At 40.8% G+C, this 144,179-nt stretch overlaps 6 protein-coding genes across 10 annotated transcripts; 3 read left to right on the top strand and 3 right to left on the bottom strand.

Annotated features, from left to right (window-relative positions):
* Window positions 1-65,692: 65,692 nt before the first annotated feature.
* hmx2 (H6 family homeobox 2) lies at window positions 65,693-67,518 on the bottom strand. The gene is made up of 2 exons (XM_041050162.1): window positions 67,069-67,518; window positions 65,693-66,346 (listed from the first exon to the last, which is right to left on the bottom strand). Exons 1-2 carry the CDS (start codon window positions 67,346-67,348, stop codon window positions 65,799-65,801), a joined length of 828 nt encoding a protein of 275 aa, XP_040906096.1. The 5' UTR covers window positions 67,349-67,518; the 3' UTR covers window positions 65,693-65,798.
* A 5,742-nt stretch (window positions 67,519-73,260) lies between these two features.
* hmx3a (H6 family homeobox 3a) lies at window positions 73,261-76,357 on the bottom strand. Its single transcript, XM_041049989.1, has 2 exons — window positions 75,709-76,357; window positions 73,261-74,791 (listed from the first exon to the last, which is right to left on the bottom strand). Exons 1-2 carry the CDS (start codon window positions 75,995-75,997, stop codon window positions 74,169-74,171), a joined length of 912 nt encoding a protein of 303 aa, XP_040905923.1. The 5' UTR covers window positions 75,998-76,357; the 3' UTR covers window positions 73,261-74,168.
* An 18,107-nt stretch (window positions 76,358-94,464) lies between these two features.
* ikzf5 (IKAROS family zinc finger 5) lies at window positions 94,465-98,580 on the top strand. 2 transcript variants are annotated; one of them, XM_041050603.1, is made up of 4 exons: window positions 94,465-94,893; window positions 95,077-95,237; window positions 95,479-95,652; window positions 95,744-98,580. In XM_041050603.1, exons 2-4 carry the CDS (start codon window positions 95,105-95,107, stop codon window positions 96,706-96,708), a joined length of 1,272 nt encoding a protein of 423 aa, XP_040906537.1. In that variant the 5' UTR covers window positions 94,465-94,893; window positions 95,077-95,104; the 3' UTR covers window positions 96,709-98,580. The 2 variants fall into 2 exon arrangements, with proteins under 2 accessions (XP_040906537.1, XP_040906536.1); XM_041050602.1 differs by having other exon boundaries at window positions 95,476-95,652.
* Window positions 98,581-109,283: 10,703 nt separating this feature from the next.
* On the top strand, window positions 109,284-113,505 carry agt (angiotensinogen). 2 transcript variants are annotated; one of them, XM_041050275.1, is made up of 7 exons: window positions 109,284-109,454; window positions 110,769-111,206; window positions 111,386-111,755; window positions 111,905-112,029; window positions 112,116-112,264; window positions 112,555-112,711; window positions 112,801-113,505. In XM_041050275.1, exons 2-7 carry the CDS (start codon window positions 110,796-110,798, stop codon window positions 112,975-112,977), a joined length of 1,389 nt encoding a protein of 462 aa, XP_040906209.1. In that variant the 5' UTR covers window positions 109,284-109,454; window positions 110,769-110,795; the 3' UTR covers window positions 112,978-113,505. The 2 variants fall into 2 exon arrangements, with proteins under 2 accessions (XP_040906209.1, XP_040906211.1); XM_041050277.1 differs by lacking the exon at window positions 109,284-109,454 and adding an exon at window positions 109,890-110,034.
* A 708-nt stretch (window positions 113,506-114,213) lies between these two features.
* On the bottom strand, window positions 114,214-122,291 carry cog2 (component of oligomeric golgi complex 2). Its single transcript, XM_041050274.1, has 18 exons — window positions 122,146-122,291; window positions 121,614-121,775; window positions 121,381-121,446; window positions 121,211-121,291; window positions 120,923-121,026; window positions 120,650-120,758; window positions 120,152-120,331; window positions 119,759-119,883; window positions 119,292-119,418; window positions 119,032-119,171; window positions 117,803-117,864; window positions 117,564-117,715; window positions 117,252-117,437; window positions 117,037-117,109; window positions 116,661-116,803; window positions 115,749-115,888; window positions 115,405-115,588; window positions 114,214-114,776 (listed from the first exon to the last, which is right to left on the bottom strand). The coding sequence occupies exons 1-18, from the start codon at window positions 122,200-122,202 to the stop codon at window positions 114,678-114,680; spliced, it is 2,190 nt and encodes a 729-aa protein (XP_040906208.1). The 5' UTR covers window positions 122,203-122,291; the 3' UTR covers window positions 114,214-114,677.
* Window positions 122,292-123,927: 1,636 nt separating this feature from the next.
* Window positions 123,928-143,332, top strand: pgbd5 (piggyBac transposable element derived 5). Of its 3 annotated transcripts, none has more exons than XM_041050106.1 (8): window positions 123,928-124,313; window positions 124,392-124,519; window positions 128,855-129,285; window positions 133,591-133,725; window positions 136,608-136,788; window positions 138,661-138,858; window positions 140,133-140,238; window positions 140,372-143,332. In XM_041050106.1, exons 1-8 carry the CDS (start codon window positions 124,129-124,131, stop codon window positions 140,565-140,567), a joined length of 1,560 nt encoding a protein of 519 aa, XP_040906040.1. In that variant the 5' UTR covers window positions 123,928-124,128; the 3' UTR covers window positions 140,568-143,332. The 3 variants fall into 3 exon arrangements, with proteins under 3 accessions (XP_040906040.1, XP_040906039.1, XP_040906038.1); XM_041050105.1 differs by having other exon boundaries at window positions 123,928-124,334; window positions 124,413-124,519; XM_041050104.1 differs by having other exon boundaries at window positions 123,928-124,519.
* The last annotated feature ends 847 nt before the right edge of the window (window positions 143,333-144,179 follow it).

Below are 144,179 nucleotides of genomic sequence, written 5' to 3'. Positions count from 1 at the left end.
GAAGTACGCTCTTATCTAAATGCATAGAGTGAAATACGGAGTCATGTTTGTGAACAACAAGGGGAATTTGCCTGAGATTTGCCTAGCTGGCTCTAAACAACGGTCGACTCTTAGGGAATATTTTATATATTAGCCAGGCAAGGCCACAAGGTTGTTGGCTGTTAAGCAAATTTTATGTATACTGTTTTACACCTAGTCAAAATATTAACAGAAATTGTTTTAGATTTCAGCATACTTACTGTTTATTTTTTGTTCCTGTTAATTCATGAACGCGATACAAGCAATTTACTGGTAGAAGGGTATGAGGTGGTGCCATGGAAAGCCCAATTTACCTGTTTACCTCAGGTGACAGTTGAAATGGGAAAAAGGCTGTATACTGTATTTTAATAAGACAAAGGCAGTTTGAGTTTAAAACAACTGCTATCGGGGCTTATCGCTATCAACAGACGCCCAGAGTTTGCTATGATGCCATAGACTTTATCAACAGAGATTCTGACAATACTTCATTTTACCTCCAGATGGCAACAGTTTTCCTTTTCTCTGTTTTTGAGAGGAGAAAAGGATTTCAGGAACCAAAACAAATAAGAAACAACACAGTTTTATTTTATTATTTTTTTATGTTTTATCTATCCTGCAAGGAGCTCGGTTTTCTCAAATCTTTTAATAATTATTCTGTCACTGGTCGACTCTATCATCTTAAGGTTATTGCCCACTATTGCCAGGCCAAGACCACACACACAAAGAAGAACTGCAAATGCAACATCTCTGTCTCAACATAAAACCAAAAGGAGACATTGAATGAAAAGCAGTGCAATCTCAAACAGAGTCTGACAATAACAGACATATCAACTATCCCCTAATTGATACAGCTAGGCAGTCAGTCAGTCACTTAATGAATTGCTAATAGCCCTCAGCAATGCTATGAGTGACAGGGGCCAAGCATTCCACCTGGTGGAGGCTGCCTGGGGACTGCAGTGGATGGGGATGCTTCTCATTAATGGAGGCGGTATGCCTGGTGATTGTTCAGTCTTGTGTGGAGAGGCCTCTTCCACACGGAGGCCACGCTTCTGCCTCAGCTAGCCCCCTTAGCGTCAGACAGCCAAGCGTCACAGAGTCACTGATAATGAAGACTTGATCAAAGAGATGTAGCATTCCACTAGGCCTGGCTGAGCAACCGAACAGGGAGAGGGTGAAAGAAAGACGAAGAGAGAAGGAAATAGAAAGGGAGAGGGTATGATGAGGAGAAAGGGGTTATACCCCACTGTGCATAGTAATGCTGCAATTAAAGAGTTTGCAAAGTGTACTTCTAATGGCGAAAGAATATGCATTTACCTGAAAGTCTGGCCATCAAGATTTTATTAGTGCCCTAAAAATGGGTTTGTGTGCGATGGTCAGCAAATTGGTTTTAATAGTTGAAAACTGAGCAAGGATGAATACAGAATGCAGGTTGATCACTTTTCTAATATGTACATACATACATGAAATATGCTATACGTGTTATATAGATCTGTGTTTTCTGTTAAAATGCGGTATGTCTAGTTTTTTTCACCTAAACGTGAAATGCATGGTTTTCATATGTCATAGCTTTAAAAAGTTAAATAATTGAAAAGTGACCTTATTTTAAAACCCAAGAATAAAAATAATGGCACGCGTTATGGGTAGAATCAGAGATACATATGCTACTCATTCATTTTCTGTGCTTGCCACAAGCTGCAGTGTTATTTATCTTAATGCATATAGCTGCTAGCCCTTCCACTGACCCATAATTTGCTACTAATAACTGCTGTGGGTGGAGTGATTATAGCTTTTCATTAGTGCCGGCAGCTTTTACTAGTGCTATCCCAGCTAAAGGGCCCTTGCTGTAATTGTTAGCCATTATAAATATAGTACGTTGAAAGTATAGGGGGGCACTGATGCCTCTTTGTTAACTGCTGATGATTGAGCAATTAAACTTTGGCAACTTAATTACCTCTCCACAACAACATGGCTATGAGGCATTAAGACTGGCATTATGGTAAACATTGTTGTCAGAGAGCGACGGCCTTGAACTGGATGATGTATGAGTCTGTGTTTATCGCCAGCTGCTAGCAGTGGTAAACAAAGCATAAAATGTCAGGTGAAAACTAACAAGGTAATGTTATTTAAAAGTATTTTATTAGTTATCTTTTAATTAGGTTAAGAAATCCTTCTGACATTGTGCTTATTATTAGTTATTACATTTATAATAGTAATTAGATGTTACAGTAGAGGTAAAGCGAGACTAGTGGTATTTTTAATGTGTATTACCACTGTTACTACAATATTTATTCCTACCCGACCACCAGCCTATTAATTAACTGCCTACTTAATGTGACTTATTGTAGAATACACAGAGAGAAAAATCAGGCCCCACAACCACTGCCTCAGCTAGTTGTCAGCATAGAAAGGCTAACAGATGTTGTATGGAGCAAAACAAAAAACACCAGAATAAAAACCAGCATCCATTCGTCAGCCCAAGTAGGAATCACACTATGCAAGCTCCTCATTAAGTGGCATTAAAACTGTGAAGGTCTATAATTATCGAATAAATCCTTTCCCACATGAATGAATTCATCTGCGTGCCATAATTCTTCCCCACACAGAGCAGCTCTGGCAGTGAATGAGTCTTTTGTGCACCACTGTGGGAAGGCTTTTGTGAAATTACACTACTGCATAATGATGCTAATCATAAATTAGCATTTCAAGATGGAGCAGCATGTTTGTGTGTGTGTGCTTATGAGTGTGTGTGTATGTGTGCATGTATATAAATTTGACAAAGAAAATTTAAGCAGTGTAATTTTAATTTTCATCACGAGTTCACTCAGTTTCAGAGTATTTTTCTGATTGGGCCACGTTCTCGCAGTTACATACTGCAATCAATCCAGTTTCCTTTTTTTTGAGCAAATAAGTGCTAAGACTGGAGTCTTTAGATCATAAAATGTAAGAATGTCTAGGTAGTTATAAAAAGTTAATTTAAACTCAGATGTCATATGTTATCTTCCCTTCAGGCTGTCACAGGCCAGAGACGATGCACTGCAGACTGTGAGAGAAGTTGAACTCAGGACTGACCTCTCTGCTTGAATGTAAGTTTGCTCCCTTCATCTCTCTCCTTTTCTTTTGCTCTTTTATTCCTCTCGCTCACCATGTTTCTCTCTTGTCTCTCGCTGTCTTCTCTCTTAAAACTGCGGCACAAATAGAGACACAAGCATACACACTGCAACGCAGACAAATGCAAAATCAACACAAAACACAGGCATTGTAAACCCTAATAGAAGCCACATGACGGTGATATTAGATTCAAGTTTCTATTCATTGCCTGAGAGAAGCAGGTGTGTGTTTCATTACCCACCAAAGAAAACACGACTCCAGTGTAGGCTTCTTAATGTAGGGGCTTGACCCACTAATGAAAGCAGACAAAGAGACTGATCTGGAGGCAGCGCCCACTCTGTGTCCACTTAGCACCAAGCTGGAACCTTTGCCAATTAGGACCTGTTTGTTTGATGTGACAATTAACAAGGAGGTGCTTAGTCATTAATCCCAATATGGTTTCACTCTGCTCACTATTAAGATGTCCATCTTTGTTACAAACATCCAGGGTGGAGTATGTTTAAGGGAAGGGACAAACGAACAGACATAATTTCCCATTAGTTTTCCTTCTGGTAGATTTAGTGATTATGAATATTTAGATCATTTATTTTGAATTTTTTCACTGCCTCAAAATTAGCAAATAAGTGTTTTTTTTTTTTAAATAAATGGCCCCTCATAAATACATGAACAGACCTGCTGGCTTAGTTTAGATGACATTTGTCAGTAACAAATGATGATTCAAACTCAAGGTTGGCATAAGTTTTTGATATTTGCTCACAGATTCATAAACATTGTTTTCAATTACTCGAACAATGACCGTAGATATGTGTCAGGGTTATACAGAGCTCATTTGCATGAAAAAGATATTTGTGATCTCAGAATGAGGTGCACATGTAAATGATAACTGTTGCAGTGTGTGACACAACAAAAGGATACTCATACGACATACAGTATTCACATTTAAATTTCAATGCCATTTACCTAACCACAGCTTTTCTCAGGAACAGGATCATTTCAAAACACATTGTTGTACATTTACAGCAAGTCACTGGTTGGCCTTTGTTGTTTTCCAGTGCCCTTATTCCAGATCAGTGTGGCCTCTGTGTTTTGCATCTTTCTTAGCTCTGCCAAACAAATGGAGTTTGTATATGCAAAGCATATGGCTTTACAAAGATAGAGCTTCATACAAACAAAGGCATCAGTCATTTTCCTCAACAACACTACTGCTCCTGCAATGTTTTCTAATCTGATTCTTAAACAGAGTTTGTCAAATAGCTGAAAGCCCTGCCATGTGCATGTGTAGGAACGTGGTGATAATTTAATTATTTTCACCACTTTTGAATGTGAGGGGGAGATGGGGAAGTAGCTCAGTTTGTAGGGTCTCCTGCTTAATGCAGATGTTTAACACCCACTTTGTGATCTATAGTTACAGCAGACCTGAGCATGTTACAGCTTTCATCAACAGAGGCAAAGGCTCACAAAAAATGTAAGGGGTTTCAAAAAGTAAGATTTATTGCCGATGTAAAGTGTTACAGCCAAAATCATTGCAAGTATCTCTGTACAGTATGTTGAATGTGTTGTGTGTAAAATTTAATCATCAACAAAGGTTTCAGATGAAGGAAAGATGGCCAGAAGCTGTAGCAGTGACTGTGCACTAGGTGGTGCCCCATCTCTTCACCAAGACAAAACCGTGTTCTAGTATTCCTCTTCTATACCCTAATACTAAACCTGTAATGAAGGTTATGTGCAGGTGAGCAGAGTGGTGAAGCTTTACTCATGAGTGAAATAATAACAAGTTACCAAACACTGATAGATGACGTTTCTCATTCTATGTTTTTATATTTTCAAAGTAAAGATGTACAATGGGATACTTAAGTTATAGTATAAGACACAAATATTTTGCCAGTGCATGAGCACTCGTGTACAGATTTTCACACATAAACACATTTGCAGATGAACTAACACATTATGCCTTTTTTCTACACACACACACACACATTCACATACACTCATGTATAAGCACATACAGTTCTGAACACCCCCCCCCCCCCCCCCCCCCCCCCCTCTTTCCCTCTCAGTAACTCATAATAATGTGATCTGAGGAGAGAAAACTGGTGGTGGTTGATTAAAAGGGATTCAGGTGATGAAGGCTCCAGTCTTGGTGCTGAGGGCCTATAGTTTCAGCTCAGCCCAAGGCAGCAGCTGGAAGCGTAATTACATGGACTGATTTATACATCATTAGGGCCTCCATATAAGTCACCCCTTTTGAAAAGAGCAGTTAAGCTACTTATACTTTTCACAAAACAGCAGCAATTCTGTATAAAATGAATGTATGCCGTTCCTCTGAAAGCATATGGTATATTTCTCACCTATTAATAATTCAAGTTGAATGAGCAAAAATTAGTTGGCTCGGTTACCGCCGCGTTTGTCCCACATTAATTTCACCGACATTTTGTAAATGGGGCTATTACGCTAAAAACAAAGCAGAGTGAATGACCACGGTTTGCCGTACTTAGGAAAAGAGAGGGCCTCATTCGTACACCTGTCATTTTCAAACAAGGCACCATTATGGTTTGCAGAGAGGGGATATCACACCTTTCATTGTAGCTGTGTCCCTTCTGTGGAAAAAGCAGTAGCTTGAAATTGTTACCTGCGAGAGAAAGCCATTTGTAATCTGAAAATCCAGACATTTGCTTTTCACTCCAGAGTCTATCAAATGGCTGCATTTCAGTCAGCATTTCAAAATGAAAGAAGCAAATAATTAGCATTTCTACTGAGGCAATTACGAAGCCTGTGTGTGCTTTACTCTTCACGCTCTTTCATTTTACACAATGCACGCACTGAGTTTCTTCTAAACTCTTAAACTCATAACTAAGGTTTGATTGAAATCTAATGAGGCCCTCATTATTTGGCTAGCTGTAGAATACACAAGTGAACAGGTGTTCTTTTAAATATATCAGAGCATATACATTTTAACAACCCTTGACACCTTATATACACACTGATTTTAAGATACGCTCATACACACACACACTTATACACATTCACCATCAGCACAGAAGGAGCAGCTCAATGGGGCTGAGCACATTGTTGCTTTAACCTTCTGCGCCAGTTATCCCTCTCAGAGCTCCAAGCCTTGGCAGCTAACTCTATTGGCTTTTTGTCATGGAGCCTTGGCTTGTACAGTGGCTGGGGGTGGATAGCGGGGGTGGGGGTGGTGGTTGGGCGAGAACAAAACAGCAAGAAAAAAATCTTTCCTTTCACATTATTTCTGAAGTGAAGTGAGTGTGAGCAGGGGCTAGAGGAGGCCTAGTCAAGGCTTGTGGAGGCCCTGTCTTCTTGGGGTCATTATGCTCGGCAGATCATTAGGCTCTGAAGAGGAGGCACACGACACTGCACCCACAGCCTCTCAGCTGTGTCGCCACCCCCCCCCCTACCACCACCACCTGACCCCTTAACTGAACGGTGAGTAAATGACCTGACCTCTGCCAGCCCCTCCGCTAAATACTTGTATCCCGGCATCTGTAAAGCTGCTTGAGATAGATGAAGGGATGCAGCAGACTTCCTTTCTAATCCCCAGCATAGCGTAGGGTGCAAAATGGGTGAAGAAGTGGGTGCACACATTTTTTTTTTTTTTTTTTTTTTTTTTAAATCCCCTCTTGTCTCCACTTGGTGACCTCCCGCACCTTGTGGTTGGAGAGAGTTTTGTGTTGAGAGTGAATGCTCCACAGCCAGGTCAAGTGAGCTAACATGGAAATAGCTAAATCAGGAATCTGTAATTCAACTCTCACATGTGCAGACTGAACGTGTTTGTGTCATTATGATATTTTACATGATGAATTCTGTTCTTAATGGACCCATTAGCGTGCAGGAAGAAACCAGTCATAGAGAGGTCATATCTCAAATGGTTTGCAGTCATAAATAAAAGGCCAGTGACAAGTGAGGAACTGTTAGATTCGTATTGGCTGATACATTTACAAACTCGGCCCTCTCTCTGTCACTCGCCTCCTTCCTCCCTTGCTATCTCTTCCTTCTTCGCTTGAATGTCACCACTCTGTGGGAGGATTTAACGTTGCTTTTAACCCTCACCGCCACATAATTACCTTGACATTTACCCTGCATTCAATCAAGTTTTTAACAGCAGATTTATTGCAGTGACTTTTTTGTATTGCAGAAGGCAGCAGTAATTATGCAGCTTATTAAGAGTCTTCGTGTTAATGCAGTTTTACGTTGATAATATTCTGCATAGTCTGTTTTCCTGTATGGAAGAGCACAGTGTCAGCTGACTCAAGACAGAGTGACACAGGAAAGGACAGAAATACTATTAGATGAAGTATCAGATGACTTGGGGTATGAGGAGTGGAACAGGGTAGCACTGCCTCTCCCTCCTTTATTGCTCAGGTTATTATCACAACTGCTGGGGAATTGTCGAGACGGGGAGATAGGAGTGGCAACGATCCATCCGGGACTCGTTCATCACCATGCGCCGCAGCCCCCCGAATAGAAATTACATCTGCATCTGAATTAGTAACATTATTCGCCAATTTGGCTCAGAGTGAACATTGTTCCATTGAAGGTGGAATTAAATTAGAAAATGAGTGAGTCTTTAATTTTCAGATTATAAATCAGGGAATATAATTCACCTCCTTGTACCTTAAGGGCAATCACATTATCCTAAGCGACATTTTATCCTCAGCCCCGCCAAGTGATCTCGTCATGACACGCAGGCATACACCAATCACGCTTCCTGGGGAGGCAGGAAATGCATCTACTCCTCCAGAATTAGACATAAAATATGAGTGTCTTCTCCTGCTTGAGAGCTTATTTTACATGAAATTTGATGGTCCTTCTGAACTCATAAACACTGTAGAGAATTACTCGGTTCAAGTGATATAGCTTCCCTTTTCAGCTCTGTAAGTGCATAATTTTGTTGGTTGAAAATCCGGTCAACATACAGAATATCTAAATCCTACAAGCATGGATCATATGAAAGTTGGAGAGTTTTAGAAATAGAAAACACAGCAACCACTGAGATTATTCAAAGGTGTTAACCTCAATATTATGGATTTGAAACCACTCAAAAACACCACTGTCCTTTTAACATGGTGCAACCCTTTTGAAGTTCCTACTACGAGAAAAAATTCTTCTGCGATGGCAACTGAGCTTAACCCATTTTTTAAACAATTCTGTAACATCTGAGTGAAAATGCTCCTTGGATGTAATAAACAACTTAGCAACTTATAGTCACACACAACCTGGTCAAATTAGAAAGAACGGATCGACCTTTTACTGCCAGCCGTTGCTATACTGTGGCCCAAAACTCTCTGCCTGTTCATTTCATTCTGGCCAATGCCCAGACCTCATTAAAAATGAATGCACTCCTTAAACCCCAACACTAGGCCTTTTCCATTAGGGAGAGAGATATGAGGGTGATAAACATTATTTGTGATCGGATATGAATCGTGCGAGGATTGGCTGCAATATTGGAAGCCACATTGAAAAGTGATTGTGCTTGAATTCCCCCATGCAGTTTCATGCCATATCACAGCTCTTGTAATTTGATTCCTATTCATTTTGGCCATTGTTGTGTATTATATTGAAAGGCCTATCAAGCTGATCTAGACCAACCAATTTGGATTTTTGTTATTCTGTCGCACTTGGTTGATTTTAAGCTGATCAGGATATTTGCCTGGCACAGTCTTGGACATTCTGAATGGCCTTATCTTACATTTAATTACCATACTGCCTTTGTTGAAGCAAAATTCATCTATTTTGGTGTGTAGTGGTGGGGTGTGTCTCTGTCTCTGTGCATAAAAGAGATGGGAAAAGAGAAAGAGATGGAGAATGTTTGGTTGTCTTCACTTTCTGTCTGTGGCTCTGATGTCACAACCTCTTTGATATACTGTACAGGTGTATTTTCATGGAAACAGTGCGTTGGAGGATCCCCCATAAAAGGCAATAAACCTTGACAGGCTATTGGAGATTCACCCCTGAGCGCTCCACTGACAACCTCCCAGACATATACATTTAATATTCCATTGATTGATTGATTTTATGGGACATGGTTAACATTATCATCAATACTGCCCTCGGGACCAAGACACCAGCTTAGTTGGAAAAGAATAGTACTTGTCATAGATTATACATGATAAGATGCCTGATAAACATCAGTATGGAGCTATTGTCTTTCATTACAGTACACATTTGGTATACCTTTAACATTAGTGTGTGTAAATGAGGGCAAGTGTGCATGTTTTTGAGCCTGACTGTGTATGTATATGTTAGACTGCATTTATGCCTTAAGCACATATCCATAAGGGGATGCATTTCATATGGAATTGCAGTACAAATAGATGCATGTCACCCTAGCACATTTTACAGTATCCTCCACACTACTGGTGGTTTGAGCTGTATTAGCCTGACTGTTTGACCCCAGCACGGTAGTCATCGTGCCTGTCTTACTTTCCTCCAGGTTCACTGACAGTCAGAACAGGATGATAATGGCCGCCCTTGGACACTCTGCACCACGGGGCAGGGATGTGATGGGCTGCAGCTCAGGCACATATTAATATTAATACGTATAAAAGCCGTCCGGCTGGCACAGAGTCATCAGCTGTAGACACACACAGACGCACACAGGAATGCATAAGTGTGCACATGAAGATACGCACACTCTCTCAAACACACACGTATACACAAAAACAAGTAAAAGGCCCATTATGGATGTAACGGCATAGCGTTAGCGGATGGACCGTTTCCCAAGGTCAGTTTGAAACATTTGCCAGCAGGAAACCTACACAGAGTGCCGGTTGTTCACACCGTTTGGGGAAAACACACATTATGTAAATGATTTTTCTTTTGGAATGGAACGCACACAACTAGAAACGGTGTGCTAATGGCTATCGTGTCAGCCAAAGCTAATGGTTGTTGTGTGTGTTTGCTTAAGTGTGCACTGTATTGCGCGTGTATGTATTTTGTAATGCACTGTACGTGTCTGTATGTGAAAATTTACCTAGCGAGAACCTTATCCATGAATGCATGGAGGAATTAACATGCAGAATGCAGGAGTGAAAACCAGGCGACAAGGAAAAAGTTTGTCTTGCTTTACATATTTCGGTTAATTCACAAAAGCGGTTTGTTAAATGTTCAATAATGTAGACGAAACATGCAGAAAGAGCGGGCCCGCCTTCAGAGGCAATAACACAGCTTTATTCAGGGACTAGGACGGGGGATGAAGGTACACAATGTCACCCCTGTCTCTCAACCAACAGAAGGCGGTGTTAGTAATCAAATTTTATTTGCATATTTTTATATTGGCTGATAGATTGGTATCAACAGCATCTACAAACAGTCTAAAGTAATGGTGCATACAGGCTGTTCATTTGGCATAAATTTAAGGAAATGTCTGATTTTAAGGAGTGGGGATTATACCTTTTCTATGTTTCGGTAGAGGCCATAATGTTCCAAGACAAGGGCGACAAGGAAATAAAACTGATATGATTTGGAAATTAAGCCACTGAGGGGTGTCTGAGTCTCTGATATGTACAGTGAACTGAAAAGCAGATTTCAATGTCAGTAAGCAAATTGAGGAGCCTGGTTCTTGTTTTCCTCTATGTTTCAGACATAGTAGATGTAACCGCTGAAAAGGAAAATTGAATATCAAATTATATAGTATCTACAAGGCATTTGTCAGGAGTAAGTGTGCAGGAACATAATGTTCCTTCACTTTGTAAAATCACCTGATAATCACAAATCACGTTTTAATCCGTACTCAAACCAAAAGAATGTTTCCCCCAAAATATTTAGCAAGGTATTGTTAAAAGAGATTAGCAAAAAATTGGATGCTGTCAAGACTAGGCATTGAAAAAGAGGTAAATCTTCAAGAGCAGAGGGGCTTTTGAGTTCTTATGTCCAACTGGTCATTTGTATGTTCTTATGAACAACATGGGGTGTTAAGAAAGGATGAACACTATTATTATCTTAATACCTTGCCTATAAGGAAGCACAATAAGTCATATGCGAGTAAGGCCCACCTAAGAGCACTTTTTATTGGAGGAAATTAAACCATGGCTCCCTGGGGCTTCCTCTATGAAGATACTTGACACTGCAGCTCTTGCTAAACAAAGGTCCACTGAGACCTGTGATTATTCTAGAAAATGACTCCCCATGACAGTAAAACTGAATTGGAAATAACAGAAGAAAAAGAAGAGAGAAGAAAAAAAGATTTTTAAAAATCCGCTTGGCAAATTAAATAAATTAAACTGCATTTTAATGGCATTTTTGTTTCTGTATTGATATAATGAGACAAAAAAAGTGGAACAGCAGATCTATATTGTTGTTTTTAGTTTTACCTTAAGACTAAAGAAAACTCTGGTCTTCTCCAGAGCGGGGGGGTTGGGCTGGGACGGGTCATATTTCACCGTCAGCCTGACTTGCCCCAACAATGTGACAGCAGGTAACAAATAACCTGGCTCATGATTGAAATCTGACAAAATAACACTGTGTTTTATAATAGCGTCCCCAAGCAGAAATATGGCAGCCGCAAACTAAACAGTGCTTCATCACCTCCATGCCAGTCCCAGCGGTTCTCCATTAAGGGCCAGATCATTGTGTTTTGCCTTCCCCCATCCCAGCTGACCGCCGAAGTGACAGCCCCGGCTTGCTGCCATGACATTGAAAAATATTTGTACTGACAAGGCCACAAATCACATGCCGACAAGTTTTAAAACTCAATATTCACTCAATGTGCATCTGCTATATTCTCGTTAAAAGTGTAATATGGTAGTCTCTCCCCTACACGTTCTTTTATTATTATGGTATTGACAGCGACTATAATAAAGTTGTGCTGTTTTGATGCCAGGGAGGGAAGCGCGGGAGATGGAGAGATTGAAGGAAAGGATGTATGGGGGTGAGAGACGAAGAGAATAGCTGGGATGGTTGAACGCTCGCACAGTGCTGTAACAAAAGTGCTCCATTTTCATGACAGAACTTCATCTGACATGTTTAGTTTGATGGTCTACCTGTGGGTTTCTCAGTAAGTCTGAAGCCTACATTACACTGCATGAACAAACGTAACTTTTGAAACATCAAATGTAATATCTTGCCTAATATTCACATCCAAATCACTATTTAACCCTGTGTTCAACGCAGCTGTTTTTCATTTTTTGTAATACAGCTCTTCGGAGTATGAGCAGATACCCTTAGCCTGCTCTAGACCTCTATGCTCTACTATACTAGGCTATCAAGCCAATGGTTACTCTAATATCCCCTTAGTTTGAAGCCTTGTCGACCATGTAGGCCCTAATGTGTGCCCAGCGCGCACGAGTAAGTGTGCTTTAGGCTCATTGTTAACATAAGGCCAAATCTGTAATATAGCACGGACAATTAAGTGCACAATTTTTGTATAAATGCAAAATCCCTCACTGTGAATTATTTAATTCCCTCTCTACAGTTCATTTAATAGAGCCCTTTTGGCGGGTGGTTTGAGTCACAGAAAACTAATTTGATTCTGCTCCTTGATTTAATTAGATTTTATGATGTATGGTATTGCTAATTCGGTGGCTCACCATGCATTGTCGGCGCCTGTCCCTTGTACTGGCGGTGAGCTGTCAGAGCCCCATTTTTAACAGTATTGAAAAATTCAAGCTTTATTATTGCCCCCTCACTCATTTTCTCCCATCAGGGGGAAAGTAATGAGCTTTTAGTCTCCTCTTTTACTTGTCCCCCTCTCCTCTCTCGTATACTCTCTCCTTTTTCCTTTCCTCTACCTTCATCTCTCTGTAGCGCTTTTTTTTCTGTCCACTTTTTTGTTCTTTTCTTTCTTTTCTATTCTTTCCCTTTTTTCTCCTTTAAAAAAGAGTTAGGGAGAACACAAGGAAAGAACTGTAAGACCAGGGAGGCAGAAAGTAGAAATGATGGCACCAACGAGTGCAATACAACAAGGGGACACAGAATGAAATGAACAGAGAATGAAATGAACAAATAAGATAGCAGGACAAGAGAAGGATGATTGAGTAAAAGAGTGAGAGAAAAGAATAAATGTGTCAGAGAGAAGTGGAATGTGAACGTGGCAGTGATAGTGAATATGAGAGATAAGTAGCAGTTAGAGAGGAAAAAGGAGAGAATGAGAGAAAAAAGGGAGTGACTGAGGAAAATGAAGGAGATCAAGGAAGCAAGAGTGGAGGGGGAGCAGTGGAGATTGTGCCATACGCTTACAGCGCTCCAGGCTTGCTGCTCCAGCATTAGCGCACTGATTCATGAGTTAAGTTTCCCCAACTGCCCACGGCTATTAGCTTTCAGTTCCTTCGGCTGTCATTTAGACTCCAAAGAGTCTTTTGGTTAATGCACTGTTTTAATGAGAGTGCACCACTCGCTAATATATTTGACTGTATGAAAGGTCACAACAGGAAGCTAAACAGATTGAGAGAGTGGGAGCACAATAGCATCAGCGCTGTCAAGATGCAAGACAGGTTTTCGAGCAAATGGATTGGAGATGGGGGGGGGGGGGGGGGGGGCGTCAAGGGTGGGCAGCGGGGTTAGCGCTAACCTGTGAGGTAGCCCACTACGGTGTCAGTGTTCCACGCCTCATACCCCCTTTACCCAGCATCCAACTGTGCATAATAGACCTTGGAACTGATGGGTTACTGCTCCCTCAAATAGTTACACCACATCCATCACCAGCTTTAACCAGAGAGAGAAAGAAAAGTTAGAGAAAGAGATGGAAAGAGACAGGCAATGGAAGGGGCAGACACCGGGAGGAGGCACATGTTTCATTACCCATATAATCACCAGTCTGATTGCCACACAAGCAATATAAGAGCGTCTTACAGCAGCCCCAGGAAATTTATAGCTGTCTGACTATGAGATTCCCACCAAACCATTAAATATCACTGGGATGCTTAGCTGATATGGGAGAAATGGCACAAGCATGGTTCCAGAAATATGGAATAAGACTCAATAAAAGTTTGCAAATTGAAAAATTTAGAGCATTTCTGTATGTAAATTTTCATTTGTCATCTTTACTGTATCAACTCTAATGTGATACCTCTAACCTCAAGATGCTTTATTTTCCAAATCCAAGGTATTTTTGAAATTTATCAATTCATCAAACATTTTGACAACTCTGCATAAACAAACATGGCCTCTGCCCTCCTCCCTTCTCACTCTTTGTCAATGCACAGCCACCGTTCTGTCACGGGACACCCGTAAGGGACTGTCTCCGAATAGCAGAGCCGTGTCTAGGTTTGGGCCCCAAACCCGATAATCTAACAGTAATCCATTCAAAACTAATCAAACATTTACAAAGGTGCCATGATGGGGAGAGAGCTCTATTCATCAGTGTCCTCCATCACTAACACGCAGGCCGACCTCGTTACGCTCGCGGCGTCTCAATCTACCTATGCAAATGAGACAGGAGCACGCGGGGTGAGCAGGGGGACTGACATACAGACTTGTGTACAGAAATTCTAAACAAATATTCATCCATTATGGCTGGAGTCACATGCGTTGGGAAGTGCCTGGCAGTGAGACTGCATACAAACTCTTCTTCTGTTGGACAATTATTCACAGAGCAGGAAGTGACAGTGTTGTCAAGGTGAATTAGCAGCATATGTCAAGCTTTTGTTATAAATCCTGGCCTACTGGAACCCTTATTTCCCCCCTCTACGGTGTATGTACACATTTGATGATATATCAACACCGCTCAGCGATTAATAATTCACCAAGGGTGATTCCACAGGGGGAGTTGTGGTGAGATGTGGGACAGGCCTTGTACTGAGGGTTGAGGGGTTTTTGGGGGTGAAAAGTGGGCTCCTTTCCCCCGTAATCCTCTCCCAGTGCCTGTAGGCCCCAGACCTTTTTCTCCCATTACCCAAACCATTTGTTTATTGTGCAGTAATTACAAACCTTCAACCCTAAAGGCAAACAGGCGGAGAGGCACTGTAATGATGGAGACATTTATAACAATATATCATAACAGCAATGGAATCAGACAATGAATTTATGTCACAGGATATCAATATCAACGAGCAGCAAAACAACCAGGTGGTTATTACTTCACAGTGAGTCAGGGCTTGTTAGAAATGGGAATATGCACTTGTTAAGGTAGACTATTATTGATTTGTAATGAACTGCATTCCCCTTAAAAGCCAGGGTGTTAGCAGGGTAATATGTTGCATTTTATTTAGCAGTTTCATGCATGTTTGCTTCACAAGGTTAAAAACCACAATCTGTTCCGAGACAAAAAAAAGAAAATTTTCTCATTTTCAGCACTCCAGAAGCCATTTAATGCTCCCTGTGTAAGAGTGGCAATCCCTATTACCGCTGGATAAAGTGTACCCTTTTTTATTTGAAATGAAAATGTCAGTAATTTCTTTTGAGATTGATGACTCCTTACACGCGGGCCCAATAAATGAAAAATTGATGAGGCTCAGTTCTCTCTTTTAATATTTAAGGCAATATTAAAGTCTCTCTTACATCTCATGGAAATAGTTTTATTTAAAAGGAATAAGACCATTGGGCATTGTTTACTGAACACCTCATGCATGTTTTATAAACCCGGTGGCTCTTGGAGGAATTCAAAGGCCCTTGAAATCGTTACTGTTTTGCAGTAAGTATAAAACAACTTAAGAGGAAGTCGAATGGCATCGGCATTGTTGTGTAGCTGCTCCCTTGTTGTTGGATGTGGGCTGCTTTGATGAGGGTGCCAGTGGTGGATAGCGGTGCCAGAAAAGGGAGGAGGGAGTTGCACAATAAATGGCTGAGATTTTATTTCTTCTATTGGGTCGTAATGTGTGCTCGGTGAGGAAATTGATGTTTAACGTGGCTGAGCGGACGAACGGGATGAATTGCCATTTAATACAAAGACCCATGGGTTGAAAGCAAGGGAAGGAAAAGACTGGAAGTTAGAAGTAGGACAAGGAGAGGAAGCTACTTCAATTGTTCAGGTAGTTTAAAACAAGCCAGAGGCAAGGAGAGTCCCATGCAGAGGCAGAAAATGATACCCAGGTATTACCTGCTAAATTGTCTTGGTTCAAATAGTTCTTCAAATGGGCTGAAACAGGGAGCTCATACGTATGAAAATACACAATGGACCAAATCGGGAAAAGGAGTTCATACCTCAGAACAAAGCCTGACCTGTGATGACTTTCATGGCTTTCATATACATAGGAAGCTTAATAATGCTGAATAAAGCTTTGGCCTCCAGTTAAATTACTGACCTCAAAATATTTTAAAGGCAGGTGGTGGGAACTTCAAGGAAACAAAGCCCTGCCAGGATCGTTTATAGCACATTTATGAAGCCACTGTATTCTTAAGGATGCATATTTGTTGCCCAGCGAAACATTTGAGCGAGATTTAAGTTAACTAATTTGCTGAAGTATCAACTTTTTATCACCAAATTGTCTGCACTCACACAGACACAAACACGCAGCATGCTTGCACATGTATATACACACACACAGTCAGAAAACAGCATATAGTGGAAAACCTCCTATACCAGCAGGACACAATCAGCAGCTCCAAGTTGAGGAGCCCATTACATTGTAGTGGTGGTTAACAGGGACATTCGAACTGAGAACCAAGATACTCCAGCTCCCATTTAGACAAATTAAATCAAGTCCCATAATGCTTTATGTATCTGTTGCCTGGGTTACACATCCTAGCACACCAGGCCCCTTGATGGAGGGCGGAATGAAGCCTTTTATATCAGATGCTTCGACAACAGGGGGTGACTACTACCTGCCAACTATTATCAAAGGCACTGGTTTCATAGCCCTGCCATATTTTTTGATTGATCTAAATTACACGTCAGTGAGTGCTGCAGTAACATGATCTATAAAGAGATAGCGACTACTTGTACATTATTAAACTCCCCGAGCGGCTGCTCTGCTTTTGGATTGCTGTAATTATCCGTGCTGGAGGCACAACAAGTGGCCCAAACACAGCTGTTAGCCTGCCTGCGCACCCGAACACTGGTTGGAATTAATTGTTTCTGAACAGAGCTACATTTGGCAGAGGTTAACGTTAAGAGGAGGCGCAGAAACATGCCTTTATGTCTGTATCTATTAAGTGAAGCAGTTTTCCAGTTTTTTTTTCGGCTCTTATTTAAATATTAGAAAAATGCCGGATATTATCAGAGTGCATCAAAAAATCTTGTAGTTTTGGAAAATGGATTGGTTGCAGCACTGTGGTCCCAAGGTGAAATCCAAAACACAATTTGCTAGAGGAAGCACAGGATGTGCCGCTCAACTGATATTCCTCTTTACATCTTCTCTCCAATATCTCATGAACAGAGATTAATCAGCCACTGGTGCTTTATATCTTTTAAAAGCAGAAATTCCAGTAAATCCTCCTGCCTTTAACAGTAACTGCCTGTGGCCTTCTGACATCCCATATATCCCATCCTGTAAGAGAGAGAGAGAGAGAGAGAGAGAGAGAGAGAGAGGAAGAGAGAGAGGAGGGCATTCTGGAAAACCTGAGGGATCTCTGTGGGACTCTGGTGTGGGTCATGTGACCCATGGTGTCCGACACTGTGGCACCAGCCAGGTTTTGTGGCCAAGTGCTGGTGTTGTGGTGACAGAGACGGTAAACAGGACGTATCGGTTTTACCGCAGCGCCTTTCTTTACCTCAGAACAGCTCTTACTCTCTGCATCGTGAGCGCATGCTTATTGGTAGACCTCCAGGTAATAATAGTTCTATTAAGGATCATGGAAATAACAATCACCTTGCTGTAAGGTTGTTCTGTTGCAGTTTTATGTAAAAGCAGAACATGCATGTAAACAGAATTTTTATTAAAGGTAATCCATATACAAGCCCCAGTAATGTGTTTGTCTTGGTTTACATCATCACACACTATCAATGTCTTTTGCTTGCAAGCCTTATTTCATATGTTTCACCTTTTACGAGGACTGCTTGGTAGTGGAACGGCAGATGCAGACATTGAATTCGAATTCATACAAGGCAGACATAATATCAGGCAATATAGAGGCAGACAGAGAGGCTATTGAAATGCAAATAGACTGCTGGGGCCGCAGCAGCAGGGAAAAGAAATTGGGCAGGATGACAATGCAAGTAAACCACTCCAGTTTGTCAAGAAGGCCACACTTTGTCACAAAACTGGGAATGGATTTCAGTACAAGTGCTGCTACAGCACTAAAAAGAATAATATTCAAAAATAGGAGGAAAGGAGAAATAAAATAGTTGCCCACCGCAACTCTCACGTTAAGATTGAGAAATGCCTGTGAAGTTAGCGTTTTTCAGTTTATTGCTGTGTGTTTTTTCCAAGGGACCCTCTTATGTGTGCTAGTTGATGGTGGACCATGAATGTGAGGGATGTTGAGAGTGACAGGGATACAGCGTGCATGCATCTGTGTGGTGCTAGTGTGCATGCATGCTTTCTTCATGCTTCATTCTCCTCATGAGTGGCCTTTCAGTGCATGGTGTGTTTTGTTAGTCAGGTTGGCATGCTCCATCAGGAGGAGGGACACAGAACTGGGAGGCCTCACCGGACCCTCAGCCATAATAAATTACCTACAAGTGCTGCAGAACAATAACACAAAAAAGTGCGAGCCATCCATTTCGCCACCATTTACAAGAAATCAATATCAATACTTAATGCAATGCGGATGAAAAATGAGCAGAGATACAGGGGCATAATACAAGCTCAAATGAAAGACCTTGGAGTGCTGCTTCCCAAGGGTTTGGGAGGGAGGCAAGATGAAAAAAAAAAAAACTGAACTATAAGAAAGATCGCATTATGCCTTTTGTTTTTGTCCCTCATCTATTTTTGTAGTACAAGTCTCATAATAATCTCTTTTCTCAGCTTGGTTGCTTAATTGTTAATCAATGTGCAATTTTGGCTCGCCAACAACCCAAGACAGAACATGCACAAACATCTATTTAAAATATTCCATCTTTAGAAAAGAATAAGTGGCATTCAATGCTGAATGTTGTACTTTTTTTTTTTTTAAACTTACTGTAGCAGCGACGTAGGTGACCATCCAACAGCTGTCGATTAAGTAGATTTGTTGAATGCATGGACATTTCCTTAGCAGTCAGTGGAGATCTCTTTACCAGATCACAAATGAATCATCTGTTAAAGATAAACATGATCTATATTTGTCCTCGAGGCTTTTTCTGCATGATGTCATCTCAGCCTTAACGTCCCATTTCATTGTCAAGGTCGGTGATGTATTGCAGATCCTTTGCACGCTGTGTAGAAAACTCTTGAGCCTTTTTGACTGAAGGATGATGAAGATACAGAAGTAAAACAGAGGTGGTAAAAAAAATGAAAGAAAAATTGCACATAAAACGATCAAACACAGAGTCATTTAGATGAAGATTTCAATTTGTTTACCACAAGGAATATATCATCAGTCTCTCTCTGAAGCCAAATGTTTTTTCCCCTCACATTCATCAGATATTGAATGAATGATGCATGTTGTATTATGCATGCACAGAGCATGAATTGTGTCTGTGTCACATCACTGAAGGGCTACTTTTTACTGCCAGGTGCATCACTGGCCTCAATTAGACTTGTCATCTGCTGTGAAAGGCCTTTTTAAATGGTGCTTTTGTGTTGAAGTTCCCCGTGTCTTGTGGTCTGGTGACGTTTAAACTTCTCTGGTTCCCTGGAGGGCTAGCTAGCAGTTAAGTCAAAGTTTATATCCTTTTGTCATTCTCCTGTCTTCCCCCGCATTGCCTGCCCCCTTTTAGTTCCTGATGGCATATGCACTATTCAGCATATGAACCATAGTTGTGTGGGTGAGATATGGTCTTACCCACACAATTCTAAAATTACCTATTTGCTTTTTGCTTTTGAATGAGTGGCACCTTTCGTGTAGGTTGACCGTGAGAGAAAAAAAGACAGATATGACATTGTAAAATCTGAAACCTGTGCTGTTTAAGTCCTTTTGCTGTTTCCATGGTTGTTTCAGGTTGTCTCAGCCCTAGTCTCTGTCACCAGTAGATGGCACTGCAGCCAAGTTGTCAGGCTGTACAACCACCAATTTCAGCTGCCAGCTCTGGCTGCCAAAGAAAAAAGTGTAAATGTATTTGTTTCACCCTGCCTTTGAGGGCTTTTTCAGCTGTTGTATTCAGAGGCCAGATGCAGTGTGTGTGTGACACAGAGAGAGAATATCAATAACCAATATGCTCACAGGCCAGTGGCCGATGTTTCCAAGTCCTCTAAGCACACAGCGGCAGTTCGCCTTTTAAAGTCTGTCCCTATTCAAATTACACTCTTGTTGCCCTGAAAACACAAATGATCATGGCTTTGGTGATAAGCAACCAAAAACTGAGCATTTTTGTTGTCTCTATCTCTTTGTACTTCAGTTACTCAGGTTACGGGCTATCAAAAGCAGTGCGTATATTCTTTACTATTACGTCTGCCTCCCTCTGACTTATCAAAAGGCGAGTAACATCAATTAGTCTTTGGAGGATACAGTATTTTTGTATTGTTAAAGGTCTGGTGTCGAGTTCTGAGGGGAGCCATTGTCCCTTCTTGAGCTTGAGTCCTTTAGAGTGCATAAGTGTTTATTGAACTCAATAGAAAGCACCGGGACAAAGGGACCTGATATTCCTTACTCACTTGCTGCATAGTTTGTATCATAATTTCACTATAAGCTGTTGCAATCGGCACTGTGTGAGGAATTTTGGCAGCCATTCAGTGTGGCTCTTTGAACCATAGCTGGCCCGGTTGTATTGAGGGTTCCACCTGGGTACTCGTAAAGACCAATATTAAATGAACAATGGTGTTGACTTTGAGGGTATTTTAGATTTTATGTGTGGAATTAGGAGGTTATGTGTTGGGGTTGTGATGAGGTTGACAGAGTGGGGTGGGCAGTGAAAGGATTGTGGTTTGACATGACATGAAGGCTGTTATCCATTGTAGTGCTGTGGAGCTGCAGGGTAAGAACTGGAGAGACAGTGCTTGGATTTCTTAAGATTTTGGGGAGCTAAATATGTTATTTAGTATATAGATTTTATAAATATTGATAACATTCATGCTTTTCTTCTGTTGGAGCAATGTAATGCAACTTAAGAACCCAAAATGGCAATTTAAAACTAGACTAGAGCAAAATAGAGCTGTGTCAGGCATCCCCATCCCAAAAATCATCTCCTTTTGTATTCAACTACAAATCCTCAACTCTGTATGTAACTGCATCATTAGGTTCTTGATTAGAAATACACCTGGAAGCAAACATGCCTATGCATTATACTTCCAGACATATAAGTAAGTGATATTGCAGGGTAGAGTGTGACAAAGTTCACTCTCTTGTCCCCCCATGGCCTCAGGCTGGATGAGCTCATGGCTGTGCTGTATGGAATCAAAGAACAGTGTTTGGTTGAACTGAGGGCGGACCTCGGTGTCACGGTGTCAGCGCTAACATCAGTAAAACACACACACTTGTCACTCTGAATGGGTTTGAATGGCTGGTCATGTAAAATGTTCCTTTCTGCACACAGTTAACACCATTAACACTGTAGTAACTGGTATGTTGTTTTTTTGTTTGTTTGTTTTTTAGATACAAATATCTTTCATTCACATAAATTCTTAAGGAATAGTTCAACATTTTTGCGTTTTCTTGCTGGAAACAGCAGCTTGTTGGAAACAGCAAGCTTCTCTCTGTCCAAATGAAATAAAATACACCCACTGTACCAGTTCTCTAATTAACACTTTATATAATGTTTCCTCTAATCCGTTCAGAAGAAAAAGCATAAAATGGCAAGTTGCGATTCTCTGCACAACTCTCTTGTAGACATTACATTTATATACAACTAATGTGCAACAGAAAATATGTTTTGAGGGAAGAGTAATGTTATATGTAATATTATGTTCTCTATCATCATAATGAGGAAATGTCAATTAACTTAACTGGCAAGTCGCAAAAATGTTGATCCTAACATGTCACTTAGTTAAAGTTAGGGCAAGAGTAAGGTCTGGTTTAATATAGAAAAAGCAGACTTTTTCTAACCTTAACCAAAGAGCTTTTATTGCTTAAGTTGTTTTAAATGGAAATTTCTAGGAGACTAGGTTATTGAGAAAGAAAGCAAATAAGGGTTTTCCCCAAAATGTTGAACTGTTCCTTTAATGAGCAGACTGAGGTGAGTAATCTAATGATGTCCTCTTAAATCATATCAACGTCTTCATTTTAGGTCATTATTTTATTACATTTATGTGCAGCACTTTGAAAGTGATTGTAAGGAAAGACATCTTTACTCAAAGTCTGTTTGTGTTGCAATTTGAGATGTTAAGTGTTAAGGTTCAGCATGTTTGCTGAGCTACCACACGTTGGTGCAACGTATAATAACTTAATTGCAAAAATGTAGCTTCATGTTGAGTGATATTAATTTCACTGGTGCTGAAATTTGGGGTCATCAAACCAGAAATTCAATAACTACACCCACTCAGATATTACATACTGCCCCATGCCCTCAGTATCATAAATTCTGAAGTTTCCTTTTAGTCTCACCTTTTCCTGATTTGTTCTCCTTTCCTTCTCTGTCTCCTTCACTCCCTCCCTCTTTCCCTCCCTCTCTCTCTGGCAATGATTTTTTAGATCACTTCCATTAACACTGGCATGCTGAGCTCTAATTACTCACTCACTCAGTGTTCTGGGCTGCCCGGCGCTCGTTTGGGTAAGCAGTGTGGCCCGTTAGCAAGATGCTTGTTAAATGAATGCACTTAATTATATAAGAAGATAATTACATGTAAATGTTGCATCTAAAAGCAGCCATCCAGCCCCGCTTGCTGATTTAATAGGTGCATGTTTAGGATCCTTGTTTTGTTTATTTTAGAGTGAGGTGAGTAATTGCCTGCTCTGATGAATCTGCCGGATATTGTCTCCATGGTGGCATAGGACCAGTCGCACAAGGTTTATGAATACATGTTTATTTGCCTTTGTGGACTTTTAAACCTTCTGATGTGGGATCGTGCATGAAAATGTCACTTTCACAACATGAAACGTACTGAGCTTAACCCACAATTTTTAACTGATATTCAAGTCTTTTAGCCTGAGCTGGTGATGATTAATGTGCATTTTAAAGCACAGCCTGTGATGAAAAAACTTGTTTGTCAGTGGACAGCAGCAACATGATCATGTAACAAAATGGAATAAATACTGTTAAAATAATCACATGATCTTCCCAGAACAACCTGCATTTCCTTCCTTCTAATCGTAAAAAAGGAAAAAAAAAATCTTGCACGACAATGATTCATTTATCAATATTCTATTGTCCAGGGCAAATGGTGCGGCTCTAAGCTGAATTTCATTCAAGTCCCTGTCAAATGAAAGATTATTTAGTGTGTTTTAAGAAGGTGGAGTGCAGGGTGGAGATAGGGGTCAGAGTTGGAGGGCTCCCTAGGGAGGTCCTGAGGGTCTCGGGGACATCAGTCGTCCATTATGAGCTAATCAGGAGGGGGGATTGTACGGCTGTGTGTGTGTCGGTGTGTGTGAGACCATGTGTGTCCATGTATGTCCTGAGAGGGGGGAGGAAAGTATGGAGAGAAAGAGAACCGCCACGTGTTGTGTGTATGATGTGTGTGCATATGCTTGTGCCCATGTGGTTGTGGGTGTGTGTGTTGTGGGGAGAAGAGACCTTGCCTGTGTCTCTTAATCTCTTGAAGCAGCAGAAGGCAGGATCCCTTAGGACATTATCCATGGAGGCTCTCTCCCTCATGGACATGGGACAGACACCTCCAGCCTCCAGATGCTTGCAGTTCGATACAGGCCTGAAGACTGTCATCCACCCATACTCTCACTGGGCTCTTTTCACAGCCCAGGGGACCTGCTGTGTTAAGAACATGATATAGTATTTACAAAAAAATATTTGTAAATGGAGGCCGTTTGGCTGTTCGTAATGGGCCTGTCCATGCTGCTGTTTCCCACCCTGCCATCTTTGGAAGGGGGGCTGGAAATGCAAACCAGGGGGGATAAATGTCAGGAGATGTATGCCCCAGACACCTGGCCCGGACTGCTTCTGTCTCATCCAGTCAGCCAACACGTCCGCTCCGCGACTTTAAATCACTCAGCTAGAGACAAGCTAACAGCTCCTTCACTTACCGCCACAGAAATGAAATCCCCGAGATCTTTGATGACTGAAAGTGCATCGAAAACATTAAGTCATATTTCATTTCACGCTGCTTGTTGGAGTAATGCCACAGCGGATGTGAGGCTGTGAAATTTCCAGTAAAAAATGTAGCACTTTTTTTTTTTTTCCTTTTTTGAACAAGCACTTTCAGATAATAAATTGATGTTTCGATTAGATGGGCTTTACTCGTGACCACTCAGGAAACAAATACGCCACAAGAAACAAAATATTGCAAGGGAAAACTCAACACAAAACCTCAATTGATTTTCTTTTTTTTCCATAGGATGAGGGGGAAAAGCCCATAGCTATGATGCATTAAAAGCACTTATAGAGATGCATTTAATAAACTGATATGCCCTGTTTGTGTTACTGTTGCAGTGAAAAGTTTAAAATGTCATAGCTGGTAAACCCACAAATCGTCCATATTCAGTTGGTTTATTATTTTGCGATATTCGGTGTTGTTAGTTGAGGAATCGCAATCGACAAAATTTTAATAAGATGGGAAAGCAACCGTATTCCAAGAAGTACCAGCAAACTATCCAGTGGTGATGACCAGGAAAGATATTTTCAAGATTACTTGGCCAGATAACACTCTTTATTCCTGAGAACACTTAATTATACTGCTTGTTTGCAGTGTTCATTTGGAGGATACATGGATTAGTAGCCTGTAAGTAGAAGCTGCTCAGGGAGGATTGGGTGTATCAGAGACACCTGATCCATCCCCAGGCGCACTTTTACAGCCTCTGAAATGAGACGCATCTTTGATTTGCTTGCCCTGTAAACAGACAGAGACATGAAGGAGCTCTGGTCTCAGCCTCGCTCCGAGCTGCCAAGGATTCACTGGCTGAAAAATGGATACAGTCACGCTCCTGACTCTGACGCAGTTTTTGTTTTTACACTACACTGCCTTATTAGATGGCTAATGAAACGGTGGCTTTTCCAGTGTTGCTGTAATTGGAAACTTTGTTAACACAGTCATTATTATGGTGGGAATATATTCATAACCGACAGCTGGAATCCTTATTAACAACGTTCAGATGTCCTTCACTAGTTTCTCTGTCATCGTGACAGTCCTGTTTTTACTCGTAGGTTTAAAAAAACACACACACTCATACACACGCAGACACGGAGATACCATAGATACTTGCTGTTTGGGTTCCCACATCCCCTGGGGCCTTGTCTTGGCCTGTCAACATGAAGGCCATGACAGGCCCGTGAACCGGCTCATAGTCTATTGCTGGGGGCTGCCGGGTCACCAAGTGTAAGTCTGATTAGACTGTACAACATATTCAGAGGAAAGATAAAACCATTATGGGAAAGTAGTTAGCTTTAGATGAGGCGATAGGGAAGTGTCATGGGTATGTTGTAATAAAGGAAGGTTAAAGATTTGTTGTCTGAGTGCAGGATCTAATAACTTCAGTTACAGCTGGATCCTTGAGCAGACCAAACAGGTTTTGCAGTGTGAGTGAGATGTTATATACAGCACAGCTTTGTATTGAGTACTTAGCACTTTCATGGTGTGTTAACAACTTCATAAAAATGTAAGGACATGCATGACAGATTAATTATCCTGTGTTTTTATATTCTTGTTTTGGTAGTCTTAGTGTAAGAGGCCGATGTTATCTTATTACTGACCACTAACAACACAGAAATGTAACGTAACCAATAATAACTAGGAATGTATAAGAAAGGTTTAAAGAGATTAATATTGCAGTTAATTAATAACAAAGAAGTAGGCTAACTGCTGTTAATTAATATTAATTAGCACAATTAATATTAATTAGTGAATTAACTATATTTAAGGATACCTCTTTAGTAAAATATAGCAGCTACACTTACCACAAGTATGGTTCAAAACTGTATTGTAATCTTTGAATATTAATTTTCAGCAGTTGCAGGCAAAAGATGTAACTTTACCGTGTTTATTATTTGATTTCAAAGACATTTGGCCTGTACATTTTAATTCATGCAAAATTGTGTTTGGAACGAAACATCATATATGAATTGTTAAAGCAAGCTGTAAAATATATCAGCCTATGCATCAGACTATTTTAACACAAGTTATAACGTATGATCAACTTTCAGCTTGAAACAAGGTTTTATTTGCAGTTGTCTAAATTATGATGCATATAAACGAAGCAGTTAGTTGCTTTGACTATTTAATGAAAAGTGCCACCTTACACTGTTCATAGCTAGACAATATATTGTTAGAAGTATCTGTGTGTGTGTGTGTGTGTTAATGTGTGTGCATGTTGCAGTCTAAACAGTCTGCTTATCACATTAATGCCATGCCACTGCTTGTTTATCTAGACTGATGAATCATAACTTAATTGGCTATAATGAGCTGCGTTGTTTTTAATAAACTATTCCTGGCAAAGTGAACAAGTGGAGTGGTGGGAGGTACAGGCCGGATTAGAAAAATTCAGTTACGGTTTTAATTTAAGAGCTGCATGATTTTTCATTATGTAGAGGAGTAGCTATGCGCTTCTCTCTTTTAATTTTTTACAATACGATTTTACATCTTTATATATGGATTTGACAATCTGCCATATAAACCAGGACAGAAATGTCAGTTCTGCCCCATGATTTTGGTCTGCAGTGACCTTTTCTGTTGTCCCTGCTGCTGTGGGCTGAGAGTCAGAGGAGCAGTGATGAGTCAGGAAGGAGGATGGAGGGATGGTGAGTGTTGCTCCTCCTCCAGACAGTCTGCCTCCACTCTGTGAACATGAAGCGGTGCGGTCGGCTAATGTGGCCGGGGAGAGAGCAGCGGAGCTAAGATGTCATGTCTGTCTGTTGGCTAACAATTAAATGTGGCACCTCAAGCAGATCAATTTGACTTTGAGGCTTCAGGTTTAACTCCTCACTCATCTCTCCCTTTTTTTCTCTCCTGCTTTCTGGCTCTTCTCCTACAGTTTTTTTTTTCCCTTTCGGCACATTAACACCTCTAATTTCCTTAAATCCCCCACACGCTTAACCATCTTTTCCACTTAGGTTTTCCCTACCTTCTCCCTCTATTAGACATATTATATCTCTGCTTTTTAAAGATGACGCTCAGTGGAGAAGTCAAAACTTAACAGTATATAGCAGATTCAGAATAGAAACAGCACTAAAAAAGGAGAAAATGGTACACGCGCCAGACAGACTCCTACTGCAGGACGGAGACGAGCGACGCTGCGGAGAAACACAACACCAGCACAAACCAGCACTTGAAATATCAACGCTGCAGCCTTCTAATTAAAGCCAAGACTAATGGGCCCTAATTGCATCGCTAAAATCTACCAGTTCTCTTCTCTCTAGTGTAACTTGACTACACTTCTCCCCATATGGATTAATGGGGACCGGAGCTGCAAACTAAAAAGCAGTTAATTTATCGGAAGATCTGTTGGGGAGGATGAAAAGAGGGGGAGGAAGAAAAAAACAGCAGAGGAGGTGGGGGGTTTGACAGAGAAAGAGAAATACATTATTGGCCTCTTGTTATTGAAGATGCGTTTCATATCTGTCTCCAGAGGTTTGCATCTGGATTAAGCTTGTTAATTTTACTTACCAGTGACATCAAACCAGTTTACACTGGTGTAAAGAAACACAGGTTTGCAGGACGTTTACATAAACTACTTGTGCTTTTAATTATATGACAAAATTGGTTACTTAGTAGAGAAAAAGGGGAGACAAGGGGACAAGGGACTGAGTAAATGTGTGAAAAAGAATGAGGCGAGAAGAGGGGGCATCACTTTGAGCTTGCTGATGGCGTCCTCTGTAGATGTGATGCCAAGCTTTAAATTTTTTCTGTTCCTTTGTGCAGCTTTTGTTTTATCCAGGTTAAAAAAAAAAAAGAAAGAAAGAAAGAACCATTTTCTGGTGTGAGCGAGACAAAATGTACTCAATAAGAGTACAATATATGTGTTTAAATTACTCTTTCTCCAAGGTGGAAGACCATTAAGCTAGGTGCACCAATCTGTTTTTCCCTCTCTTTCCCTGCACCATCCCGATCTTTCTTTGTTGTTGGTTTACTCTTCATAATAGCTTTTTATCAAATCTTCCTATTAATCCATTAGAGGGTGATATTCGTTTGGGGGTAATTTCAGTGCACATTTCAGGCATAGGAGGCACGAGCAAGAAGCTTCTGCACTGCATTTAAACTAATGTGCCTTCAATTCTGATGTGATACCCATTACAATGCTATACACAGGCTGGTGTATTGAGAAATGTGTTTTTAATATCGGACTCGTTAACATGCCAGTTGACTGAATATTTAAAAAAAAAAAAAAAAGGATGGTGAAAGCACTCTCTGCATGTATCTTCCACATTCACACTTCATTACTTTTGTCCAAGCAGAGAAAAATACATAGAAATTGAGAGAGGTCTTTGGATTTGAAAAGTAATTTGCTTGCAACTGTACTTTTGAGGGCTTCAGTGGGTCTTTCTGCAGCACTGACTTGTGCAGTGAATAATCTGGTCACTTATTTTGGATCACACATTTTTATGCCTCCATTACGTCGTCCAAATTAAACTACACAATACGCGGTTTGTAACTACCCTGCAGAACAACACATAAAAGCTTTTCCTGATCCTTTTGGTAGGACAGCATCATTTGTCAGAGCCCTCCTTTTTGGTTGGTTAGGTGTAGGCACAAGAATGACTTGGTTAGTTTTAGGAAAATATTGTGGTTTGGTTATTAAAAAATACTACTTTGTTAAGGTTAAGGGAACTGTTAAAATAATATCTTCGTGGTAAAGGTTGAGGAACAATAGCGCTCGTGGTTAAGAAAAATAATGTAAACTGTCAGTAGGAAATTGAAAATGAAGAGTGGTGTCGTGGGTTTTTTCTTAGGAGGACTGTTTCCTTTACACTGTAGGTACAACATGTTCCCCTATCCAGTAGATAGAGACATGCATTGTGTCTATGGCAGAAACCTGCCAATCAAACAGAAACAGAAAATGTGCTTAATTTGCATATATGTAAGAGTGATTTGCATATCCAAATTTGTCAGGTGAGGAGGTGTCAGTGGAAGTAGTACTAGCTATATATACTGCCAAACCATTTACACATTTACAACACCAATATGATTTTACATATTAGCTGCTCTCTACTGTAACAGTCACTACAAGTGTATGTTTATTTTGGCTGTTATCAAAACCAGGTGGTGTACTGGTTGAAAGTCATGTAAATAAAGCACTTTAATTACATGTTCACAATTGGGTCATGCATTAAAAAAAAAAAAACAACCAACTTTAACTCCATAACTAATTTTTATTGATTCTATCGATCTAAATCTACTGGCAGTTTGCTGTTGTTTAAGCTACAGAAAGCAGTGTTGGCTATGGAGGAGGAGTCAGAAAACATAAAAGACCAACTGACAGTCATTTTAGTTAAATTATTATGAAGTTAAATGGTTTTAAGTTAAATAAAGTTGCGTAGAGTATAACAAAATCAAAGAAGCTGATTGGCAGTGAGGAATGCTGGCTTTCACATGTTCAGTTCATTCATGTTTTACTCTGGCTGCTGTTCACTGCTGCCACAGCAAACAGGAAGAACTGCAGATTCATAGATTGAGGGACTGTGTTCTTGGGAAAGCAGTTAATAGTTGTAATGTCTGTGAATTTGGAGTCAGTAAATGGGTCTTAAAAATCCCCAGATCGAGTAACAGAGTTGATAGCCCACAGAATGTAAACTTTTAAGCTGCAGTGCTGCAGTGCTCCATGCAAATGAAAATACTGTTAACAACTGGTTTAATGCTTTGTATAGTAATTGTTTTTAGGCTTTTTAATGCACTTGCATTTGCATTTTGTAAAAATGGAATGAAATGATAGCTAAAGATGCACCTAATAATGTGTATTTAAATTATTACAAGGAAAATATGATTCCAGGTTTTGGAAATTAGGATTCGTTATAATTAGTTTTAGTTTTAGGAATAAAGTTTTGCTGCTTGAACTGTACTATATCACCAGCACTTCAATCAGTAGGAGCTAAACATTTATTTCTCAATATGTTGTCTGTGCTGTAATGTTCTATTCTTAACTCAGATTGTAATTCTTTTTAATTTATGAGTAGTTTAGCTCTACAATGGTTACAAAGTGTCTCCAGCTGTGATTCCGGTCAATTGACAGTTTGACTCTACCCTTCTGCCTGACCAAACCTTTTATCTTTAATTGTGCTCATATTGGACTTCCAATCAGACCAATTTTGCCTTCAGCAATAGCTCAATCTGGCTAATTGGTTTCAGCATCTTTTTAAATTGTAAGGTATTGATTACACGAGGTCATCTCTGTTACACAAATAAGAGAGTCTGCTTTGCTTTTGTTTGGAAACTTGTATAGCTCTTACCCATTCAGACTTGAGAGAGGGAAACAGTAGTTCTACTCATTAGCCCACAGACCAGCTGGATCTTGATGTACAGCCACAAGCATACACTCAGCAACATATGCACACATACAAGACTGTGAGTGATGCAAACTTAGACACACACAAGACTATCCCCAATGTTGTATGTGCTTAGAGCAATCGTCTCTTGGTTTTTTAATTAAACAGTCCAATACAATGTACATCCTGGATGGTAAGAGCTGCACTTTTAACTTCCATTTATTTCAGGTCTGTGGATGTTATAGGGAGACCAATAGCAAATAAAGGGAGAATCAATGGGGCTTCATTAAAAGCAGCAGGCAGTCTTTTGCCTGGACACAGCTTAATTACAGTTTCACTGGCGTTTGCTTTAATTGGGGGAAATAAAGGGAGTGAAGTGGAGTGAATAGAGGGTATTAGCATATCTATCACTGGGAGAGGCCACAAGGTCCTGTCCAACTTGCGGCTGTGCATCTCACCCCCTAACCCTTCAGATCCACACACACAGAACCTCACAATATTTTGTCAGTTTGTGTCTTTTTTTGTCTCTTTATCTGATATATCTTACAGTAAATACACTCTGATGCACATACACATTTACTTTTTACTGGTGTCTGGTGCACAAACTTATTGGAATGAGGTAGCGTTTCAGGAAACAGAGACAGAAACACTGCATTTAAAAGGTATTTACAGTCAACCAGTACTGTATATCATGAAGATAGAAGTACTTTTTATCATTTTTTATGCGGCCTTGATCTGCACAGGGGTATATTTAGCTTGACAAATGGCATAGAGATGGCAAGGAGACATTATGAATGGTAGCATAGGACATTTTTTTTGACAAGGTGCTGAATATCAACAAAACTGATATCTTGTTCAATATTTTGAAGAACTGGTTGGTTTTGATCAATTGTTTTACAGGAAAAAACTCCTTATCTCCAGTTGTCAAGACCTTCAAACTATATTGATGCATGTTGTGTCTAGCATTGGAAAAATTCTCGTATTGCTAGATATCTGTCTGAGAGTTATTTAATGTTATGTTTAAAGTAAAAGTTCATATTATTAGATCATATGACAGAGATGACGGGAAATAAGGGGAAAGAGATGGAAAATAACACGCTGTTTGGGCAACTAGCAGGGACTCTGAGAGACTGAGAAGTTATTGCTCCTGGCCAAGAAACAGTCCGACTTGCAGTTCAAATAAACAAAATGTAAAGAAAAGAAAACAAGGTAATGGGACACACCGTTAAATTATTTTCCTTTTCTATTTCTGGTGAACCAGACTGGCAAGCAAGGATCCATGTTCCTTTTGTATAGATTTGGTTCACCTATACTTTCGTAAAATGCCAAGCATCCGTTTTTGTTGTCTAGTTGTACACAAAGTGGAGAATGATGGATGCCTATTATGCTGCATTATACCATACTTAAAAGTACTGTTGAGGAAAAGTAAAAATGTCTTATCCACTGAAGAAAAAGTCAAAGCAGAAAGTCTTGATGGGAATCCAGGAACATGTGTATTATTTGTTGATGTGAGAAAAAACTGTGTGAGACCCTGAGAATATTATTTCACCAAAATGTTCAGTAAAAAGAATTCATCAGGATTTCATCTGTGTGTGGATGTGAACCCTCTTCATCCTAGCTCTGTCTATGACAATGACTGATAGCAAACCGGGATCAAACCATCCTCAGCGGTGCTTTGGTGACAGGTGAGCGGAGACAGTTTGAGTCCCATTCTCTCCCTCAGCAGTTAATAACAATTTGAAAAAGGGTTCAGGGTTAATAACACAATCATTACCTGGATGAGGCTGGGAGACAGCTGTAAGCATGTATGCAGATGGACGGCCGTCATTAGTCCTTGTCAAACAAGCTGAATAGGCGTGATCTAAGAGAGCACTTCAGGTTTTAGTCATGAATAAATAACAGCTGAGAAAGGTCCAGCATTTAGCTTGTTTTGAGATCAGCTTGATCACACAATAGAGGGTGTTATTTTTTGTTCTAATCTGCACAAAGTCAAACCGGGATATGTTTTTATGACGTATTTCATACATGATTAAAAATTCAGGTAATAATGGTTTAGTGCAAACTGTATATGTTGTGCTGCTTCATGTAACAATAGATGTGACTGAGTGAGCACACTGTGAGGTCCTTCATTATTGAAAAGATTGATTTGTAATTTGTAATGTTCCCATCTGTCCTAGTTACACAGAATTATGGCTAAACCAGTTAGTAAACACTTTGCCCCATTGTCTGTTGTTTTGATAATCACCCATAATAGCATCCAGCATCAGTATGGTCTTTAAACCTGATTTAGGAGTTAATGGAATAAGAGGGAGAGGCAGTCAGTATATGCACTGGGCCTAATGTCATTAGAAATGTTTGCGGAGGCTAAATTAAATCAGTCGTAAATTGTGCTCTCAAGTAAGCCAGAAAAACCCTGCCTCGTCGAGGAGAGGAGGGGGCGGCGGGGATTCATATTTTAACCTTGCGTAGAAAATGCACTTAAACAGATTAAAATAAAATAGGGACTGTGTGGATGGATGGGAATGGTAATTGCTGGTGCTTTAATGGTTTCCTGTTAGCCAAGTCGGGCTGAAGGCAGTGCTATTTTAAAGTTGGAGATGGTGATTGAGGTCATAACTTTGCAAATCTGGTGATTAAGCCAAAGGGTGTGTGTCACCAAACAGCACGTTACACATCTAATAGGACTTTTGCTGAAAACAGATGTTTGTTGAGGGGTTTTCAGTGCTCTACATGTTAAGTCCTGTTCCAAAGCAGGTGTGGGTGGGAATGGATGGCTTCTGACCAAACAGTGCAGTAGAATGTGGACTGTGAGTGATATAGACTGCCAAAATGTAGAAGTGTGTGTGTGCGTGTGTGTGTGCACTTGTGTGCGAGTCCATGTAAAGCCCACCCGTGTGTGTCTCATTCAGTTTCCTTAATGCTGTCAGTGCAGGCATACTGTTTGTCTGGTTGCATCAGGTAGCTCATCACACAACGCAGCCCAGACAGTAATGATAGCCGTAAATACTCTGGGAATTCCCAAACCAGGATTAAATTAAGACGGTGTCTTTCCCAAAATCTGACAAAAGGCTGGAAAGGAACTCAGTGTCCATATCATGCAGTATAATGTGGTTACATATCATACATGATGACATTATAATGATACAGTGCTGTAGATAAATGATGCACATTTCTGGTCACTGCTGTGTGACGTATCTCCCTTTTCTGTAACGTTACCTGAATCATTTCTGTTCTAATGCACTGATTTTGCACTTTAACGTTGCACTACATTACTTAGAAATTAGAATACCCGTAGTTCACACACACATGCACACATATATTTCCTTCCTTGAATATCTTACTGGAGTGGCTTTACCTTTCTATCCTGGGTTCACTTGTAACTGAGCACTGTTGGCTCGAGGTAAAACTGCGGCCCCATGCATGCTCATGTTCGGCTATTGTGTAAATTAACAAGGAAAAGGCTGTGCGGATTGAATGGCAAACATGCAGGTGATGACACATCCCTGCACACACAAAGTATGTGTCATTACTCAATGCCAGTTAAGTTGTCAGTCTAACAACTGTCTGTGATATTGCTCTCGAATCTGTGCATTTCTTTTTCTTTCTTTCTTGCTCTTTCTTTCTTCTCTTTTTTCTTTCTTTCTTTCTTTCTTTCTTTCTTTCACTTGTTCACTCAGTCGCTCACTCAGTCATACTTTGACTGCGGCACTGTCATTACATACATAGGAAAAGAGCTGTTAAGAGGCATTTAATACATTAAGTTAGCAATGTAAAGATGAATTTGTTTGGGTGTGGAGGATGAAAAAATGTGAAAGATTACTACACTTGAAACTCTATGCACATGGGTTCAGTTTCAGGTCCTGACCTCTTATCACCATATCTCCAGAGACCATTGTTTTGTCCATTGGTACAATTGAAACTAAATTCAGAGGAGAAGAAAGTGACACCACTGTCCGAAATCCCCTTGAACTGTGAAACATCTTTTTGTCAACTAAAGGCCTTCACTGATTGCAACATAGCGCTTTGTGGCACTTTGTACAGTAAATAACATGATGCATTTTACTAAAGCCCAAAGCCTGGGGAAAAATGACTCTTCATAGAAAGTTAAAAAGACCTCTTGGATGGTCACTGTCGCTGTGTAAACTGACACCCGGAGTAGGCTGTCAGTGTGCCAAAGGTTGATGTCACTAAGTAGCACGGGGTGACAGAAACAGAGAGTACAAGTGTTGAAAAGCAGGACGGGAGCATGTGTAGAATCACCTGTGTTGTTCCCTTTGTGTTTCACGCTGTAAGGCACATAGCTCAGTGGGTCACAAGTGTGTCCAATGTCTGTGCCCCGAGGGTCCCGATCTCCTGGCAGGGAAAGATATCCAAACGTACCCTTTTTTAACGCTTTACGCTTTACTTCCATACACTGGAGTGATCTGGTGGTGATATTGTATGTTTTTCTTATTATCAACAAATCCCATTAAAAGAGCAGAACCAACAATGAATTGATCCTACCAACAAATATTATTTAGCCAAAGCCCGGTAAAGCATATTCCTCTGTGCCAAACACTTAACTTGCTTCCAAAAACTATTAAAATGCATCAGTGGACCACATCGTCACTGAGTGACATGTGGCATGTTCCTTTGTTACCATGAACACTAGCACTGTAGTTTATTTTGAGTTGACGCTTTATACACCATCCTACAGGTGCACATACTCCACTAGTGGACCAAATCTGCAGCCTGAAATAGCCACTAACAAACACACTCTTTACACATATTTGAGTAATATTTGCTAAAAACGATAGTGCCCAGCTGTTTGTGGAAATTATTTTGCAAAAACACTGAAGGACATATTTCTGACCCATTTTTGAAGATTTCTTCAGTAGGAACAAATGCCTTTAGGCTTTGGTGCCATATACAGGATAGCAATTTAAGAAAGTATAAAGAGACTACTAACAAACTACAGAAAAAATGCTGAATATTGCATTCTTATCTTTTATGTAGTAGTTTAACACGGCAGCAAATCTCATTATTTAGCATCTGTAGTGAGAATCACAAGCTGAACAAAGAAAACAAGAAACTCAAACTGCATCATCAGAAAAATCCAATATAAACACATCACTGTACCAGACACATTTGTAAACTGATATGTAGAAAATACTGTACATTACAAAAAGAACAATGAGTGTTTATTCCTCAAAACTATGCCAACAAAATTGTAGAACAGAAAAAGTCATGTCTTGGAGCAAACTCTTTTAACAGACCAGAACAAAAGAAATTTGACTCCATAGTCTGCATCTAGACTCGTGCTTGGTGATGAAGAAGCAGATGTTACTTTCTGAGGAACGCCTGTGCCATTAGTTGACCATTGCTGCTGAAAGGTGTTTTGCTTTCACCTTTTACACATTGTTACACATGGTGTTTATGAGTCAGAATAAAACTCTCTCAGGTGACTCACGCTTCACAGACACCTTATTCAGTAACAACAGCCCTAGCTGTGATTGAAGACATGGGGAAATCCACATGTAAGAGTAGTCAGTTATCTAGTTCATGTCCCTTGGAACCAACCCAGACAATGTTTAGGCACACAGTCAACAACTCCTGTCCATGCTTATCTTAAGAACGTAAACCTCTATAGCAAGCGCTTCATCTGTAATTCTATTGTGAGTTGGCCGGTTGTCTCAAAGTGTCTGAATAATCTAATGTAATGCAAAACCAGCTTTGTCTGCGACACTGAATACTTGTGTTAGCGCAGGCGTCTCGACTGTTGGCCTGCACTGCATGGAATCTGCTGGCAGACAGGATGGCTAGACCACACCAGAACCTGCCAGTTACATTCTTTGCGTGATTCAGGCGTATCTCTTTCCTCTATTGGGACTGACTTGAGAGGTCTGATCAAAAGACCCGTCATCTTGTGGAGCTGAGATTTGGATTTGAGGTTGGAGAAAGGAGGGACAGCGAACTGTTGGTTGTTGTGTTGTTGTGTTATTATTTCCATTTGTTGGGGAAAAGAGAGATGAATGGAGGGATAAATGGATGATGGGTGGGTGGTGGTGAGGAGGAAATTCCCTCGTCTGGATGGAATTGGATGGCGAGCTTGGGGATGGATGGAGGGAGGGATGGGGGGCACCTGATGTAGAGGGTGCTGTCAGGCCCAAGACAGCGGGGCCTTTGTCTTCTCAATAATCACTTGCTGTACCTCTTCTTTCCATTCCTTCTCTCCTCAGTGCCATTCTACCTTTACTTTTCCAATTCTCACTGCAACTTTGGCTCATTGGTCAATTGTCTTCTGTCCACAAAGACAAAAAAATAGAAGTAAACCTAAAAAGTCATCTTAACTTTATAATCTGTTTTATCATACAAGCAATATGACCTTGTCTGTGACATTGTTGTTGTGTATGTTATGAAGTTGTAGTTCTACTGATTGTAACAAAATACATTTTTACATTTTCAAATTAGACTAAAACCACACAAGTATGGTAGTTCCACCCAGCTCTAATTCTCCATGATAATGTTCTAGTTTTTTTCTTTTCTTTTTTCTTTTCTTCTTTTTTTTTCAAACAATTTGTGAGATACTATAGATACAAAAGTAATAAGACTGAGGGCCAAATGTACTAAGAAAGTGCTGTTTTCACTCAGTTTGCGACCCCCGTCTGTGTGTATTCATCATCTGAATTACTAACACAGCAGCTCATTATGCAACCAGCTTCTGAACTGCACCTGGTACAGAGCCTCAGCAGTACACAGAATACACTCTCTGTAAGTGAAGGAGTGCACATAGGCACACATCATAATAAAGTGATCTTGATTACAAAACATTTGTATCAGCCTCCTGCAAACACACTACAAATCTAGCCTGCTGCGATTGCTACATACATACACGTTTGGTACAGAATGTGTCACATCTAAGCCTGAAAAATCGGCGCAAAACCCTTAATACATCTCGTCATAAGAGTCTACAACCATTTTAGAAGCACTGTGAGGCAGTGCGTTGAGCTAAATCATAATGTGACCATGCTAAAATGCTAATGCTTAGCCGGTATAAAATGTACCACGTCCATGTTTAGCATGTTACATCCTGCATCAGGTCACTTTATCCAGGTGAGCTCATAGCTGGAAGATTTTAGGTTTAGGTTACCTTATACTGTGCTTTCCATCCCAGACACACTCTCAAATCTGTTCATCATCACTTGCCACAGACAAAAGATCAGTCTTTTGATTAAATATGATTAAAAAAACTGCTGTAGTTAAATCTTACTTCTCCTTTATGAATGTGTGTGTGTGTGTGTGTGTGTAGCTTCTTCTAGTCATTCTCACCAAGGAATAAATGAACCAGTGAATATTCTATGTCATGTAATATCACAGTGGTTTTCAAGCTATCCAGAGAAGCTGTGGCACATCTACAGACATTTCTGGAATGTGAGTTTATCCGTCCATAGTTAAAATAATCAGACTCCCATTATCGTACAACCCACAGGAGCCGAGACATAATTCATAACCCACAAGAGCCAGGGAGATGACAGGTGCTTCTTCCTCATGAATGGGAAGACTTGTTTTTGATTGAGGAATTCTTTGGGTTTTGGTTTGCCAAATAACAAGAAGTTTATTCCCTTTTCCTCTCTGTAATGATAGTTGTGGTTAGATGTCTTTGTAAAAGCATTCATATTGATGTTAAGTAGGTGTTTTTGATGCAGTCTTTTCTATCTAGGGAATACTCAATTTTCTTTTGTTCATTGTATCCTCGTACTGCAAACTTTTGACAAAGTGGCGTTTCACACATTGTCATGTAACATGGTCAAAGTTTAATCTCTTATGCCTTTGTATATTCCAGTTCTTTCTAAAAGTAATCTCTGAGCTGCTGCCATACCACTACCAATGCCTCTTTCTTAAATTCACCTGACCCAATCAATTCACCTCAAGCTTTTCTGAGCCAATCGTAAATCATGAAAAAAATGACTGAAAAAGTGACAACAGCGACAGTAAATAAATGTTTGTTGTTTCTTTCCCTTCCTTGTTTCCCACCCTCTTTCTTTCTCTACTCTTGGTAATGGATGGGTTATTGTTGGTGCTGCCCTCTGGGCAGGGAGAGTTGTTTACTTGGGTGTGAAGTCCCCCATCCACCAAGGGTCTCTGTAGGGGATGTTCCTGTAGCAGTCTCACTCCTAACCTCCCTATAGCTCCAAAAGTTAATAGCATGGAGGAGACGTGATTTATATCAGCTTTGACACCACCACCAACAGACTGACTTCTTTGTGCTTGTGGCCTGCTCAGCCAGCCCCATTCATCGATAAAGATCACATTTAGAATTCACTCCAAACTCAGTAGATGGTGATTTAATTTCTGGAGAGTTTTTCTAAATAAAAAGTCACCCACATTTCAGGAGTCACTTCAGGCAATGTGACTGAATTTTCACTGTTCACGGTGTAAAACTTTTGCAAGAGAAGATACAACATGATGGTGTATATTAGAATCAAGACAAAACTTATTTCTTTCTTTGCATTTTGGACATTTATACATAACAGACTTTGAGAGGAAGTTGATGCTAGTTTTAAACCCTGTGACCAACAACACAGTAAAGCATTTCAACTGCCCATTCACAAAGAACTTCAGTTGTGGACTCCCCTATTGCATTATTCCTTTATTTTATCCAGACTATGAACACAAATGACATTCTCTGAAAGAAGCTGCCCTTTAATTCAAAAAAGCATAAGATCTGTAAAAATCAACATACAACTATACTCACAACAATCTTAAAGTACTTGTTATTAATTTGATCCACATCACTATTCTTTCAGTATATTCTGTAGTAACATTTTTGCCATGCTCCTAAAGTGTGTAATATTGAGGACACGTATGAACAATGACACGTTTTTCACTGTGCATTCTGTCACGTCCACGTTACCTGAATAAGATAAACAAATTTGCACATCATAAGCAGCTCACATTAAGGTGTTATTTGGTTATCTATTATGACTGTATTGCACTTGTACCAACAGGCCTTTTAACTAGATATCTCGAGTTGAGATTACAAGGTGTCTTGTTCAGGAATGAAAAATGAGGAGTTCATGCTTCTTGGCAGTAATAGTTTTGATATTAGATTTTTAGAAAGAAAGATCTCAGTTCTGACACTAATCCCTGTTGTGTCAGCCTGTGGTTGCCAAATGATAGTATATCATCTCTCTGTACTGTTTGTGTGTGTGTGTGTGTGCATTCTTTTCATTTTGGAGCACATTTTGTCACTGTAACATAAGCTTTACTATAGAGACCCATGGCAGGGCTGCAAGATTCAATTTAACCACAACTGTTTACAGCTGTCAATATAGGGACCAACACCACAATAAATGCATTAAATTGCATCTGGCCTCATGTCACGGAAAATAAGGTGAGTGGACGGGCTGTGTAGGTGATGCTGGCTCTCACTATTATTACATGGCTGTGTCTTAAGGGTTGTCTGGGCTGCTGTCCATTGGATTTAATCAGCCTCTATTACCTGCTACCCTTTTCACAGTTAAAATAATCACCCACAATTACTGACATAAAGGGGAGAGCTGACATGAGAGTCAGAGGCAGAGAAATCACACACAAAGTAATTTCTCTCCACCTTGGTTGCTTACGTGGCTTTTGATGTTTTGGGGTGTGTAATAAAAGGATTGAGGGGTGTCTGAAATGCTGCCCCCCCCCCCGCTGCAGTGTGAACAGTAGATATGGAAATGCCCTTTAAAACTCACACTCAGAGAAGAAAATGTACAAGATACAGCAAGAAAGTGGATGGTGCCACAAAAACATGTAGTACACACATGCATAAGAAAACAGCACATATTTACAGTATATACAGTACATGAAGACACACTAAATTACATGCACAAATGCAGACACGAGTATGCATGCTCACACACATGCATTCAGTGCACATGGGTGTGCGAGCACACACACACACACGGACACCCACTGCCACCGCCACCGCCACCATTAACTAAAGAGGTCCGTACAATTTATTGTATGTTGCAGATGAAAGAAAAAGTGAAAATAATTTAATAATTGACCACCTCTAAAATGAAGAAAATAGAACCATGAGAAAAGGGGCATTGTGATCTACTTTAATCCTCAGCACGCTGCTGAAAAATAAGAGACACCATTAAATGTACCTTTGAAATAAATGGGCCCAATTACCGAGATGGCTGGGACTCTCTAATGAAGCTTTTGTCAAGGCAGACAAACATGGTGGAGGGACACTCAAAAGGGGGTGAGGAGCAGGAGGTAGATACGGGCGGAATCATTCAGAATGATCTTTTACTTGAACTTAAATTCACGTAAATGTTAGTGGTAGCAGTAGTTGTGATGCAGAGTCCAGAGAAAACACAGAAACTGAAATTTGCCTGAAATTTGGAAACATAAAGAGTGAATGATAGCAGTCATAGCCACATAAGAGCAGTGAGCAAAAAAAATGACCCACACAATTAAAAAAAAAAAAAAACATGGTAAATGTAGACAATATGAACATTAGTAGCAATCATTACCAAGAGGGTTGCTCAGTTACATTAGCTGTTATGTGTTCGGGAAATAAGTCATGTTAAATGGGTTTAGGAGAGTTGTTTTGATAATGGCGTTTTGTCGAATCTCTCCTTTTTAATTATCGGGTCAGAGGGTAGCAGCTCAAACTCCCTCTCTTTCATCCCTCTTCACAACAGTGAGTGCTGCCGACCCTTCTCACAGCAATACAGAATGCTCTGTACCTCCGGTGTAAAACATAGCCTCAATTACTTTTGTTGAAGCTCTTTTCTGAGAGTGATTTGAACAAAGAAATACAGTGATAGCATGAAAAGCAGATAAATCAGGTGTTACTAGTGGTGATTGTTTGTTTCTCAGCCGACAACAGGCCTTTCTGGGGATTTTATAAACAAATGTTTTTTTGAAGAGTGATAAAATCTCCAAATAAGAAAATGAAAACCACAATGCAAGGTTTCGTCTGATGACCCCTATATGCCTATGACCTTGTTCTTTCCTAGCAAAAGTTCACTCCTTGTGTTTGATCGATCACGGAAAGGAGCAGACCTTACACAAGGAGCTTGTAGATGGTTTTGGACACAACAGCTTGTCAAAGGGTAAAGGTTAAGGCCACGAGTGTCTGTCGAGGCCCAGACAGAGGTCAGAAGGTCTCAGTCAGGGTCAGGACCCCAGGTGACCCCAAGTCTGCGCTCACAGTTGCGCATTGCATTCATGTTTCTGTGGACTATGCAACACTGTCACTGCTGCTTCCCTACTTTGTTGCAGGGGAAGTACAAAGTGAATGAGAAAGACAGCTTTTAAGGACATTAGTGTTCTGTTTGGGGTCCTGGAGACCTGGAGATCTTTAACAGTTGTAATAACATACTTAACACTGTTTTAGCATCTTGATGACACTGTTAATTTTATGAGTATGGCTTATAAGCATGATTTTGAAGTGATGATTGATGCTGACAGTTTTACACAGCTGTTTTCTGTTATTGAACTTTTACAATAGTTTGGTCATTAAGACTTCTGGCTGGGAGTTCGACCTCTCTGGGTTCTTGCTGACTTAAAACATAAGTAATGTCACTATGTAGGACATACTGCACATTTCTGCGAATTGCTTTGTGGCAAACAAAAACAATATTTCATCACACATAGCCCATGTAGCTTAAAAAAATGCAGTATTTCCTAATTTGATCACCCTCATCAAAAGTGTAAAGAGAATAAAGGTGAATATTATTGAAAGCATATATTTACAATGAGGATGGAAAACCAATATGAAGAAAGTGTACAGATTAAGATAATTTCATGAAGTCACTACATTACTTGAGAAATCACTTCACAGGTTAGCAAGTGAAATGTAAGCTGAACTCATCATCTCCAAAGCAGCCATTTCATTCTCAGCTGGTGCGTTAAACATAACAGAGTATAATGTGTACTGCCACCCTACTGTACTATTCATTCCTTCATTACTATTTTATATATGCGTGTGATTAACACTCATTGCGTGGCTCAGCTCCCAATCTCACTGTCGGAGGCCTCCACTAAAGACAGCTCAAGCTTGAGAGAATTTTTTTTTCAGTCATTTAAATTTTTACACTTCCATTTACCCGCCTTTTAATTTAGCGTATAATGATGCCATTAGAACAAAATCCATCTGGAAGTTCTGTTGGGAGCAGTTAATGTTCCATGGCTTTTTGCTGCTAATGCCATTGCGCCTGCATTGGCAACAGATGCTCTGAAAGCAACAGATACATTCTCACCCAGCATCATTACAATCATGCCCATGTCCAGGATAAATGTTGCTGCTTGTTCAGGACTATCATACCTGCAATGGGACTGTAAAACACAAAAGATATACAGCAGACTGTATCGCTGCCAATGAATCCCAATTTTTCAAACCATTTATTCACAAGCTCAGGGTGTAAAAATGTGTCTCTTGTCCCATACAAAGGTGAAAGACAGTAATATTTTAAGAAGTGAAGCTGAAGGAATGAGAACAGTTTGAGCTTAAACAGTGTACAGTGTTTTGTCACTACAAAATCTGAACTCGGATCCTCTTGTTCCCATTGCAGCTATTTCAGTAACTTCTCCCACCTACCAATAAACAACCTTGGACAGTTCATCTTCTGTGATATGAAAACTGAAGAAAAATGGAAAAAAAAATTGTTTTCAGTTGCAATTTAGGTGATTAAGTACAGTGGATAATTAATGTGGAATAACAAACAATTTCCTCTGTGGAGGATTACTGATTAGCCGCGCTCCCCAACGCTGCCATGGCCTTTTTATCCTCTCTGCTTCAATTATGTTAATGCTAACTTTCTCTCCCAGAAATTATTGTGATTAATTTTCTCTTGTTTTGAATTACAATTGCACTGGCTGCTAGCACTTTAAAGCATTCATTAATTCCCAATTAGATTGGTGGGCTCATTTGCTCCAGTGCTGCTCGGTTCTGTAGCACTTTGTGTTTAATGTGCTAATTGGGCGAGATTAAAAACAACTAACCTCTTATGAGAGGAGAAAAGTTGTTCAATGGTTACATTAACATAATTTATCCCAGGATGCTTAATTAGACATTGCCACAATAATCATGGCAACTGACTAACAACTGTTATCAACAGTTGGATACTAAAACTGAAGTAAGTTCAGGGTTCAGTCATAATGGATGCAACGCATGTTGGCTTTCTTCAGTTCAGAGCATCTTGCTAATGTGTTGTCTATGCTTATCTCCAATCATCCAACATGTCTAAGACAGTATGGTGTTTTTTCGATTTCTGTATTTTATGTCTCTCTTGTGCTTTGTTACAACCACTCGAGCAGCATTAACAGCTCACTACTCCATTTACCCAAGACTTGGATTGTCTCTAACTCATTTACCACCATCAGAGGATCGACGCTTCAGGCAAACATGAGTGGGGTTGGATGTAAGGAAAAAAGAATGCTTTCATGTCCCGATGTGATCTCTTCAAATGGGACCTGGAACCTGGGAGTGAAATATTGTTTAGCTGAGTGTATCGCACCAGCTTTTTCATCATAAGATGAGAGATGCTGGTGTGTGTAAGCCCAAGAACTGGTCTTGAGAGGTTTGGTAAAGAACTGGGGTTGTCCAGATGAAAGAAATATAAACCTTGATCATTGCATCTATCAGAGCTCCGTATGGGGTTCTGTAGTCTGAACTTTCCTCAGATTAAAGAGGCCTTTCATCGATAATTTAGTCTGTAGTTTCCTAAGGACTGAAAAATATCATCATCAAAATTTACACCAAGATTTTTAGTTAAGTGCTTATTTGATTACAGTGCTTGCCTCTTTGCATATTTCCAGCCTTATCCCTTCACTCAGGCTTCACGTCACTGTTTATAATTTGTAGATTTCAGGAGATATGTCTCAGCCCTCAAGTCCTCAAAATTCAGTTCCAAAATAAATTTTGCCGTTGCCCTTTAGAACAACACATACAAGTGCTTACTGATCTGGTGCCACAGGATAACATTGTTTGCCAGTGCCTCCCATAACCATTAAAATGGACCTTCATGTTTACGTTCAAGTGACAAAACCCTCAAGCAGCCTTGGTAAAGTCCTTATAGGAAGGAGGTTGGGGTGGATGTATGGGTCAACCACAATCATTCATTGACTTTAGCTACGTGTTTACTATTACTATAACCATAATGACAAACGTCTTCTAACCTTAATAAAATACTTCTTTTTTTAATCCACACCGTGATCTTCCCCTAAACGTAACCTAATTTCACTTAAACTTAAGTTTACAGGTGCTGCATATGTGTCATGTAAGGTGAAAAATGCGAATTATTAGTTGTTTTTTAAGTTTCCACTGCTATGAAAGGCTACCTTCGGCTGCACAGATCTTTTGAATGCTCAATGGGTATAGAACGTCTTTGCAGTTTTATACTGTACTCCATACAGCAACATTACAAGACCTGAAAGGAACTAGACATGGTCACTAGTGTGGATAAGTATAATGACATCTGGTGTGAATAAGACTATCATCTCAGTTCTCGTGTTGCTTTAACCTCTTTCATGTCTCAAGTGCTCGGACACTGGCAAAATCTATTAGTACCCTCTCAGAATTACAATGCAATGAATATCATCCTATCTAGTGTTTTGTTCAGGTAATTCGTAGAGCACTTCGAACAGTACTGAAGCATCAAGATGAAAACCATTGTGTCTTGTGTACAAATGGACACTTACTTATTTCATTGCACACTTTTCATCTATATGGAAATGAAATGATGCGCTCTCAAGCCTTGTTTGCTTGTTTGTGTTGTCCAGCAGGGACAATGAAAGGAAAATAAGAATTGCCTGTGTGCTGGGAACTTTTGTAGAGGCAGCTCTCGTGACATTATTTCAGGGCAAAAGGATAGGAGGGCTGGATAAAAGAGATGTCCAGTGTCACAGGCAGTCTAAATTCTCATTTTGGTGAATAGTACACAGTTTTTCTGAGAGTATGATTGCAGTGTTTGTGCTCATATGTACATGCTGCTGCAAAGATAAAATAATTTGGCTGTATAACCCCCCTCAGTTGTTAAAATATTGATTTTGCTTGTGTAAATTCTCTTCATGGTTTTAGCACAGTTCAAGGGAGGGGGAAAATTAACTTAGCAAATCATGTACTTCTACAAAGTAACTGAACCTTTTAAAATTCGATTTGTTTTAATTTTGATATGTCTCAACATGCATCAGAGAAAATCCTACCTGTGCAAACCAGTTATTTTAGAAACTGACATGCACTTGTGTGAATGGGATGAGGTGGGGCATTGCCCACTGACAACAAATAATAACTTGTAAAGCCAGCAAATACAGAGGGGAGCAAGAGGGGACTATTTTTTGAAGTCAGGAGTTAAGACAAATAGTATGGATGGACATACCAGGACATAATCATAATCAGGATGTTATTGCCTTCACTGAACATTCAGTGAAGGCAACAATAACAAGGGAACATCAGAATTACAACTTAATTAAGAAAACAAAGAATATAGACAGATAGTTTGCGTTTAATATCTGTCTTGTCTTTGCAACAAGAGTTGCACTGTGGATCAGCAGCTTCCCATGGGCACAGTGTATGTTGTTAATGGAGGTCTGTCGCATTTTAATCAAACAGATGAGTCACATTAGTGAGACTTAGGAACATTGAAAGATCACATTCAAGATGAACATATACAATGGCATGCTTTTATACACAACGTACTACATGTGTTATTTTTAATTCTACAGGTGCATGTTGTGGAGGAAGAGAAGCGTCTTCAGACCTTTCAGCTACATCTCTTCCACTCTCACCTCCATCTCCTCCATTTCCTGCCTCGAACAGGGGACAAAAGGGCCCTTGTCTGCCGGTCATGCCCAGTGCCATTGGGAAGTTAAGGCGGGGAGAATTAGGAAGGGGCAGGAACAAGGCTCCCAACTACAAGGTAACAAGGGAAAACCAATCCCTCCTGGAATTATCCTGATACTAGAGACATAGGGCTCACCAGACAGCGGATCAATGGGTCTCTCCGGGGAGGAGAAGGAAGGAGGAGGGGAACAGAGCAGGATATTGCACCAAAGTAAGTGTGCCACGCTGTGTCCAAATTACCCCCAAAGTTGTGGGGATCCTGTTACCTGTTCAGATGTTTGAGTTTGAATGTTCACTTACCAGTTTTGGCTGTGAGCCCATGCCACACCTACCAAGGAACTAAACTTTGGAACTACTATTACAGATTAGAATGACACGGAATTATCTAACAAACCTTGTTCTGTTGAGGTCTACCACACAACCTGAAGCGCAAGCAAATTTGGAATTAGGTACATTGTGAAAGGTACACAAGTACACTGTTATACACTGTGATTCCACATGAATGTAAAAGGAACCAAACTGTTAGTGTTCATCAACAGAAACACAAAAACTGCCCCTTTGCTTGTGTTGAGGACTCCATTATGGCTGGTGACATTTCAAAAAAGGGCTTGAAAAATAGGAAGCTAAGTGATGCCTCATTCAGTGACATCACAGAATAGTCAGTAACATTTTCAACAGTTTAAGCGTTGATGGAGAAAAAACTAAGGCCATGCCCAGGCCGTCATTAGTATCTGCATGAAACATTGTCACCCTCTCAGTAATTTCAATGATTTCATGCAAAAAAAAAAGTGCATGGTTGTCCATCAGAACGGTTTAACCTTGATCAATTTTTGCCACAACAAAATGCAGTGTCATCTGGCAACATACTGCGTTGCCCAATCAGTTTTTCAAGCACACATTGCTGGTAGGTTACTTTGTAATTTGAACACAGCAGCCCTGCTGTTTACTTCGCAATTGTTGAGATAAACGATAAAATGATGATCTCCCTTTGATCATTTTCATAGTTTATCGTTAACCACTGTGTGTTTTAGTTTTCATGGATCTACAACTCAACCAGGCTTCCTTTCTGTATTTTATCATCTCACTGATACATGGTGTTTTCAATGTGAAGCCCAGGAAAGAGGCATCTTCTGTGGTCACCACTGATCACTTTTAATGAGTTATAGTTTCATAAACAATAAGGAGTACACTGTAGCCTTTGAAAAAAAGTTTTCTTCAACAGTTTCTCCTCCGCTTTCCTGTCCAGAAACTACCTGTTAACCTTACAGTACAACTAGATTCAATAAGACCGAGGCTCTCTTGTTTTCCTTCATCCACCAGCACACATTGCTCTTCCCCTCGCTTGTTTTCTGCCTTTATGAAAGCATTAGGTATCCTCTTTGAGCCAACGTGCATTGGAAATGTAAGAGCAAAACACTCTTGGTCCTCGCCCTCCCAGCCCCCCGCCACACAACCATCGCACCCCTACAATGCACTCTTGTCTAGTGCCATGTTTCGAGCGAATGTCATCATCCAGCATCTATGAATGAGTGGAGCACGCCGCATCACATATTGATCCACTCCCTTTGTGAGGCCTTCCAAGCTTGTGATAATTAGCATCGTCCATTAGAGACTTTTCTGAGCTAACATGCCCATTAAGAGTCAAAGCTTCTGTTCTTTTCTGTGAACATTCATTTGGCCTGGATTTTCTTCTTTAAAGAGCATAATAAGGGAATGGTAAAAATATGCTGTGGACAGATGAAAAGTGGAAAATATAAAGTGGGTGTTTAAATGCATTAAAAGGCATCTAGATTTAATTAACACCCTAGATAGCTGGCAGCTTTGTTCATGTGCTGTAAATGATCATCTTAGCAAAGAACAGAGCTATAATTTTGAGTATGTTTTTAAAAGGTGCTTTACAGAGACAGTGCAGAGGCCCTTTTCTTCTCACAGCCCAAATGCATAACTTCTCTTTGGCCACATTGATGCCAAAAGTAACCTATTACAGTCCAAAGCAATACAGCACATCTTTACTCATCCTCATCTTATTTGTAATTTGCCTTCATTAAGTCAAGAATATGTGTGGGCCTGAGGGATTTTTTAGCAACGATCTCACAACTCCCCGACTCAAGTTTAAGATATTAATTTCATGAAAGTGCACAGCAACTAATAAAACAGGAGAAAGGAAAGTTTTCTGATGACAGTGTAATACTTTGGCAAGAATAAGGCGCTTGGAGATCCAGCTATGTAGAACATGGAAAAGTCGCTTCTAACAGAATACGTTGACACTTCATGGAATTGTTCCTTTGGTGGACCAGACCTGAGTATTGATTGCAACACAAGAGGTTCACATCTACCTGTTTACTTTCTCTGTTTACTGTTTGCATTCCTCTGGCAGGCAAAGATATTATTTCTCTTTTGAGGACCCTAGAAAAGCAGCCACCCTGCGCTCAGTGTTCGACCCCAGTACCCGCTGTAGCGCTACTGATATAATGAGAGACTGTGGAGAGAATCTACCGCTGCCAGTAGAGGCTCTTGGTGAGACATCCAAACAGCGGCTTCCACTCTCGCCCCTGCGGATGGCATTCAGGGATGCATACGTGTCATGTTGACCTTACTGACCATCGACGGGCTAAGAGGGGAAATGAGCGCAGGGTATGAGAAGGAGGGAGCACCAAAGTAAAGTGCTCACCCTGAGCCATTATGATTAACCATCAGCAGTTTTTGTGTAATCATCGGCAATGTGCACACAACAGAATCCCGTATGGAAAGAGCTGCAGAGAAAAATCAATCACATTATATTACTGTAGACATGCTTTATTGACCTCTGTTGGTGTTCACACATTTCATACTTGATTTGTATCTACTGGCGGGCGTTTAGAACAATGTGGGCAATTTGGGCAATGAGGAAAAACAGGGCAGCATTTTCAAGCCTGAAGCCCATGCTTATGGATTGAGTGCTACTTTGTGAAAAAGAGCAACCTATTTAGATGCACTTTCTGCATACATTTTATGAAATATCCAGAAGCACTGGATGGAGCTGTACCCTCATTAAGGTCCATCAGTGAATATTTGTAGTTTGGACTAACTATCTATCTATCTATCTATCTATCTATCTATCTGTCTATCTATCTATCTATCTATCTATATAGTGCATAGATAGATAGATATATAGATAGATATAGATTATACACATACATAGAAGCCAGACTCTCAGTACAGTGTGTAAAATCTCCTGTAGCTCAGGCAGACAACAGTAAATAAGAGTTGGATGTCTCATTATCCGAACACCAAGCCGTGACAGCTGCATTCATCCAAAATGCATTGTATTTAAAGGTTAAGAGTAGTTATGAGAAAAGTAATGTATTATTAAAATACCTTTCGGAGTGAAGTACCTTCTGATATATTTTCCTTGGTAATGAAAGCAGGATTCGGTGGAAATGTAATAATTTGGAGGCCCATTTCTTCAAGCCTTTATTCCCCCTCTCCCTCCTCAACAATTTATCTGGGGAGAGTGAAGAGCTCACAACTAGCGAACAGACAGTAAACATTTTGTTATAGTCAGAACCATCTCTTATTACTGGTTTTTCATTAAAAAAGAAAGCCTTTCGAAGCATTCAAAGCATTTTGGCGGATGAAGATGCTTCACAATTTTCTCTCTCTCACCCTCTTTCTCTCCTCACTATACCTGAATCCTTTCTCTTTTTGATGCTGTTAAGGGAGTAATTGAGTGCAGAAAATGGCTTGGCTTATTTGGACTGAGTCTGATCCAGAAATGATTAAAGCTAAAGGGGTTTGAGGTATTCAAAGAGAGAGAATGACAGAAAGAATATGGTTAATGCTTTTTTCTTTTTCCATTTTGTGAGGAGAGAAGGCGGCGGGAGGGGTGGTCAGGCTGAGCATTGAGCAGCCAGACAGGTTGGTGTTCGAGGGGACTCGGGGGGTAGGGGGGTGTAGGCGCACAGAATAGCCCCTACTCATACCCCTATTAAAAGCATCAGGATTGTCAGAGATGGTAAAAAGACAGGAAATCACTGTAAGAAATGAAGCTTCTTTTACCAATTACTGAATACCGAGTGCACACCTTGGAGCTCTTTGTCCTCTGTAGCACCAGCTCCCTGTCTCTCTACCCCTTTCTCTCTCTTTTTCTTTCTTTTTTTTTCTTTCTTCCCGCCTCGCTCTCTCTCTCTCACTGGCTTACGGCTTTTGAGTCAGATGCATTAGCACCAAGGCCCGGAGAAGAGGCAGCGTTTTCAAAGCCCGGTTGGACTCACTTCTAGCCTGTCGTTGTGGCTCCTTTTCAGGCTTTTATTCGCAGACAGTAGGGGCAGGTCTGAAAGAGACGCCCTCAACCTCTCCACTCAAACATTTATCTCTCCCTTTTTCCCTTGCTACAGCAGAGATGATTAGCGAAGGGAGCCATTTACTGATCTGCAGCGCCTTTTCGTACAGCGTGTTAAAAAATAAAAAGGGAGCACATTCAGCTTGTCAGATTAACACACACCTACACACTCAAACACGAACTCTCAAACAAACGTAGCATACATGGGCACAGTCTATTACACAAATCTGTCTTTTTCAAATCGTGTAGCAGCTCTCTCTGTAGTTATGGGTGACAGCAGAATTTTTTAATAAAGTCTCTTTTATCTTATCAATAATTGATATGAGTGTGAGCCTTTAGTGCAGAATCAGTCAGGTCATTGAGTTTGGATAAATGTGCGCTGTCGTGCCCTCTCACCTTAGCCGTGACTCTTGGGACCTATAAGCACCTCGAAGACTGGCTCTCCATCCCACCTATTGACCAAGTCAGTTAATTACTTCCCAGTTAAAACAATACCAGATAGCTAATGCAGTCAGTAGAGACCATTTAATGCCTGTGGTTGTGTGGGTTTGTAGCTTGTTCGTGTGTAACAGCACAGCTGCACTCCAATATGAGTCCACGGGAGCCACCTTAACGTGCTTTCACATTATGGGTTTTGTGAGGATTGTTGCTGTGGATGCGGTTATGATGATAGCCACTGGTAATGGTGTCGTTAAAGAAGATATAGCTGCCAAATTAGAGGTTCACAGAGCATATTTGCCAGGGCTATAGCTGCCTTCAGGATCCATAACGTTGTTAGTGAGTTTTCATAGACCATGCTGACGGATGCTGTCGGCTTGTTCGGGGTTTGCTCTTATCAAGACACATGAGGATATTATTATGTAAGATTACTCATTTTGGAGGGATTTAACTCGGGGTCTGTTCCGTGGTAGCCGTTCCCGACACCCCAACCCCGCCCCTGCTCCACACCAATCCCTTTACATCGTCCTCACCTCATCTGTCATCCCCACAAGCAGACAGGAGGGGACACTTTTCAAATCACCCAGTGTTTTTTGCCACAAGCGCAGTTGTGATGCTAATAAGATTTTCATTTATTTGGAAATATATTACTTCATTTTAGCTCCCTGCATGAGTACAGGTATTTTTAATGGTTTGATATTTATAGCTTGGTGTTAATGTCAACCATCAGGAAGTTGCCAGAGTTGACAGCGAGCGTGTGTGTGTGTGTGTGTGTGTGTGTGTATGTGTGTGTGTGTGTGTGTGTGTGGCGTGAGGCATCGCTGCTCTCTGGCAGCCATTTGCAAGGTTAATGTTGTAGAAAACAGTATCCATCTCTCTGCTCACCCCCTCTCAAAACAGTTTCATTAGTCCTAGCGCTCTGACCCCTCTTCTTATAGTGTTGTCAAATGTGACGTGCATCATATTATTGGCGAGTGATGCAATCAATAAAATTTCAAAGTCTGTGCTTCTGCCAAGCTGCCCGGCCTGGTGTTCACAGCGTGCATATTTTAAAACACAGGGTCAAATTGGCACCGTATAAGCCGTCTGGCCGTCACCCATTCATCCCCAGTTGGATAATAAATAAGACAGGCTGAAGGCACTGACTATCAATAATAATAACAGAGTGAGTTTAGTTTGGGACCCTGTGATGGACGACGCCTGTGTGTGCTTTTGTACAGCTTTGTTTCGTGCTGACACATTGGTGTTTGGAGCGAGTGAGTCTCAGACAAATACTGTGATTCAGGGGATTACATTAGTTAAACAAATATCCAGCTGAATCAAGGCCATGGCGCTCACACTCAGTCTATCTGTACTGTTCAATATGCTCCTCATATTTAAATCTTGCTGAACTGAAATAATGTACAGCCACATGTAATCATATTCACCCACCCTTTGTAAAACGTTCATCCGAAAATGTGCTAAAAATGAGATAATAACCATATTTAGTTTATTTTGTTAAGAAAGTTTTCACATAATAACAAGATAATAAGATCAGGCAATGTGGGACAAGCTTTATATTGTTATAGTCCAAAAAAGACTGGCAGTAGTTGGTGTAGCCTTGTGTATATTTACACTGAGATGAATTTTGAAATGTATGGGGCTGCAGCAAAGAAAGAAGCTGTCTGTCCTTTTATAGTTAACCATGTGTTGCTTATCAGCTAGAAAGAAACAAAAGAAGACATGGATACTAGTTCTGGTTCTGGATCAAAGTCAGCGGCTTTTCTTCCTTAAGGATTGTTTAAGATCCAAAATAGACTGATCTGTGATACGGTGAACTGCTGGGCACAAAATAACTACTTACTGTACAACAAACCATGACATCTTGCATAAATTCACAGCTATATCATCACTAAAACAACTGAATACTTATCCTATCATGCATTATAATTTGCCTACCACCAAGGAACTATAATGTAAAACTGCTCAGTTAATTTCATTAGCAAATTAAAAAAGCACAAAAAAATCAGCAGTAGAACAAAGTCAGTTTATGAGCACCTCCCAATCACAAATATACAATTTCTGCAATGTCCATGAGACCACTATGCTTTTCTTTTGCCTGTGACAGGCTGTTAAAAGTAGCATAAAGTATATCATTTTCAAAAGTTCTTGTTATAGTGATTAACGCTATTGTGGTGTTAGGTTTTTCTTTCCATTAGATTAGAAAGGGTTCTTGCTAAAAAAAAAAAAAAATTACATCCCTATAGCATAGAATATCTTGTTATAGAAAGAAACAGAGGCAATTAAAGATGTAGCCAAATTGCCAAACATTATTAGAGGTTTTGATAAATAAAACGACTGAGAAGGTTGAAAAATTAGATATGAGCAGAGTGTGCATAGACATACTGTAATGGGGGCCCTCGTTATAACATCCATCTCTTAAAATATCTGACTGTAGGCTTCAGTATACTGTCAGCTGATCATTGTTATTTCCAGCTTGGACACTGTCAAAATATTGCTGCGGCTGTTTTCTGCATGTGTGTCAAATGTATTTTTAAAATGGACAAAACAATGGAGTGAAGGTCTGATGTTCAAACAAAGTTAGAGTTTGGCACATTTATAAAATGACCCGTGGGTAATCAGTAAGTAAAATAAGCTTAAGCCTGAGCCAACAGAAATGGACAAAAAAGCACTGATAAATTGCTGTGCTCATTGTGAATTCCATACTCAATTGTGGCATTTTCCAGGGTAAATTGAATTGTACATTAAAGTCTGAATATGCCTGACTTTGGGGGAGTGATACATTTTATTTTCCCTCTTTTTCCCACAGATGTGGCCTGTGAAAGCCACAGTATTGCGGTGCTTTCAGTGAAAAGGCCATCTTTAGGACCTCTTGATCAATCTGTGACCTTTAAGTACATAGCCATCTCGTAAATAGGAGGGTGCGCTTACAGAGACTTCAAAAGCAAGGGGACCCGATAATTTCAAAATGGAGCGGTGTGGAGTGGCGCTGGTGGGGAGTCCATAAAAGCCTGCCTTGTTCTCCACACACCTCCTCTTTGCTCCACAACAGCCAGTTAGGGTAATAGCTCAAGGGAGAAAGGGGAAGAGAGAGAGGAGGAGGAGGAGGAGGGATGGATGGATGGAGGGAGAGAAAAACAGGTAATTACTGGTAATCATTGGTCGAGGAAGAGCTGATGATCACTACAGTATAACAGATTGTACTGTTCCCTGTTGAAAAACACTGAGGAGACCGGATGTGGTGCTGTCGGCAGGTAACGACTAAGAAATTAGTTGGTAACCTTAAACCCCCCTCGCAATCATAGAGAAAGTCTCTTTTCCTCTTCCTCTCCTTTTCTCTCTGTCTCTCTCATTGAGAGGAGTTATATAAATCTCAATGTTCCCCTCAATAAGTACTGTATAAGTAGGGACTTTGGGTCCTTTATTATATTACAATCTTTTTTATTTAGATTGGACATCAAGTAGAGGCAAGTAGCTGTGGTTCAACAAGGAGACAGGGTGATACAAACAGAAATATTAGAGTGAGAGGCAGAAGCACTTGGAGTTTGTACCTCAGTCTTGATTTAAGCTGAAATATATTCATGAAATACTTCTGTCTAATACCTGTTAGAGATGTGTGTTTAGTTAAGATAATTCAGTTTGGCTTTGATTTAAACTGAAGCACCGAGTTAAATTCAGACTGAACCCACTAGGCAATAAAAGCCCTGCAGTGAAATGTTTTTTTTTAATCCATACCCTACAACGAGATTCCCCTGTAATTCCCCTGCAAATAGCTTTGCAGTTTTCTAAGCCTAGCTGTCCAGCAACATTATCAATTTTCTGCTAAAACCATGTACGTTAAACACAGACATACAACATTAATTAAATGAAAGTGCCTGTAACCATTTGGTAGAATGTGCCTCAACCTTTTCCAGAAATTACTGTTCATTGATTGCAACCACTATTACTTTTTTCTTTTTTTTTTTACCCAAACAGCAAATTTTAGTCCCTTACAGCAATAGATGAGAGAATTGCAATGCAGTGGAGAGAAGCCAAGCAGCAGACATATTTGTGAAAAGTGTGACCTTTTTTTAGTCTCACAAAAACAAATATCATGCAAAGGAGTGAAAAATCAAATATGTATCCTGATCATTTTCACCAGGCCAGAACAAAGACCATTTTTCAAAGTGTACTCAAGTTATATTTGCTGTAGTTAGGTTTCAGAACTTGTGCAATTAAAATCATCAATGCGGCTGTTTTGTGGCACAGAGTATCGCTTCTCCTTCAATGATTTCTTACACTGCCTCTCACATTCACAGAGGTGAGCTTCTAGGAGTGTAGACTTTAGCAGAACCAGTGTCACAGGAAGACTTATTGATTTTGAGCACTGTCTTCCTTGGGCTCTGTGTGACTAGACAGTGGCCTCATCACAGTGGGAGTCTTTAGTGGATCAATTGGGAGCACTTGCACCACTTGTACCTGTTTGTAACCGATAAGACAACACATCAGAGAACTGATAATGATTAGCTGAGGATAAACACAGTAAATCAAAATACTGCGGAGGAGAAAAGGAAGAAGGATATGGATTATCCATTGTTTTTACAACACAAAATAAAGCTGCTGTACCTAAATCCTGCACCTCATAATTTCATTGAGATGTGTTCCTGGATCTGCGTCTACTAAGTGGCCATGTTGTTGTGTCACTTAAGACTCATGAGATCACCGCGGTTTCCTCCACGTCCCATAATGGTGACATGGTGAGCCCATATCCTGATCCTGCCCCAGTTGAAAAGGGAGTCATGAGATCATTCAGTCTTGACCTAGATGCTAAAGAACCTGCCGGAGATGACCCTGCCAGACACAAAAGTTATATTTAAAATGGAGGCACAGATCATTTGAATAAAGATGTTTGTGAAAGAAAGGGCCATAAAATATGAATGAAGTCAATAAGGGAGTGGCATTTGAGGGAAGATGCCTCTTGTGTTCACATGTGACAGCGCTAACTGTTGTCATGGGAAGCCCGTCACTTAAACAGGTCAGATCAAAATGTGCCGCTGGGAGTTGTGCCTTCCGTCAGTGCTGCCAAACAATGCCACACCAGTGCAGGCATAATTCTCACTCCCAGTTTGTTTTCAAAATTAAAGTATCACTAGCACATTATCCACACCCATGCGGTATCCTTGTTTCTTTTTTTTGTGTTTTTGAAGTCTGCCTTAGCCAATGCATAGTTTTTGTCAGGGCCATTCAAAAGGAATTACCAATAACACAGCTAATAATAAAAGGCTTGTAATGGATACATAGGGGGTTTGTCATCTCGCTACAGTTTAATCTGGCCTGCAGGTACTCCGGCAGTGGACAGGTAATGTGAGACTCAAAGATTCGCTGCATTAGTTCTGCTTAGCTAACCGTGAATGCTAATTGCAGGAAGAACAAACTGCTCCTCTCCCCTCCTTTTCCTCTCTCCTCCCCCTTTGGCCAACGGTAGGGCCCACTGAGAAGCACAGAGAGTGTCATACAGCTTTGCTTGAAGCAGGAACAAAGAAGGCTGTTCTGCAAGCGAGATTCAATATGTAGAGGGGAAAACACATTTGAACATACAGCCGTTGATTTCCTCATAGCCATGATGTGGCCCTCTCATGGGCACTACAAAAGTGTGCCGGGTGAGGGTTCACTTAACAGCCTAACTGTCTATCTTTTTTTAAGCTAAGGAGTTGATTTTAACTTTACCATGTCATGCGAAATACTGTATGTTTATTAGCCACCTTTTAAGCTTTAGCCTTTGAAAGCCATATTCCGGATGACGCAGTTATGTCAAACAGACCAAATATCTGCTCAGCATTTTATTCTCTGTAGTTATTATTGTGCAGATGACATTGTCAAGGAACACAGATTTTAAAGTTCTGTTAGCTGAAATGTCAAAACCATTAGCTAAGGCTAGTTCTGTGTGACCAAGCAGCCTCTAATGAAAACATCTCTTTTACAATATAACAAAGAGATCAGAATACAAAATCACACCAGTCTGAAAAGTTCATAGTAGAGGGCTAAAATCCTGATTATAAGAGTGTGTTCCATTCAGGGGAACCCAGCCATGACACACCTTTGTGAGAAAACAAGACAATAAAAGAAAGAGGGCTAAGAATGGGAGAAGTAAATCCAGTACTAATACTGATACTGATACTAATCTGTGGGCAAGGTCAAAGACCCAGTTACACACCAGAGGCTATAAAGGCTCATAGGTGCTGGTCAGCCTGAGCTGCCAAAGCTGTGATCACTCTCTGAGGTTCTGACCTGGGCAAATGAGAGGCCACTACCCTAGTGGCAATCACTATCTCCCATCACTCTTCCATGCAGACATCTATAGGCTACCTGCAGGCCCTTGGGCAAGAGCTATCATATAGCCACTGTACCAAGCACTCCTGTCTTTACCTTCCAGTGGAGATTTATTGTAATTAGAAGATTCCTTTACAAAAGCTTGGGATCAGCGTTTCTTCAAGGATCCCTGTGCGGTCCCATGGGGGACACCCTTTGATCCCGACCTTCGAACCCTAAGGGTTAAGCCTTCCCTTTGCAAATGAGTTTGACATGATGGACCACTTCCTAATTGGCCAATTGCTTCGTGCCGTTTCTGAGCCCTGCTGGTTTAACAAGTGTATGTTTTGCTTCTCACTCTCTCATGTCTTACCACATCAACACCGTTGGCTTTAAAGTGAGTCTTTTTCCTCAGCATATGCATTCGTACACATTGCTAAAGGAGCACTTTTAAGTAATTTAAGATACAAATGCTTTGGGGCTTCTTTGTAATCTTATATGAAAACAGAAAAAGACATGAAATGTGTAGGGTCTCAATTAGTAGTTTAAAATTAGTGTTGTTTGTGTAAGGCATTTGGAGTCCCATATGTTTTCTTTTTTCTCTTTTGTCTCTTTCACTCTACCTCCTACTGTGTGCTAGTCTGATAATGCTGAAGGCTATAGTAGCTCTTAAACCATCAGAGACATTGGAAGAGAGGACTAGTGGTGTCGGGTCCCACCCTGCAGCATGCAAGTTTCTGCTCTTCCCCACCTCTATCTTTTTTGCAATCAGATTAGTTTGTCTAATAGTGAGAGGAAAGGTTGTTGCCAGTGGGTCCTCAGGCTTGGAAGAACAGGTGGCCAAGTGCTGAAATGGTCTCTCTGCATTGATCTGCAAAAACGATGTGGTGGTCTGCATCCGTGTCAGATCACAAACATCTGAAAGTTAGTGTGGCTATGCAAGATCAGAGTATCCACAATGTTGGAGCTGATCTTTTTTTTTCTTTCAACAATAAATAAAATTCTTACTCAAATCAGTCATCATGAATTAATTGCAGTAGTGTAATGTATTTGGTAATTGATGAATTATTCATCCTGTTCCCTTATATCTAAACTACAGTTTGGATCAATAATTAATGTACCTGTATTTTTTTAATTTTTAATTTTAAGTAATTTATATATCTTTCAAATCTACCTGCAGACCGTTACTCAGATGGATTACCCGGTAACCTTTCCCGATGACCTCTGTAGGGTTTGTTCACCTGCAGGACCATGGGAATCTCCCCTGCCAAAATACCTCCTTCCCACAACACCGAGAACGTGTCTCACCAGCCGCCTAGCACCGAGACGGATTGTTTAGGGGTGCAGAATTAGTCAGGTCAGGGAATCCTCGGCCTCAGGCCTGGCTAATTACTTTCTAATGTGACGACGATTCTTTTGAAGAGCTGTTTTCTCGCTGACCAAATCTCTTTAAAAGGATCTTGGGGGTGCAAAGGGTGCCGAGAGGGAGTGCGCTGTGGCAGGCCACACCAGGGCCAGAGGGGGGGCTCGGGTTACACACTGCCTGCCGTGATGCATTGTTGGTGGGACGCCTCGGCTCCAGTGCTCCCCCTCCCCCTCCTCAGCTACCACCACCACCACCTCCATCCTCCTCCTCCTCTCAGCACTGTCCCTCCAAGAGAGGCTGCTGCAGAGCCTCGCAGAAACTCTGACACCAGTCCAGAGGATGTACTCTGCACATGAAACCTTACACTCAACTAATGGTTACAAATGTGTTTTCAAAGAAATCCCAGGTCTCCTGTATAAACCATAGACTCATACTGTTGGGTGTGCATGCACACACACACACACTGTGCACAAATTGGGTGCATTGGCAGACAAAATTGGGGACAGTTGCTGTGGCTGAACTGTAAGATTTTAAACAGACTGCAGGAGTATTGAGGTATGAGTTTGTTATTTATATTTGTTTTTGTTTTATATTGAATTCTCTAGTGCCATTTGGCTTGATTTTACCAGCAGAATGGTAGAACATTAACATTGTACTAATGGCAACCAAAAATATCACTCTTCAAGAAACGGCCTTTAGAAATTGCAGGTGGCTTGTGGCTTTGACTGACACTTCACACGGATTTCAGCAACCTCTTGCTTTCTTTCTCTCATTCCCTCAAAGACAATGTATTCCCTTCCAGGGGAGTGATCCCTAATTAGCTGTCAGGTGATAGTGTGCTGCTTTCATTGTACTCCCTGCTGCTGCGCTGCAGGCTATGTGGTCAGCAGTCAGTCTCAGACTGAAGTGACAGATCATCTCTCTGTACACCAGACCCCTGCAGCTGAAAGAGACCACTTGGTCCTTACAAAGAGATCCCAACTCACCGTATAAAAAAGAGCTCAATATCAAATCTCATAACAAACAAATCACTGACCCATCAAAGACAAGAGGATCACTGGAGAACCTGTCTGTGCTCTCACAAATAAAAACAAAAGGCAACATTATGTTTGTCTTCTGCCAATAGACGACTGATGACAGGATTTGGATCTGAATTATTTAGTGGCCCTTAGTGTTTGTCAGTTTGTTCAATGTAGGCAATTTTAATGGCAAAAAGATATTTCTTGTATCATGTTCCAACATTCACTGAAACTGAAAAAAAGCTTTTGGAAAATCACAATCGTATTTTGCCCTATACGTGAGAAAAATAACTATCATTTCCTGTATTTCCCAATAAAAGCCATATCTTCTAACTTCACAGGACATGGCAGACAGGTCATTCCTGATATAAAAGATATGATTTCTTCCTGTCTGTCTGTTAGTTTCACTGCAGGTCTCCTCCAGACAGTTCCAGTATCCACCCAGGCAGCAGAGGGACCTTGTTTGAAGGTCATGTCAGCACCGGGGCGTAAACGTTAGACCTTTTTGTGGTCAGGGTAAATGTACAAGGCCGCCCTGCGGGAGCACTCCTTCCCTCTCTTTAATCGGCGTATAACAGGCCCTTGTAGAGCCAAACTGTCTGCCACACATCAGCACTTAGAAATAAAAACCCCTCAGCCAAACCTGCGACGGCTGCGGTTGGAGTACGGCAGCTGGATCATTTCAGAGGGACAACACACACAGGTCTGCTAACTGAAGACAAACAGGAAAGGGGAACTTCACTTTAAGACTGAGATTATACAGGTTAATGGTTTTTTTTTTAATCTTCCGATTCAAACTTTTAAATATACAATAATTATTTTTTATTGTCCCTGAGATTAAAAAAGGCTTGCAAGTCTCCCTTGATGATATTGTTAATATGAAAATTATGGAACTGCTCCACTGACTTTGTTGACACAGACGCAGTGCAGCTGTATTTTATGGCACCATTGTTATCTGGCAGCATTACGATAAATGCACCTAAACTGTACTGTTTGTTTCAAGTGTTCAGTTCTTTGCAAATTTTGAGCACTGTCCCTAAATGACATTAGATTACATTTTTAACTTACTGGTATTAAGCCTTTATCTTTAAACATAAAATGAGTAAGATCATAAGAATATGTAATTTAAGATTGAGTTCTTTTATGAATCTTCATGTTTTTGTTGTTGAGTGACCTAGAATACATATCTGAATCATTTCAAAACTGCTCCTTTACCAAATTTTTCTTAATGGTTCAACATTCATTCTCTGTATAATCTGTAAATAGACAGTCTACAAAGCTAATGAGACAAAACACAGAATATACAGCCAACTCCCTGTCAGTGAGGACAATCATTTGAAGGAGCCAAGAAAGCAAACTTAACAGTTCTGATGCTCCAGCCGAGAAACTTAATTTACTAATTTGCAGGAAGACAAGATGGCAGGAAACAAGCCAATTTGCCACGTGTGCAGCGCACAACAAACCCCAGCCTTGCTCCCCGGCCTCATGAGAGGTAATTATCCCTAAAAAAGAATGCCATGCTGTATTAAGATGTAGCCGCATCAAAACGAGGGAGACAGCCTCATTACAAGTAATTATGAGGGAATTAGAAACATCATTTAACTAAACGAGCAAATAATGTCCAGGATATTGAAGAAGCTGCCTGCACTTCTGCCGACCGCTGCAAGTCCCATTACAAAAATTGTAGGTCTTTAATAGAATAATGACATGCTTTATCTTCCCTGCCTCTTGCTGAGAGGATCTCGGAGCAGAGGGAAGGGCTGAGGGAGAGAGGGGAGGATGTGAAAACAACTGTTGCAGAGCTCTCTGTCCTCCATGTGGTCTCACTCTTGAGTGTGTAGCATAAGGCCTTCAAGATAATCCCCCTATTATCCTTACAAATACAAAATGGAGAGCAGAAAATTGTATCTCACATCCATTATGGTGTCAAAGGTAATGCTAATGGACTTATCTCTAGAGTAATAGCTGAGTTCTCCACATGTACTGTAGCCTATAATAGTTTGATGCATATTGGACAGCGAATGGGGCTTCAAAACAGGCAGTTCAAGAAATGGTTGGTAATTTAACAATGAAGCATAATGCATTTTACCATTAAAGCCCTAATTCAGATTTTTGGTTAAATATTGTTCTTGGGCAGTTTAACTTGGAAATGCATAGGCTTTCATTGTGGTTCAAATAACAGAGGTTGCTTGTATTTGACCTTGAGTTACAAACATCTCAAATAGTGTTGATACTGTCAGTCACAGTGTCATGAATTTAAGCAAACTGATTTTATGTCATTCTTTGGTTTGACTTTAACCAAATGACAAAATTAAAACCTATTTTTATTCAAAGCTTATTAAATATATTTGTATTTTTATTCCTGTTTCCTTAACCATATGCATTGGGATTTTGGGAGCATCTTTTAAATACCGCAAATCATTTCCGTATTTTACTTAATAGCCTTTATCCAAATGCTGCATTTGCCATCTCCCTTTGCCTTGTACAGTAGCATATTCCTCGCCTGTTAAGGAGAAGGGGTAGGGGCTGGGGAGGGGGGAGGGACAAACACAATTTCCCTTCAGCTCCTTCATTTCCAGTTGATATAAAACAGAATCATGAAAAATCACTTCTGGTCCAAGCTCTCCTTTTTAACCATTAATCCATAAATACAGAAGCTGGTTAAAGCCAGCGGATGACAGGGCCTGCCTCAAAAACCTTGTTACGCTCCCCTCAAATTCATTTAGGGAGCAAACAGGTCTTGAGAGTTGTCTGGCTTAATGCATTGCGATCGCTTTTAAAACTCTTGTCTCGAGGCAGATCCGAGGCTGTGCATCTGCTCGTGGTGTTAAACTTCATAACCTTCCACTCTAATATGAAGCCCATATACCCTCTTTAAATCAAATGGCTGTAAATATGTTGGGAGGTAGTTGAAAAGCCCTCGTCCAAATAACTGATGAAGCGAAGGAAAATGTAAAAAAATGAGATCTTCATATATTAGAAGAGAACATTGTAAATAAAAAAAAAATTAAAGTGATAGATAATGTTGTTGCAGCCTGTTTAAATTTAATGGGGCCTCTATTAACTTAGTTTTGATCTCCATCATTTTATCTGAAGATGTAAAAAGGGTTATATCCGGAGGTTTTAGTATAATTCATTATGATCCTGTAAATATGCTCTAAAAACCATCCTGAGAATCAATTTGCCCAGTGCTCTCTGTCTTTGCCTCTTCCTCTCCACACTGTGTGTAGCCCACAGTTTCCATTACTCCCATCATAAATTATACCACAGAGTGAATTACACTTGCTTTTCACCTTACCAGGCAGGTTTGATGAATCCTAAGGCACAACACATCATCTCAACAAATCTTCATCACCATGCCAGTCGCTGTCTCTTTGCAGTTTAAACCACTTCAAATCATTTTCATTGCCTCGCTATTAAAATTTGTAATTCACACCTGCCATTGCAGTGATACATAGTTACATCGAAACCCCCCCTACTGCCCACCTATTCCTCTCTTACACTTTCTCTCTCTGCCTCTTATTCTCTTCCTTGCTCGTCAGTGCATCTCCACACATCTGTCTCTCTCTCTCTCTCTCTCTCTCTCCCTGTCTTGTAAATCAAACAACCTCAGGTGACAGGTCATGCAGATTTCCCACAAGTCAGCGGGGTGCAAACATCCATCCAAAAGAGCGGCGCATTGCCGTCACACCTGATGACATAATGACCACTTGGAAACTAATAAACAGCTTCATTCAACCAAAGCTATTGCTCCTTTTCATAAGCGTTACGGTCCCCAATCCCTCTCTCTATCTCTCTTTCTCTCTTTTCTCTCCCTCTCCTATCTGTCACAAATTCATCCTCCTGCACCTCACCTCTTCGCTGGTGCTGGAGTTACCCATAAATCACTGCTGTTGTCTAACGCTATCCATTTTCCCAGAAACACAGGGCGGCTGTTGCAGAAATTGGGTCAGGCATAATCTGCAGGGCAGCAGAGCCTGGCTAGTCATGATTCTGCTAGGTAATGTAGCCATTAGCACACAGTGAGAGATTGGTAGGATGGGTTGAAGGGGTTGGGTAGGTGGTGGTGCAGGTGGTGGGTGTAGGGTGGGGGGCGGGGGGTTCCTTGTAGATGATGTGACATCCAAGAAAAGCTGCCAAATAACACGGTTTTATCGCTCCCCATCAACCACAGGACATTTGTATGTGTGTGTTTGTGTGTGCGCTTGGGAGTGAGTGCATGTGTCTATTATCTGTGTGGTTCTGTTCAGGCTTGTGTTTTGTATTTGTATTTGTGTGGATTGAATTCTTATGAACTTTGGCAACGTGAATTGATTTAGTGCACCGGACCTCTTGGAAATCTAAAACTAGCTTCTGAATTAACAGGACATACTGTATATGGTGTCCAGAATTCAAAGTGTAACTGATACAGTAATTCATTACGCAGACGGAGAAAAGAGAACAGCTTCGATTAATGACAGCAAGAGTCTTGAACTTTGACAATATGCCTCTTTATTAGGTTTCCTCTTACAAGGCCTGATGCTAGAGAGCCGAAGGAGGCAGACTTCAAATGAGAGAAGATCCCGCCCAAAGGCACGATTGGCTTGTGATAGTGTGCCTCACTTTTCCACCCTTTATCTATTTCTTAGTTACCTCTGTGTGTGTTATATGTATATGTGTTGCAAGGCAGCTTGCTGAGGTCATACACCTCTTGATTTACAGCAGAGTGCTGTGGTTGGTTGCAGTGATTTTAAATTCAAGATTAATCTGAAAGCATGACTTAAAAAGTCTTTGCGTAATAAAAACTTCTGCAGTTTGTAGACCCAGCTTGATATTTTATTCTGCCTGTAGACTCATTTGCTTCATCAAAGAGATACTAAAGCTACAGTATGAGCCTTGCAGAGGGAAAACTGTATTACATTTCACACGGCAACTCTAGGAAAATTCTTTTTTTACTTCCACAAATACAAACTGCAATTAAAATGCACCCGTCAAGAACTTCTCAACCTAATATTTTAGTTAATAATAAGAGGTATATGGTAAGATGCATAAGCCAACAGCAATGTACTGTAACTACTGTATAAACATAATATAAAAGTAATGTCATATGTTAATTCACACCAGGTTTTTTCCTCGCTTTAGCCATGATGAAAGTCCAGTTGTTCCTAGTTTAAAGCAGTCCTAATAAAACCTTGCAGATGAGCACTGCTGCACCTCTAAAACAAAGGTTCACCATTCTTCTCTGACTATCATGAGCCTTTAACATAGGGAGATTATTATGATAGAATACCCTGTAGTAAAATTTGTTTGTGTACTGTTTATATGCTCTTTAGGGAACAAGACGTGTCAACACAACTGGGTAAAATTTAACGTTAGCTTTGTTTAGCCTCTGTGTTAAAAATTCTAGTGTGTTAGTATTTCAGTTTGCAGATGTAAATACATAAAATAAAACCAAGCAAGTCCAATTTTCACTGAAATAGAAAATTTATTGAATGAGAAGGTTATTATTGAAGGTCTAAATTACAATAGAAACAATGATGTTTTTCCTTAAATGGAATAATTATGGGGTTTTTTTTTTCCTGAAAGCATTAGGTTCCTGCCAGGAGAAATAAAATGGCTGATGCTTTGCAAAAATGTTTGACAAACCAATTATGAAAGAAAACGGTTTAAAAACATATCTTGCGGAATCCACATTTCTTGTATGTGATATGAAGGCTAATCTCCAATGTTTCATCGGTTAAAGGAGCAAAAATAAAAATAAAATAAAAGTACAAAATTATTATAATTAATTATACACATGGTGTATTTTATACATAGAGGGAAGCTTGATTGCTTTCTTGTGAGACGCACAGTTGCTGCATAATAAGAATTTCCTCAACATAAAGTGATACAGTTAATATACAGGGGTTATGTGGAGACACTTATAAGAATGTTGTATTGTTTTGTAATGCGTTTTTTTTTTTCTTTTTTTTTTTACGTGGACTGCAGTGGTGAACATACAGTAGAGTCAGTCAGTACTCAATCTTGTTATACAGGTTGTATAAAGGTAACGCTGGCAGGTTGCTCCCCGGGTAATACAGGGGCGTCGGAAAGGCGATAGACCGCGGGACTGGAACGCGCAGTAAGGAGTTATCTCTGAAAACCAGCGGCATCCCCACTAGTGTCTGTGCGGAGGCGTGGGCCATGTTGGCTGCCTCCAGTTCAGCTGAGAGCTGCCGTTTCCATTTGTTCCTCCTGTTCTGAAACCACGTCTTGACCTGAGTCTCCGTCAGCTGCAGGCTGGAGGCTAAGCAGGCCCGCTCCGAGCTGCTCAGGTACCGCTTCATGTCGAAGGTCGACTCCAGCTGGTACACCTGACTCCGGGAGAAAACCGTGCGCGTCTTCTTCTTGGCCGAGTTGCTCTGCTTGTCCGCACCGTCTGTCTGTCTCTCCTCCGACAGAGGTGACATTTGATGGCACGGTCTCTCCTGCTCCTCCTTATAATCCTGCAGCAGGGGCTGCGGCAGGTGCGGCCGCCGTGCCAGCCCGTCATTTCCAGACATTAGTCCTTTAGCGGGACCTAAACGCAGCAGGAGAAGAGGGGGAGATGATCAGAATCATAAGCGATAAATACATCTATGTTTTAATCATGCTTTTTAAACCGGTGCCTGGAAAAAAAAATAATTTTACATTGTTTCAGCATGCTCAGTTTGAGAGTTCGTCAAGTGTGATCTCTGACTTACTAAATCGACAGCTGAAAGCCGGTGACTTTTTAAATAAACAATTCAGCATGAGTATTCTCGGTGTACAGTAAGCCATTAATTGAATCCCGCTCTATTTAACGCTCAATTGACGACGTGTAGTGCAGCCATTTTGGAAACGCGTCTCATCAATTAGCAGGTTCAATTAAATTTGAAATGAGAGGAAAGACAGAGGGCTAATTATTCGACCTTCCACTCTTCCGCTGCTGCCGCCGCGATGATAGTCTGCACATAACAAACAAGTGGAGGTGGATGAGCTGCATGTGAGTGTCACAGTCACAAACACAGACTAATGAAATGTGAGCTGAAGTGCAAACAAAAACATTAAACAAACATCCTGTTTTGTTTTTTTTAAAGCTACCAACTGGGCCTACTTTGCCATTTATATTGTACATAAATAATATAAAAGTATCAACAAATGTGTTAGTGTGAAAGTACTATTTTATTTTATTTTATGTATCACTTTTACAATCAGTCTCGTTTCCTTTCCTGTAGCTAATATAAAAATAATAATAATAATAAAAATAGTAATAATCCTCACCTAAACATGAGAAGTTGTGCGGTTGGTGCTGGGTGCATGGCTCGCTGTGACCCGTGTCGGAGCAAAAGCAGTCTGCTGAGTCCTCCCCGCCGCTGCAATCCTCCTCGGAGGACACCGACAGCGAGCGCCTTCGCGGCGGCGGCGGTGGCGGTGGCCCCTTGGAGAGCTCCTTGGTCCCGGAGCGCGGCGCATCGGACGGCGTGCCTAAAATAGACTGGATGGTAAAGCTGGAAATCGGGCCCGACGAGCACTTGCTCCCGCTGTCTTCTGCGTTACTCATTCTCGCTTCATAACAGTATTGAAGTATTGACTGAATCTGTGTGCCCCCTTGTATTCCGTTATTGCTTTCTACACGATTGGTGCGTAAAAATTACGGAAGCGCCTTTTGTCCTCCGTGTTTTTTTTCTAGCCTGTTTAATTGTGGAGTTTTAACATTGAGGTGTTTTTTCTAGAGCTCGGGGAACATGAGTGTATTCCTGGTCCTCCTCCTCACGCTCTGGATCAGAGGCAACAAGGTTGCGTTGCTTCATTTGCATGTAGGTAAGCTCCTCCTGGGCCAATCGCTGCCTTCAGCATAAGCCCGGAAATTTCAAACTCCTGTCAAGGTTTTGAGATGGAATGAGAGGAGAGCGAGGGAGCCGGACAAGACCAACAGTGCTCATTCCTGCATTCAGTTGCAGCAGTTACAGTAATATTTATAGCCTGTGTGACTCTGAAAACGGTCAACTGCAACCTTTATTTATTTTTTAAGTTTTTTTTTTCCTGCGCGGAATCCTTAGAACAGATAGACCACGGTATGGGTTGTCTAAAGTATTTCAAATCAAGAAGCTGTGTACATTATTCAACTCCGTCAGCGGCAAATATGGTTTTGGTTAAATTAAAATGATATTTTGAATTTTAAATTACCATGTATTCGAGGGAAATATCTTTAGATTTATGAGATTTATTAGTTTTAAAAATCAATTCCTTTTTTTTTTTTTTTGCTTTATCTGCATTTAAAGTTTAAATGCTTTAAATATGCCACGGATTTATACTGATTATTTAATCGTATGTGGTTTATGAAAATATAGGCAATATGTTTATAATCCATCCAACCTGTACAACCGGAAAAGGGCTCAGTCAGCTGAGTATGGCCTCCTGCAAGAACCGTCATGTCGGATTTATTCTATTACCCTACCTTTGCTAAATTGGCAGGGGTGACGGAAACACGCGTACAGCCTTGGAACTAACACAGAGGCCTAACTCATTTTTCCTGAAAATAATAAACTCATTCCGCGTCCATTATCTGCGATTAAGAATTAATTTGATCATTACTGAGCTAATCTGCCTCGTGATGACCGCGCGTGGAGTGGAGGCCGGCTAATTGATTGACTAATTGATTGGAGGTGGTGGGGGCTGAGTGCGCGCAGGCGTGTGTTTGTGTACGTGTATGTGTGTGTGTGGTGTGAGAGGAGGGGGCGCGCTTCCCACCACCGCCCTCCTCCCACCTTCACCACCCATGCTGTGCGTGTGTGTGTGTGTGTGTCTCTCTCTCTCTCTCTGGTTGTGTCTGGCTGCGGGACAGCTGCGGGGCTTGAGCTGGCGGTTCGGGCACATTATCCCTCTTTTACTGCTTTGTAAGGGAGCCCCAGACACATTACAAATGGTCAGCTTTAATCATCATGTCAGTGCGGTTCCCGGTAGCCACACAACCGGCATTCGGTGGCTGGAGGAGGGAGAAGACGACGATGATGATGGTGGTGGTGATGATGCTGACAGCAGATACTGTCGTCATCATCGTCTTCCTCCTCCTCATCATCATCTTCTTCTTAATAGCAGCCAGACAGAAGCATCTGGATCCGCGCGTAAATATCGTCAACTGGCAGCGGGGCCAGCAGCTGCTAAACGATCTTAACAAAACGCTTAGGCTGGGGAGGCCTTGCGGAAGGGGGGCAAATATATGAGGGCAGTCGGGGGCGGATGCTGGATTTATGGTGGTTACACATAAGGCGTGAAATCTGCAATGACAGTTAAATGGGTTTATTTTATATGCCGCTCTTTTCAAACAAAGACCTTTGCCGGTGCAGCCGCCTTCATCACTTTCAGACGACTTTTGCAAAGTGCGATTAGTTCATCATAGAGATAGTGGACATAACGGGCTGCTGTTGTGCTGCAGGGAATGATTTACACGCGTTGTTTTTATGTCAGACTTTCAGAGTTGGCGTTTATAGGCCAGGCCGAGCAGTGTAGCTCTTCCTATATGGAAATGTTCGTCCCTGCGTTTCGCCGAGACTTGGCGAGGCCCAAAACAGCAAGGAGCGGGCCCTAAGTTCGTGCTCTATCACAATGATAGGTGGCGTATGGCCGCCCTACCGCAATAACAGAACAAGATCTTTAGCAGGAGAGAAAGGTCTGAGAAAGACAGATGAAGTTATGAGGCGCTTTGATCTGGGAATCAAGCTTCGATAAATATTAAACAAAGACCCTTTACACGTGTGTATTATGATATATGGCGTGTCCAAGTCTAAAATAAGGAAATTACCAGAGAAAATGATATCAATAAATTTTCTAAGTATAAACGTTGATTATGTTTCGATTTTCATTCAAGAAAGCGGGGCCTGCTCTTTTTTCACGGGGCGTTTGTGTGCGCGCACATTTGTGTGTGTGTGTGTGTGTGTGAGGGAGCGAGAGAGAGAAAGAGAGGGGGTGAGGAGGGGGAGAGAGAGAGTTGTAAACGCAAGCAGAGCGCCCAAGCCCTGGAGGTGTACAATTTATGTAATCTGAGTGTGGAAATGAACTGGGTAATTTATTGGAAAACACAAAGTCAGGAAGATTGGATCAGTACAGCCTATCCAAGGGCTCCTATCCATCAAGTTCCAATTAACAACCTAACCATTGAGTTTTAATGGCTTTCCAATCTACTGCCCTGATAGACTCATCAATTCCTCGGGGAGAAATTAAGAAAATCGACCGCCCCTCGGCGTTTCGGTGTCATTCTTCACAGCAACTATATGTCAAATTAAAAACACAATTAAAATTTAAACTGTTCCAATCAGACGGTGCCCCGCAACCTATGTTTCACTTAATAGAACTTTGATGAAAATCTGATGCTCGCATTCAATCAGGAAAGCAAATGGGATGAGTTTAAAACAAGATTTCCTCTTCAAGAAAGTGTCAAAAAAAAGAGTTGTTCAAACACACGAGCATTTGACGCGTCGCACCGCGGACGTGAGGTGCCCGGGTCACTTCTGTTTTGACCTCTGACGATCAGGATTCACCAGCAGATATCATCTATAATCAGATGCATTAGTTGAGGCGCGGGGCCAACGTGAAAGGAGCTTTTGAGTGCACTTACATGAACTTTTCTATACACAACAATTTTCCCCGAGGTAATCATCAAAGATGGCGTTTGTTGTTTGGTTATACCAGAAACTGAAAAGGTGAACATATAAAATACCGTTTAACTGTGTATATTCTATATCATTCTCCTAATGCTTCAACTGAAATATCAGTGGATTCACGTGATTTCTGTCTTGGTTGGGGACCTTCTGCCAACCCCTCCAGAGACCTCAGAGAACCTCATTTTATGAAGCAAAGCCAGAAATGGTTCTTAAGGCTTCTGCCATAACAAGACCTGTAACATAAATCCTTTTCATCTCTCAAGTCCCGCTATAACAAACTTTAACAGTCCAGCACACATGTGAGCGGATGCCAGGCGCTGCAGAGAAGAGGCTAGCGTTGCGCAAGGTGGTAGGGCCACTTGTGTGTTTCCAAACTGGCACTAAAACCATGATAGGGGGCTTGAAATCACCCATTCAGCTCTCCATTTTAATGTAATACACTGAGCTCAGTCCCCGGTCACGTCCGTTTGCCCCCGTCCCTGCAAATGTACTTTATCTGATTTTGGCCCCGCTCCCTTTTCTCCTTTACATAAAGATGTCGCACAAATGGAAATTATCGAGTGGTAATTTTTTCAATTTATGCGCGCAAATCAAGGTCATAAGCTGAGCCGAAGCGGCGTGTGAACGTTGCTCTTACTTGACGCAGTATGCTGCAGACGTTTGCAGATCGATATGTGCCAGAGGAATAATGCCATACTAATCTATTAATTTGCAGTAATGGGCCAGTGGTGTGTGTGCATGGTAGGTACACGTCAATACTTGGGTGATCTGACGATATTTGAATGAACCCTTTGTCTCTTGATGAGGTCATCATACAGACTTTAGAGCTGACTGATTCATTTCCAATAACTTTATCAGCCCACAGATGAAAACAGAAAATGGCCTTTCAGGAGAAGGTTGTTCTGACTGAGAAATACACGTGACTTGTGGTTGATTTTTTTAATTTATTTTCGTCTCAAAATCTGCATTGTTAAATTTAAAATTTAATATTCATGTGTGTTTATTGTTATTAGATATTTGTTTTTTTTTGTAGGCAGATTGAACCCTCACATACTACTGAACCAAAAGTTAATCTGCATCCGTGTAAAACACAGTATGAGTAAACTACAAGCAGTGAATCAGGCTTTGTTGAGCGCTGCAGTTTTATTTAAAGGGACCGTGCAGACGCAGGTTGTAGTTTCTGTGCAGATCCTGGTCCCTGTCACCTGATGACGGTCTGAAGGTGGCTTTTACTCAGGTTCAAAATCTTTAATAGGAACGTTAAAAACTTTTGTTGAAATAAAACATCGCACCCAAATCATTATTTATTAGTTGCATGAAAACATGTATTACATAATTTTGTAATAAATTATTACTAATTACTGATCAGTGCTGTTTAATGTGCATGCGCCCAACTCAACAGAGGCTGAGTGTAGTGTTCCCTCCCCTCCTATAGCCTCCTCCCCTTGGATCTGCATTACTCCCTTTTAACTTTAGCACAACACAGTTTTGTGTAACTAAAATAAAAATAGTATGTTTGTGTTTATTAATTTCCATTGATTCTCTGAAATTATGCGATGTCTTGAATCAAGGAAGCCAGTTCAAATCCCTCCACATTTGCTCAGCATTTGTGTTTCCTTATTCAACAGAAATATTTAAGCAGGTTAATTTGCATGAAAACATGAAGCGTTATTTCATGCTATTTTTTAAAAACTATTTTTTTCCTTTTAAATTTATTGGTTAATCAAATTACATACAAATGAGTGCAAGTCTTCGCTGAGATAGTGGCATCAAGTGTCTTGTGACACCTGTAGGATCGTATGTGTTACAAAGTACCGGTTCAATAATTTATTTCTCATTTGAAATTTTACACTTTTTTTCCAAACTTTTTTTTTTTATCCATTTATCTAATCCACCACAGAACAATATAGGCTTTACCTGTGCAGACACTGTGAGATGTTGTTGATGTTATTTACAGATAGAGTAAAGGCATGATTTTCATACGTGATATTTTATATATATATGTATAAAACTTAAACTAATTTGTGCACCTTATCACTCAAATGTCAGTGGCATCGCGGGAGTTCCTTGTAAAGAGACGAGTTTCTTAAAAAAAAAAAGTAGCCAAAAAATAAAATAAAGCTCAGACATATTTCGAAATGTGCTTAAATTAAAAGAAAATAAGTATAAAATAATAATTAACATTAACATTCACGGCTTGTTGCAACGCCAGAATAGTGAGGCGGTGATATTTGCCTTAGATCACCTCACACTGAACATGGACTTCAACACACACACACTTACACACACAAACCGTGTGTGTGTGAGAACGAGAAAAACACGTTAAAAGACAGCGGCTCATACTCAGGGAGTAATGTCCTCTTCTGAATACATTACCCATAATTTTGGCAAGATGGTGGCAATTACGCATCTAATTGACCGAGCCACTTTTTATGTAAAATAACGTTTTTAAAGTGCATAACACTAAGATGATTACAGAAACCCACCTGCCCGAGCCCCAAGTGTGTGTGTGCGTGTGTGTGTGTGCGTGTGTTTGTGGCGTGTATCTGTTATCAGGTTAAGCATTAACCTGCCCTATCACCATCTGTTTTTAATCATGTGTATTTTTCTTGGTGCGTAAAATGTTGGTGAAATTTTCCGAATGTCGTGTGAACACAAAATTTCAGAGAAATGTTCTGTAGAAAAATGGCTCCATTTAACCTCCTCAGATTATTTTCTAATCCACCCCAGGATGCTGAAAGGAAGTCATACAAAAGAAAAATGTCCTAAAATGTAAGGAATATTCTCCATTTATTTCACAACATGGTTCAGCAATACAATATCAAAACGTTGTTTTTACTGTACAAAGGAGAAGCCGCAAGTGGCAGCTCCTCTCCCCGCGCCTCATTAAATATATACATTTACATATTTTGTACACCAGTGTAGTCGACATTTTTTGCGCCCCTGCTCAAAAACACAAAGTAGATCAAGAGACATCGGAGTTCACACTTGTGCTTGAAGGACGTGTCCGTGTGGAGGGAACACGATTGAGAATCACTAAAACTAAACATGTAGCTACAGGAGTATTTTTACAGTTGCCAGTGTCTTGATTGTCCCCGGTCAAACGCTTCAAACAGCGAGAAAAAAAAAAGGGAAATATCACAACAAAGCCCAGTCAGTGTTCCACCGTGAACACATGACACACCAAAACATTTCTCCCGTTCAGTGGATTCATTCATTCACAGCACACCGTCAATGTATTGCACATCATTCGTGTTATCAGGGTATGGAAATGTGAACTAAAGCAAATAAGTGTGTGAGCTGATAAGCAGGCCCGCGCCTTTAGGCCGCCAACTTCTGTAAACAAAGTATGTTTTTTTTTTCTTAGTATATCACACAGAGGTGGCCTGTCCAGTAACAGTCAGGATGTAAAAACTAGGAAAAAAAGAAGGACACTCATCAGGCAGTGTGAGCAGGTGAACTCCAGGGTGATCATTTTATATAATAATAATAATAATAATAATAACACGGGATTCGAATTTTTGGATCACGTGTAAACGGCACCCTTATGGAAAATGACATAAAGTCCACGTAGACTGTGTGTGCGTGTGTGTGTGTGCGTGTGTGTGCGTGTGCGTGTATCTTTTTTTTCATTCTGTCACTTGTACAAAAATATTTAGTCTTTTTATTGTTATTCTTGTTATTTTGATTTTGAACTTGTTCCGCAAAACTCAGCTATTTTCAAACCGGTCTGAGCAGCGGCACTGATGTGACGATGGGGTGAGAGTAGTAGACGCCAGGGTGCGGGAAGGTGAGCAGCGGTTGGCTCACGGGCACGTTGGCAGCGGCGCCTCCGCTCTCCGAGGCCGAGTTCTCGTGGTAGAGGATGGGCACTCGGACTATCCTCTGCGCCGCGGCGTGGCTCAGGTTGGCGGCTTCCAGCTCCGCGGCCAGCTGCCTTTTCCACTTGTTCCTCCTGTTCTGGAACCAGATCTTCACCTGAGTCTCCGTCAGGTGCAGGGACGCGGCCAGCCCGGCCCGCTCCGAGCTGCTCAGGTACCGCTTCATGTCGAAGGTGGACTCCAGCTGGAACACCTGGCTCCGGGAGAAAACCGTGCGCGTCTTCTTCTTGCGGCACGGCTTCTTGTCATCTTCTCTCTTCTTCCACTCCTCCAGCTCGTCTTTTTTGGCTTCTTCCGTGTCGCTCTCCTCCAGGATTATCTCGTCACCGCTTTTGTTGTTGTTGTGCTCGTCGTCCTCATCGTCGTCTTTGGCGTCTGGCTCGGATTTGAGCACCAGGTCCGGAGAGTCTCTGTCCGTGCCCGAGGTTGGAGAGGAGTCTCTGGCTCCTGGTTTCTCGGTGGCTGAAATGTGGAACACGGGGAGATGTGGTCATTAACACTGTATTTGGACTTTTATTACACCCTGTTGATACTGCACAGCCTGTGTGCTTTGGGGGAGAAAATGGTAGAAATGGATTCAAATGTGACTCACAACATAAAGCATTTTAGAGCTAAACATTACTGACACATTAGGCTACTATTTTTACCCTCATAAAAAGGACATTTTTCATAGACTAAAGAAGTAAAATATTCATAATCTACAGGCCTGCTTTACTTCTTAATCTTATTTGAACAAATCAGGGTTTTACAGTCCTTCTCCTAACGATAAAATTTTAAAGAAATCCAATTTTTTATCCCTACATGATAGTGCCATTCACATCTGCGTGTTTTAAATTCCACATGAATAAATCACAGAAACAGGCTGTCAGTGACCAAGCCTCAGGGGTAAGATGTTCATAGTGAGCGCCAATAGACAAATCAAAAGCGCGCTGCGCATCGTCACCCTCATCCGATGATTTCATGATGTCTACTTCATTTTATGCACAGTGTGTCACTTTATTGATCTATTATCCCACGTCGGGGCATAACAAAATAGGCCTCCACAGAGGACGAGGCGTCATACTCTCTGTGGAGTGGTAAAGACAGTTCGTCTAATATTATTGCTCCAAAAACGCACAAAATCCACTTTTGTTTAGTCACTTTATGAGGAGGAAGTGCAGCGACTGGTCGCCAGTAAGACATTATTATAAGTTACAAAACGCGGACAACAGAGGACATGGTCCTGAGAGATCATAGAAATTTATAAAGTTTCCCTTCTCTCGTTTAATGATCAAGAGGAAAAACTCAAAACATTAAAACGGGATTCAGAGGCTGAAAGTGATACTCCGTGTGTGCCCATCATGTACAATAAATATTGTTGTTTTCTGTCTCAGCCTTACCTTCACTTCTATGTAGGTGGGCGGATGAGGTGAGGGTGTAGGGGTACCACCACGCCGAGGTGCGCTCCAAGTAGTGAGCCGGTAGACTGAATCTCTGTGCGGGCAGGTCAAAGCGTGGAAAGTGCAAGTCCCCGACTTGGGAAAGGGAAAATCCTCCCTCCAAGGCCGCCTTGGTGGCAGCGAGTACGGGCTTGGGTTTGGACGGTTTGCTATCACAGTTCAGCAGGTTCTTAATGAAGAAAGGAGAGTCCTTGGCCGAAGCGCACGTCTCTTGCGTTGTCTCTGGCATCGCTGTGGTTGTGGTCTGAACGCAGGTGACCACGGAAGCAGGAATTAAAAAAAAAAAAAAAGAAAGAAAGAGGGAAAAAAAAACAAGGCTGACTTACAGACTGTCGATATCCGGACTGCGAGGAGTCCCTGTTTTATTCTTCTCAATGATTTAACGCGGAGACTCGATTCACACTCGGAGAGCGCGTCAAAACACGCGTCCTTCTAGGCTAGAAAAATAATAAAACAAAATGTTTGAAGAAAAAAAAAGCGTGTGAACATGGAGATGTCTCATTCCGGGTTGTTTCGTCAAAACGCAAACTGTGTCCACCGTGTCAGTCAGTCTGGCGTCTGATGCTAATGATGAAATAAAAATGTCATCCAAGTTAAATGCGGAAAGTATAGGCGATTGGGCATGTACAATGGCAAATGGGATTAAGGGAGAGACGGTGAGGAGAGAGAGGGAGAGAGAGAGAGACCATCCTCCTCCTCCTGTGTGCGCTCTGGCTGCAGGCGGTGTGCGCTCGCCTGTTATTGGTCTCATACAGTCCAATTAGGCAGCAAATGAACACAGTGGCTGTTAGCGCCAAAAAGGAAGGTTTGGGATAAGCGCCATCGCAGGAAGCACCTCAAACACGCAAGTAACATTACAGTGAGACACAGATGGACTGCACTAAGCTGCTCGTAATCCAGAGTTTTTTTAATATTTAGTGATGCACTTTTGAACCACTTTTCACTCTTTCGCTGCAGGTGTGTGGTGGGTTTTTAATATTAATTAGGGCATTTATGAATAGATTTTAGGAGAAGTTAGACTTTATCCATCCTGTAGAATTATCACCAAAATATATGTATTTTAAAGAAAAAAAAAATAGCCTATATACTCTGTGGGCCTATAGTAAAGGCCTAACTGTGATGCTTTTATATAGTGAGTCTGTTTAAACGGAGCAGAGCAAATTGCCTAAAAACAAATGTTTGGGATATGAACAAGTCTGTAAAAGCTGTTCAACAACACATCCTACTCCCACTGTTACCCAATTATACCAACCTAAATATTATTTATTTATGCTATTTTTCATCCACACTTATCAAAACAAAATTAAATAGATGCCTAACTAAGGGGGTCTCCATGCCTAAAGTCCAATCAAACAGTCCCCAGATTTTCTCTTCCCAAAAACAATATGAAAAAGGCCTGAGATCAGGCTGCAGCTACTCGACGTGTCACCAATGTGCGATTAGATTCATATTTCTAATTCATTGATTTTCAGCGAGGGCCACTTCCACAATGTCTGCGGGTCGCACAGTCGTTTATTCCTCCCTAATCGATTTGGTTAATTCATCCCTCAGATTGCACTCTTTGTAAATGTGCTATGTATATTCACTCATTGATATTAATTGACTTGTTAACCAAAAAAAAAAAAAAAGAAAGAAAGCAGCCCCTTGGTTGGGAGCCGGTGCAGAGAAAGAACGGGGAGACAGCGTCCTCTGTGGGCCATGTGGGTGAAATGCAAGTGCGCGGACCATGTGTGGAAAGTGTGTGCGCTGGTGCTTGTATCAGTCACGTTGTGGGCACAAAAATAGTATTACACTGTCAGATTAAAGGGAGGTTAAGGTTGGGGCATGCAGTGGTTATAGTTAAGATTAGGGAATTAATGCAAGTCGATGCACTGTCCTCCCAAGAGACAGAAAACAAATTTGTGTGAGACCAAGATAGACATTGACAAGACTCTTGTCTTCAAAAATACAACACATCTGTCCTATTTGATCTCATGTGTGACCTAATTGAGACGTACTCATGTCACTTTTGAATCATCATCATCTGTTCCCCTGAAGACATTCATTAGCCATGTCATATGCGGCCATAATGATGGGTGTCAGTGAGGAGGTAAAGGTTGTACTTTTTTCTTCTCCCCCATCATCTGTAGAGTTCAAACATGCACCGGCCTGTCTGTGTAATTAATGTGTTATTCATTTAGTGAGCTACTCAAGAGGTACCCTGTTACCCTGTTATCAGTGCCGAGCTTCTATTAGTACAAAATGTTTAAAAATCCAATTATTCCAATATTTGTGAATATTGGAATAATGGGAATATGGCCAGCTCTTTAGAAGCTGGATAACAAAGTCTGAATCTTTGATTTCTGGAGGTGTAAGGGAGACAGACTATAAATTCTTATACTACTTGTTTGAAACATAACATCCAGAGGTAGTCATTTTATTTTCTATTATTTTATTTGCAGAGAACTACTGAATCATATCCACCAGAGCTCTATGAAGGAACAGACCTACTTATAGCTAAAACACACTTACACCTCTGAAGTTTCAGTCGTGTTTTTGCAGTATTTATGTTATTTGCATGTTCCACAACACTACTGAGCACAAACAATCAACTGCAACTAATCATTCTAGTCGTTTGGCACTGGATCAAAGATCTTTAAAAGTGTTACTTTATGAGCTTGACTTCCTGAACTAATCTTCTGAAAGTCAAGATTAGTCTGCACATGATTCTTATATATCTGGTACTTTTTCACAAGTGGCCTCTAAGACTAAGCATGCCTATCCCTGATTTGACCAGAATTATTAACAGTTGCAACAGAATGGGTCGTATTGTTTTCATCTTGTGAGTCTGTGTGTGTGTGTACTTCTATGGCTAAACATTGTGAGGACAAGCATGTTTTTGATTTTGAGTACTTTGGCCAGTGTTTCTATGTCTGTTTGTTTGTCTGTGGACAGTCCTTAAGAAAAAATGTTTTTCTTTAAGTCAAAAATCAATATAGTGAATAGTCATAAATATTTAAGTCACAATATGTCAAAAGGAAAGAAGGTGGGCTCAGGTGGAGGATGTAGGAAATTAAACACACAGAGAAGCTGATGCCTGATGAACATGTATGTGACAAAATGGTATGTGAAATATGAATATGTTATTTGGAAGCTGTCCAGTGTGCAGATATCATTACTCTCTCAATTATTTTAACCCTTGGATCAAAGCAACTCTTGTAGATATTTATCATATTGGCTTGACTTTGCTTAAGTGAGTGTATAAAGAACACAACAGATGCTAACCCTGAGAACAGTAGAAAGTAAGATCCTGTAGTCTGCACTTAAAAAAAAAAAAACACAGTTCACATTATGCATTGATTAGAAACATGCAGTAGGCATTGCCCAGAGGCTACACAGCCCTTCTGAATGCTCCATAAGTCTATTTTTGTTGCTCCTCGGGTAGGTTACTATGACTTTTATATTATTTATTTCAAAGCGCCCAGATATTGATTATTTCACAAGGAAAAATGACAAATGGCAGGAGGGAATGACACGGTCAGCAGGTTCTATTAGAGAAATGATAGTGTTGCTCGTGGTTTGTTAAAAGGTCCAGTTTAGATACTTTATAGGTTTACATCCATCATCGTCTAATGACCTATTTGATGAAAAACACGCGCTCTGGTGACAACGGCCCTGTGCAGCCAACTTCACTTTGTAATTGCTCCCATATTAAATATAGATTTTTGTTTTGATATCTTGTGAGAATTCCTTTCTGTGGGTCAAAATTGTGATAAAAGACATGGACGCAATGGCAAAAGCTCAGAGGGCGAAAACTGGAAGGAGAATGGGAGAAATAGGCGGGTAAGAGATGCCGATGGTGGAACTGTGAGTTTGTTATTTTGAGTTCTGGGCAGTGGTGGAAGAAATATTCAGATACTTAAGTAAAAGTAGCAATACTGCAATGTAAATATAATCCATAGAATGCAAAGAATCAAAAGTGAAATGGTCCCTGTCAGTGTTGTACCGTTATATTATTCTTGCTGATGCATTAATGAGTTAGCAGCAATTTACTGTTGTTATTAGTCAAGATGGAGCTAATTTTAACTATTTTCTTTATTATTAGTAGTAATTTCATCGGTGACAGTGCATCATGATACAAAAAAAACGCAGACATTTAGTATTTAAAATGTTTAAAATGTTAATTGTTCATAACTCTTACACTCTTAAAACATGACAGGAGGCACCATGCATTGTAAAGTTTCTTTTAAGATTATCATGTTTATGTAGAAATCCAGATGTGAAATGTAAATAGTAAAGTTGTGAGATACATGTAGTGGACTAAAAAGTACAATATTTGCCTGTGAAGTGTAGTGTAGTGGAGTAGAAGGATAAAGCGGCATGAAATGAAAATATTCAAGTACCTCAAAACTGTACTCAAGTGCAGTACATGAGTAAATGCACCAAGTTACTTTCCATCACTGGTTCTTAGGCTGAGTCTTTGTACTCATTAATGAAATGAAAGAAAAAACACTGAAAGAAAAAGAGAGAAAAAAAAAGACATTTTAATGTGAATCACATTCTCCTGTCTTACTGTACTTCATTATATCAGACTCAACACAATCTAGTCATCTAAAATGATTCTGGCTTATAAGCAAAGAAGGATGTCATCTGATAAAACATTGTCCGTGCATGTCACCTTTCTGAACATATTGTTTCCAGTTGGAATTGAATGAGAAATTGAAGCAGGGAGTTTGCACAGAATCCAGTTGGACAACGAGATCTTGGTGTCAAACTGCTTTCACACTGACAGCAGCATTTATCACCAAAGCCTGTCCACCCTGTGTCCTTCCTGCACTTTAAACTGGACGCTCCTGTTTGGGACGAACCATTAAACCAACGAAGGCCACACTGAGATTGCTCAGATTTAAGTATTGCATTTAACTTGTAAAGGAATTGGTGGCCCTCCACTGACCCAGCAAGCTTTAATTGGGATTGTGCAGGTATCGATCGTAAGTGGCCAGGCGAATCTTGAATTACAGCCTGATTAGCTTTTACTCGGCCCCTTGCATCAGCCAGTCGAAGGAGCTCAATGTCATTCGGGTTGGAACACTTCAGCAGCCACTTGACTGGAGGGAATCTTGTTACTTTCTGTGTAAACAGGAAACAACATGTATTTAAGATGAGGATGACGGCTCTCCTGGCAAATGTACTTCAGTCACATGAGGCTGTAATATTCCCTTAGTGTATGATCAATCACTTTTAGAAATAATTTGAGAACATGCCACTTAGCATGTACCTTATGAGTAGATATGGGCACAGAGAAGATGTATCCTCTTTTTTTATCTCCCCTGCTCTCATTTTATCTACATTTTATCACACGCTCTCTTCCTTTATTGTTTCTCAGCAGAGATGACGACCTCTGTAAGCTTTCGGACGGAAACAGTCATAGGAGCGATGTAGCCCTTTTTCTCTATTATGAGCAGCTTCATCCGAGCCCTCCAGGCACCCAGCCTCAATATCCACCCTCTGTACCTCTAAAAACTCTGCCTTGGATCGTCAGCTTTTACCCAGCCTGCCTGGATGTGTCATTACAACTCAGTAATCTGGAGAGGGCAACAGAAAAGTTCTCATCAGTGTCAGCCTGAGATATAGACATGGGCCGGGTAACAAATGGCCAAATGCACAGGCAGCAGAGCAGACCATCAATAAAGCAATTTCTTGTGTCATAACAGCCGCGTTTTTCCTAAAGCCAGCCTTTCAAAACTTTTCCCTCTGCAAATCGCTGCAGCCCAACCATTAGAGTCCTGCCTTGTGAATTTAATGGATTCCGTACAAATAATATTCCACCATAATGGAAAAGGTTGAAGTCACTGAAGACAGATGAAGTCATAAACACGTATAATTGAGAATCAAAGACCGATAAATTTTAAACTGCTATCCATTCTCTCTTTTTAGATGATGATCTATGTCAGAGCGGCTGCAGGAAAATGGAAGAGATTATGGGGGAAAATTATAACAATAAATTTTCTAAACATACACCTTGATTATGCTTCGATTTTTTGGAGGGGTAGAGGGCGAGGGAGGGGGTTAGAAAGAAGGCTGGGATTGCTGAAAGCTTGCTGGCTAAATGGCACCATAAAATAGGTTCCCTGCTCTTTTGCCTGCAGAGCGTAGGCATGCCTGGAGGTGTGATTTTCCCCCCTCTCTAAATGGGGGAAATGAATTGTGTAATTTATTGCAAACGTGCACACAGTGAGATTAGATCAGCATATCCCATCAAAGGAACAACAATCAATCAGCCTCTAGTTAACAGCTTGAAACACATAAACCAGGGCACCTAATGGCTTTCCAATTTAACAGATTGATAGACTTATCCGGTCCTAAGGGATGAATTAAGAAAACCGGGTACTTTCACACAGGCACTGGCACTTTTGACAGGACCTTTTCCCCCCTCTAGCTTACTCACTATCTATACTCCTGAATATAGTGATAAGGTTAACCTGAAAATAAAGAGAAAGTCGGTTTTCCCTCTTTTCTTTTTTTTCCGCCTTTCTGTTTGAGAAAGCACTCCAGAGCTGATTTGTTATTCAGATGAGGCGGGAGTGGAAGTGTGTCAGATGTGGAGAATGGGCTCATTTTAATGACCTGATTATCGCGGGTCATTTGGAACTGTGAAATCAAGGGAGCTATTCAAAGCCACTTAACAATATCTAAATGTGACCCGGGCGACCCATTCAGCCAAGAATGTAGTTTTTAAAAAAAAGAGGCTTGTTTGTTTCATATCTTATTAATCACACCATTGATTCACGTAAACCCATCAGCAAAAAAATAAGGATTAGTTTGACATTTTGGGAAATATGCTCATTTGCTCATTCTTGCAGAGTTAGATGAAAAGATTTGTACCACTCTCATGTCTGTATATTAAATATGTAGCTGGAGCATGGCTTCGGTTAGCTTAGCTTAGCATAAAGACTGGAAACAGGGTAATAACTAGCCTGGTTTTTAACCTTTGGTTCTGTTAAAAGTTAACAGGTTAGAGGTTCCGCAAAAAATAGTCCCAAATAGTATAAATAGTATATTATCATAAATAGTATAGTATACATAGAGTATAGTAGACATAGTTTAATGTACATCAAGTTTGCCATATAATTGTACGTTCAGCATGTTCCTAATATTAGTGTACTTGCATGTACAAATGAATCTTTAATATCAAATTTTCAAACTAAACACATTCAAATAAGGTTGCCTGTTCTGTTCTCTAAAGAGCTTGGCAACAAACCCAGAGAACTGGTGTAATACACACTCAGTGTCACTATATTATCTTGTCCACATCCAAGGAGACAGCTGATCTCTGTGTCACTGCATAATTGAGGAGTCGCTGGTATCGAGGATGTGATCCTGAGAGGGATGAGAAAGTGTTATCCTAGACCCCTGTGAGCAGACCAGAGGAACCGACTCAAGTGAGATCCGAACCAGCAGACAGGGTGCATCACCCACAGGCCAGAGACAGCCTGCAGTCTCCCCACAGCTTGAGTCTCTCAGAGCCTCAGAAGCCAGTGGGTTGTAACCTATACAGGTGATTGATGTGTACTCTCCACTGTATTGTGACAGAACTCCACATTAAAGAGGAACCAGATCTTCTTGTCAGGATTAAGTATGTGAAAGGGGCCAATTTCATCTTGACTCGGACACTTCATGAAATGGATTGAGATTCAGTTCATGGGTTTGGAATGAGCAAGAATTGATTACTGATGGATCAATAAATTGGCTAATGAATAAGAGCCCATTACTAACCAATCAAAACTAACAGCACCTTAACTGCTTCTTTGTTTCTGCTTTTCCATCAGCTTAGCTGCAGTTATCTAACATATAGGGGGGATGAATGTTCCAAAATCAAAGAGGATAACAGAGGAAATACCCAGACACAAAACAGGAACAAGACTATTAAACTCAACAAGCTTCTCACTCTCCAGGTCAGAGAAGAAAAATTGTGTTTTCCTACTTGACACTAATATTCATCTTCTCCCAGTGGACACAACTCCGCTGACCCTTTTGTTTGGTCTGTGAGTATAGCAAGGAGCACATGATTACAAAGAGCGCCCAAACATGACTGCCCCCTTGCCTGGTGACGGACAGTAATTGGTGTTTGTTTTCTCTCTTTTCTCCCTCTCTTGTGTCGTGGGGTGGTAAAGAGTGCTATTACTGTCAGCTGATTAGTATGGCTCCTCTGCCTCTTCCAGCAGCTGTCAGGACTGCCTAATGAGAGGAAACTTGAGCAGAGGCAAGACAGGCCTTCACACACATAGACACATGAATTTAAACACAGAGCAAGTGTGAGACAGAGAGGTATTTATTTGACATGCCTAAATTTAACATAGTGTATTTTTTTTCCAACATTATATATTTAGTCAAATAACTAAAGACAGGGATAAAAGTGTGTGGACACATGTCTTTTTTGCACCAAACCAGCTTTGTTTGGGGAAAACCCTTTCCTGTTTCCTGGAATGGTTTTTGAAGTTTGCTGTGGGAGAACTTGACTGGACTGCAAAGACCACAACCTCAACCCCACTGTTTTGGGATGAACTGGATGACCACCTCATGCCGCATTCAGGTCATATAGTTTAAACCTTAAATACAAGCACCCGAGTAGGAAAAAACGTTCACATCAGCCTTATAATTCCAAGTCTGAGATAACAGGAATCACACCAACTGACACCAATGATATCTTCCATTTGGAGAAAAGAACTGCAGACTTGTCAACAAACTTTTGGCAGAATAGCCAAACAGCCAATCAAATACAAAAATTTAGCCTACATCTGTCCTATTCTCCAGTTTTGAAAAGGATTGTTCCATTTTACTCTGACAACAATTATGTAAATTTAATTGTTTTAAAGGTTCATTTTATTTGTGTGAAATCTTTGATATTTTCAGCCACATGAAAGTTTAATTGCCTCCATTAGTAAATAGGAATAAAATAATAGAAAATCAGCTGAAATTGAAACAAAAAGACAGAATTAAGCTCAAGCAGGAAATAAATTCCGTTGCTGGTGAGGAAATAGAATAAAAACAAATGAGTGAAAACTAGATTACTCATCATAAACAATAATGTGTTCACTCAGTCCAGAACTTGCCTCGCCTCTGTTTTTGTGCTGCAGCCAGTAGGAACAAACTTATGAGACCTCTGGAGAGTATTCACTAAATTTAAGAGTTTTGATTAAAAAAAACCTTAAATTTCTTAAGCTTGCAAGTAAGAATAAAAATAAAGGATTGTAAAGCAGCCGTTTCTGTTATTTAGCCCACCGTCATTGACTTGTTTGATGTGGTCAAAATAATGGAAACACCTGTCTGTAAAATGCAATACAATTCAACAGCACCACAAATTGCAGCCTTCAAAATGACCATAAAGTTGAATCAACACCTCTGTAAAACAGTTTCAGCAAAAACTGAGCACAGTGACCATCATGAAGGGACGATTTACTGCAGGACTGTGGTTAGGCTGCGTTAGTTTTAGAAAGGTGTACCTAATAAACTGACAATTGAGAGTAGATCGATATAGAGATATATATAGATAGAGAAAAATGTGATTGTTCAAATGCACATCAATTCTTAATGTGGAAACTAGAAGTTATATCAAATACTCCCTAAACATAAAATTAAATAAAAATCACATGAGTCATATCATCATTTTCCTTCTGTTTAAATAAAAATGGGATACATACGAAGGACCGGCACAATCCCTAATGGATCCCCTCAAAATTGCTCTCTTAATACATCAAGCATTCACACCAGCCCTTGACAACTCTATCTTCCTTACATTTTAACGCTCCCCAAAGTCCTCAGGGCACCCAGGAAAATTAACCATTTAATAGCAATAAATAACTGAGTCTGACTGAAGGGGGGGGCTTGAAATCAGCCCCTCTCTCTCTCTCTCTCTCTCTCTCTCTCTCTCTCTCTCTCTCTCTCTCTCTCAATTCAGGTCAGTTCAATATGCTTTATTGGCATGAGTGTCAGGTGAACTATGTTGCCAAAACACAATAATGAGATGAGAACAAAAAAACACAATTCAACAAGTAAAATAAATAGATAATTTTTTAAAAAGTAAACACGCAAGCACACACACAGAACACAACTATGTGGCCTCACATAGCTGGATTAAAACCAAACAAACCTTCTGTGGTGGAATGTAACAAGTACATTTTTTCAAGTACTAATCTGTGGTATCTGTTTCATTTTATGCTACTTTATACTTAGCTTTAGCTACTAGTTACTTTATAGATTGACATTTTACATACATAAAATGCTGTTTATTTTAAGCGCTACATTGGCGCATCAGTAATAATAATCAGATGATATGATATCTACTGCTATAACACTCACAGAGACCATTTGCTTTACAGGGAATACTTTTACTTTATGTACTTTAAGCACACTTTTCTTAAGTTACATATTATATTCAGTTTTATTTGTAATGGGGTATTTTTTTATATTCCACATTCACTGCTACTTTTACTTAAGTGAAGGATCTGAGTAGTTTCTTTACCACTGTTAATCCTGAAGGACTTGGAGCTCTACTAAGATAATTCTGTGCTCTTTTAGACTGTTAAACCCATACAGCATTGTTCCCTTGCTGACAACGTATACTGTTACAGGCCATTGTATTAGTCAAAATGGAGCATTGATTATTTGTAAAAACATAAGTGCAAATCAAATCAACATTGTGCCGGGACAGATGAGAGCTGCCTACCTGTGCACACGCAGGAAAAGGGGGCAGTTATTGACCAATTGATTTGATGTGAAGGAGGGGCATTCTTCTTCCCGCAGTGAAAAGACCTTGACTGTAAGGCTAGCAATCACTCCACCACCTTTCCTCCAACTACAACTACCTCTAACACCCAACTGTGTCCTCAATCTCCACTCCAACGGGCCCAGGTATGCAACTTTTCCGTCAACACCGTTATGTATTTGGCTTTCTATTTCACTTTAATAGGGGAGAAATTGGCAACATATTCTTTTACAGCCCCCTGGCACCATTAGAAAGCCTGCTGTCATTTGGATTATTTATGAAAAAACTATTTCATGCTTACTTACATTTGCCGCTTATTTTCCCCCAGTGTGACCTGCAGCAGATTTAGTTCCATTTCGAAAGCCTTAAAGCCAATTCTTTATGTCTGCAGGTCAGCCTTCTCGATTGAGTCGAGATTGAAATACCAGTGTGTAGTGGGAAAGGTATGGCAAGAGGAAACCAATAGTCTTTTATTGTGTAGAGGGCTATAGTGGGGGAGAAAAGGAAGGTGAATGCTGAAAAAGGAGAAACGATAGAGGGGTGAAGGCGGGGGGAGCGGGGCTGATTTTTAGGTGGATGCAGAATTGGGGACACCTGCAGAAATAAGAGGCAATGCAAAGGCAGCAACAAAAGTTGAGAAATGAATGGGCCAAAAACATCCAGCTGCTCGTGAGCAGCAAAGACAACAAAGACGGGCCAAGAACTGAGTCAGCAAATCGGCATAGAAAGTAAAAACACAAAAGACATAAAAAGAAAGTGGCCTTAAATCCGCAAGATTTTATATTTCATCCAAAAACATGTCAAATGCCTTTGCTTTTGCGGTGTTTTACAAGGACTACAATGATAAACTTTTTCTTTTCCCTTGTGTTTCTAGAATCTATACTCATCCTCTTGTCTGTACAAGGAAATTGGCAATCTTTGTCTTTCAACATATCAGATAAATCAAAATAAATTTCCCCACTAAGGAGCCCGACAGGCCAGGACAGAACAGTCACACTCCCCTCTGGAGCATGCATCTATACTCATAATCCCACACTGTATGAGATGTATGGGGTCTTTCACTCTCCATTGCACATACACGCATACACACAAACACACAGACATACACACACACTTTTGATCTGGGTTTGGCCTGGGCTTTATACAGTGACCCTAATAAACTGCGGCGTGGCCGGGCAGGTTTGTCACTGTCACAGGTAAATGATGTAATTAATGAGTGTGTAACAGAGTGGATGGGAGCCGGGGTGTTAGCTTTTAAACACCTCTCCAGCTGACTGGGTTTGGGGAGGCCCAGCTGGACACAGCCAGCGGATCGATACGGGGTCAGGGGTCAGTCAACCCTCCCATTATGTCCGTGGTGGCTCCCATCATCGTCTGGCTAACGATGCCTGCAGGAGGGCCAGAGATGGGGCCACTGCAGTGAGAGGAAGCAGCCTCTGGAGCTTATGATTTCTGGGGTTGAAGCCAAAAGCTTGTTAATACGGCACATAGTGACAGATTTCATGAGAAGTCTCATGAAAAAGGATGTTTGATTTGATCTGGACTGGAAATAGTCTCACCCAATATATTAATCCTCTATTTAAAAAAAATAATCTCAGAACCAAAAAAATGTTAAAATAAAGATTTTTTGTTTGGTTGTCCAAATCTAGAGCTAAATGTCAACTGTCAAAGCAACAATGCAGGGCTGCACACTACTGCCCAACATGGCAGCTTGTTTTTCTTATTGCAGTCTGTTATCTTCTATAAACAGCATCTTCTCATAAAAATTCCATTATCAAACTAAAACCAAACACAACAACCCAACGGTGTCTGCAGTGATGGCCTCTGGCTAGTGCCAGTACTGTCACTGAGTAGAAAAAAAAAAGCAGGGGAGCATGGGAAATTGTTCCTGCTCAGACTGGTTTAATCAGTAATTGTGTCTATTGAGTGTTTTTTGTTTGGAAAAACAAAACTCAAAATTTTGATTTTACTCCCCTGAATTACACCTTTAAAATAAGGGCTCTTAAGCATTTGTTGATGTCCAACTACAGTTTGCCAAAATTACTTTAAATTGACCATCACAGATATATGCCATTGTGGTTAATTAAGGGCATCACCTTTTTCTGAGGTTTGAATGCTGTTGCGATTGGAATTTTTAAAATTCTTTATAGTGCAGTCCTGTAATAAAATTCAGATTCAGATTTATTTATTGTAAAATTAGATGTTTACTTTTTACTACGGCTCAGAGATGTGTTGTTGTATTTTTCTGGTATCTGGCCAGTCAGTAACTTTCAAAATTGCATAAGCTATGATTTTTTTCTCCTTTATGAAGCCCAGCCATTGTTATTTTTTTCATTCCTCTGTATTGAAAGTCTAACTATATAATTCATTGTTTGCTCTGAAATGAAATTTTAAAGCATTTTAGGAGTCTGCCCTCAATAGAGCAAAGTCCTCATTAATCTAAAACTTCCCTCACATTAGCAGGACAGTCCATTTCAGACAACTCTTTGCTCAGACTCAACAGCCACTCCAGTAGATCCACACAGAGATCAAAACTCAACCGCTAATTTAAAGTGTGTATCGCACTTCTAGGCGGTTTGAGTTTTTTTTTGTTTTGTGTTTTTTTATCCCGTAGGTGCTTCAAGGAACACTGAGACCAGTTTTGCTCATGATGTTGATACATTATTAATATTACAGCAGGGGAGCATGGGAAATCGTTCCTGGCCAGATTGGGTTTGATCAATATCCTGAAAGGGCAGAAGCCTCATTAATCTAAAACTTCCCTCACATTAGCAGGACTGTCCATTTCAGACCACTCTTTACGCAGACTCAATAGCCACTCCAGCAGATCCATACAGAGATCAGAACTCAACAGCTAATTTAGAGTGCACTGGAGGTTTTAATGCTGTGAGCTCCCCAATGAATACCGGGACTAGTTTTGTTAATGATACTGATGTTGATGCATTATGATTATTACAGGGACCTCAATGTGTAAAGACATAAATGGATGTTTAATAAAACATCCCTATGAACATGTTTTACTGCTGTCAGGTAAAAATGTTGTTGCGTTTATTCAGCACTTCTTGAAAAACGTTCATGGGGAGGAGAGGGGAATGTTTTATTACCTTTCCAGGTCTGCTCTTGTATAATTCAAAATCATCAAAGACTCTTTTTCTTTCACAAAATCTTTGTGTCCTAATTAAAGTAAGATTTATTTGTATACTGTAGCACCTTTCAACAACAAGGTAATTCAAACTGGAATTTATTTTACATTGGTATTCATAATATAGATACTACCAGCAAAATTAAATGAAATGATAATTTCATCATTAACTATTCTGATAAGTGATTAATGCAGAATGCAGGATTTGCTACATGTCTTTAAGTTTTGGATGTTTAGTTGGACAAAACAAGCAATTTGAAAACTTTGCCACTAGACCAAATGATTAATTGATTAATCAATTAATTGCAACAAATAATCTATGAATATAATTGTTAGGTGCGGACCTGAAAAAAGAGATCTTTGTTTAGTTTCAGTCAGCTAAGATCAAACTAAATGTGAGCAGTGTGGCAGAGAGTTGATACTCTCTGTGTGACCCGTTGGTGTTTAAGGATTTAAGGATGTGCCAGTGGACACACTATATTATCTTCCTATGGACAGGCTAATCCATTACCAGCCTTCTTGCAGTGTGAGTAAAATGCTCGTATTAGGGCAACTGTGCGTTCAGAGGCATCATTCAGGACAATGAGCTATAGCCAGAGAGTGACAAGCTAGAAAAATGTCCCCACTTTTCAGGCTGTACAAATGACGTTTGGCCACGATAACTCACAACTGGACACTTCATTTCAAGTCGAGAGCTAGCTGGCCAGTCAAAAGCTATTATACCATCTTCTTTATTTGTGACCCATGGTTTTGGTAGTAGGACCATCAAATAAATACTGCTAAAATGCCACTTCAGTCAAAAATATTGGCCAATTCTTTCTCTGTCGTGACTGGGTCCGGATGGCAACCTGCTTCTGATGGTATAAACCTTTAAGAGTCAGGTGGTCAGGCAGCTGGCATCTATCAGGCCCAACAGCATCGTGACTTAGTGCTGGATATATATGCAAGTGAATAAGAGTGACCAACGCTGCTGATCCCTCGCAGCCATTCTCAAAGCATAACAGTCAAATGAATTGATTACCAATTTATCACTGGGGAATTGCTTGCTTAGAGGAATAATCACTCACCGATAAAGAAGAAATGGCTATGAATACATTTCAAGGATGACAATCTTTGAGGAGTAATAGTATAATTTGTCACTTGTGACAGTCTATTTGATTGTTCTCGATATTTCAGCCTGGTGGAATATTGGACAGAATCACGCCGGGTTGTCAGAGCCAGGCCGCGGTGTGTGTGAATTCGTAGAGACGTGCTTTAATACGGTAATAAGGTAGTCAGAAGAACACTTCCTAAGGTGACAGCAGCTTTATCGCGCGTCGCCTCATAAACTCCCATCATATCTGTTCGCCACTATTATCAAATGGGTGTTTAGCGTGCTTCGGTGTGTCTGTGTGTGGGTGTGTGAAAGAGACAGAGAATGAGTGAACAACCTGTGTGTGTGTGCAGAGGGTGATGACATGAGAGCACAAACAGATCAGCATGAAAAGTGAGTTGAGCCTGGCTGAGGGCAGAAATACTGTAGGACCACAAAGATTTTGAGCTTTTTATAAGAAAAATAAGCCCATCCTGCTATGTTGAAGTGACACACTTCTCTTTTTGCTCTTAGTCCAGGCAGCTGTGGTTAAACTTAGGTCAATAAAATGTCTGTCTGTCCATTGAGCTGCCACACCTATCAAAAGATGAAAGTTTGCCTTTAAAGGAAAGATAGAATTCAGCGGGGAGAGAGTGGGCCCTTTCTGTGAGGCATGCAGGAAATTAATCAAGGAAATGGGGTTTTTGGTGTGCCTATATCACATCTAATCTATCCTTTGTCCACATGTAGCCGGCTCCAAGCCTCACCAATCAAGAGCGACACACTGGCTTTATGAAAAGCCACTTGTTCCCTGCATAATTGGGGGGTCTCATTGCTGAGTTAAATGGGAGGTGGAGGTGGAGGGAGGGGCAGTCTTGTTTGCCCATGTAAAGTGTGATCCAGATAATAGCATTCTCATCAAAGGCGGCAATTACATTCATTACAACAGCGCAAGGCGCGCCTGCAAGGAAATTAAGTGGTGAGAGGAAAGAAAAGCTTAATATATACCTCCTTTTTCCTATTCCCCCCACCCTCTCAGTTCTTTTTCAAATGCTCCACGTGGAGCGGGAGACCTCAAGAAAGAAACAGTCTCAGTAGAAAAAGAATAAATCTCGTCAAAGTCCCCCTTCACCTTTCTGCCTCCAAGAGGCTCCCGCCTACCGTTACTATGGCTGCACTTGTCTAGGATTAAAAAGCTTTTCCAGGAGGGTAATCTCTAATGCGGCTCTTACACAAGCCCAACAAATGACACCAAGTCTTAAAAAACTGCTTAAGACCTTCTCTAAATTAAATTCCAATTTCTTTCAGGAAAGGAGGAGCAAATTAATTGTCTTGTGTGGCGTTAAACCACAAACAGCCTGTAAATCAAGCAGTTAAGAGGAGAAGGGAACCTTTTCATTCAGGCCTTTTAAATGTGAATCAGAACAAGTGGATAACACTGCAACCTTCTCAAAGACAGGTGTTGTCCCAGAGCCCATTCTACGTGTGGCAGTGTGTATATTCAAACTCGCTCATATGATTTAGATTAGTCTTGTAAAGGTTTTGAGTTCAAATCAGATCTTTACAAAATGTTAAGTATATGAGTCATTGTATCAAAATAAACAGAGATTTTGTATCAGCATGTTTGATTTATATTACATTAGATATGTGATATATGTCACTGTATCCATGGGTAAAAGTTTCCCATCCAACAGTATGAATTACGTAGGAAATCATTTCATTCATTTATAAGTTTCCACTAGTGTGACCATAGCATTATTGGGTGTAAATGCCAGCCCCACTAAGCCCTGTTTGAGTATTACCTGCTCTCAGTCTCATTAATACATGCTCACTGCCCTTTAACAGAACAGCTTAATATATTGTGCAGTGGACATATCATTAATGCAAAATTAAGTATGATCAGTTATTCCCTTTAAGTATTTTTAGGCTTAATAAATCTGTCCTTCAAACCAAAGATTGCATTGGTTCTAACTGCAGGAAATTCTTAGTAGGAAATACAACATCAGATTATTGTTTCAATGATTTATATGATAGGAATTAAAAACAAAACTACTGAAACAAATGAGAGCACAGAGAAGTGTGCACTTTGTCTTTTCGTGTCTACAAATCATTGTGGCTGTGTGTAAATTATTCAGCAGGATCTGGCCCCAGTGGAAACCTGAGCATAATTAAATTGCAATAAAATAACATTAGTGTGGACAGGCTGTTAGGAGGTGATGTAATTGGCTGCTCCGGCGGTCATGGTTCAACTGATGAGGTCGACTGTCACGTCTTGCATGGGTCTTATACATGCTTTCCCCTGGGACTGGCAGCTGACACAGACAGGACTCACTAGCTGACAGTACACTGAGCTTTCCATGTCTGCACAGTGATAGCTATGACCTGTGATGAGTCAGACCTTTACTGCAAGGTTAGGACTTATGAGCAACACTCGCCTACATGTCTCAGCTTTTGAAAATTGTGTCGTGGAGTGCTTGTGTCTGAAAGCAGTGTGTGGTAGAATAGGAAGAACCTGTGTTATCACTGAGACGTGTCCGCCATCTAGTGTCTGGATGTTGAACTGTGCTCAAATGTGGACACGCAATAGCAGGTGTACATGCAGGACAAAATGGACCTGTGAAAAAAATGTTAAAATAGTATTAAAGTTAAAATTGTGTAGTTAAAATACTCTGTTGAAAGACATCACACACAAAGTATAGTTACTATACAGAATATAGTATAAATAGGTAAATTGTCAACACCAATTGAGTCACTCATGTTACAAAGTAAAGAGTTCCCTGGCAGCAGGTTTACATTACTCCTGTAATGCTATTGCTCTGACAGTAGCAGTTGTAATACGGTAAAAGGATACAGCAGCCTCACTCAAGTTGGTCATTTATCATCTTCTCCTCAGTGGTTTTCCTACAACTTTGACACAAATGGAGCAATGCGATCTTCGCCAAGCTCTTACTGGTAAATTATTGATTGTGATAAAACATGAATGAGTCAATAGCTTTTGAAAGTAATGCAGTTGTTGTGCCTCATTTGCCACTTGCACATAATTGCGAGCTGTACATCTGAAAGTGTGTCATGTCAGGGACATGAATGGACACGTATATCAGTTAACTTCATTAGGTAGTGGCAAGAGATGGGTGTCTCAAATCCATATAGCTGTTTAAAAAAAAAAGTTATTGTCTTGGATGGAAAAATACATTGTGTTAATATTAATGCTGAAACGCAGCAGAAAAAAACCTGTTGCATGTTGTATCAGAAAGCCTTTAACACTGTTAAAATCCTTTTATGGCTTATTAATCATCTGTCTGTCCTCCTCTGTCAAAGGTCATTTTTAGCTTGTTGGATAAAGTCTGGTAGCAGATGTTTTCTTCACACATTTATTTTGAAAACATGTAATGAAAACATGTAAGCTTCATTTTATGATTAGTAAATAATACATTATTTATGTTAAAAGGTATCTTACCCAGTCCTCTGTAGCTTGTTTACAGGCCTGGGCATTTATAGAAAATTGATATCTTTGGGTTTCAGGCACAGAAAAATAAGTAGCCTTGTCGATTCACACTGTCCTCTACAGATGTTGAATAACATTTTTTTAGTGATTTCTCACAATGTGGACAACTGCATCAATTTGTATTTCAAGCAAAGTTACATCTTTAATAGTGGGAACCTTCCTTCGCGGGTACATAGAACTGGTGGCGGGACGGGTTTCACCGGTGCACACACAGTGAACTTTGACCCCTCAAACAGTTTTATTGTTTTGATTTCACAGGCTCTTTTTGTGTGACTCGTAGCTCGCGTGTCGACGGAACGGATATTTTGAAATTAGCAGTTTTCTTGAGTGTTTACTCACAAGCGTACGGACGATGTAAATAAATGACCGTGTCGATCTGATACCGGCGTTGCTGTTGACAAAGATGCTTTCTCCGAGATAAGCTAACGTTAGCTGTACGGCTAACGCAACGTACGTAGCTTTGGTAACAACATGACGGTGATGAGGAGCGGTGTGTAGGAGCGACCGAGCTCACATCGGATCGCGCCGATTTCCTGCTTGTGAGTGACTGATTTCCAGGATTATCCCGTCTTTGTGTCTGGATAGCTAAAAAAAAACACCCGGCTTTTCCAAGCAAGCAAACAGAACTGTTTACATTTAACCGACGAGTTATCTTCAAAGAGGTAGGTGTGCAGCTTTCGACATCAGCTAGCTACGTTAACGACACTGCTACTTTGACTCTTTCAGATGTGGTTGGTTGCATGTGTGTTTTTGTGGTATTTTAATTTCCCGACCCCGTGTCGTTTCATCGTTGCTGTCCGGGAATTTTACCCCGCCGCTGTAAAACATGTAACACTTCTTTTTAGTGTTGGACATTTGCGCCACTTTCTTTCAATGGGTGAGGAAAAGCCGGACACGCTGGACTTTGTGAAGGATTTCCAGGAGTATCTGAGCCAGCAGACTCAACATGTCAACATGATATCAGGCTCTGTCAGCGGCGTCAAGGAGGCGGACGAGCTGCCGGCAGGTAAACCAGCTACATGTCATCTAATCTCTCTTTATAGTCTTTATTTGTACATTCGACAATTTTTAGGCGTCCGGGTTTGGTGCTGATTCATACAGTTTATTTTTAGGCAACCAGGTCACAGGTGCACATACGGACATACTGAACTTGTTTTACACTTCCTTTATATATATATATATAAGTATAATCAGAGTTTTTAGAATATGTCATTAAATTTTTTTCTTGCTAATGTTTCTCTAAGCAGACTGCAGTCAGAATGGACTGGATCACCCCTCCGTAGACATGTCACTGGAGGACAGCTCAGGGATCCTTGTGGATGGTTTTGAGAGAACCTATGATGGCAAGCTGAAGTGCCGCTACTGCAACTATGCCACCAGAGGCACAGCACGACTAATTGAGCACATCCGAATTCACACAGGTAAGTATTAACAGTTAATTTTCAGGGGGTAACACTGATAAAGTTTCGGTATTTAGCCTGTGTTTTTTTTTTTTTTTCTCCAATTAAATAGGAGAGAAGCCGCACCGCTGCCACCTCTGCCCATTTGCTTCGGCCTACGAACGCCACCTGGAGGCCCACATGCGATCACACACAGGCGAGAAGCCTTACAAGTGTGAGCTGTGCTCCTTCCGCTGCAGCGACCGTAGCAACTTGTCGCACCATCGCCGCAGGCGCCACAAACTCCTCCCAATGAAAGGTGCACGCTCACTTTCCCACAAGAAGATGCTGAGTGTTTTACAGAAGAAGGCCAGCTCACTGGGCTATGGCCGTCGGCTCCTCATCAACTTCAGCCCCCCTTCTATGGTGGTTCACAAGGCTGACAACGTGAATGACTTCTCCCATGAGCTGCCCCACTTACGTCAGGAGACCTATGAAAATCAGAATCGGGCAGTCGAGGATGGGCTCTCCACAAATCAAAATCACCATCATCACGATATGGTCATGGATAACCCCCTGAACCAGCTGTCCACCCTGGCAGGCCAGTTGGCCAGCCTCCCTTCAGAGTCGCAGGCCCAGACTCAACCTCCCATGTCTCCTGGAGCAGAATCTATCGTTGATGAGAAGCCCTTCCTCATCCAGCAGCCTCACCCTGCCACAGCTCCTGTGGCTGTTACAGCCAGCATGGCCCATGCCTCCTCTTCTTCCCCGATCACCCCAGAGCCCCGGGCTCCTCCCCACAGCAATTGCAGCCCTGGAGGGGGACCCAGCAGCGACCACAGTGGGCGCACCAGTACCCCTAGTATCTCCAACAGCCAACCCAGTACGCCAGCTCCAGGCCTGTCCGCCCCACTCCAAGACCCCCACATGCTGCATCACTGCCAGCACTGTGACATCTACTTCCCTGACAACATCCTCTACACCATCCACATGGGCTGCCACGGCTACGAGAACCCATTCCAGTGCAACATCTGCGGCTACAAGTGCAAGAGCAAGTACGACTTTGCGTGCCACTTTGCCCGCGGGCAGCACAAGTAATGGATGAATGCGGAAAACTTTGAATGAACTTTTAATGGACAGCTTTGTTTTTATTAATTCCATAGCAATTTTTATTTATTGGTCTTTTACTTGGCCTTGATGTAGCGTAGCCTTTGAAAGTTGTATACATTTTGTATAATTCAAGGTGCCCATTCAAGTGTATTATAAAGGGATGATCAGTGTTTTCGACAGGTTGAGAATTTATTTGTGGTGGTGGAGGGAGTCACATTCATGTGATGTTAACAATCAGAGAAACAACTTCCCCACTCGACCAAACTAATTCAACTTAGTGAAATAAGTTAACAAATTCACAGCATTCCTTGAAGTTTATGCATCATATGAGACTGAGGTAAATGAAAACCAACTCTAATGTTGCATATACTTGATTTGAAAAATAGGATGGTCAAACACGGTGCTGATCCTTTCCAATCCCTTTCGTGTGATACCAATAATGCTAAGGGCAGACTCCATCTTTTGAGGGACCCATATACATATGCAGTTGCTAGATGTGCATGTTTTTGTTGACTCTGAACACCCCTCTGAAAATAACATCATCTGACTGTAGCTCACCCGTGCCTGTCAAGAGGCCAAAGGGGGGAGGGTCTACTCACACAACAAATTTGCTCTCGCTCTCAGCAAAATGTTCTTTTAGAAAAATATAAACTGCAAAGAAGAAACAAAAGTTTTTTGTTTTTGTTTTTTTTTGCAGGGCACATCTGACTGAGCCGCCCAAATAAATTCTCAACACTCCAGGAGCTATAAAGATTTCTCTAATGATACTCACATGAGTCAAACTGTTGGCCTTGAGTGATCTTACTTAAGCCTTGTTGAAATTATTTCAGTGCTTGGTGCATTACTACTATTTCTTTGCAGTGCCTGACATAGTCACTTTCTTGTGTGTCCAAGATAAAGAGGACTGTTACTTTGAAGATTAATATTATCACAATTATTCTCTTATTACTGTAATGGATCGGCCCAGAACCTTAGAAACATTTTTTGGCCATTGGAGATTTCTATGGTAGCCATGTTTTTGTTTTGTTTTGTTTTTGCCAAAATTCTTCTTCATGAATGCTGCTAAGAAACTTTGAAATCAATGCCTATGTACTAAATAGATGGCATTCACAATACATCCTGGCCAAACATTGCGTCAGTGGTTTTGGTCAGCCAGGTAAGTTGTTCAGATTTTGTTGAAGTTGTGTTGTTTTGAGGTTCCTCCACACAGTGCCCTTCTTTAACCAGCATCATGGTAACTTCTCTCACTTTCTGAAAAGGGTTTTTCCACATCCTTTCAGTTACATCATGTCACATTCTGATCTTTTGATATTGTACAAAGTCACTTTGATATTCAGTATCTCCGTGTTTAGGACAGAATCACCAAGTCTTGTGTCTCATGTGAACACTTTTTCAGGATTGCCACGTAGCACTGGGGATGCCACGTTTTAGCCTTTGTGATAACACACTGAGATTCCCCATTTACCACATGGATCCCAGTGCTTTTCTGAATATTTACTGAGTATTGTATTCTGAGTGGTTGGATAGATGTTCAGTGTCAAAAAAGCAAAATCATGTTGCACTAAGGCCACAACTTTAGCGGGATTGTTCTTTGTCTTGGGTACTGTTGTCTGTTGCTTAGCAACATGTGTGGAGAACATAGTTACTGTTTTTAGGACCACCTCTTTGTCACCATGCTCACCAGTAATAGGGGCATCCAGTAATGACTGCCTTATGTTCTCTCAGTGTGTCGTAAGTTCATAGGTAATGGTGAATGTTGAAGCCCTTTGGCGATCACTCTCTCCCTCTGGGATGGCAAATCATTTTATTGTGAGATGGATTAATCTAACTAATTTATAAGTAAAGTGTTTTCTAACTGCACTTTGTCTTTTGTTTTCCTTCTGTTTCTTTGGATTCAACGACAGAAATCAACAAAAGTGATACTGTTGTTATTATGAGTTAATATTTTATGTTCATGACATGAAGAAATACACAAACACATTGTCTTTTGATGATGCTTTTAATCAGGTTGTGTGATAAAGAGAAAAATGGTGAGTATAATTCAGCAGCTCACTGCAATATCAAGTCAAGCCTTGTCCTGCTTATGAATCTCCTTTTTTTTCAGGCTCTGGCAAAGAGAAATAGTGAAATGTCTTTTACTGTCATGTTTTGCTGAGATCATGAGACAGTGACTTTTCATCCTGCAAACCTAATGTAATTCTTCAGTTGATCCAGGTACATACAGCTACATACCTTTGAGTTGGATGGGACCCAGGACCAGAGTTTGGCTATCATGTTCTGACCCCAGGTCTCTGGTCCTACGTCTGTTGCAGGTTCGGCGGCAGCGAGAATTGTAGTCAGAGGCCGGACATATCAGGACTTTGCACTGGATGTACACCCACTCTGTGGCTCGCAGGAACTGGAAGGCCTTAAATGAGAAACGGGCATAGGGACGGGTGCCGGTGACGTAGGCGTGGTAGGTAGAGTCCACAGGACATCTGAAGATGAAAGAGAGACTGCTTTAACTGACTTGTCTGATTGTCCGTTAATATTGATGATGGTTAGAAATACCTTTTTTTAAGAAGTCACAAGCCAAATAGTTAAAGTATAAACTATGAGAACATGGAAATACACAAGTACAAGTACCTTAAAATCCTACTGAAGTAGAGTACATTAGAAAATGTGCTTAGTTACTTTGCACCAATGTTTGTAATGTTTAGTGACACTGGAAGTTTCAGCTCTGATGATACTAATCCACCTGCTCTTATTTTGAAAACAGGCACAGGAAACCAGAGCAAGTTAGTCGCTTAATCTGTACTGCTTGTAGGGAGCAGTGAAGCAAGGCGCCACTCGTCTTACCCGTTACGGACCAGGTAGTAAGGTCTGGACTGGAAATCATGGGGCGATGGTGAGGCCACACAGGTGTCAAGATAGAGGACCAGGGTGTCGTCACCCCTTCTCAGGTCCACTTGGACATACATGTTCTGGTTGAGAGTCACCTTATAGGGAACGTCAGTCACCTGAGAGTGTAAAAGCAAAATATCAGCATAATGTGTATGTGTTTGCAACAGGAATAATCAGCACAAACTGTCACCCCTTTACTGCTCAAACACACCCGGTAGTAGAAGCTGCTGGATGTGTAGAAAGCCATGCTGGTGTTGAATCTGCCTGTGCCTGTAATGCTGCTGTTGCCACCATGTTCCACAAGGTATGCGATCTGGGACACTGAGTCCTGCTCCATTCGGCAACCCACATTCAGCTTCAGGTGGGTCTGCCGTATAATGTCTCCTGTGCTGGAGGGGTAGGCACGGATGGTGTTGGTGTACACAACTCGGCCATTTTCAAACTGTGGTAGGAGACATTGGAAAATAGTCACGCTCAATAGTCCTGATACACTGACATCTGCATTTCCTGTATGTCCTTACCACAGTAGTTTATAAGAGAATTATTACAGAGTACTGCATATTGTTAATGTTTTCCAGATGTTGATGAGTTGTCTACCTTTCGAACTGTGCCACAAGTGTTGATGGGGAAAGTGAAGACCACCTGGTATCTGGAAACCTGGGGTCGACAGTATGGGTCATCCAGGTACAGACTGTGGCCGTCATAACCGAGAGAGCTCAGGTAAGTCCTCTCAATCACAATGTTCATGTTGTCTGAGGAACAGTCCACTCGACCTGGCAAAGGACCGTGTTTACAAGATATTTACAACAGCCTGAATTACATTTAGGATGAAGGTGTAAAATTACACAATGTTTACATTTTTTGCCCTGTCAACAACCACTGGAAGGACTGCCACGAAATTTTGGAGAGACTTTTGCTGTCCCCCAGAGAGTGAAGCCTACTGACTTCAGTGATCCCTTGACTTTTGCACTTGCACCACCTTGAGGTTGACATCTATGGCTTTGAGTAAATTGCCTTGACAACTATCAGATGGATTATCAGATCATTCAGCACCATAATCAGGTCAAAATTTTTAATCCCCAGTAGAAGAAAGGGATGCCAATTTACAGTATTTTGGCTGATTTAAGGATGTCCTATACCACTGGTTTTAAAAGGGGTACTACAGTAACTGTTTTGCACCTTCATAAAATTGTTGGTAGTTTGTAATGCTTTGTAACGCAGGCTTTCTTTGATAAATCTGTTGTCTTTAGCCCAAATTGAGACATCCCTTGTGGCAGTTTTTACAAGCAGACACAGCAGGCATTATAGATCGTTTCACAGGAGGTATGTCAATCTACAAGAGCCATTTAACACACGTAAAATAAAATCAAAACTAGACATCTTATGATCACTATCAAATGTACCATAATTGTACCTGAGCTTGGTGGCAGAGAGCTCACAAACTCGGCATTGAACCCTCGGCCGACCACAGAACCATCACTTCGGAAGAGCACTGTCATGTAGTTGGAGGTGGAGTAGAAAGAACTCAGACTGTCGTTGCACACATGCCCCAGAAATCGTGAACTAACAGACGGCCCATCGTAGACTTTGATGTAGTCACAGTTGCAGCAGTTCTCCAGTCTGTTTTTAAAAATTTGATAAAAGCCAAAAATTATTCCACAAGTTGATAATATTGTTGAGATCTGTATGTAATTTATGCCACCACATATATACTCCACATGTAATTGACATATTAAGGCAGGTCATTTATATTACTGATCTCTAAAATCTGTCATATCTTCACTCACTGCAGGTATGTGAACATCAGGAAGATTCTTTGGTCAGACGAAGCTCTGAGCTGCCAGACACAGTAGGCGTTGTCGTGGTAGTAGCTGGGATGGTTCGGGCTGGAGAAGTTGCCCGAGCCAAAAAGAGAGCCTCCGCAGGGCGCCGCTAAAGGTGGATAAGGTGGCATAAGTGTAATTGAAATGAACTATATCTGAATCAGGCTAATTTTGCACACTGAGGATTCTACCTGTGGTTGGCCTGGTGGTTGTGGCTGTGCAGTAGGCTGTTTGAAAAACAATAAAAAAAAAAAAACAAGGGTTTCAGTTCTAATTTTAGGTGAAAAGTGTGATCAAAGTGTGCTGAGCTTTGAATGACATGATACTTACAGTAGTAGTCGTGACAACAGGTGCCATAGTATTGACAAGAGCTGGAGCAGGAGCAGCTTCCCAGGTAACTGCCGCAGTTGTAACGACATGAGGGCCGAGCTGAGAGACACAGAAGAGTAGTAAGATGTTTTCCTGCCAGCAGAATAAATGATAGACTGGTTTACTCACATGTACTCTAGGTTTTTGAGAGGTTTTCATACCTGTGGTGGGTCTGACAGTGGACGCCTGGCAGTAAGCTACATGACAAAGAGAGGAGAATGAAACAATCACTGTCTTTTCTTGTGAATGTGTGCACATTGTCATTGAATTTCAGGAAGCTTTTGGACATTTTAGGGTGATTTTTAGTCAATGTTGTATTAGCAGGGATTTAAAGATGCCAATATAGTGAGTCCAGTTACATAAAGGACTTCCAGCAATGTACTCAAAGCACTGGCATTATAATCTGTAAAGAAGTCTTATCTTGTATACAGTCAATTTTTTGATCACAGTGTGCTGCAGCTTCTCTGCTGAGCTTTGAATGACATACTTACAGTAGTAGTCGTGACAACAGGTGCCATAGTATTGACAAGAGCTGGAGCAGGAGCAGCTTCCCAGGTAACTGCCGCAGTTGTAACGACATGAGGGCTGAGCTGAGGGACACAGAAGAGTAGTGAGATGTTTTCCTGCCAGCAGAATAAATGATAGGCTGGTTTACTTTTAGCTTGTGAGAGGTTTTCATACCTGTGGTGGGTCTGACAGTGGACGCCTGGCAGTAAGCTAGATGACAAAGGAGAATGAAACAATCACTGTCTTTTCTTGTGAATATGTGCATGTTGTCATTGAATTTCAAGAAGCTTTTGGACATTTTAGCGTGATTTTTAATCAATGCTGTATTAGCAGGGACGTAAAGATGCCAATATACTCCCTCAAGACTAATACTCCCTCAGAACTAATCATCAGATCCAGCATATGACCCTCTTTATGAGTGAGTCCAGTTACATAAAGGACTTCCAGCAATGTCCTCAATTCACTGGCATTATAATCTGTAAAGAAGTCTTGTATACAGTCAATTTTTTGACCACAGTGTGCAGCGGCGCCTCTGCTGAGCTTTGAATGACATGATACTTACAGTAGTAGTCATGACAACAGGTGCCATAGTATTGACAAGAGCTGGAGCAGGAGCAGCTTCCCAGGTTCCAGCCACAGTTGTAACGACATGAGGGCTGAGCTGAGGGACACAGAAGAGTAGTGAGACGTTTTCCTGCCAGCAGAATAAATGATAGACTGGTTTATTCATGTGTACTTTAGGTTTTTGAGAGGTTTTCATACCTGTGGTGGGTCTGACAGTGGACGCCTGGCAGTAAGCTACATGACAGAATGAAAGGATTAGAGTCTTGTGAATATGTGCATATTGTCATTGAGTTTCAGGAAATTGTTGGAAATTTTAGGGTGATTTTTAGTTAATGCTGTGTTAGCAGGGACGTAAAGATGCCAATATGCTCCATCAGAACTGCTGACTCTGTGAATTTGTCATTCACGCCCACTTTACACAATAGGTCACACAAACTAGTTTTTTTCTAGCATAACCCAGCCCTAACACTTCTGGACAGTGGTAACAGAACTGGCTGTGTTTTGGCGAAGTTTGCCATCAAAGGCTACACAGATGTAACATGCCAAAACGGAATGAATCACAGAAGCTGATGTGACATTGAATACTCCATGAAATTGACACTTCAAATTTGTGGAAAACTGTGAATCATGCCCAAACATCACATTAAAGAACTAAAGATGGCATTTTGTGTGGGTTTTACATCCTCTGCTAATCATCAGATCCAGCATATGACCCTCTTTATGAGTGGATCCAGTTACACACAAGACCTCCAGCAATGTCCTCAATTCACTGGCATTATAATCTGTAAAGAAGTCTTATATACAGTCAATTTTTTGGTTGCAGTGTGCAGCGGCTTCTCTGCTGAGCTTTGAATGACATGATACTTACAATAGTAGTCACGACAACAGGTGCCATAGTATTGACAAGAGCTGGAGCAGGAGCAGCTTCCCAGGTAACTGCCACAGTTGTAACGACATGAGGGCTGAGCTGAGAGACACAGAGGAGTAGTAAGACGTTTTCCTGCCAGCAGAATAAATGATAGACTGGTTTACTCACATGTACTCTAGGTCTTTGAGAGGTTTTCATACCTGTGGTGGGTCTGACAGTGGACGCCTGGCAGTAAGCTACATGACAAAGAGAGGAGAATGAAACAATCACTGTCCTGTCTTGTGAATATGTGCACATTGTCATTGAGTTTCAGGAAATTGTTGGACATTTTTCACATGAATACAGTCAATGCTGTATTAGCAGGAACATAAAGGTGCCAGCGTATTCTATCAAGACTAAGACATACGATCCTCTTTATGAGTGAGTCCAGTAACATACAAGACATCCAGTAATGTCCTCAGTCTTATCTTACATACAGTCAGTTTTATGGAAACTTTGGATAATGATTCAGTAAATTCTTTTATGAAGGTCTTGCTTTTGAGGAGTAATGTTGCATTTCTGTGTGATGCAAGACGCATGGTTATAGCGTGCAGCGGCTTCTCTGCTGAGCTTTGAGGGACGTGATACTTACAGTAGTAGTCATGACAACAGTTTCCATAGTACTGACAAGAGCTTGAGCAGGAGCAGCTTCCCAGGCTCCAGCCGCAGTTGTAACGACACGAGGGCTGATCTGAGAGACACGGGAGGGTGTTACAACGTTTCAGTGACTGATGATATGTTTTATTCTTTCGAATGTAGGTTGTGGAGAGGTTTCCATACCTGTGGTGGCACTGGCAGAGGTCAGTTGGCAGTAAGCTACATAACAGAGAGAAGAGAATAAAACGATTACAGTCTTAGTCTTTTACACCTCTTGTTACTGTGCAAAACAAAACATTATGATACACCTGCTGTTCATTCTACAACTGTGAACAAAAGATACGATCACACCATGTCCATATGAGCACTGAGGAATTTGACAGACTGATTCCTTCAGCAAGTGAGGGATGCAGTACCTGTTAATGCTGTTGATTTGTTAGACTTGGCACTTACAGTAGTAGTCATGGCAACAGTTGCCATAGTATTGACAAGAGCTTGAGCAGGAGCAGCTTCCCATGTACATGCCGCAGTTGTTGTGACATGATGGCTGAGCTGGGAAACACAGGAGGAAACAGTCTTACCAAAGTATTTGTAATTCTTGTTAAGGAAAGATGAATTTGATGGAGCTGTTGCTTTAAACAATTTATAATAATTTGGTCATACAGATACTTAAATACCTGTTTTTACTTCAAGTTAAAAATGCATGGAACTTTTACTTGGAGAGATCAAATTACCTGTAACTGGTGCAGACGTGGATAAGCAGTAATCTAAACAAAAAGAGAGATTAGATTGGTTGATACATGAGCCTTACTGAATCCTTTTCTGCTTTCACCTATTCAACTCATCAAAGACCATTTTACTGCTACAGCCTGGTTACAACTATCTCAAAACTGTACTTCAGAAAATGAAGTACATCAAATGTGCTTAGTAACTTTCCACCACTGCTGCTTACTTTCATAGTCTCCACAACACGTCCCTCTGTATCCACAGCTTGAAGAGCAAGAGCAGTTTTTGACCTGGTTGCCACAGTTGTACCTACATGAACCTCCAGGTGGAGAAAAAAAAGGCGAAACAGTTCCCATAACTGAAATCACAGAGTTTAAGTCTATCTCCACATGGTTGTGATGAGGCTTTTTTGTTGTTGTTATTTTTTACTCCTGTTAACATTCTCATTATCATTAGAGTGGGGACCCAGCACACTGTGTATATCTTGTCCATATCCAAAGTGACTTACCCGCAACTCTGTAGTCAACCCGAAATCCTTTGTCGCTAACAATGCCATCACTTATGAAGCGCACTGTCAGATATTCACCAGTGGAGTGGAAGGTGGTGCTGTTAGTGCCACACACCTTCCCGAGAAGCCTGCTGCCTCCAGTGCTATAGCCATCATAGACGTAAATGGCATCGTAACTACATGTCGGGTGATTCTCGATGCTGTCATAAGAGCAGAAGAAGAACAGGGGTTTGAATTTAAAGCCACAGACAATACAGCAAGAAGTTGATCATTTCAGGGGCCAGCTGCACATATGCTTACTTTACATCAGTGATCTCCAGCTGCACAATTCGACTGCCTGGTCTGATGTACCATGTACAGTTTGCGTTGGCTGGGTAATTGTTTGGGTAGTTGGGGCTGTAAAAAGTGCCTCTACTGCCATACAGGTAGTCACCACAGAATGTGGTATCTGAAGAAACACAGGTTCATGAAAGTGTGAAAAACAAAAAAAAAACAAAAACTTACTCACAAATAATGGAAAAATAACACATGACAAGATGAAAACTCACAAGACACAGCAGTGAAGAATGCAGAACGCTTAGCTAGTAGAGCACAATCATCAGAGAATATAGGACATGTTGCCTCCCCACTAAATAGTGAAGCCTCTCTATAACATGTAACCAGTGTACTGTGATTGTTGACCCCTTTCCAGAACGATACATTTGATTAAAATTTATGAATAAATAAAACCCACAACCATGAGCTGATATTATGTTTCTTATTTTGCAGGAACGTATCTTACCTGTGGCATAAACATGAGCTGTGAGTATTTCTTCAGAAACTAATAGATATTAAAAAAAACAGATATAACATTAAAATCATTTAAAAAAAAATTAAAATTAAAATATCAACACATTCTGTTACTCAGATGACGTGTTAGTTATACTGGTCATCTTTTCACCTTCAATCTTTAATGTGCTCAGTAAATTGCTCTGATTTAGCTGAACCATCTGAAACAACAACACATCCGCTAATTCTGATAGAGACATGGCAAGGCAAACAACATTCTTCATAATTACATTATTCTGTTTATTTTACATGTGGTTTTGTACCTGTACTATCCAGTGTCTCAGATGGCACAGTTGTTAGGAGGCGATCAGCGCCTGGTGGATTATGACAAGAGTAAACAAACACAATAAAAGTTCACATGCCTCTTAAAGTTCAGTGGCATCACAGGTAACAGCAGCCAAAAATCCTGTCATAAAGACTTAAATGTGAAAACACACAGACACTTAATCTTTGCAGCAGATCAGTGCTCAGTCTAATGTTGCACCTTACTGCCCTAAAAACTGAGACTGATGTGAGAGAAAGAGACCAACAAAACAACAATAAATTAGTGGACAATACCTTGCACTGCATGTGTGGCGATCACGCTGCAAAGAACCAACAGAGTCCACATGGTGAATTCGTTCACCTTCCAACCTGCTTCAGCTACTGAACATGACAGCTTATATAGCCAGCACCCTTAAAGTTTCTGATGTCACCAAATGTGACAGGGATAAATTGCTATGTAATCGCTCATGAGAAACACACACTTGGTTAACTGTCATAAAGAGTTTGCAAAGATTGTTCACCTCTAGCTTCAGGATGTGTGTTTTAAGATATTTGCTTAAGACACACACTCAACCTTCATGAGGGTTTTTGGGAACTTGCAGTTGAGCAGATAATAAAATATATACTATACACCATAATGCTCTTAGATGTGTAACTGACATCTGCTGCAGTAAATGTAAGTAACTGTTGTCAGTATGTGAATCCTGCTGCATCAGTTGTATCTAAATCTAATCTAACCTTATTTTAAAACTACTATATAAATGATGGTTTGTGGTCATTTTGTGTTTTGTTTTGTTTTGTTTTTTGTTTTTTATTGTGTGTAGTCAGTTTCTGGGGCATTTTTGCATGTGAAGCCAAGGGAGCCCTCTTGGCCAGTTCGTGTTAGACCCGTTCAGTGATCCATCCATTCTTTGGTTTATGACCAAATACCTGTAAAACTAATCACCCTCTGCTGTACTTTGTATTTTGTGCTAATTAGCAAATGCCAGCTGCTAACACACCAAACTATATTGGTGAACAACGTAAAGAGCATACCTGCTAAACATCAGCATATTAACAACGTCATTGTGAGCACGTTGTGAGCATTATTTTGTGCAGGCTCAAACTATTATTAAAGTCAAGATTTTTATATTGTATTATTATAGTATTAGCATTTGTTGTAAAATAAAAATTGTAGTACATAGTGTAAAAGTTTTACAGGTTGAATTTTTATGTATTAATTAATAACTTTGAAACACATTAAATGAAGTATCTTATTTATGGATCAGCTATTAATAGTAAATGAGGTTTACTGTTTAAAATGTACTGTCATACTGTCAGTACATACATATATTACTGTCATCTAGAATAATACATTTTGTTGTTCAGGTATAAGATAAACTGACTCAGCAAAACACAGTTGTCACAACTATTGGCTGAAAAACAAGGAATCATTGTCAAAAAGGTATGTTGATACTTAGGGCTGTAAAAAAATAGGAATATTGGACATTTTATCAATATCAATATATCAGTACCAACATAAAAAATAGTGCATAGAAATTCAGGAAAAATGTCAACCGTGCGTGAGATATAATTTCCCAGATTCTGTAAGTATCTGTTTTAGTTTTGCATTGTTGACTGATGAGACATAAAGCCTCCTAACTTACCGTTGTCAGCCATTATTACTGTAACAATGTTTATAAAAGATAAAACTGTAAAACACTTGACATGATGAGAAAATTGAGCGTACCCTCTCTTGTTGAGTCAGGTGTGCGTGGAGGATTTTCCCAAATATATTCACAGATATCACCTTTTATTAGCAAACTATATTGCTTGATAAATTAGTTTATGTCAGGATAAGAGATAAGGTATTGGTTTATTTTATTGCATTTCTCAGGTATTTTATTAGTTCTCACTAAGCTTTTGAAGGGCCTCATTAAGTTAAAAATTCAAGTCAGTGGGATGCATACAGAATTCTTTATTATATCAGTTAACATGGTTTAATGAGCATTATTATATTATATATTATATTATATTAATTATTATATATTTTTATTAAATTTATTAAGGTAAATTTGCACTAATGACGAAATGAAACTAAAGAGAAAGTGAACAAGTAAAAAGAGATGAAGACATGATAACATGAGTAACACAAATACAACGGTACAACAATTAGATACAATATAAAAATGTGATTGTTGTTTAGTCATTTCCAGATTGTCTTTTTTCTCCTTCCCTCTTTCTCTCCTTTTATTTTTTTCTTCTACAGATTCAAGTGACGCAGCTTTGTGACTTGTTTACTTTGTACTTGTTTGACCCCGTTAAGCAAAAATGACAAAGAACATGCGTAATTAACCAGGAGCACCTCTTCACAAATAAACATCTCTAGTGTAGTGACATTTCAGTGAGTCACTCTGAAATGATGGTAAACGTAAACAAGCCTGGCTGCCCCTCTGCTGCTTCTCCTTTGTGGAAGTTGAGCTCTCCTTTTCACCCCCTCCAGGAAGTGCTTGCATCATCCTCCTAAAGTCAACACGTAGAGGGGCATTGGGTGGTCTTTTTCTTCTCTGTGTCAGACCTATTTATCTATAGCAGCAGCTCGTCAGTACAAAGCAGGCTGTGAGTCATGGCAGCAGAGCCCCTGACTCAATGCTGCTGTGGTTAATCAGTAACCAGAGTGGGAGCACCATGAGCGGCTGGCTGGGTTAAAGCCAGGGAGCAGAGGAGTCAGGACCTCACTCAGCACCTCACTCAGCAGCAGCAGCAGCAGACACACACGGTAAGAGCAAACTTTGACTTTATCTTTAACTGCCTTTTGATTTTACACTACCCTGAGCATAAACGTGTCAGAGGTGCGGGGAAATGTTTGAGTGTAGAGAATTGATGGGCCTTCCATTATATCCTTCAAAACCAGAAACTAATGTACTAAATGGCTAAAACTGTCTCTGACAAACTTTTGAGTTTAATTTGATGGTTTTCCACTTAATGAAAATAACTTGCTACTTGAAGACAAGTTTCTATTGAATCCAGTCATTTCAAAAGTTTTGTCAAAATTCTGGAGCTTGACAGAAAATGTCTCTGATCACAAACCAGCCATGTTTTTTGACCTCTGTCACTGAGTCATTGGGTACACAGACGGGTTGGTTGTGTGTAAGAACATTTGCGTGCTCTGGTTTTATTGATCAGGAACCAAAGCCACGGCCTGTGGTACATGTCCAAACAGAGGAGAATCTGGTGTTTGCTAACCTCCTCCATGAGGCCATCAGTCCACATCTCTGCACGTTCAGCTGAAAGGATAAAGTCCTGTTTTTACACAAGTGCACTTCTCCTTCAGAGACATCAAGGTTAATGCATAAAAGGTGTTTATAACTGCAGTACTTGTGTTTGCTCCGCACTCATTTGGAGCTCCATCCATTAAATTACAATGGCAAGTTGAGAAAATGAGAAGCATCTCAATGAACTTGTCAGTATATTTATTTTTCATTTTAATTATATACTTTATGTGTGTGTGGAAGTTTGTTTTGCAGCTTATATTTATTCATTCTAAATATTCGGGTTTATTTGTTTAGGTATTACAACATAAATACAGCACAAATTTGCCTCAAGCATCATATTTTCTAACCATAGTGTCCAAAGTGAACAGTTTTGTATTAATATTTGATGACAGTTGCAATTGATGTCGATTGCAACCTCCATTTTACTTAAGTCAGTAAACAGAGAAACAGCACCCACACACCAGACACACTTAGATGCGTCTTCATTATCAATGCGACCTCTGTTGCAGAGGGTAATGCCTGCGCTCATTCACTGACCAGCAGGAGAGAAGACACACAAAGAGCGATCAATCAATCACTGACACGCCGCTCTATGCCCAGTGTTCCTGCCAGCCAATCCTGTCAGAGACAGAAAACCAGATCCAGCCAGATTTCTGACGAAAGCCACACTAATAGTCACGCAGCGTTCACATACCACCCAATACTCAGAGCTCACCAAGACACGGAGGATGATGCAGAGATTAAGAGATGCAGTTAATATTTTGATATACTTATGGTAATTTATCTTAAACTAAAAAAAAATGTGTCTCCCTCTACAGAAAGAATTGTTACCAACAAAAGGTAAAATGCAGAGATCGCTCCTTCTAGTCCTCCTGCTGTGCGGCTGCCTGTCAGGAAATCAGGCCAACCGCGTCTACGTCCACCCCTTCTATCTCTTTGCTTCGGAGAATGTCAGCTGCGAGACCCTGCAGACCCAGACGTCCAAGCCCCTGCTGACACTTCCTGTGGCTCCCCTTGATATTGAAGTTCTAACACCAGACAGCAGGGACCCGTCAAAACTGGACACACAGAGGCAGAACATCACAGAGAGGACGGCGGTTCTGGCAGGGCTGTTGAACTCTCTGGGCCTGAGGATGTACCAGGCTCTCAGCAGCAAGCAGCACGGTGCCAACACCCTCCTCTCTCCTGTCAACACCTTTGGATCCCTCGTCACTTTCTACCTGGGAGCCTCCAAGAAGACAGCGAGCTCGTTCCAGGTCTTTGTTTTATATTTGTTCTCACTATATAGACCAAAAAGGACTTTAGGCAAGCAGATCCTGCTGATTCTTTACTATTTTGAATGAAGGGATTATTGATGTGGTCCTAACCTGATTATCAAACCTTGTACCTGAACTCAAAAAAGTTAATCTTTCTCAATCCTTTTCTATCCTTGCAGCTTCTTTTGGGCCTGAGCAGTGGCACTGACCGAGAGGACTGTGTGTCCTTAGTGGATGGACACAAGGTTCTCAAGACCCTGCAGAGCATTAACTCTCTGGTGGACGACGGACCCAAAGATGAAATCACCACCCAGGTCTGGGCCTTCACTCGTCAGGATGTTCAGCTATCCGAGGACTTTATTCAGGGCACACAGGACTTCTCAGACACATCGTTCATCCGCAGCGTGGACTTCTCCAAACCTCAGGAGGCTGAGCAAGTGGTGAACAGCTTTGTAGAGAAGACGTCCGATGGGAAAGTGAAGAGCATCTTCAAAGATCTGAACTCCTCCAGCAGTGACCTTCTGTTCATTTCCTCCTTCAACTTCCAAGGTCTGTCTCTGTTAAGCTGATTTTGTGAAATTCGCAGACTGAGATTCATAATTTAAAGTCAAGATACCTCATGTTTAGACCTCACACTTTCTCAGTGGAGGATAATACGCTGCAGTACCTGACTGTGCTCTTTGGTTGTGTCTCTTTAGGCAGCTGGAAGACAGCCTTCCAGCCAGAGAGGACCTCCTTGCAGGAGTTTCATGTGGATCAAACAACCACAGTGATGGCTCCAATGATGACCCACACGGGTCAGTATCACTACCTGAATGACAAGGTAAGAATTGTTTTTTTTTTAAGCTGATTTGTTGGTTCGTTTGTACATCTCTTGACTCATCTGTAATATTTTTGTTATTATTAAAGATGCGGCGGTGCACTGTTGTGAAACTGTCTTTGAGCAAACGGTCATACATGTTGCTGGTCCTGCCTCATGAAGGGGCCAACCTCCATGACATAGAGTCGAAGCTGCTCACAGACGTCATTTCTGGCTGGCACCAGAGCCTCCAGGAAGGGTGAGTATTTCTCTTTTTTCATCTTGATTAAACATAAATGTATGTGATTTTGAAAGTGAGCATTACTTATTCTTTAAATAATTCTCACTGATTAAATTAAATGATTCTCAATGTATGTGCATAAATTTCATAAACCTTTAAACCCTTTATTATTTAGTCAATAATGTGCTATCATATCAATGTAGAGCGGATGAGGGTGTGGATTTTTAGGAGAGAAGGGTACAATCCCATTTTAGTTCAAATACTTTTTATCTTAAAATTTTAAATATGTTTGCCCCTCACCCTCCCAGTCTGCTCGAGCTGTCCCTGCCAAAGTTCTCCATGTCTTCTGTGACCGATCTGCGTGACCTATTGACCGACATGAATCCAGAAATTGAGGCGGAACTGTTGGGCTCCCGGGCTGAGTTCAGCCAACTCAGCAACACCAAACCCTTCACTATAGATAAGGTGAACTTGATGAGTGGTCGGCTTGTCATATAATGAAAACCACTCATTGTGTATGTATGTCATTAACAAATCTCCCCATCTCCTCTCAGGCGGTTAATAAGGTGTTGTTTGAGATGTCAGAAGAAGGAGCAGAACCTCAGGACAAGATACAAGAAGCAGGTGTCCCTGTGAAATTGTCCATCAACAGGCCTTTCTTCTTTTCCGTCATAGAAGGATATTCTAACGCCATCCTCATGCTTGGCAGGATCACAAATCCTACACTCTAAAGTTATATAGTACTTGAAACCAACAAAAACCTCTGACGTGAAAATCGCCCCAACATGCCACACCTATTGTCTTACAATCTACTTAATCGCCTACGGCTTCAATGACTAAAATCATTCAACAAAAATCTCATTTAAATCATACCCCTGTTTTTCAGCTGAAAGGATGGCCACATACTGTGCACAAGGAATGAAAGGCAAATCCATTAATATGCAACAGTATTGTAGTTATCTCTCATCACCTAACTGATCCTCTCCACAAACTCAGGAGTCACTGAGGGTCCCTGTCGCAGTATTTATGAATACCTGTTACTTTAACCTGAGTTGTTTTCAAGCAGCCTATTAAAATCCTATTTTTTTTCCTGTAAAATTTATTATAGCAGAGTTCTGTACAGTATTTTGCGGTAGAGTAGTAGGTACAGTAACCATGATTCTCTACGTTAAATGACTAATACGTTGTATATTGTAACTAAGAGTTTATTTTTGTTTTGTTACGATTTGGGATTGCCGAAATAAAACATTTGTTTCCCAGTACAGTTAACATGCCATTGTTTTTCATCAGGATCTCGGGCAAAGTCTTTTCCATTTCAGCAAATCAAATAAATCTTGTATCAACATCTATCACCAACTAAAAAGGTCAGGAGAGAAGCATACATAACTGAGTTAGAGGGAAATGCTGCAACAGAGGTCATTCAACTTTCTGGTTAAAGATTATGCTTCATTTACTGTGAATGTACTGAAATTTGGATAAGAGGCAGAATAATCATTTACATAATTAAGTTTTGGGGACAATTTCATCAACTACTGCACATTAACCAGCCAAAACATAAAACTTCAGTTTCTCACATGATAAATCACATCCATATTTCTGGTCCTGTTTCTCGTTCTTGCCTCTTATGCTTCCTCCCATATAGATTCTGTGCATAAAAAAGCATATTAAGTACTTTAGAGATAATGCAGTGTCCTTTTCCGTGATGCCACTTTGCAGCTAAACCCAAGAATAAACAAATTACTTATAAAACAGAAAGACTCACTTGTAAATATTAGAAAATACATTTAAAAAAACATGACTTAATGTGTAAAACAATTTGGAAAAAGGCAGCGTTTTCAAATGGTGACAGAAAAACCCTGAGCAGAATCTAGAGCCAGTTGTTCATGGTCAAAGTTTTCAGAAATTTCAGAGTCCTGTGGTTTGCGGGTAGCTCATTACCTTTGTATTAAAACACACAAATTCACTACTGTATCCAAAGTTCTTTATTTTTCTTTTCCCAAGTTAATTATGTTAAACATGTTATAGAACTTCAATCTTAACAAAAATGTACACGTTACACACTTAAAGACTTCTCTATTCGAGATTAATCCTTCACCAAGCAGCAGAAATTAGACAAATATTGTTTGAGTCTCTCTTTACAACTTTCTGACTAAAAAAGAAAAATACATTTCTGTGGAGCACGTATCAGTCATTTTGTGAAAAACATTTCATGGATATAACACCACATCATGCAGTCCCTCTTATTCACACTGCCTACAGCAGAACCAGTGGTGATCCAGACAGTAGTTTATCTGCGGTTTGAAAAACAATAATTTACAGCTTGGTCAGATGCAACTCTGGCAGATCCCTGTTGTTAAGATCTTTGTGCACTGTGGCTCTGAAGTTTGCAGCAGTAAATGGAGATGTTTTTGGTTACGGTGGACTGAACTTTTTACTGGTTCTGTTCAGCAAGCTCTCTGGCCTCTTTCACAAGGTCCATGAGAGTGGAAAACATGGAGATGTCACTTGGTTGAAGACCCATCTTCTGGATCTGAGACAAACAACAGTACAAATCAATGTCAGAGAGAACAACCAAAAGTATTTCAGATGACACTAAAATCTGTAAAACAACTGTTGGTAACTTCAGCAATACTTCTCTACAGTATACACTCCCCACACACTTTATTAAGATGACCATACTAATACTGGATGGGGCCTCCCTTTGTTCTCAAACAGGCTTGGTGTGCATTCTGAGATGCTTCTCTGCTCACCGCAGTTGTAAAGAGTGGTTATCTGAGTTAGCCGCAGCCTTTCTTTCAGCTCTAAGCAGCCTGACCTCTCCCATGGAGATGATTGTGTGTTAAAATGCCAGGAGATCAGCAGTTTCAGAAAAACCCAAAGCAGCTCATCTCATACCAACAATTATGCTACATTTTTATCCACTGATGTTTGTAGTGAACATTAATTGGAAGCTCCTGACCTGTATCTGCATGATTTTATGCACTGCACTGCTGCCAGATGAATGGCTGATTTGCATAATTGCATGAATAAGTAGGTGTACAGGTGTTCCTAATAAAGTGCTTGGTGAATGTATATATGTTTTTGCCTGTGACATTGCTTGTCTGCATGTTTAAGTGTCTCCACACATGACTGCATGTACTTGTGTCAACAGCACTGACCTGTTCACCCAGGTACTCCACATCCAGTGCCAGCTGAAGACGGATCTTGCTGTCATCCGTGGGTCCACCGTTTGTTCCTGCCGTGGTAGTTGTGGTCGCACCCTTTCTGGCTTGCTTCAGTCGCTTCAGACTCTCCTCCATCTTTCTCACCGAGCTCAGCACCTCTGAGATGGTCTCATAGTACCTGAACACAAACCGTGGAAATGAAAAGAAAATGTAAGTGAGAGAAAGTTTCTAGATGGATGAGCGCATATTGTAAAAATCTAAGTACTGGCCTTGGCCAATACTTTTAAATTCTTCAGCATGGGTACTGTCGCTGGATCTGTTTGTGTGTTTAAAATTACCTCTGTGTGCAGTCAGAAAGAGCTACTCGCAGCCATTCCTGTGCTGTAGAGGGAGTGACCAGCCCCGTTGAGTCTGTCAGCAACTGGTGTAACGGACGTAAGGCGTTGTCCATGTACGCTGATGCACGGACTGGCAGATCCTACACAGGGAGGAAGATACCGTAGGTTTTCACAACGTTGTTGATACAAAATTCAACATTTATGGAAGTGTGTTTCACTTGGTTGAAAACTGCATTTGAAGTTTCATGTTTTATTCATGTTGAGAATATGGAGAGGCGGCTGAAATCCTATTATCTTATATTCTTTTCTCTTTAACCACTGAAGGAAAACCATGTTGCAGGCTACATTTTCTTCTTTATACAGAACTCTGCAGTCGTCAGTCAAACAGAAATTGATTTAATAAAATTTGATTTAGAAATCCTTGTTAGTGTTACTGTTTTCCTAATATTAACTCTAACAATGAGTGAGCAAGTGAGGGAGGATTGAGGCACCTTGATTTTTTAATTATTATTATTTCAATTATTAAGCACATTAATTGTTTACTTTCACAAACTCTGTTGACCTTCACAAACAAGAAATCTCTTGAAAGTGTCCTCGGCCTCATACTAAAACATCATTTAGTTCATTAATAGGCTAAATTTTAGAGCCAGTTATAAAAAAATACTCCAGTGGCATTTGAATGAGGGTCATCCATGTATTAACATGCATCATCCCTCCAGGTTTCACAGAGATCTGACGAGCCAGAGCATTTCAAATGTGAAATTCTGACCTTTAACCTGCCATGGTATTTCCATTTTTAAAAAAATCAGACAAACAGTGCTCCCAATGTTTGCTCCAAGGGATGTTATAACATTGGAGAGCATTATATGATGAAATATACAGGTACGTGTGCATGTTTGCAGCTTCACTGACCTTATTAGTCCTGCGGTAGAGTCGTGGAACCTCAGAGGCACTCTTCAGGAAGCGGCAGCAGCGTTCAGTCAGATGCTGGGTCATCCTGGCGTTCAGAGTGGGAACGCTGCTCGACAGGCAAGCTTTGGAGTCTGCTAGAGCATCTGACATACAGAGGAAAGTACCAGTAAATGCAATGAGGTACACACACAGTCTGAGCTAGCCTTGTAACTTTGTCAATTAAGATGTCATACTCAAAGGCCTGTTGGGTTTTGTTAATGTTTACTTTTCTTAAATGTCAGTGCAGAAATGGCATTTATGGTTGCATGGTCATGCAACAATGAAAAGGAAGTGAGAAGCTAAAATGATTTTTATATGCACTGTATGGGCAGCTTACCTTCCACAATAGCAAAGTTTTTGAATCCAATAGCTTCTAAACGCTGTCTGACCATTTCTGACAACTCTGGTATCTAAGAGAAAAATTAAGTCAACTGTCAGTTTGGAAACAATCAAGTGAAAACTGGAGACCTAAAACATTAAATAAACTGTAACTGTAATCGAGTAAACTGGATCTAAATATTTGTGTGTGTGTGTGTGTGTGTGTGTATGTACCTTCTCCTGAAGCTTTTGAATGTCAGCGGCAATGTGGACGAGCTGTTTGGTGGACAGGGAGGCGGGACTCCCACTCTCACTGCCACCATCATCCATTGAAGTTCGGCTGGAGGTGGAGGAGGCTGAGCTGGGCAGAGGTCTGGCTGGCTCTTTAGTCACCTCAGGGGGTGGAATCTTAGTCAACACCTGTGCAGACAACAATACAGGTGAGGACCACGGGCAAGTAACAGCAACATGACTAATCATTTGCATACTGCTTTTAAAAACTGTCTTCAAATCATTAAAGTCTTCCTCTGGTGTATTTGAGATTACCTCATCCAGAAATTTAGCATATCTAGAGTAGAGCTGCAGTGTGAGTTTCCAGAAGCGATGGGCCAGAGGTGACAGGTAGATCTTGTCAGACCAGCACCTCACTAGACAGGACCACAACACCTCAGACACCTGCAGGTGGTATGCACTGCCAGCTGGACATGAACAGAGACAGACACACAATTACTACCAGTGAAGTATTTGGTGCACACTGGTATTCGTGATAGGAAATACATTCCAACCTGGTGCTGCCTCTAGTCCATCACTTATGGCGTTCTCCAGACTTCCTGCTGTTTCCTTGTACCTGAAAAACAGGGAGAAACACGCAGAGAGGGGAAGGACAAACCAATCAATGAGTTATCAGCTCATTTCTTGCATCAGCTCTGATATGCACGTGTTTATGATGTTAAACAACACTGTGTGCCCTGGAAATTTCCAGAAAAGCTGAACTGTGCAGGTTTGTATTGTGAAATTAGGACACAACACTCTAATCTTTGTCTTGATGTGCAATGATGAATCTGTGCATTGTGTACTTTACAGTGTGCGTGTGTGTTTGTGAGAGTGGGAGACAACTTCTCTACTTTTTCACAAAGATCAATGGCTAGTCAGTCAAGGTCCAGGGTCATGTTTACGGACTACGTTTAGTAATACGCTGACACACATCTTCAATTTACATTTTGCTTCTTGTCATCATTCTGCATGAAACTCACACAGATAAGCAATTTCTCAGATTACTATAAAATGGGCTTGGTCCAACCTTTGAATATCTGCCAACTTGTCTTTTTCCCCTAAAAAATGCTGACAGGCTGCAACTTTAATCAAAGCTTGTCTCTTGAGTCCTTAAAGCAATTCTTCAAAATACATCCTGCACAAAAATTACACCTTGACCATCATCTGACCTTATTCATTTAAGCTGAGAGGTCTGAATTGAAAAGATTAAAGTGCTCCTGTTCTCCATTGCATGCAAGTAAAAACTGATGTAACCTTAGGTTTTGTATATGTATGAGTTTCATTTTAAACCATAATTTCCATTAGTTTGTAGGAATAGCTTGACGTTTTTGGGATTTCCTGCCAAGAGGTGAGAACATCAGTGCCACTCTCATACCTAAATGTTTACAGATAAGCATAAAGACTGGAAACAAGGGTAAACAGCTGGTGTGTGCAGGTAACAAAATATGCCTATCATCCCCCATAAAAATACAATATTAAAAACATGCAGTATCATGTATGTTTAATCCTTAAAAAAAAAAATTGTAAATATAATTCATTGTAGTTTTACAGGGGGTTCTGTATAAGCTGTTTCTTGGCCTGGTACAGTGACTTCCTGGAGTCTCCACTGGTTGTCTGGCAACTTCACACTCACAACAAGCCTTCCACGGAAGCTGCGTCTGGCCAAGAAATATACACTGTACAAGGTGTAAGTTACATTCTGTGGTGTGCAGACTATAGATTGTATTGAGGTAATATGAACCGTAGTTGAAAGTAGACAGGCAGGTTCCATTTGTTGTGGAAGCTGGTGTATGAAGGATGTACTCTCAGTCTCTTCACACTGGCCTGTGAGCTGCACTGACGCTCAAACCGCCGCACAAAGTCCATGCTCACGCTGTAGCGCTAGAAAAGAAGACAGTCCACACACACACACAGGTGAAACTACACAATCTAACAACAAATTATGTGACCGTATACAAAACACAGTGTGTGAATGCATACACACACCAACTGTGGCTATACCTCATAGAATATGTCAGGGTTTCCAGGGTTGAAGAGGTAGGCCAACCTTTCTTCTATCCCTTTGATTATCTCTGGCCACACAGAGTTCACCAGGAAATCATAACCTGGCACTATGTCAGCTTTGTCACTGAGGAGAGAGAGAGAACAGTGGCACATTAAAAACGTTATTTCTGAAACAATCTTTAAAGGCCAGTAGACCTTATGAAGCCGACACTCCCTGTGACAGAAAATGTTGAGTAAATGCATGCTAATTATATGAATGTATTGATGAAACAAAATAAACAAATATCAAAGAGTCTGAAGAAGATCACACGGCCTGGTTAATATTCTGTATGCTCAACAGCTCCACGGATGAAAGAAGACAATTTGTTTTTCTAGTAGATGCAAGAGGATTTCAAACACAACAAAGAACTACTTGATCTAGGATCATGCTTTGAATGGATTTGCCTCCATGATAGCATGAATACCTGGATATGGCTCCTCCAGTCACCTCTCTCAGCAGTCTACAGTGATGAGGAACAAACTCCAGCAGTCTCGTGTACATCAGCTGGAGACCATTCGGGCTGGACTTCACCACCTCTTCTACTATTACCTGAAAGATGGAGAGAAGAGAGATGGGATCTTCTATCTGCTGATTCATACAGCTTATTAAGGTAGGACATACAAGAATTTGCTGACTTTCAATTTAACAAGCTCAGTATTTGTATAATACAATGTCTTGCTATGTTAATTAGGAACTAACTCCCCTCCATATTACATTTGAAACAAAAAGTGTTTTGGAAACATTATCAGTATATGCTGTCAAAAATCTGAAATGCCCTTGGGTCTATAGTATATCAAAACATCTGTGGAACGTTTACCTGGTCCATGTATGGTTTGACCAGCACCTGTCCTACCAGGGCCTCAGCATCTCGGGTCTTGTCTATGGTGGCATATGTCCTCAGGCAGTGACGCACCATGTCCACGTTGGATGTTTGCAGACCCTCGATCAGCAGGCCCTCTAGAGACTGCTGCAGCATGGAGGTGATCCCTGCTATACGCTGGCAGAGGATGAAACGTTGTCACATACACAGAAAATGAGTATCTAAAGTATTGTAGTATTCTAGGAAACACAAAGACCAAGTAAATCATGCAGCAGCATTGGAGACAGTTAAGTTAATTTAAATGGTCAGTGCATTGGTGTTTTTTCCGTAAAAGAAGAGCCCTTAGCACTTAGCACAGAAGGATTACACAGGCTGATTATCTTTGTCAAATAATTACAGGGCTGATGGAAGAGCAACCAGACAGAAAAACTGTTTGACTAACTGAGTGACTATTGATTTATCAGCCGTCTGGCTGATTGACCCATTAGCACTTACAGGTCTGACTTTGTCCAGCAGGGGCATGCCTTTGCTCTGTACGGCGTGGAACTGCAGCTGGTTGAATTCTGTAGCTATCCTCTCTAGGATCTGACCTGCTAACAAAGGACTGTGCACAGACAGACAGACATGAAGTTAGACACAAATGCTTAGTTCTACATCTCTGCAGTGATCAAGCTCAAACAATCAGAACCTCTGGTGTGCGAAAATATTCCCAGGTTTTTGGAACAATTTCTTTCAGCAATTTGGATTTTTTGCATGTCAATTTCCCACCTGCTGATTTCCAGAGAGCTGGATTCCTTGGAGTTCTGTGAGTGGAGGATCTTCTCAATCTTCTCCACTGAGCGCACCACCTGGATTAGCCTCAATACACATACCTGATGTATGGTGATTATTAAAGGAAGATAACGACTGATTTAAATCATCCCACAAAGCAGACAAATGTTTACACACTATACAAAACTGCGCAACAACATTGTAAAGATGATCATGAAATGCATATAATGATAAATGCAAAATATAACCAAATGATAAAGTCAGACATGAACATGAGGAGCAAACCTTTTTTTTCTGCAGATCTTCCTGTTTTGACAGCTGGTTGTCTATGGCCTGAATTACTTCGCTCACACAGAGACGCAGGCTCTGTAACAAACAACAGCCCACAACATGCAATAAGGCATCTGTGGCAGGAATATATAGAGATTTACACAACACTTAATCACAACACATACCATAACCTCTTCTCGTAACTGTCCCAGTGGCACAGAAAGCTGATTGAGGGCTTTGTCCATCCCCACCTGAGACAAAGAGAGAAACATTATTAGAGAATCTATCTCAAAAGACCATCATTTCTGTCTCCTGCTGACTGCAGTGTTATGCTTGTAACATTCAAAAATTTTCATTTTTGCATTATGGTTGTAACATGCACAGTGGCCGATACTGGGCACCAGTAATGACAACTGACCAGGTTGGTGGATAGGTTAACAAAATCTGCATAGTCCTTGTTGATGAGCTCCACCATGGCTGTTTTCAGCAGCTTGTAGTAGAGCTCCAGGTCCTCTCTCATCTCCTCCAGCTGGACCTGTTTCCGACACTCCGCCACAAACTGGTCAACGTCAAAGTCATCCTGCAGACAGGCAGAGACAGCAGCAGACCGCCAGCCATGCATACAATTACCTTCAGCATTACTAACACATGGACAGAGAGGTAAAGTAAATAACAGAATATCGACACGGCTACAAACTGACAGACCAAAAAGACAAATTCAGGCACATTATACAGAATCTGAACATTTTACTAAGTACTAACGTCAACTAAGGATTAGCTGTGGTAAGACTAACGTTTGACATTTGTTAAAGTTTTCCTATTTAATAAAAACAACCAAGAAAGCTTTCAGAAGCAGGAGCATCCAGTATGCACTTAGCTAAATGCTAGCCAGTTTGACAGCGACAGCTACGGTTACTATGCTGACAGCCGTAACGTCAACGGACTCTCACCTTCATAAAAACATCCTTGTCGAAGCACAGAGAATCTGGTCCTTTTGGCAGGTTCATATTGGATTATAAAACACAGATAGAACACACACAGAAAAAGTGACAAGTCTCCAGTTAGCTGTTGTGACCAAGCTTCCGCAAACATGGCAAAAGCACCAACAAAGAAGAGTGAGAATCCTGCTGCGCCCTCTAGAGGCCGGTGTTCCACCGTGTTCTGCGTCTGTACATGTTATTTAAATAATTTAATGTAGATATCCATAATTACATTTCACCTAGTGAAAGTTGAAAAATATCCCTAATCTCGTTCTTTCTAGTAGAAGTTGTATTTCAAGATGTCTATAACTTTTCTATTTCTCTACTACACTTTAAATATATTTTAAATTCCTTTAGATGTATAGTGTAATTGTGGATAGTCAGAGAATCTGCTTGGCGTCATACCTGTCAACCGATATGTACAATACATTTTTGGATATCTGCAGTTGCACTGTTTCTAATAATTATTTTAATTGTAACTAAAAATGCATTTTTACTAGTCATAATAAATTAATAATGAATTGCGGACATCTGTAATGATATTTTTTACTAGTTACAATGTACTTTGGATATTCAAAATTACATTATGGATATCTTTGCTTTGCCTTTCTTTTTCTTTCCCAGGCTATGTGCAATTATGTATGAAAGTGTTCTTGGTCTTCCTAATCTCCTAGTCTTGAATTCCACAGCTCCCCTTAACTGCTATTATTTCTTGATGACATTTCAGACAGAGAACATTTCAAGCTGGAAGCAATTTTATTTCTTTTTATAGCCTCCTCTGCTTCGTAGGCATTTATTAGCTTCATTTTTAGATCCTCAGTCAGTTACCACAAGATTTGAGCAGTCAGAGAATTTATTGTCTCTTGAAATGTCAAAGCTGACAGTTCCTGATGACAATTCTTGGCCTGCCTTACAAGTCCTAACAAATCAATTTAGGCATTAATGAAGTTCAGAGACTTTACAAGTAGAATAGTGCCCAAACTTCTGCACATGCCACAATTACTGTTTAGTCTTCTTTTCTATTTTTGTAAGTTTATGACACAAAAACGTTACAGTGCATTAACATTTGAAGAAAGGCTTAGTTCTGATGTCTGTTTGCTGCAGGTTTTGTATTTATTACTTTCATGGCAAAAATCAACAAAATACGGCTAATGTTTCTTGCTCTTCGTCATGTTATGTTATGTTAATGCTAGAACTATTATATTGCTCACTTTGCTTTTTTTTTTCTTACTGAGTTCAGTTGTAGGGGATTGGGACTTCTTGCCCATCCGACCATGGAAAATGGACCAAAAAACGTTTGAGCCATAACAACAGGGCGAACTCCTCCTCTGAGGGAGATCCTGTGATGGGATCTGAAGCTACTAAATGGAGCTTGAAAAAAAAAAGTTTAATTTGATTTTTTCCTGTATTATCATCTTTTGTGTCAAACATGTTATTCTACCATTTATATTTTCCTTAATCATCATCTTTTTTTTTTCCACTACAGCCGCTCCTCTTTTAGTTTGGGTTAGAAAATGCAATCTTATTGGATGACAGGGCAGCGCTAGGGTGTCAGGTGATGCAGAGGCAGCCACCACTCTCTATTTTCTCCCTGTGTGGAGAACTCGCTTGTATTTCAAACCGGATGCTGGGCCATGACTGTTGATAATTTTGCCCAGTACGCAGCGCTGTAGGCAGAGCAAGGGAGCGGAAATATTTCAGTACCCTTGAAGCGGACAGCTCTCCCCAGATCCACACGCTTCTGAACGCCGGGCTCCGCATCCGAGCCTGGAGGGCAGGGGGATCATAATTCATACCCAAGAAAGGGGAGGGTGTAGCCGACACATTAAAGGCAAACACCTCTCTGTTCTTGCAAAATCGTGACCACTCGCACGCCACTGAAGCCGTAGTGGAAGGGTGAGAAAGAGGGAGGAAGAAATAGAAAGGGGGAGTAGAGCATCACCACAGAGAGAGATGGCGGAGTGCGGGCGGAAGGCGCTGTCTCTCCTGGAAGCGGCCCGCTCCCGGTACGAGAGCCTGCAGATATCCGACGACGTGTTTGGCGAGTCCGGGGATGACAGCAGCGACAATCCCTTCTACAGCACCTCCGGAGACTCCGACTCCGACAACTACATAGCCGAGGTAGGCGAGGAGGAGCAGCAGCAACAGCAGCAGCAGCCGCAGCACCACCACCACCACCACCACCAAAAACGGGGCGATAAGGAGAGCGGGCACAGCGGGGGAGCAGGAGGTGGCAGCAGCGGAGCCGGTCCCCCGGGCTCTCTGTCCCGTAGTCAGGCAGAGGAGGAGGGCTGGACGGAGACTCTGCAGGATGTTACGGTGCCGACGTACAAAGAGACATATGGTGAGACGTGATGCACGACAAGATGAATAAGGTCATTTGTGCAAAGGGGAAGAGTTGCCCGTGGGTGCGAAGTGATTGGATAGAGACAGACAGAAATAGTGCAGTTCATATTTTTCAGGTCAGGCAGGCCATCTCTGTGGTTCTCAGTCCGGTGCCAAAACGGCACACAAAAGGCTATTGCTCTGACACAACTGGATGCTTGTTTCATTTTCGTTTGTGAGTGTGTGTGTGTGTGTGTGTGCGTGCGTGCGTGCGTGCGCGCGCGTGCATGCATCCTCCTCGTGCGTGTGTGTAGTGAGTGAGTGACTGAGAGAAGCATGACACTGCATCGTTAATTGCTGTAGTGAGTTAATGGCAAACGCTTAGCCTTTGATACTTCACCCCTTGGTGCTGCCGTACACATGCTGCCCCTGTGTGTGTGTGCTTCTGTGTGAGTTCATGTTTCAGGGCATTGCAGGGGGACATGCGGTTTAATCTAGAGAACCAGCGTGATGTCTGGCCTGGCTCAGCACACATAACAGTACACACACATATAGCAGTGTATGTATGCAGAATACATGCACAGACGGTGGTCCTCTTGCACCAAGTCGATTAACAGAACTCATGACTGTATTTACATGAGACACAAGCAAAACACACACTGATTTTTGTTGCACACTCTCTCTACAAATGTGTGTGTTGTGACAGTTAAACAGCACCATGCCCCCACCACCGCTCTCTCTCTTTTCCCAAAAGTATCACCTCACAAATTGTTCTCATGCTGCTTAAAAGCCACTGTTAGCCAATATGTATCCTGCTGTCTTGAGAACAGTTTTCATCCATTTATCTACTGCTAAGTCCAGTATGCATCAGGGAGTGAGGTTTGGGTTTATAGTGCAGCCCCTTCTGTCAAGTTTCATTTGGATTTGTTCTCCAGTTATCCAGCTAACTTCATTAATCCCGCTTTGTGAGACAGGGCCCAGATATGGAGTGGTGCCTATTTCACTTATCCAAAATAATCTAGGCCAAACTGAGCTAAGCTGGGGTCCCATAAGAGGTTCCATGGTGAGAAAAGTGTTCCAGGATGTACTATACTCTCAACATCCCGCTCTGTCCTATTCTGTTTGTCTGGTTTTGACTCTGTTGACATAAGCTAGGGAGGCAGCAGGTGTGCCTGTCTGGTTTATATAGTCTGTTCTGGTTTGTTAAAATACAGTTAGTGTCTGTTTGCTCAAGCACAGCCAGCGTGGGTGTGGTTGCGCCGTTCTTTATCAGGGTTCAGATGATTAAGAGTTGCCTGGCTGGATGGATGTATAGACTGCCAAGGAGCATAATCACTCTTCAGTCCACGAATAGCCAAGATCGAGCTCTCGTTTAATTGGCCTGAACAGTAAAGATTGACTGCATCCTGAGCATCATCATATCTGCATCAATGTTTCTCCACCAGTTTTAATGGCATAGAATGGGGAGTTGCTTAAGCTAGATGAGGTTTCCACTAAGTCTGTCCATGGCGAACTGTGGAAGTGTCATCATTGATATTTCTACCATGTGTCTGGATTTCCCTGTCTATCTATCTGCCCACTTGACTGTATTTTTGTCACCTGCCTGTCTATCTCCCTGCCCATTTCCCTGTCTCTCTGTGTCTTACTGTCCAGCTGTAACAGTGCTGACACAGACACAGCGTTAGTGTGACAGCTCCACTCCTCGGAGACTGTGCACCCTGTACATAAATCATCAGCCGCCATCAGAAAGCATCAAATCAGCCTCATACAGACTCTCAAACATTCCAACTGGGTTGTGGTTTTGGGTTTGTTTACAGTTACAGCAGCAACACGTCGTTGGTCTTGAAACAGATGCAGATGGAGTTTTTGAAACCATGCTGGGTTTTTGGCTTGCATAAAAATGTGTTTTACCCAAGGTTGGGTTTATAGGTGATATGTTATCTTCATCTCAGCATGAGATTGTTTCCCTCGCAGTGCGAGGGGGGTGGCAAATGACCAAGCCAAGGATTATGATGCATTCATCCACATCTCAGATTATGTAACCACCTTATCATGATGTTGAAGGGAATTAAAGAGCTATTTATTCATTCACTTTGCTGAGCTCGTCTGATAGATTACTGGTTCTCTCCATATGTCAGTTTGTCTGTCTGACCCTGTATTTCTGTATCTCGTCTGCATACACACAACGTGAAATTTTTATAATATTTTTATTTAAAGGTACTATATGTAACATTCAGAAAACCCTTGTTATTAATGACACTGGTGGCCGTTAAGTGAACTGTAGTTATCATCCTGTTGCTCGTGCGCATACTCATACTCGCAGTCAGCCAAAAGGGTGACGTGACATAGACAAGACTGAACATAATTTACCTATCTTTATCTCGTCTTCTTTTCCAGGCTTTTGAGACGGAGTTAGCAAACTTAAACAATCATTACATTTTTTTATCATCTGTAAATTGGTTAAAGTTTTTGTTTTACATATGGATTTGGTGTATATTCCAAATATGATATTCTGTATATTAACATCAGAAAATTATTTTTATTAATATTGTTACATTGGTTTGTCATGGAAAACCCTATTAGTCAAAATAGCCCGAAATTGCTGTCACACTCTCTTGTGCTCTGTCTGTATTTTCCATTTAGCTTAAACCTGAGCTAAAGCATGTTTGGTCTACGCAAAGGGTTTATCCACTGCATTCACTGTAATCTCTCATTCTTAAATCCGTGGCTATAAAAGCTCTACCAGGCAGATGTTTGTCCCTCGACGATAGAAATACTACAACAGCTGATAATCATGAGGGATTATACGTCTGTGTGTATGTGCAACGTAGTTGGTGTTTTGTAATGAGTAATGTGGGAAATTGATATTTTAAGTCTTCCCGTGTAGATGAATAAAGTGTATGAATAAACCGGCAATAAAGTGTTTCTGATTCTGATTCTGAACATCAGTTAATAGTAGTCTGGAAGAGTTATGTAAAGAATTATGTAAATGTTTGGTCCATTTTAATCAGATTGATATAGGCTGGACTGAAGATCAGCTGGCAGGAATGTATAAAGAAATCTGTGAAGGAAGGTTATATTTGCTCAGGAGCAGATGAAACAATTCCATTATCCATGAAAGTGATGAGTCCTTCCTCAGGTTGTATTTTTGGCTTACTCCTGAGATGAGCGGAGGTGAGTCATTTTGCCTCAGCGGACCTTCCATCTGAATGTCTGATGTTTTTATCGGGGAGTGGCTCGCTCCAAGGAAGTCACGCTGGATTTTACATTCAGCTTTCAAGTCTAATCGAATGCAAATGAGTGGATTTCGAGCCATGGCCCAGCTACTTCTGCTGTCTTGGCTGCAAGCATCAGCTGTGTGGGCCTGCTTGTACTCTACTCTGTGTTTTTTCCTCTTGTCCTCCTCCACATGTTGCTTTAACAACGTACCATTTAATTTTAGGTCTTATACATGTTATCTGCATCTCAGCATTAAAAGACAGAAGCATTCATTTGGTTGCAGCTGGACACTCAGAACCAATTAATTGCTTCTTACTAAATATTTCAAGCATTTATCCATGACAATCAGAACACCCTGCGGTATAAAGTACCCCTTTATGGAATCATTGGAGGGGTAGACAGTATAACAGGTCTGTTAGGTCACATACAGACTTTAAAATGTTGCTGTTTGAACAACACCATCTCCCATCAGCTGATGCTTAACTGACAGTATGACTTCAGACACCTCTCATTCAAAGTTCACTCCTGACTCGACTACATCAGAACATGATTTTGATTCATTGCCTGCCATAACACTAAAGCAACGAGACACTGAAACCTTCGGCAAGCGTAGAAACGCCACGCTGTGACAAGCATCACAGTGTGGCGGCTGTCATGTTGTGTAAACTTCCTAACTGCTGCCCTGGGCTTGTGACATTCACACCAAAAGCTGCACTGGCTGATTCAGGAAAAAGCCCAGCGATTATATGAGAATGTGATATGTTTCTGTGACAATACAATACAATTAAGACTCCAGTAATTAATAGACGTTCTCTCTGTTACTGTTTGCTCCTGTTTTATGAGACGAAAATGTAGTTATGTAGGAAAGATACAGTTTATATGCATCCCACACAGCCTGGACAGTGACAGCTCAACAGAATCAAATTTTATTATGTCTTACAGTGTCAAGAGAGAAACTTTTTATTCAGCAAAGTCAATCAAACTGAAGGCTTGGTGCCAAAGTTTAAAAATGGGATTAAGTGACAGTTGTGTCTGTGAGTTAGCCCATATGGGACTCTCTATCTGTCAATCTGTCCACTTTCCTCTGCCATAATGTTTCACTCATTTTTTCTTTTTCCTTCCTGTCCTGATCCAGGCCCTGCTCAGAAGATGCCGGCCACCGCCACAGCCTTGGACTTTTTTCAGCTCTTCGTTCCGGACAATTGCATCCAAAACATGATCACCCAGACTAACATGTATGCCAAGAAGTTCCAGGAGCGTTTCGGCGCAGACGAAGGTTGGCGTCCTGTCACCGCCCAGGAGATGAAGGCCTTCCTAGGCTTTGTCACCTCCACCAGTGTGCACCGCTGCGAGTCGGTGCTCAGCATCTGGAGCTCAGGCTTCTTCAGCAACCGGAGCATCGCCTTGAAGATGAGCCAGGCACGTTTTGAGAAGATTCTCAAGTACTTCCACATTGTGGCCTTCCGGCCGTCACAAGGAAGCAACCAGGGCCTGTACAAGATCCAGCCTTTCCTGGACTCACTGCAGCAGTCATTCGGCTGCACATTCAGACCTTCACAGACACAGGTGTGTACAATACGGTACTGGTTGGCTTTCAGGTATATTTGTAGGGGTGGTGAAAAAAATCTATTATTGATTAATCGCGATTGAATTATAGATGGTTATTCAGTTTCCAAAGATTGATTAAAAAAAAAATAATAATTGTAACACGCAGCAGTGACTCTCCAGTTACTGGCTGTCATACAGGATTTAACCGCAAGGAGGAGCTGTTGACTAACATTCATAACAAAACACCCTGTAACAGAGCCAGCGAGCAAGCTTCCTATGCTAGCGAGACGAGAGGCGCGTGAAATGAACGAAGAGAAAACATTAACCGACACCAACCAATCCATCCAGGCTAAAAGCGAGCGTGTGGATGCGCTTTGGTTTTCATGGCATAAGTTTTAAACACGTCAACAGGACGTACGTTGTCTGCAAACTTTGCCGCACTGAGCTAAAGTATATACTAGCAACACGAGGGCTCCCGGTTCGAAACCCGGTCTGAGCTCTTCGGCGCGGAGTTTGCATGTTCTCCCTGTGTCTGCGTGAGTTTTCTCCGCGTACGCCGGGCTTTCCCCCCCACAATCCCAAAAACATGCACATTATGTTAACTGGCTACTCTACATTGCCCCTAAGAGAGTTCGGATCAAGCGGATGAGGGTTCACATATCGCACTTCCATCCAGAAGAGGCTGCGTGGTCATTCCATCAAATCAACGTACTCTTCTCGAGGTAACGACAAAATTATCCCCAGTGAAAGACTACATCTAAAACGAGTAAAAAAAAAAAATGTGGAAGTTACAGCTATACTACACAATACTGAAGGTGCATTGAGATGTTTCTCAATTAAAGAGAAGTTGAGTAAATGGTGCAATACTCTTATGGCGTATTTTGTGTCACTGTTGTCAATTTGAAACTCAATAATCGATTGGTAGTCGAATCGCATCAGGAAATTGGACCGATTAACTATCCCTAAATCGTTGTATATATGTACTTTTGATACAGTAGCTAAAGAAATGAGCTCAAGTTTGAAAACTGTTTACACCGCAAGTATTTACAAAAAAAGCACTGATTTTTAACAGACTTCCCCTCAAGAAGACTTACTTCAACTTGTGCTGAGTTGCACTGTATGCATTAGATCTACATTTATGCAACTGGGGCAGTGGCGCACCCGCCTTGCTACTCTATTTTGGTTGGGCTGGAGTATATTCAACTCCTACTTTGCTTTCTTCTCTAGATGAACCGCAGCACTGCAGATTTGAAAGGACCTACGAATTAACAGTGTGGTTCAAGCCAAACCAGCACTTGCACATCACTGTTATGCTTCTGTCTAACTTGATTATCATCTGTACATGAGTGCAAAAAAGTAAAAACAACACAAAGAAATTCACTCTTTTGAGGAAGTAGAGAGCAGCAATCAGAAAAGTAGAATGTCATTTCACAAACTGCTCAGTTAGAAAACACAGCATTGCTTCCACTTCATTAAAGGGCTTTTCTCATTCTACTAAATCGTCATATTCAGAATCTGGTTAGGAGGAGGGCACCAGGGGTGGCTAATCATATTCCTGTGGTGCCACTCCTAGAGCCACTGTCGAGCTCTTAAAAATTAATGAATTTCCGGGAGGTAGCTGATTAAATTGCTTTTGGTCTTTCTGCAGTATGACTGCTATAACATCAGCTTCATTGTGAAAGTGCTGTGATGCATTTGGGAATACAGATCCTTAACGGCAGCCCCCTCCTCACATCACGTCCACATCTCACTCAGCCGTCAAAATAATAAAAATGTCAAGGCTTGGTGGTTTGGTGAAACGTGGTGTCATGCTAAACTAAATTCCACTTAGATCTAAAAATGACTGAAACAATGAGGACAGGCCGATGGTCAGACAGCATGTGTGTGTGTGTGTGTGTCATTAGGAGAAGCAGGGTACATGTGTATCTAGGCCAGTTTGTTTTATCTGTTGGTTTTCTGTGCCAGGGGCAGAGTGGCACAGACTGAGGCTGTTGCTCTACAGGCAGTGGAAAAGTAATCTGCCCATTTAATGACTGACACAGAAGGAAAGCAGTTTGTGTAGTGGTTTGAGTCTGGACTGAAAGTTGTGATTTTTTTTTTTTCATTATCAATTAGTCTGATTAATCTGGTCCATTTTTTCCCCCCACTAATTAATCGATTAATTGACAAATCATTTCAGATGTATTTTTTATTATCAGATGAACAAAGGGAGGGAAATGAGCAATCAAAATGCGATTCTGTGCAGCCTGGATTTATTTATTTATCTGCCACTTACTGAGTCGACTACATCAGAACAAGCTTTATTCAACATGGTGTGTGTGTTTTGTGGTCTGTGTGAATATGAGTGCAAAGAAGTTGATAATATCAGTGCTGAACATTAGCATGTAATGTTAGCTCATACTGACAGTGATGCTTCATGTTTTCTGTGTCAGACTGGCGGTTTTACAGTCATTAAGATCATCTGTTGACACTGCTTTCTATTGATTTGCAAGTGTAAAAAAATCTTTAAGAGCATGTGTCGCGGTCTTCACTGAACATCCAGTGCAAAGTGAGTGGACGGATGGATTTTCCTCCGTTCTTGGTCCAGTGCAGGATTAGCGTGAACACATGGAAATGATTTACTTGGAGCATTCAGGTACAAACATCACCACCTTGTTTTCAGCGGTTAGGATAAGGTGTGGATAAAAATCAGGTCACCAAGAGAGAAGCAAGCTGCAGTAGTTAGCACTGTGCTAATGTGTGGCAGCTACAGGATGAGATATTTCTTAAAAGGCCATTGTGGTTTGAGTGATGTCATCCATCCAAAGGCTAGATAGCCTCATTCGTTTTCCACTTGTATATCCATAAATCCACATTTGACTGGGAAATGACTTGTTGCTCTCGGTCGTAGAGCAACAGAGAGCTGTTGGTCGCTGCTCAGTCCAGCTTTAGTCAAATCATGGTGGACTGTGTGAAGGAGACAGGGAAGACACCGGAGGAAGGGAGAACTGAGAGAAATTTGAAATGCAAATATTTATTTTGTGGTTGGCAGCATCCCTGGGAAATACTTGGCCAGGTTTTAGGGTTTTAGGTATATTGCGCTGGTTTAATTGTCCATAAAAAAAAAAGAAGAAAAAAAAACATTTATATTTTGTGCATTTCTGTTTGTTCTGCTCGGTTTGTGTGTGTTGGGATTTGGGACTGTGTGCCAGTTTTGAAATACTTTCATTAATCCTTCTTGTGAAATTCATCCTCGGGATGTGATCTGACCCACCCCTACTATTTAAAGACAGTGAGCAGACCTGGAAACGTGACCCTGCTTTTGAAACATATTTTGCCATTTCTTTCATTATGTTCATCAGTTTGATGGTAAAATTAGCAGATCCACATGCAGCCATTTTTCATATGTCCACTCACCACATCAGTAAGTGGCTGCCGCGACTTCTTTGGCAACAGCAGTCCGAAATGCAAAGATATTCAGTTTATAATCACGGGAAACAAAGTAAAACAGTATCTTTACATTTGAGGAATTGGAACAAACGAAGTTTTGTAATTTTTGCTTGAAAAATGAAAAACGAAAACTGTTGTCAAAATTGTCTGATTTTTTTTTCTCACAATTGATTGAGTCATTTTTTGCACTTTACTCCAGACGGCTTGTTTGAAAGGTGGTGAATCATAAAACTTGAAACAGTATTTATTTTCCATTTAGCTTTAAATTTGAATGAACTTGCGCCATGCTAAGCAGAGAGCAGAACCACTTTTTTTTTTACGACTTTGTCTTTTTCACTTTTTTCCCCCACAGCGTCCACTGAATGTGCTGCAGCAAAGAAAATTTCAGTTGTCTATTTTTACCATTTAGGACAAAGTTAGACATTTTTTAGATGTATTTTTTAGTCTGGTTTCTCTGAAGTTGGAACAGTCAGGCATAGACAGACAAAAAGAAATTCTGAAGGGGATAACATATAAATTCAAACGAAAAGGACAAAGAAACGACTGAAACGATCCAAAAAAACTGAAACTGACAAGGGAGAAGGCATTTTTCTGAAGGGTTTTGCAGACAGAGCTGCACAGTAGAGAGCGTGTTTCTGCTGAGACCAATGTTTTTACTCTCTACAGTATCACACTCCAACACACTGCGACTTGTGAGGATCTTCGATTGGCTTCCTTCTCTCTCTAAACTCTTAGCTGTAATGTTACATCATACACAACCTCCTTTTTTTCCTCTCTTGGTTAGGCTGGCTATTTTTCCAATAACACCTCTTGTACTTGACTTGTGACACTGTTATGTAAAAAACACACTAAGACAAACTCACGTGTGCAGTAACATTTACTGTGTGTTTTCAGGTTCTCCATGAGCCCTTGATAGACGAGGATCCAGTGTTCATCACCACTTGTACGGAAAGAGAGCTGAGGAAGAGGAAGAAGAGGAAGTTCAGCCTCTGGGTTCGACAGTGCACCTCCACTGGATTCATCTGTCAGGTAGCAGCACATGATGCTCGGTCTGTGTGTGTATGACAAGTTGTCTTTGGAGATAAAGTAAAAGTGAAGCAAAAGAGAATAAAGAGATGAGAGGGAAGTACAAGTTTGTGAGTTTTCTTTGAGGGCTGTTTTTTTTTTAATTTGCGGCTTTCGGGCTTCATGGCAGAAATCAAATATTTTACATAGAAAATGCAAGTCAAAGAGGCTTTCATGAAAACATCAGAAACTCAATGGTGCATCATTTTTTTCATTCAGCCAAGTACTTATCGACGCTACAAAGAATAAAATCACTCTTAAATTAATCAACAACATTTCAAGGCTTTACAAGAAAGAAACGCAAAGTTTGATTTAAAAAAAAAAAATTCAAGTTCAAACTCCTCTTGAAATGAGAAATACCTTCTGGGAAAAAACTGTTGGTTGTCAGATTTTCCTTTTGATGTTGTTCTAGAGTGGAATAGCTGCTGGCTCAGGATCAGATCTGTGTGTCACATCTCAGGCAGGCAGAGCTGCTTTGCTCACTAACAACCTTGCCCTTACTGCAACCTTCCACTCCTACGCCAGTTGCTTATATAACAACACTATTTAACTGAGGCCTGGCGCTACGAGAGGACTGACAGACCTCTCCAACTCAGACCATCACAGAGGTCATTATAAAGGAAAAGAATTAGAGACCACAACTCCCAGACTGTTTTGTATAGCTTTATTGGTGAGAAGTGCTTGAGGCGACCTCCTGTTTAAGTGATGAGGTGATGAAGTGACACATGCAGGCTCAGACCAGGAAACACACAAACATTTGCATTATTATATTTAAGAGTACATATACATTTACCATCTAACATATGCAATGAGTGTTTTCTGCTTGTTTTTCTGTTATTGTTGTTGTTGTTGTTGTTTCAGTTTGGGTAAACCAACTCTTTACCTCTACTACCTCTAACTCTTTGCTTCCACATCATGTAGTTTACCTTATTCTGACCTCGGTCAGTGAGGACTGTCCAAAATTTCACCTTTGTCACTGATCGAATCAGCAGAGCGCTGTTGTCGGCCCAGCTGTGATTCTCAGTACGTTACTGACTTGTTTAAGACCATTAAACACCATAGAAACAATCATAACGTAATAACTATTGCAAACAAATGGCTGCTGAGCCATTAACCTTGTAAACAGTGCTTGCATGGACTGGCTTTGTACTGAATTGAATGTGACAGCTTGAACCAGCATCTGAGCGGAAAGCAGTCAGAATCAGCGCTCAGCGGTTGTGGCTGTGGGAGCAGTGATGCCTTCACTTACCGTTGAGCGTGCTGAAGTGTCATCAACCTGAACTGAACAGAACGATTCGAAACAGCAAAGTGATCTGTAATTTACACTTCTAGGTATCTGAATGACTGACAGGCTTCACAGCAGCTAAGCTGACAACATGTTTACTGACATCCGACAGCACCTAAGCCGTCCTTGTCATCCTTTTCTCTTTAACTGAACACCTCTGAAAACTGACACTCTTAATATAAGAGTAACATGTCAGCCAGTGCATTACAGTTTATATATCTAGCATGAGATCAGTAGCAGAATGTCAGTAAAGCATACCAGCATTTTACTGTTCACTTTCGAGAATGAGCTTCCCAAGGACAAACTTGAATTGGTAAATTGGGTAGGAAGTACAACAATATAATTATACGACATTGTAAAGCAAGGGCTTTTCACTACACTGAGCCCATAAATAGAAAGATCTCAGGCATAAGACTATACTGCAGGGGAAGAAGTTCCTTCTTTAGCCTGGATGTAGTCCAGAATTAGATTACTGGACAGAGGAGAGTCCACTATAAGAATTTTAATTTGCCCATTTCATTTATTTTGTTTATCCTTGGTTTATATATCAAATGAGACAACTGATGAATCTAATCATTCATGGTTTTCTTTTTAATCCTAAATCTCCTTTGTAAAACAACAGGTTGTGCACAAGAAGCATTACAGTCTCTGTCATTTACAGCCATATTCCATCATCCCATCCATTTAACAAATAAGCATTAGCATTCACGGTGATTGTGGCCATTTGCTAGTCACTCAGTCTTTACCAGTCCACTGTACGCTGATGTGAGCCTGCATTGATATCTTCTCTCTCTAAATGAATTGTGTCGAGGGAGAAAAAAAAAAATCTAAGAAATAAAATGAGTTAATGGAGTGAATCAATGAGCTTCCATTAGCCAGTGTGCAACACAAACATACACACACAGACACAGACACATAGACTGACCACTTAGTGTAATAGCTACAAGCCTGACGTAGGTGCTGGATAATCAGGCTAATGCCGTTCAGCTCATGAACAACAGCAGAAGGTGCAAGGGTGACACTGGTGTTTGTGGGTTTACATTTCAGTTTGTGTGTGTGTGTGTGTGTGTGTGTGTGTGTATGTATATATATATATATATATACACACACAAACACACACACACACACCTAAGAAGAAGTTGCTGAGCACATTTATGTTAATTCTTATGTTAATATTGGATGCTTTATGGACTTTTTTTGCACTAATGTCAGGCCGACATGTCATTTTTCACTGTATTTCTTGTGCATTTTATGCCTTTATGAGAGGGGAGAGAGAGAGAGGGCAGGGAGGAGGACATGCATCAGAGGTTCCACGTCTAGACTCAAACTGAGATTGTTGGTGCCTTCAAGGAAAATTTCAGTATATTCCAACATGGTGTATTTCCCTTAAAAGTGGCCTTTGTCTTCTCTCTAAGCCTGACCAAAAGTAAATACAGACAGTAGCCCTGTTTGGTCCAGAGAGAGAGTTCAGAGGGTTGAAAACTTAAGGGAAACTTGAAAGTTAATGTGCTAGTTCTATGTCTCTTTTATCTTCATGTCCTGCCCCCCTCCTTTTCTGCAGATCTCAGTCCATCTGAAGGAGGGCCAGGGTACAGACGGTCTGGCCACCTTGAAGAACAAGCCTCAGCTCCACAGCCTCGTGGCCAAGCAGCTCTGCCAGAACATCTCTGGCAAGAACACCATCATCTTCACCGGGCCGTCCATCACGAGCCTCAGTCTTTTCACTGAATTCAGCAAACAAGGTACACAAACAAGTTGCCGTAGCAGATATTGTATCTATTGGTGTGTCTCCATCATGCTGCCTAAATAAAACACTTTGTCATCTCGTGTCCCCTCCCTCCTCTCTCGTTTTCTGCTTTGGTGTACAGATTTTATTCTCTTTCCTCATCTCATCTCCCTCTATGCAATTTTTATTTGTTTATCTATTTTTAATCATGTCACGATGATAGCGTCCCCAGGCTAAAGAACACAGAGAGGACGACAGTCTGTTGCAGTTTACCTTCAAATGAGACATCACAGCACTACAGAAGGCAGTCAGAATGATTCATTTTCTCCTCTTCATCTGTCCTTGTCCTGTCCCACGTGAAACAGTTTTAACCACATATGGATGTGTAAAGGCACAAGCCTGCCTGTCATATACTTTCCAAATATTTGAGAGAACAAAGAGAAATTGCACTGAAAAATGTGGAACTGTTCCACCCCATTTTTCCTTGTTATAAGAAAAATGCATCTTGATGACTGAATCTTTACACTAAGGAACTTTCTAAGATGAATGTGTTTTTTTTTGCTGTTCAGCTAACTTTGACCATAACAGCCCCAGGATGCACTGCAATAGACTGTTAATTATCTTTTGCCTTGAGCAATAAATGGGAGATTCAGTGGGGAGTGATTAGCCTGGTCACAGCTTAAGACAATCAATAGGTAAAGGGGTCACTTAAGTGAAACACTACTTAATGTCAGCAGCTTACAAAAACCCAATGTTCTCAGTATCGGATATTTTATCAGAAGTTGTTGCAAAAATGCGCAAGAAATTGTTTTGGAAGACATTATGATATTTTATGCTGATAATCCATCTTTGATTCCATCCCTCATTAACATGCTCATTATACCAAAGGCATATTTTATAATGAAATCATAATCCTGTTAGGTACGATGAGTCACATTTGAATTCTCTTCAGTGACCTGGTTTCTTATTTTCATGATAACAGCAGATGTGGGACAGGCTGAACACGAGTGAATCGGTGAAGGCAGAGAGCAGATATCAGAGATATATTAGAGACAGATGAGGCTCCTGTGACGATATCATCAGCACAGCTTGGAAATTGAAAAGTTTTTACATTCCTCTTATCACAAACGCTCTTTCACTAAACCGTAACAGAGGAGCAATTTTAAACTCCGCCAGGCAGAGCTGTAGTACGCTAAGTAAAGAAAAACAAATCCAGAGATGTTATCAGTATTTTGTCGTCCTAATTGGGTGAAGCTACCAAGAGACATTCGGCTGAAAAAAACTCAGTTCTGAGCTTGTGAAGGCATTGTCCAACATTTTTCTTTCAAACTTATCACACCAGATTAATTAGAAGACTTAATTGCCCTGCACTCTTCATCAGCACTTACTGTGGATACACAAACACACACACACGCAACACAGATAGAAATCATTCTCCAAACAGAACATTTGCAAATCAGCAGCAGTCAGCCACATGATTGTTTCTCCTCCACTCATCCACGTAGGAAATAAAGAAATGAATGGGTGGAAAGACAAAAAAAATACTGAGATATGAAGAGGAGAAGAAGTGATACAGCTGTTAGAGAGAGATATAAACAAGCAGAATGAATGAAAAGCATAAGAAATGCACAGGAGTTACTGCAGGGATGGATGAAACTTAGCTCTATAAAATATCCATCGCAATACCCAAAACCCCAAGGTGATTTCACAGAAGACTTAAAAAAGACTTAGACTTAATCTTCTGTCGATCGAATGATCGATTAATCTACTTACCATTTAATTTTTAGTTAGTACCAGTTGGTATTTTATCTAAAGTAAACAGGTGCCTACACAGTTCCACAGGTATTTGTGCAAATATTGACGTGTCTTTGCATTTATCCTCCTCCAGATATCTTCTGCTGTGGTCTGCTGAGCACCAGGAAGAGCGACTGTACAGGTTTACCACAGGGCATGTTGGTCTGCGGCTCCACACCAGCGCAGCGCGGCCAATCACGAGTAATGATGAAAGGCAGCATGTCACTGATCAGCTGGTACAACAAGGGACACTTCAGGTTCCTCACCAACGCATACTCCCCGACAAAACAAGGTCAGCTAGAAGCTGTTAAACTACACTGATAACAGTGAAGTTATACTGTTCTTAAATGTGCAAAGGTATATTTTGTCTAACTGAATTTTAAATGCTTCGATATTTCTTGTACTGACAGGAGATGGTGCACACAACACACATTAACGCACAAATGCACGTAGTAAAAAAACGTGTCAGGGAAAATCAACGAGAGCTTCTAATCCATGATAATCCAGTTCTAGGAGGCAACAGGATCATGATATTCTCCACCTCTTATAGCGTAATCCGCTCTCGACGAAACCGTTTTGTTAGGTTTTAAACCAAGTTGAAGGGCTGCAGTGTGTTCCTGAGCTCTTTTGAATGGTGTGTGTTGAAGTGAGGCCCCAGATCAGTTAAACTGTTACTATCCAGTATTGATTTTCCTTTCCCTGTGTGTGTGTGTGTGTGTGTGTGTGTGTGTGTGTGTGTTCACATGTTTTTTCACTCTGTACTTAGAGCAGAATAAAATAGTTGCCAATGCCATCAATAACCACAGCATTTATGTTGCATATAAAGAAGCCATATCAAAATGAGTGACTGTTGTCTGGGCAATATTATATAATTAATTCAACTTAATGGTAACTTAAAACATGGTATAACAGCAGCTCCTGAGCCTTGGTGGTTTTAATTTAATTCTCTCTTATATTTTGCACGAGTAGAAATATTGCTAGTAATAAAATGGGCACTTTTACAATACCCCCACTCCTCCAAACTAATGTGGCTTTCAAGGGAGATGAGCCCAGACTGTGTCCAGCCTCGACCATATCACAAAAGTTTAGACTTCTGCACATGACTTAAGTCTAAAAGCATCCTTAAGACTTGATATAGCCTGGCCAGATACAGTCTAACTGTATTCTGTAACTGCCTGGGTTATTTGTTGCCCCAAATTTATTCACCAACTGATTTTGGCAAACAGTCATGGAGAAATTTAGTGTTCCCAGAACTGCTGATATGTTTTTCTGGGGCACTGTCAGTCCAGGACAGTGGTACTGCGCATGCTGGCTCACTGTCAGAGCTTACTGGTACTTGAATGGAACGGAACCATCATAGATGTCACTGGTGACGCCTTTGTGTTTCCTGCTGTGACAGGTCTGAATGTCTGCTGTGAAAAAGACCAAAGAGCAAAGACCACAAAAAGAAAAGCATGTGCACACCTCTCTCCCTTGTCTGGTTGTTGGCCAGGTGACCAGAGGGTCCGGAGAAAATGGAACTCGGTGTCTCTTACTCTCAGTTTGTTGTATGTGTGTTTGTGGCAGGTTTGATCATCAAGAGAAAAAGTGGGGAGATCCCATGTCCTCTGGCTGTTGAGGCCTTTGCAGCGCACCTCAGCTACATCTGCAAATATGACGACAAGTACAGCAAGTAAGTACATTTTACAAAATAGCAGTGGATGCAAGACTACACATTCATGCAGTGTTTACTTTTTCATTGATTTACAAGAAAATCTTTGAATGGAGGCTGTGGAGTAAGTAGCTATGATGTTTTTTCCCCACAGGTACTTTATCTTCCACAAGCCCAACAAGACCTGGCAGCAGGTGTTCTGGTTGAGTATCAGCATCGCCATCAACAACGCGTACATCCTCTACAAGATGTCTGACGCCTACACGGTCAAACGCTACAGCCGAGCGCAGTTTGGAGAGAGACTGGTCAGGGAGCTGCTGGATCTAGACGACTGCTCCCCCACTCAGTGAGGAGGATGAAGAGGAGGAGGGGGAGGAGGAGGAAGAGGTGGTGGACAGCAAAAACACACACACTCAGACACACACAAACATAATCCCCACGCATATATTTACACTCTTCATTACTGTTGTACAGACTCTGCAGTCTGTGTCTATGTGATAATACCGAAGCAGTGCCAAGCCTATGTCTCTCTTCCTCTAGCTGTTTTTTGTGGTACTGTAAATATTCATTAACACACAATTGCACACAACACAATAGAGAATTATGAGCCATGGGACAGTTCACATGCCTCAGCTGCAACCTTCAACCACACAGATTTACTAAGGATTTGTCAGCAGGAGCTATTTCACAAGCAGAGATGAAGGCAGAAACAATGAAACCGGGAAGAATTCACCGGTAAATGATGTCAGCTTCAAGTTTTAACTCTTACGAAAGAGTGAAATTATTGATATGAGCCTGAGTCTCCCGTAGGAGTGTTCAGACATGCTCATCAGGCTAAAAGGCTATATGTAGCTTGATATTTACACTCTGCAAAAACACCTGCAACCCTGTAACAAAAGCTTAGTAAACCAGGACTATGGTGTGTTCACATGCTGCATGCATAAAGAATCTGGATTGTGATGTTCTCTTGTTCAATGTGAAATTGATTTCTGCTCCAGGTGGGTTTTGAAACTTTTGTGTGTTCTATTTATTTAGCAAGTGGAACTGCCATTTGTGTGTGCAAGATTGAGCCTGAGGATGTAAATGTACGGCTATTGTGACCCACGTGTGTCGTGTTGCTGCGTACTGTACTCGCTAGAGGAAGACTGTCAGGTGACATAAAGCCACACCCAGCAGTGTGCCACCAATTTACAGCCTCCCACTTCAAAAGAACCTGGAAAATGGTAAAAAAAAAAAAAAAAAAAAAAAAAAAAAAAAAAGACTGTTTCAGGTGTCTTAAAGCCCCTCGAAACCCAGTTTTGAGTATTTCTCTATAACAGTAAATATTCATGACTAAAGTTGAAGTCTGGGGAAAAAAACATGATTTTATTTATTAAGAGCACTTAAAATCTCCTGATCTGCTTCACCAGGGCTGTGTCGGTGTGGTTTGATCAGATTTACAGAACAATATAAAATAACAACCCAACAACTGTCAGCAGATTTTAATTCAAATATTGTAAAATCCTGATTGGTGCACCCAAGTACCTCACAAACAAATAAATGTGCTTTTCCGCCAAAAATTCCAGGAACTTTAATTTCCCAAGAGCACATTGTGCTTTGTGTTTCCAAAGCGGGGCCGAAGCCAAACAAAGATCAAGAAGGTTACTCTGCTGACATTATCAAAAGCGCAACAATTGGCTTTTACATCATTTGGACATGCAACAATTCAGATTGAGAAAACAGGTTTTCAGGGTCTTTAACAAAAAGAAAAATCAAATCTGAAACCTTCTTTGGTACCAACAACACTTTTATTGCCAGATAAACTTGTCATATTTGCCTGTTTCGTTACTCATGCAGTCACTCATACTTGTACTTTGGGTTTGCAGGGAAGAATGCGTTTAAAATCTCCTTGATTGAATGTTAAGTAAGTCTGTGTTGCTTGGCAACAAGTACTATCTTGGCAAGTGGGCAGGGGTTTGGATAATGTTGCTTGGCAAGATTTAGGTCCGAGAAGTTAAAACTGAATCACTGGTGGTTTCTAAGATGCATCAGCTAATCAATGAAATAACACATCTTAATGTAGATATAAGACTTCGGGTTCATCTTATTGACGTGCAGTGACTTGCTTTCTCATGCACCCCTGATCTGAAATGGAAGCATCAAAAAAAGTAAACTCTGACATCAAATAACTAAACTGATTTGATGATTTATAAATAATGGATAGTTACTTTTTTATGAAAACATTTTCAAGTAGTAATATTAATCATTTGAATAATCCTTCTTCTGAAATGGAAGTACGGAAGCACTTTGGACAATTATTGTGAATGCTGCCTTCTTCCAGTGGCGCATTTATTGCCAAGTAACAAATTTAGATTTGCCATCTCTTGTCCAGCCAATGGACGTGAGAGTGGAGAGATGAACGTTTATCTGATACAAGATGCACTTACTGTCTTCAGACCACACTGCTGTCTGTAGCTTTAGTGAGGATGTCAGTCCAATTTGCTTTGCTTAACATGTTATGCAGCCAACATGTTATGAAGTGAAAGGTTTTGATGTGTGCTTGCTCCATCAGCATGGTTAGATGTGTGAATACATACTACAGTAAGATGACAGTCTGCACGCTGGCAGAGCGGTGTTGTCGAGTGATTCGCTGGCAGGACTCATGCACTTTCCCACATCGCAGTCTTGCACTTTGAGGAGATTTGTAAAGCTAGCAACATGTCTCTTAGATAATCCTTTTAGTTTTGAATTCAGTGATAGTATACAGTACACTGCTCTAAGAAAAAATATGGAAAAGTGAAGAAATAAATTCTGTGACTATACATAGATAAATGAAATGGATTATATAAAATTATGCCAATGAAATACGACTGAAAATGAATGACCATAACCAAAATAGAAAAGATTTCCACTGTAGATTTAGAGTATAAGGTAACAGTATGTCTGTGCTTGTTTACAAATAACTGTGAGTGTACGTCTGTAATCACTCTGTCACAGAGACTCAAGATTGTGATTTTTTTTACTTTTTCACTAATCCAAAGCATCGTTGTTATCATTGTTGCTTGTGTGTGTGTGTGTGTGTGTGTGTGTATGTATGTGTGTCTAATCACTGTTCACCTTGAAGTAACACTGTTAAGAGGCACCCCTGTCATGTCATGTAGTTGTCAACTAATTATTTTAATACAATATTTGATACTGACCAAATACACACAGTAGTATTAAATTGATAGGGTCATATTGTTAAAGTGAAATACGGCTGTGGCTATAATAGAAACACATTCTACCCCTTAGTCTGCTTAAAAGTAAAGCTATATTGTTAAATACCCAGCTGGATAATTAGTGCCACCTGCTGTTTTTCTAGATGCTCCCAACTCATTATAATCACAAAAGTGATTATAAGGCATTTTTTTGTAAATTCAGTTAAAATTGTACTAAATTTGGAAGGAAACTTGATGACTCTTAACTCAGAATAACTTAAAATCTTGCTGAATAGCAGGGTCTTACTGCCCTCTCTGGTTTAAATTTGAAGAAAATTGTTTGGTTGCTCTTTAGAACAACTTTCTGCATTTTCCTTATTCCCATAACAAAAAAAAAACTTGATGGCATTTGATGTAGAAATTCAAAAAAATGTTTCTGACCGTCCGAGAATCAAAAAGAGCTTCCATTTTATTCTGCCAGTTTCTACCACTTACATTTAACGATCATACAGGGACAAATCCATCATATAAAGGCAGAAAACCATTTTTTTCTTCTGAGACTAACCTCAGAAAGTCTTAATGCATGCGTGTGTAGCTGCAGGGCATGTTCCAGTCTGAGTAAGGGGCACGGACGCAATCGTCACTGACTGAAGCAGAAATAGACGAGGCAGGTTGAGGGACAGTGAACACAGCAAAAAAATAAAATCCAGCTCTTCAAAGCAAAATAAATCCCCTGGACGGCATCAGAAAAGGCTGAGGCAAACATAACCATCAAAAGTGTTCAAG

The sequence above is a fragment of the Toxotes jaculatrix genome, chromosome 11 (assembly GCF_017976425.1).
Source record: "Toxotes jaculatrix isolate fToxJac2 chromosome 11, fToxJac2.pri, whole genome shotgun sequence".
Taxonomy (NCBI): domain Eukaryota; kingdom Metazoa; phylum Chordata; class Actinopteri; family Toxotidae; genus Toxotes; species Toxotes jaculatrix.
The sequence above is the reverse complement of the archived record's forward strand: the minus strand, read 5'-3'. Positions and strand labels throughout refer to the sequence as shown.

Excerpts from the sequence above, each read along its gene's own strand:
- hmx2 (XM_041050162.1), bottom strand. The coding sequence starts at position 67,348 with ATGAGTAACGCAGAAGACAGCGGGAGCAAGTGCTCGTCGGGCCCGATT. Across the intron at positions 66,347-67,068 it reads GCACAACTTCTCATGTTTAG|GTCCCGCTAAAGGACTAATG; the intron begins GTGAGGATTATT and ends TGCTGCGTTTAG.
- hmx3a (XM_041049989.1), bottom strand. The coding sequence starts at position 75,997 with ATGCCAGAGACAACGCAAGAGACGTGCGCTTCGGCCAAGGACTCTCCT. Across the intron at positions 74,792-75,708 it reads CCACCTACATAGAAGTGAAG|CCACCGAGAAACCAGGAGCC; the intron begins GTAAGGCTGAGA and ends TCCACATTTCAG.
- ikzf5 (XM_041050602.1), top strand. The coding sequence starts at position 95,105 with ATGGGTGAGGAAAAGCCGGACACGCTGGACTTTGTGAAGGATTTCCAG. Across the intron at positions 95,238-95,475 it reads GGCGGACGAGCTGCCGGCAG|CAGACTGCAGTCAGAATGGA; the intron begins GTAAACCAGCTA and ends TGTTTCTCTAAG. Across the intron at positions 95,653-95,743 it reads GCACATCCGAATTCACACAG|GAGAGAAGCCGCACCGCTGC; the intron begins GTAAGTATTAAC and ends CCAATTAAATAG.
- agt (XM_041050275.1), top strand. The coding sequence starts at position 110,796 with ATGCAGAGATCGCTCCTTCTAGTCCTCCTGCTGTGCGGCTGCCTGTCA. Across the intron at positions 111,756-111,904 it reads TTCCTCCTTCAACTTCCAAG|GCAGCTGGAAGACAGCCTTC; the intron begins GTCTGTCTCTGT and ends GTGTCTCTTTAG. Across the intron at positions 112,712-112,800 it reads AACCCTTCACTATAGATAAG|GCGGTTAATAAGGTGTTGTT; the intron begins GTGAACTTGATG and ends ATCTCCTCTCAG.
- cog2 (XM_041050274.1), bottom strand. The coding sequence starts at position 122,202 with ATGAACCTGCCAAAAGGACCAGATTCTCTGTGCTTCGACAAGGATGTT. Across the intron at positions 119,884-120,151 it reads TCAAACCATACATGGACCAG|GTAATAGTAGAAGAGGTGGT; the intron begins GTAAACGTTCCA and ends TCCATCTTTCAG. Across the intron at positions 116,804-117,036 it reads AAACTTTGCTATTGTGGAAG|ATGCTCTAGCAGACTCCAAA; the intron begins GTAAGCTGCCCA and ends TCTGTATGTCAG.
- pgbd5 (XM_041050104.1), top strand. The coding sequence starts at position 124,129 with ATGGCGGAGTGCGGGCGGAAGGCGCTGTCTCTCCTGGAAGCGGCCCGC. Across the intron at positions 138,859-140,132 it reads ATACTCCCCGACAAAACAAG|GTTTGATCATCAAGAGAAAA; the intron begins GTCAGCTAGAAG and ends TGTTTGTGGCAG. Across the intron at positions 140,239-140,371 it reads TATGACGACAAGTACAGCAA|GTACTTTATCTTCCACAAGC; the intron begins GTAAGTACATTT and ends TTTTCCCCACAG.